Source organism: Mustelus asterias, chromosome 3 (assembly GCF_964213995.1).
Source record: "Mustelus asterias chromosome 3, sMusAst1.hap1.1, whole genome shotgun sequence".
Taxonomy (NCBI): domain Eukaryota; kingdom Metazoa; phylum Chordata; class Chondrichthyes; order Carcharhiniformes; family Triakidae; genus Mustelus; species Mustelus asterias.
Window position 1 is genome coordinate 8,219,199 of NC_135803.1, and position 132,541 is coordinate 8,351,739.

Here is a 132,541-nt window from a genome sequence, read left to right on the forward strand (position 1 = left end):
GATATCAGAGGGACGTTTTTTACACAGAGGGTGGTGGGGGCCTGGAATGCGCTGCCAAGTAGGGTGGTGGAGGCAGGCACGCTGACATCGTTTAAGACTTACCTGGAAAGTCACATGAGCAGCCTGGGAATGGAGGGATACAAACGAATGGTCTAGTTGGACCAAGGAGCGGCACAGGCTTGGAGGGCCGAAGGGCCTGTTTCCTGTGCTGTACTGTTCTTTTGTTCTTTTTTTTGTTCTATGTGACAATAATAAATCAAATCAAAATAGACATGGTCAGTCCACTCAGTCACCCTCCTGTTCATGAATGGAGGGGAGGGGCGTGGTTACTGCTCATTAACATCACCGGAGGCGGGTCCACGGCGAATTAACATAACATGGGGCGTGGTCACATGCGTCATGACGTAAGACGCCGTGCGTGCGCGGGAGTCACGTGAGCCGCTCGGCTGAGGCAGGGAGGCGGCGGCGGACATTTTGTGAGGAGCGGGCGGAAGCAGCGGCAAGGTGAGAGCGGCCAGCCCGGGGAGGAGCAGCGGGGAGGGCGGGTGATCAGCGCCGCCCGCCGGCATCCTCCTCTCCGGCTCGGGGTAGAGAGGAGCCGGTGGGGCGCTGACCGGTGCTGGAGTTGTGTGCCGGGGGATGAGGAGGGAGGCGGACATTTTGTGAAGGGCGGCCCCGGCTTTGGGAAGCTGACAGACGGAGGAGGAGGAGGAGGAGGAGGAGGAGGCCCCCCCACCCCCCTCAAACAGCGGGGAAAGGGGAGCTGCCGGGCCGCTGAACCCCTGCCCAGTGACTGGGGCACTGAGCCCTGTCCCCGGGGGAGGGAGACAGTCCCCAGGCCCTCTGTAGGACGGGACGTTACCTGCTGCCCCTCCGCATTGAAGGACCCCGGCGGCATTGCACCGCCTGCCTCTATTCCCAGCAATGCAGCTCCCCCTCACCCAGCTTAACACCCCTGGCCCAGAGCTCACAGAGCTCTGTGGCTGCACCCAGCACTGACGGAGTGCAGCACTGTTAGAGGTGCCCTCTGCGCTTCCTCTGTTGGTGGATGTCAAAGATGTTGGCTGTTGTTCAGTGAAGGACGATACCTTTTCTCAGAGGTAGGGGAGAGATACAAAAGTGTCCAGAGGGGCAATTTTTTCATTGAGGGTGGTGAGTGCTTGGAACAAGTTGCCAGAGGTAATAGTAGAGGCGGGTACAATTGTCTTTTTAAAAAGCATTGAGACAGTTACATAGGTATAAAGGGATATGGACCAAATGCAGGCAATTGGGATTAGTTTAGAGGCTTTGAAAAAAAAGCTGGCATGGACAATTTGGGCCAAAGGGCCTGTTTCCATGCTGTAAACCTCCATGACTCTATGGCTGTAGTGGTTGGCACTGCTGCCTCACAGTGCCAGGAACCTGGGTTCAATTCCAGTCTCGGGTCACTGTCTGTTTGGAGACTGCACGTTCTCCCTGTGTCTGCGTGGGTTTCCTCTGGGTGCTCCGGTTTCCTCCCAAACTCCAGATATGTGCGGTGAGGTGCATTGGCCATGCTAAATTGTCCCTTAATGTCCCAAGATGTGTAGGTTACGGGTGTTGCCACGGTAAATGTGGGATTACGGGGATAGGACCAAAACACTGAGTTGGTGTAGACTCAATGGGCTGAATGGTCACCTGCACTGTGGGGATTTTGATTCTACGGGCAGTGCTGTTCCCCTGGTCATTGTTTTCCCCCCCTCAATTAATGAAACTAATAAACCACATTATCTGGTCACACATCTCATTGCTGTTTGTGGGATAGAACAGTACAGCACAGGAACAGGCCCTTTGGCCCACCAGGCCTGTGCTAATCGCGTTGTCGTATCCAGACCAACCGCCTGTTTCCCTCTATACCCTGCCTATTCATGTCTATCCAGATAAGTCTTAAATGTCGCTAACATGTCTGCCTCAACCACCTTGGCAGTGCATTCCAGCCCCCCACCACCCTGTGTTTAAAAAAAAATACTTCCCCCACACATCTCCACTGAACCTTTCCCTCCTTGCCTTGAACTTGTGCCCCCTTGTAATTGTCATTTCTGCCCTGGGAAAAAGCTTCCAACTATTTACCTTATCAATGCCCTTCATAATTTTATAAACTTTTATCAGGTCGCCCCTCAGCCTCCATCTTTCCAGGGAGAAGAATCCCAGTTTCTCTCATCATAGCTACTACTCTCCGCACCAAGCCAGATCAGGTTGTTTATGGAAATTTGATCTTGTGCTCATTTCTTGGAACTGTCTTGCTCCAACAACCCCATGTTTTGGCTGTAATGTCTTAACATGAAAAGATTTCATAGAATTATACAGTGCTGAAGAGGCCCTTCAGCCCATTGAGTCTGCACCAATACATGAGAAACACCTGACCCACTTAATCCCATTTACCAGCACTTGACCCGTTGCCTTCAGTTTATGACGTGCCAAGTGCTTATCCAGGTACTTTTTAAAAATGGTGAGAGGGAACTCTCCTCTATCACCCTCCCCTGAGTAAAAAAGCTTTTCCACACATCCCCCTAAACCTCCTGTCTTTCACCTTGAACTTGTATGCCCTCATGACTGACCCTTCACTTAAGGGGAACAGCTGCTTATTATCTGCTCTGTCCCTGCCCCTCTTAATTTTGTTCACCTCAATCAGGTCGCCCCTCAAGTCTTCTCTGCTCCAACGAAAGCAACTCATTGTGTGTGTGCCTGCTGAAAATGAGTAATCTCCCCCAGTGGTTCCCAATCAGTGTGCCATGAAAAATGATTCAAAATTCATGTAATTAGATTAAAGCTAACCTTCATCTTCAGCTCTGTGGTTACCTTCTCCAAGACTCAATGAATTCTAGGCCTCCCACGCATGTGTGGTTTAGATTGTTTGTTTATGTTGGTCAGGCCCCTGCATCTGACCAATGGGACCTGGAGCTGAAGGCAAAGGTGCCATGTGCTTTCTCAGAAAGTGAAAACTGAAAAAAGGGGTGCAAAAATCCTGAGAAGCATTGGAGATGGGGAGTGGTTTTAAAAAAGGAGGCTGGAGGGCAGGAAGGAGCAAAAGATGAAGTTCCCAATAAGGGAAGAAGATGGGGGAAAATTGGTGTGCCATGACATACGGAAGGTTGGGAGCTACTGATTTACTCTAATCCCACCTTTCAGTACTCTGCTTTCCAGGTTATGGCACCTGAAAGTACATATGTGTTAAAAATGAGGGTTTCTGCCTCGATAGCATCTTTTCAGGCAGAGTTGCAAATCGTCACCACACTGATGATTCGGAGTTGTCATGCTAGCATTTCTCTATCCTTGCTGAGGAAGTCTTAATTGTAACTCGGCTCAGCTGGGTCATCCAATTTATAACTTCCCGGTCTCTGGTTTTGATCAATGCCGTAAGTACTTTTGCCCATATGTCTTATTATTTGCAAATGATTTGCACTTGTACTGTTTTTGGTTGGTTCAGAGATAGTAAAATTAGATGAACTGAATAATTCTGTTGACATAACTGCAGCATGTTAACTCCTGTTTTTGCAAATAATTGGTGGAAAAGTACAATGTGCTGCATCGTGTGTGGCTAAGTTCTGTAATTACATCGTGACATATCAATCATTATTTGAAATATGCCAAATTACAATAGAAGAATGATTACTGCACAGTAGGAGGCCATTAGGTCCTTCTGGTACATGCCTGCTCTAACAGCATCCCAGTTAGTTCCACTCCTACCTTTTTTTCTGCAGTCCTGCAAAATTTTCACACTTCAGGTCATTTTCCAATTTCCTTTTGAAAGCTATGAATGCATTCCGGATTCCACCTACTAGCTATAAGTGAGATCTTCCTTGTGCCTCATAAAATTGGTGCCCTCTGGTCCTTGACACTTCTACCAATGGGAACAGTTTCTCCCTACCTACTCTGATTATTAATCCTCATGATTGTTAGATTAGGTTTCAACCTGTTCAGTCAAAGTTACGGAAAGATGCAGCTAATAGATTGGGTAACAAACTTATCCTGATCCCCGTGTAATTTATACATGTGTGGTTGCATCACAGATTCCAATTACAATACCCAGTCCTATTCAAAGCAGGGAAGTGGTGTTCTGTAAACACACAAAAATATGATGTAGTTCACTGTTCAGTGGGTTTTTAATTTATTCTGCCACTTGGTTTGGAAGCCAAATTAATTTCAATATCCAGGCTGAATGCAACTTCAAATTTATCAGCATGTTGTACACTTAAGTTCCCAAACATAATCCACACTGTGTCACTACAGTGTAATGGTAGTTGTGTTAACTTTTCATACTCTATCCACTTGAATAGTGGAAGACGGTGAGCAACTGATGGATGCACTACATTTGAAGCTGTAACTACTCTGCATATCTAAAATTACCAAACCTGTACTCATCATTCAAGATGTTGTATTTGAGAAATATTTTTTACCCAAAAAGAAAGCCAATCATTGACTCAGAGCCTGAAATTTACAAGCAGTTAAAATTGAATGACCCCAGCAGCTGTGTTAACCCTGGGTTTGCTTACTTAGAGCATTACTTTTAAAGGAGCAGTATCTGTTAACAGCCAAGTGCCTTAACTAAGGTGTGGGCAATGCCACGACAGGTCCATTAGTTTCTTTTTCTTTGCAAAATGCAGATGGATCTGTTGTCTGCCCTGTTTCCAGCTTTTGCAGTATGTATTTTTACTATAATTATAGGTGCTGTCTGTACAAATTTGGATTTTTGAACTCTCTAATATCAGGGTGGAGTGACAAGTAGTGGGAGCAACAGCTAAATTCAAAGCATTTGGCCAGATGTGATATTGACACACACTTAAATTGTATTTGCACTTTTCTGATACTCTGGTCCCAACATTATAATTCAGCCTGTTCACAAGAGGCTGGTCTAGTTTGGGGTTGCTTTGTTAAATGTTCCTATGGTCACAGGTTTTATTCTGCTTCAACTATTGGGCTGGTTAGCTGTCTTGTATTATGGATAGGAAATAATGATGGTGTCATTTATTTAGCAGTGGAACTGACTAGTTATTAATTTAGCTGATTAGAGACTTGATTGCAATTCATTGGTCTTGGTAGCCAGTCTGACAACTATGTAATCATAGAATCCCTACAGTGCAGGAGGCCATTCAGCCCATTGAGTATGCACTGACTCTTCTAGGCACCCCCACCCTGTCCCCACAATTCTGCGCATTTACCATGGTCAATCCACTTAACCTGCACATTTTTGGACTGGGGGGGAGAAACCCACACAGACACAGGGAAAATGTGCAAACTCCACACAATCACCCAAGGCTGGAATGTGAACCCAGGTCCCTGGTGCTGTGAGGTGGCAGTGCTAACCACTGTGTCACTTTAAGGGGAAAATGGAGCAATCTGTGTTTCTGCCTCTGCTCAATGCAATTACAACATTTCCAACAGTCTGAACTTATTTAAGATGAGTAACAGGGTTAAATTGTTTGTTTGAATTCCTAGTTGCTCAATAGATTTCATCCTTGGTTTAACCTTGCGGGAGATTTGACCTCTTTTAATTTGTTAGCTTGCAGCATACAACTGGATGTCCGGAATACAACATTAACCAGTCCAAGCAAAGCTTAGTCAAATTTTGTCTCTCTGTGCCACAGTTTGGTGGGTATGTCCTACAATTTCCCTGTTTAAAAAGAAATAGAATGAGGCTGCATAAATATCTGGTTCAAACAGATTGATGATGCCTTTTCTGGATTCTACTTAATAAACTTTGGGAAGCAAGAAGCCATTTTAATGTTTTTATTTGCCTGGTCAGGTGGGTGGAGTGTTCTTGGCCTGTCTTGGGAAGTGTGCTCCACCTCTTCCTCAATTTATGACTTTTGTCATTAGGAATTCATTCAGCACAGTAACTTTGGTGCTGTGAAACTGCTCTTTGACCATTTATACAACTGGGAGTACAATTCGAGATGTTGGGCTTTACAAAGAAAAACTGAGTGAAGTCGGGACTGTTGACGAATTTTGCCCTTCACTATTGGAGGGAGCAGTTTGAGTTGTATAGCACTGGGGTAAAGTACAGGTCGGTAGAAAGTCTGTCCATCGTGCACAGTGCAGTTTGAGGTGGTAGATGAAGACAGTAGGCAAAATGATATCAGCTGAAGTGTTCACTAAGCAGAAAAGATTGGAAAAACCCAGCTGGTCTGGGTGCATCTGGGGTGAGAAACAGCATTAATGTTTTGAGTCCTCTTTGCAACCCTATGCTCTATAAGCATGTTGGTATCATTGGTGAATGACGCGCATGAGTCTTATTTGTATCAGATAACTATGTGGTGGCCTTGTTTCAGGGTTTGAATTCTGTATTTGTCTGAGATAACTAATCAGGCTTCCTCAGAACAAACAGTTAATAGTTGAAAAAATGCAACCAGTAAATAAATGAATTTGAGAATGAATATGGAAAACACATATTTTTAAAAAACACCCAAGATTTACTGTTTTATTTAGCGTAAACAGCACAATATAACTACAAGGTTTGCAGTTTGGATTTTGCAGCATTTTCTGGAGCTCTTGTTTCAGGTGTAGGCAGGTCTGTAGCTCGAACTATTACTAGTTTATGCCAAATTAATTTCAAATCAATGCCACCTTCTTTAAATTTTGTTTTGCTGTTACTCTTCCATTCGGGATTTCTTCTCCTTTCTCCACACTTAGTCTGATCACAAACTGGAAGTTTGCCTCAATCATGTGCCACCTTTTGAGTTGCAAAGTTATAGGTTAATGCTGGTCTGGTTACTACTTCTGAGAAAAGTGCTGCATTATCGAAGATGCTATCTTTTGGATGAGTTGAAGATCATCGGCACTATTTGAAGAGCTGTTGTTCTGGTGTCTTGTCCAAGATTCCTTGTCAATACATTAAAGATAGAATAAATTCATTTCATTGCTATTATGCTCCTACTGTGTGCAATGAAAGTCAAAGTGGTTCCACTTGATGCAATGTATTTGAAACACGTGTCAGGAGGGGATAATGCCAGTTTTCTTTTCAGTAATCATTCCACTGTTGCCTGTTTCTTTGAGCTGTAACCTAAATCTGGTATCATCCGTTGAGAATTGCTCCAGGTTTATCGAAAAACAGTTGGCTGTGCAGTTTGAGAATTCTTTATGGCAACACAGCCATGCAAAGTGCCTGGCTTGATGGTGGATCCACAGATTTGTACTTTAATGGGCTTCCATTCTGAGGGATTTGTTACTGGAGCCCTGTCTACAGTCCTTGTTCTTTGAAGGTTGCTCATTCTTCTCCCTTCCCACCATCCACAACTCTTCCAGTCCTGTTTAACAGTGCTGTTGCTGTTTATATTAGCGGTAGCATCCACGAAAGGATCACAAAATGATGCACTTTATTATATCATGCTTGAAGTTCATCACATCAAGTTGCTCTCAACACATTTTCACTTTTTCAGGCAGGACCAGAGTTGGCGTACGTTATCTGAAAAATTAAGTCTCTGCAGCCTCAGGGATTAAGTTCAGAAATGAAGTGCTGGAAAACCTCTGGTCTGTGGCAAGAGAAAGTTATAGTTTTGAGTTTAATGAGATTCTTATTTGGAACTCGAGTCATATTGGACTCTAGGCTAACTCTGTTTCTCCACAGTTGCTGTCTGACCTGCTGAGTTTTTCCAACGCTTTCTCTTTTATTTCAAATTTCCAGCATCTACTGTATTTTGCTTTTAGCCAAGTAAGTTTATTTGTCCATCTTTTTCCCACTGGTTTCAAAGAAATCCATAAGAGATATAAGCAGTTTTTTTGCTGGATTCAGTGAGTTTTTGGAAGTTTTGACTCATTGCTTTGTGCATAGTTTTCCTGCAGATATATTGCAACATACTGTTCTAGGCATAGCCAAGGCTCCTCCCTCAGTATAAAATATTTGTGATCTTGACTATTCCATACCTCTGGCATTACACATTCCCACAAGGACCATCTGGAGACTCAGGCATTGATTTTAACAAAGGTTGTCAGACGGTCAATCATGTGCATCACCGTTCAATTCAGTAGTGTGTCAAGTTCAATTCAAACTTGAAGTATATGCAGTATCTGAATAAAAAGCCCACTGGAGACTGGTTACTGAAGAATATCCCATCTAGCTCCATTTGTGGTTTTGCACACTAAAATGGAGTGAGGCGTAATGTTTTTGTCCTATGTCTTATGGCGATAGATGCTGTGGAGTGTTCTGAGGCTTTAGTATGTGACAGATGCAGGATTAGCCAGCAATAGTAAATGCCCATATAAAAGCGGATGTAAGAGAGGATTGTGTGGTGCAGTGGGTTTTCACTCCCAGCATCTTGAATTTGAATGCAACTCAAGCCAGTTGGATATGTTTCCCCTGTGTGCTGATTGTAAGGTTTGAATAGCCCATCCTTTTTGAGCTCTGACAAAGGGTCATCCTGACTCAACGTTGTCTCTATTCCCTCTCCACAGATGCTGTCAGACCTTCTGAGATTTTCCAGCATTTTCTGTTGTTTGATTCCAGCTTCTGCAATATTTTGCTTTAATCCTTATTGGGTCTGGTCTCTGTGACTCCAGCCCCACACCAATGTGGCTGAGAGCTACATGCAGTGGCCCAACAAAGCTGCTGTTATCCAAACTGCAACAGTTCAAGCAGGTATCATACCACTCCCTCCTGCAGGCAATTGGGGATGGGGAACTAATGCCACTGATACCCATGTCCCAAGACTGAATGTTGCTCGCCATGCTTTGTTACCAAGTAAGCGTGGGTTGAATGCACTTTACTGCTCCAGATTTGGTTTAACATTTACATTCCTTGGGACAAACACTGGAGTAGTGAGGGATCTCAAGGAGATGCTAAAGCAAAGGGAGCTTTGTTATCTTCACCCAGGATGATATTGGATATTTGGCTAGTTCTCTCTGGAAGTAGTTGAGGATTCTTATGTAATTTGTGCATAGCAATATTTAAACATCCGTGGCATCGCTGCAGAATGGATTTGCTTTTCACTGAAGTTTAGCTGCAATCTAAGTATCCAAGTTGGTTTAGGACTTCAGTCTCAGGTCGCTTTGGGATTCTATTCCAGATTTTCCTGCATTGCTGGCAACATTGGTATTTAGAACTTGGAATCATAGTGGCAGGATCAGTGGGGGTGGAGGTGCAGCTGTTTGAGTTGAGACGAGCAATGTCTTCATTCATGTTGAGTTCTCTACCCTTAAAAGCTTTGGATGCTCAGTCATTGTGAATGCTCAGGACCGAGATGATAGAACCTTGGATATCAAAGGAATCTGGAGATAGTGCAGGAAAGTGGAGTTGCGGTGATAACATAAGAAATAGGAGTTAGACCACGTGGCTTGTCAAGCCTGCTCCAACATTCAGTATGATCATGACTGGTCTGCAGCTTCAACTCCATTTTCCTGTCCACTCCCCATATCCCATGATTCCTTTGGAGAGGAAAAATCTCTCAAATGTTGGGTCATCCACAACCCTCAAAGAATTCCAAAAATTCACAACCCTTTCTGTGCAGAAATTACTTGTCTGTGTTCTAGATTCTCCAGCCATGAGAAACAAACTGTCTACCATGTCAAGCCATTCAGAATCTTGTATGTTTTACTGAGATCACCCCTCATTTTGCTAAACTCCAGAAGAGACCCAATTTACTCAGTCTCATCATCGGACACCTCTCATCCCAAGGGCCAATTTAGTGAACATTTGTTGTTCTGTTGCCAGTGCAATTATATCCAGCCCTAAATGTGGAGACCCAAACTGCATGCACTACTTCAGAGATGGTCTCACCACATATTTGTAACAAGGTGTTATTCCTGTACTCGATCCCTTGCAATAAAGGCCAAGATGATCAGCCATTATGTAGTTGAATAGCAGAGTAGGCATAATAGCCCGTAATAAGACATTGGGCCGAGTGGCCTAATTCTGCTCCGCCATTCAATCATGGCTAATATTTTTCTCATCCCCATTCTCCTGCCTTTTCCCCATAACCCCTGATCCCCTTATTAATCAAGAACCTATCTATCTCTGTCTTAAATGACACTCAATGACCTGACCTCCACAGTCTTCTGCAGCAAAGAGTTCCACAGATTCACCACTCTCTGGCTGAAGAAATTCCTCCTCATCTCTCTTTTAAAGGATTGTCCCTTTAGCCTGAGGTTGTGCCCTCTGGTTCTAGTTTTTCCTACTAGTGAAATCATCCTCTCCACGTCCACTCTATCCAGGCCTCGCATAACCATCCCCTTCTTACTATCTATCCCGAGTTGCCTAGAAGGTGGTGATAGGTTTCTGGCTTGTACTGCTGACGGTGATTTTAGTGATCTGGGTACAATTGAGTGGTTTGTTAGACCACTTTACATGCCAGTTAAGAGTTAGTCATGTTGGCATGGTAGCGCAATCACGTATCAGACCAAATGAGGATGGTCAGATTTCCTTGCCAGGCGAGCATGAGTGAACCTTTCCCGAATGGGCAGGACTAGTTTGTACTGTAACATAAAATCAGTGATGACTACAAATTAAACCTCAAAACATAACATACCTTATCTATGCTCTGGATAATCCCTGCTGTGGCTTTGAGGAGGAAGTAGGCAGGGCCGTTTGTTTTAGCGAATATATTTAATTGATGGACTTAAATCTTGCCCTTGCGAGGATTTGAGTCCGCTGCCACCCTAAGTGTGTGACTGGTATCGCTATGTTTGGACAATTTGCTTGTCCCCGTTGAAGGGGCAGGGCTGCTTTGTCGCATTGCAGGCTTCAGCTTTCCGGAGCTGCCATTGCAGATTTTTGTTTTTTTTCCCGGGAACAGACCACGCCCGGGCTTGCACATTTTTTAAAAAAAGAGGCAAATCGGAAACCGATAAAAGCAGCGAGGCGAAAACCAAGCCATTGCAAAGCAAGGGTCCTGCGACCAGAGACAGGACGTTGCTGTGATATATGACCGTTATCCCGTTGCTTTCGCATGAAACCACCGCCCCTCTAACAATGCAACCTTTCATTAACCTCTCGGCTGTGTTGAGATAAGCGATGACTTTGCCAGCAGGTGCTTGCGGGTGATACGTATGTCGAATTGAGTCGGATTTCCTTTGAAAAGGGTGCTTCAGTATTTTTCTGCAAAGATGCCGTCTGGGAAATTGGTACATTATAACGCTGTAAATGAATGTACATTACTGTATCGCATGTCCTGTATTCAGCTGATGTGGCAAAGCCGGCGTTAAATTATTTTGGATCCTAATATTGAACTGGCCTGTGTATTGATGTGGTATTTCTGCAGTTTCAGGAAGGATACAGTGTATCTCGATTTAAAAACCCGCTGCTGGGTTTACCTTTTACAAGTTTCGCATGTCTGTTTTATTTGTGATGGCCACTTTTACCGAGGATATTATGTCAGTGTTGATGTTTGGTGAAAATATGATGTCTATTTGATTTATTATTGTCACATGTATACAGTAAAAGTATTATTTCTTTGGGGGTGGCACGATAGCAGTGGTTAGCACAGCTGCTTCACAGTGCCAGGGACCCGGGTTCAATTACTGGCTTGGGTCACTGTCTATATGGAGTTTGCACCTTCTCCCCATGTCTGCATGGGTTTCCTCCTGGTGCTCCAGTTTTCTCCTATGTTCTGAAAGACGTGCTGGTTAGTTGCATTGACCCAAACAGGCATCGGACTGTGGTGACTAGGGGAATTTCACAATAACTTCATTGCAGTGTTAATGTAAGCCTTACTTGTAACAAATAAACTTTTCTTGCGTGCTGTACAGACAAAGTATACTGTTCATAGAGAAGGAGAGGAGAGAGTGCAGAATGTAGTGTTACCGTCATAGCTAGGGTGTAGAGAAAGATCAACTTAGTGCGAGGTTGGTCCATTCAAAAGTCTGATGGCAGCAGGGAAGAAGCTGTTCTTGAGTTCTTTGCCTTGGAGGAGGGGTAATATCTGATCTCCTGTATGTGCTGAATCATCCAGCCAGAAACACTGCAGATAGTTCAGAAAAGGGTTGAAAATGCTCCTAGTGGTTTCAAATTGGGGACATTATTTTGGATTTTTTTGTAAGGATTTCAATTGCTGGGGCAAATCACATAGTTCCACGTTTGAGAACAGAAGGTAGATGAGGTGGATGGTGGTTGGGTGAAACCCAGCTTGAATTTGAAAAACATATTGGGTTTAAAGGAAAAAATGAGGGTGATCCAATGTACTGGGGGAGGACAGATGAAAGGAGACTATATAGATCCTGATTTCAGCATGATGCAGAAAGGAGGGTGAGCTTGTGATTTTCCAAAGGAAAAGACTGGCTTGCATTTATTTACCTTTCATGGCTTGAGGACATCTCAAAGTACTTCATGGCCAGTGACTTACTCTTGTGTAGTCTTTGATTTGATTTATTACTGTCACATGTATTAACATAGTGAAAAGTATTGTTCCTTGCGCACTATACAGACAAAGCATACTGTTCATAGAGAAGGAAACGAGAGAGTGCAGAATGTAGTGTTACAGTCATAGCTACGGTGTAGAGAAAGATCAACTTATTGCAAAGTAGTCCATTCAAAGGGAAGAAGTTGTTCTTGAGTCGGTTGGTACGTGACCTCAGACTTTTGTATCTTTTTCCTGAGGGAAGAAGGTGGAAGAGAGAATGTCCAGGGTGCGTGGGGTCCTTAATTATGCTGGCTGCTTTGCCGAGGCAGTGGGAAGTGTAGACAGAGTCAATGGATGGGAGGCTCCTTTCCGTGATGGATTGGGTTACATTCACGCCTTTGGTTCTTTGCGGTCTTGGGCAGAGCAGGAGCCATATCAAGCTGTGATACAACCAGAAAGAATGCTTTCTATGATGCATCTGTAGAACTTGGTGAGCGTCGTAGCTGACATGCCAAATCTTAGAAAGTAGAGACATTGGTGGGCTTTCTTAACTATAGTGTCGGCATGGGGGGACCAGGACAGATTGTTGGTGATCTGGACACCTAAAAACCTGAAGCCCTCGACCCTTCCTACTTAGTCCCCGTTGGTGTAGACAGGGGCATGCTCTCCTTTACGCTTCCTGATGTCGATGACAATCTCCTTTGTTTTGTGACATTGAGGGAGAGATTATTGTTGCTGCACCAGTTCACTAGATTCGCTATCTCATTCTTGTACACTCTCATCATTGTGTTGAAGGAGTGAACTAGGAAATCCATAAACTCTGAGCGTTAGCTCTATTCTCTCTCCGCAGGTACTGTCAGACCTGCTGAGATTTTCCAGCATTTTCTGTTTTTGTTTTGAATTCCAGTATCCAGTTATTTTGCTTTTATCTTAAAGTCCATAAAGTCTGGAGACCATATACAAAGATAGAGCTTTTCATACCAGAAGACTGTTTCCCTTAAAAAATCTTCTGTAGTGTCTTGTGACTGGAAGTTATTATTTTAAAGCTCGTTTGAGAGTTAGTGCGACCGACAGGATCAAATAGTTCCTGTGACAGTAGGGAAATGAGGTTGATTTTGGCCTGGATATATATGGGTCAGAGTTGAATCATACATGTGCAAGAATAAGGGAATCACCTTGAGCTGTGATCATCTTGAGAGTAATTAGCAAGTACTTATGTGTAATTTTCTCCTGGGGCGTGAGGTGGGCAGAGTAAAGTCCGTTGTATTGTTGGAAATATGAATGGTCTGCGAAAGAGCAGGCTTGATGGATCGAGTGATCATTTTTCTTCCAAGTTTATTAGCTGCACGTCAGATCTCCACTTTCTATCTATCCACCATTATGGGGGCTTGTTCACATTGCTGACATCCCCTCACCCGAGCTTTCCGTTTAAATGTTAATTGGAAGTGGGCGTCGCTGACTAGGCCAGCATTCAGTTGTTCATCCCTAATGCCCTTGAAGGTGGTGAGCAGTTGCTTTTAACCACAGCAGTCCAAGTGGTGGAGGTGCACTCAGTGCTGTTAGGTTGAGAGTTCCACGGTTTTGATCCAGCGACAGTAAGGAAGGGTGCTATAATTCCAAGTCAGCATGGTATGTGGCTTGGAGGAGAATTTGTGTGTGGTGGTGTTCCACTATCTTCAGACTTCAGAGGTTACTCTGCATGACTCAGTATATCTGAAATATGCATTCAGTCGCTACATCTATTACCCATGTCCTTGTTGACCCACACTGCTATCCATCCCCAATACGAGGAGTTTAAAACATTTACTTATAACTTATTTACTTCTGCTCCACACTGCAACCCTGTTTGAAGTGTCTAGAGTGTAACTTCGCTTTTCCATCTCCTAACATTCCATTCAATTTGCCCTTCTGCTTCATTTCTGTCCGTGCTGTATTCTAGAATTCTCTTCCTGTGTTCCTCTTTCCTTGCTGCGTCCCTCTCTTCCCCTCCAAAAACCTCCTCAGAATGCATCATTTCAGCCATTCCTTTGGTCAGCTGCTCTACCTTTTAACTTTTTCTTGGATCGCCTCCATCCCATTCTCTCAGAAGAACCTGGGAATATTTTGCTATTTGGTGGCACTGAATTGCAAACTGTCATGTACTGCCGAATACTGGGTAGCCGTCGCTTACTGTTTTGGGTCTGAGGCCGCAGGTCCATACTGTACGTGAATGTTTGACAGGTCATTATTACAATCTTGTACCTTGCTCTTCTAATCGTATATTAATTGTGTTTGATTGCAAACGGTGGACAGTAACTAGGGGTACACTTGAGCCCATTTGAAAATAGGCTTTAACTGTGGTTCTTATGTTAGGTGTATACATGTACGGTGCGACTATATAAAAGTATGTAAACAATTGGCTCCAGTTCTATCCTTCAACTGGCTTTCTGGAATATAACATACTGGGCTCAAAAGACCGCTTTCCACTGGGGAGCAAGTTCTATCCAATTATTTATTACCGACAAAATACTTCACAAATTAAAGAGCAAAATTTGGTTTTAATCAAAATTTGTACCTGCACTTACATTTTCTTTACCTTGCTTCAGGTATTTTAATCAACATGGGAAGGGAGGATTAACCAAGGTTCTATCATGATTGGAGGCTTATTCATTTACAACCACAAAGGGGAAGTTCTCATCTCCCGAGTCTACAGGGATGACATTGGGTAAGTTCCTTTCGCCAGTTAATACTGAGAAGAGCTTTTTGTTGTGGTAACTAGTTTGCCTTCTAAGGTATCTTTGTGTTATTATGAAAGAGCTGCCTCAAGAAGAATGTGGGACCACCCCACAAACTGATTTTTCTTGAGCACTTGTGGAGGCAGCAGTCCTTTGAACAATCACCGTAGGCCACCATTATTTGGCTGGATGGCTTTGGGCTTTTTAATAAAGGTCTTATCAAATGGCTCCTTGCTCTCTGGCAGGGACTGATCTTTCCTAACCTTAAAATGATCAGCAACTTGAGCTGTATTATGATTTGCAATTTGAAAGCTAATGTGTTTTTTGCACTGCAAATGGAAAGGTTGGGCTGAACTCCCTCCAGTAAACATTAGACTTGCAGTATACATGGCTCGTGGGTGCTATATGTGAAATCATATATTTTTTAAATAAGATTCCTACCTAATGCAATCCAATCTTGTTAAACTGAGGAACTGGATACATGAAAGAGGAAGTAAACGGTCATTGGGCAATTGCCTCAACGTTATTGCCGGTCCCAGTGATTATTATGATATTTATGCCAGCCTTTCTTCCTGTGCTGTTCCCAAAATGCTATCTTGCAGCACTGTAAAAATTTGTACAGTGCTTGAAATTTATTCAGCTGCTCCCCATTGGCTTTCATGTTTTCACAACCAAAGTGAGATCAAAATCTCAGTCCGCTAGCCAAAATTAAAATAAGTGGTTTGTGGGGTAGGGTGGGCGAGGAGAATAGAATCCTGTCGACTGGAAGCAACGCCTCCTGCCTTCTAATTTGAATGTGAAAATGAACGAAACCCTTTAAACTCCAGCTCTGCTGCAGTCCTGCCTCAAACACCATTGTGTATGAGTTGTAACCTGTGTATAAAAGAATGGAAATGATTCAAACAGCCTTGTTTCAACTTGACCCTCTCTGCGTCCCCCACCTGCACTTGTGTTTTTCTTTCTACATGCTGTGGTTTTTTACTGTTTTCAAATGGGTTTTCAGGTTTCCTGCAGGCTAAAGCTAAGTGGGTTATGCAAACATTTAGGCTGAATGACCTTGCAACAGTCTGGCTAAAGCAAGCTTAAAAACTTAGACGGATATACAATAGGAAATTAACCCTGAAGGGAAAATAAATACTTAGACCATGAAGAGGGTGCAGGTGAGATTTACTAGTTTGGTACCAGGAATCGAGCATTTTAGTCATGTGGAGAGGCCAGCGCGGTGTTCAAAATTGAGGACTTTTCCTAGAGTAAATAGGGAACAACTTTACAGTGGCAGGAAAATCAGTAGCCAGATTTAAGGTGGTTGGCAAAAGAATCAGAGGATTGTTTTTTTTTAGTGCAGTGAATGATGATCTGGGCCATGCAGTTGAAAATGTGGTGGAAGCCGATTTAATATTGGCTTTCCGAAGGGAAATAGAAAAAAATTGTAGGCCTGCGGGGGAGTGTAGGAGAGCAGGATAATTAGGTAGCTCTTTAAAAGAGCCTGGCACATGCACAATGGGTCAATTGAAGTAAGATTGTATGCTTCTGCGATGGCCCAAATATCCCTCGATGTACTCTGAACTGCTTGTGTTGCAAGGTGAAATTAATGCTGAGGAATTCTGAATTAGACTTCCCTATAATTGTGAAATCCATTTTAATGTGACTTGAAATGGTTGTTCCTCAAATGGCCATTCTTGTCGTGAGTCATGACCACATTTGTTTGGGAGTTGAGCCACACCCTATCCTTCTCTGCATCTGTATGAGAGCTGTTCTGCATTCGCATACTGGAATAGTCTCAGATGCTACAGCTCTGGCGTTTTCACCTGTGATTCATGTCAGTGATTTAAAACGATAGCACTCTAGCTGAGATTGTAGAATTCTGCAGTGCAGAAGATGCCATTTGACCCATTGCAAAGAACTGTCCACTAATCTAATTTCTTTGCTTTTTCCCATCTTAAAATGTTTCCTCAAATAATTTTTCGCTTCCCTGTTGAAACTATATGTTGTTTCTCGCAGGGAATTCCATGTTCTGAAAACTGGAGAGTTTTTAAAATCTGTCATAAACAATGAGAAATTAAACTGCAAAGCATGTTGAGGGTTGCTATGAACTAAGAACAATACAGCACAGGAACAGGCCCTTCGGCCCTCCAAGCCCGTGCCGCTCCCTGGTCCAAACTAGACCATTCTTTTGTATCCCTCCATTCCAACTCCGTTCATGTGGCTATCCAGATAAGTCTTAAACGTTCCTAGTGTGTCCGCCTCCACCACCTTGCCCAGCAGAACATTCCAGGCCCCCACCAGCCTCTGTGTAAAATACATCCTTCTGATATCTGTGTTTAAACCACCCCCCACCTTGAACCTATGACCCCTCGTGAATGTCACCACCGACCTGGGAAAAAGCTTCCCACCGTTCACCCTATCTATGCCTTTCATAATTTTATACACCTCTATTAGGTCATCCCTCATCCTCCGTCTTTCCAGTGAGAACAACCCCAGTTTACCCAATCTCTCCTCATTACTAAGCCCTTCCATACCAGGCAACATCCTGGTAAACCTCCTCTGCACTCTCTCTAAAGCCTCCACGTCCTTCTGGTAGTGTGGCGACCAGAACTGGACGCAGTATTCCAAATGTGGCCAAACCAACGTTCTATACAACTGCAACATCAGACCCCAACTTTTATACTCTAAGCCCGACCTATAAAGGCAAGCATGCCATATGCCTTATTCACTACCTTCTCCACCTGTGACGTCGCCTTCAAGGATCTGTGGACTTGCACACCCAGGTCCCTCTGCGGATCTACACCCTTTATGGTTCTGCCATTTATCTCACAGCTCCCCCCTAAGTTAGTTCTACCAAAATGCATCACTTCGCATTTATCTGGATTGAACTCCATCTGCCATTTCTTTGCCCAAATTTCCAGCCTATCTATATCCTTCTGTAGCCTCTGACAATGTTCCTCACTATCTGCAAATCCAGCCATTTTCGTGTCGTCCGCAAACTTACTGATCACCCCAGTTACACCACCTTCCAGATTGTTTATATAAATCACAAACAGCAGAGGTCCCAATATAGAGCCCTGCGGTACACCACTAGTCACAGGCATCCAGCCGGAAAAAGACCCTTCCACTACCACCCTCTGTCTTCTGTGACCAAGCCAGTTCTCCACCCATCTAGCCACCTCCCCCTTTATCCCATGAGATCCAACCTTTTGCACCAACCTACCATGAGGGACTTTGTCAAACGCTTTACAAAAGTCCATATAGACGACATCCATGGCCCTTCCCTCGTCAACCATTCTAGTCACTTCTTCAAAAAACTCCACCAGGTTAGTGAGGCATGACCTCCCTCTCAAAACCATGCTGACTATGGTTAATGAGTTTATTCCTTTCTAAATGCGCATACATCCTATCTCTAAGAATCCTTTCCAACAACTTCCCTACCACGGACGTCAAGCTCACCGGCCTATAATTTCCCAACTCCCTCAAAACTATGCTATAAACTGGGCATGATTTGGCGATGCCGGTGTTGGACTGGGGTAAGCACGGTAACAAGTCTCTCAACACCCGGTTAAATTGGACTTTAACCTGATGTTGTGAGACTTCTCAATTGGGCGCACATTTTTTTAAAACTCTGCCTCAACGGATCAACTTCAGGCCTGAATGAAATCTGGGAGTACTGTGCCAAAAAGTTGTTTTATCTTATCTCACTTGATCTTGTATGCATCTGTGTAAAGCTTGAAAAAACTTGACAGTGTCAATGTGTAGCAATGCCTTACAGGTGTTGGAAAAGCTTTGTTTCCGTGCCTGTAGTCTGCTGAGATGAGAATGGGTGTGACCTGATTTCTTAGTCTGTGGTGTCCTTGCCAAAGGCCTTCTCTGTCTCTTGAAATTGAAGGCACTTTTTTGTTTGACATTTGTTCAGTTTGGATTGTGGGAAAGTAATGCTGATGTGCTTGCATCCTTGAGCTAATGCTTCAAAAACTGATCCCGTCATCTTTCTCGCACATTCTCAGACCCACAAAAATACAGATGTATGCTCATCGAGATGGAACATTGTTAATTTTCTGTAGCTCAGTGAAAACATGGACTTTGCACCCCTGCCATCAATGCTGAAGAAGCACCAAAGATAAAAACAGAGGTGACCACTTGCTAGCAATGCCCAATGTGCAGAGGTTCACAAAGCCAGTGTGAATGAGGCACAAGTGATATGTTAATCTGTTGATTGTTTTGTAATGCTTTTGTGTATGTTGGTGATTAGCACCTTGCACTTGTCCATTGTTCTCCTTTAGATGCCTGTGAGTAGTCCTTTGTGTTTCTCATCTGTGTTTTTTCTTTGTGCTTTGTGTATTCTAATCCTCTCTCTCGTTGGTCTGTCACTTCCCCTTCCTTGCTGACGTCTCATTTTTCCTCATCTCATCATGTGCTCATTGGCTGCACTAGGAATAGGTAAGCGTCATTTGTCATCTTGTACTAAATTAACTAGTGATCTGACCTGTGAGCTTTATCTTAGTCATACTGGAAGCTGTAAAATTGAAATGCAGCTGTAGCCATTTTAACCCAAAATGGAGAGGAAGAAGTCTCTTTGAGCAGCATTTAACTGACAGTAACTTCCGATCAGTTCTTTTGCAAGATTAATTGTGTTTAGCAGGAAGCGAGATAAGGACTTATGGGAGAAAGGAACAGGAAGGTATGCTGGTAGGGTTGGGTAAAGAGGGGTGGGAGGAGGCTCATGTGGTGCATGGCACGTAACTATTGGACCAAATGATCTGTTATGTTTAGACTAGATGTAACTTCACTTAATTTCTCCTCGTGCTCCTAACTGCCAGGCAGGGAATTTGCATTCAATTATGTTTATTTCCTGGTGCCCATTTATGGTGCAAGCTCGAGGAGCTAAATGTCCAGAGCTCATGTACTTGCAGTCAAGACCATTGGTCTCCAGCTCCCAGAGGAAATCCCAGTATGTCATACACCTGCAGACTAGCTGTGACCACTTGTCCATTTTAAATGTTGTGACGTCCCCACCGTGAATCAACATTTGCTGGCAATGTGCTTAACTGTAGCGCTTGCCAGGGCAGAGTGTTAATCAGGCCAATGAAATCCGGTGGGTTTTTAGAAACCTAACAGAGAAAATAATTGTTTTGGTAGTGGAGACTCCCAGGGAGGTGTGGGGTGAAAGTGAGGGGTTTTCAAACTGATTGTACTGGAAAAGAAATCTAGTGAGTTTAGTTTCTGATTGTTGTCAGCTGCACGAGACCAATATAAAATCGGCCGAGAAGTTTACACTAAATTTCCACTTCCTATTTAACGAACTTGAGCTCTGCAATTGGCCTTACCACCTCCCTAGGGGAGGATTCCTGCTTGAATGCTATCTCGCTTAGTGACCCATTCCTCTTAATCCCTCCTGCAGTAGAAATGTGTGTCTGTGTCTTGTAAGAATCAGCTGCAGGGCTGGTTTTTAAGGTCAATGTTGCGTAGAAGAACCTGTTTAAAATGAAATGTTAATTTCATGAAATCTGGAGCGGATTCAGTTTTAGTGCATGTGTGTCTGATGCTGTACTCTTCATGAGCGAATCGTGACTTCAAAAGGGCAACTCATTCATCAGAGGCATCTGCTGCTGTTGTGAACTTTGTTTCCTTGCCAAGTGTTATGTTATCTTGATCTTTCTAGTTGGATCTGCCTGCACAAGTCTACAGGTTGATACAGATCCATCGAACTGCATGGTTTGAGAATTGTATACTGCATGACTCTTTCTGTATTCTTTGTGCTTATTGTGAATTTGTTTGTAAATAAACTGGTGTTGCAAACTACAGATAGCAAAGGTCACCGAATCACTTTGGCAACCAGTCTAAAACTAATCTCACTATAACCCCTTGTCCTCTGCTTCCTACTTTTCCCTCAAATGCATTGGCTTCTCCAACCAATCCCCTGTGACAAAGATTCACATGCAGTGGGGTTGGGATGCTTTTCATTGCTGTTTTGTTCCAGAGTTAACAGCTCTTCCCCCTTTGACATCGATCTCAGTCAAGCACCTGCGTCAGTGCGAGAGCCATAGTCAAGCTGGCACCCTTTGGATGCAAAACTTTCCCTTTTTATCTTGCCATTCTGGTGATTGCAGGGTCAGTTGGAAGTCTACTGCAAAAGAAGGGGCCATCTTCTGTTTGAGATTGTCAAAGTCAGCTATTCCATTTGATGGTGTGGGGTTTGCCACCTTTTAAATTGGATTCTGGTGGAAAATAATAGCGCACCAGTAAAATTAGTTTCGGAGCTGGGTAGCTTGAAAGAGGTTTTCACCCACCATCCTCTTGTTTCTCGATGCTGTATAATAGAAATGAGTGAGACGGTATGGTGGTACAGTGGTTAGCACTGCTACCTCATCGCGCCAGGAACCCAGTTCAGTTCTGACCTCGGGTCACTGTCTGTGTGAAGTTTGCATGTTCTCTCCATGTCTGTGTGGGTTTCCTCCAGGTGCTCCGGTTTCCTGCCACAGTCCATAAGACATAGGCCGAATGGCCTAATTCTGCTCTGCCATTCAATCATGGCTGATACTTTTCTCATCCCCATTCTCCTGCCTTTTCCCCATAACCCCTGATCCCCTTATTAATCAAGAACCTATCTATCTCTGTCTTAAAGACACTCAATGACCTGGCCTTCACAGAGGATATAACGAGTGCGGTTGACAGAGGGGGACCGGTGGATGTGGTGTATTTAGATTTCCAGAAGGCATTCGATAAGGTGCCTCACAAAAGGTTGCTGCATAAGATAAAGGTACACGGAGTTGGGGGTAAAGTGTTAGCGTGGATTGAGGATTGGCTATCTAACAGAAAGCAGAGAGTTGGAATAAATGGGTGCTTTTCCGGTTGGCAATCAGTGACTAGTGGCGTGCCGCAGGGATCGGTGCTGGGGCCTCAACTATTTACCATATACATAGACGATCTGGAGGAGGGGACCGAGTGTAGGGTAACAAAGTTTGCGGATGACACAAAGATGAGTGGGAAAGCAAATTGCGTGGAGGACACAGAGAGACTGCAGAGAGATTTGGATAGGCTAAGTGAGTGGGCAAGGATCTGGCAGATGGAGTATAACGTTGGTAAGTGTGAGGTTATGCACTTTGGAAGGAATAATAGTAAAATGGACTATTTAAACGGTGAAAAATTACAACATGCTACTGTGCAGAGGGACCTGGGGGTCCTTGTGCATGAATCACAAAAACTCAGTTTGCAGGTGCAGCAGGTAATCAAGAAGGCAAATGGAATGTTGGCCTTTATCGCGAAGGGGATGGAGTATAAAAGCAGGGAGGTCTTGCTGCAAATGTACAGGGTACTGGTGAGGCCGCACCTAGAGTACTGTGTACAATTTTGGTCCCCTTATTTAAGAAAGGATATATTGGCTTTGGAGGGGGTACGGAGAAGGTTCACCAGGTTGATTCCAGAGATGAGGGGGTTAGCTTATGAGGAGAGATTGAGTAGACTGGGCCTGTACTCATTGGAGTTTAGAAGGTTATGGGGAGATCTTATCGAGACATATAAGATAATGAAGGGGCGAGACAGGGTAGAAGCAGCGAGGTTATTTCCACTTACAATGGAAACAAGAACTAGGGGGCATAGCCTCAAAATACGGGGGAGTCAATTTAGAACAGAGTTGAGGAGGAACTTCTTCTCCCAGAGGGTAGTGAGTCTTTGGAATTCTCTGCCCACTGAATCAGTAGAGGCTACCTCGTTAAATGTGTTTAAGTCACAGATAGATTTTTAACCATTAAGGGAATTGAGGGTTATGGGGAGCGGGCGGGTCAGTGGAACTGAACCCGCCATCAGATCAGCCATGATCTTATTGAATGGCGGAGCAGGCTTGAGGGGCTAGATGGCCTACTCCTGCTCCTATTTCTTATGTTATGTCTTCTGCGGCAAAGACGTGCTTGTTAGGTGCATTGGTCGTGCTAAATTCTCCCTCAGTGTACCCGAACAGGTGCCAGAGTGTGGCAGCTAGGGGATTTTCACAACTTCATTGCATTGTTAATATAAGCCTACTTGTGACACTAATAAATAAACTTGAAAACTTGAGTGGGGTCGGGGTGATACATTAATGAAAAAAATAATTTTCATTATTTTGACAACTTGGGCTTTTGCCGTTGCTAAATCAACCTTCAAATTACTGTAGGTTAGGGAGCAAGTGTGGTATAGTACCCAACTCTCCCACTGCGCTATGGCATTGTTCACTGGCAGCCTCAAATTGCAATGTTATTGGAAAGAAATTGCATCCTCTGAAATGCAAGTACCAGTCCAAATTGTCGTCAGAATTTCACTGAAGTATGATGTAAACATGACTATCTTAGAGCCATATCTAAGTGAAGGTTGTGCTTATACAGAGTATATAACTGGGGTGAGTGCGGTACTAGCTACAACTCTATATCGGAGCAGATAAGGTGATTGATTACGAGCATCACAAAATAAACTTCCTATCTTAAATGCAATATTTTCTATAGTGTATGGACCGACATAAGCTGAGAAACAGCACCTGGGGACCGCAAGGTTTCTTGTATCTCAATGGAATTGAATAACTTCATGCTTAAATGAAGATTTATCCAAACTGGCCTAACCAGTTGCATTTCTTCTGTTTATAGACGGAATGCAGTGGATGCATTCCGCGTCAATGTCATCCATGCAAGGCAGCAAGTTCGCTCACCGGTGACTAACATCGCCCGGACCAGTTTCTTCCATGTTAAACGTTCCAATATTTGGCTAGCTGCCGTCACCAAGCAGAATGTTAACGCGGCCATGGTCTTCGAGTTCCTGTACAAAATGTGTGATGTCATGACTTCGTATTTTGGAAAGATCAGCGAGGAAAACATCAAGAACAACTTTGTCCTTATTTATGAGCTTCTGGATGGTAAGTGCTTGGAAAACAGGAGTTTTTGAAAACACAATAAATAGACAATATAAAGCCAAAACACTGAAATCAGTTGAAGGATTTTCCTTCTGTCAATTATTTTAGGTGGATTGTGAATTTGTAATATTTGAAAGTTTCCCACGCACATCACTTGAAATACTCATCAGTCTGTGCTGAGGGCAATCTGCTGTTAGAATGCAGGATAAGCGGCCTGCAGTTGTAGACAACCCACTGCCACTTTAAGGGCCACTGGCAATAGGCAGTAAGTGTTGCCTTGCTAGTGATGCCCATTGACAAGAATTAATTTTAAAGAACACCTGGGTTAGTGGGAAAAAGAAGAAAAGTGCTGACATTCTGGATGAATTTATAGGAATTTTAAGATTAGCTGCAATATCGCACTGCTTACGTGATTTTTCCATAACTAATCCACATGTGGAAGATTGCATTTTGTGAATGCTTGTAACCCTATCCCCACAAAAATTAGATTATAGAAAGGTTTTATTATGTAGAGGTATGTAGGCAGGTGATTGCACTCGCCACTGGTGAAGCAATGGAAAAAGGGGGTGTGCAAGAGGTCAGAATTGTAGGAGCACAGATCTCAGGAAGAGGTTTCAGGTAGGAGGATTGTTGAAATCCTGGAGATTTGAAAATATAGCTGAGAATTGTTGACATAGCGCTTCCAGATTAGGGCTGTGACCTATGACCTTGACAGTGGAAGTTGTTAACTGGATACATATTCCTTGGTGACTGCATTAGTAAAGACAATTTATTGTTGAACCGGGAAATGAAATTGGTCTCATGGTCAGCTGCTGGTCTTTGAATCGGCACTTGGCATGCCCATGCTGGCTCATGGCAATTGCAGTTTACCCAAATATTGCATATCCCACTGCTGCTCACTGAGCTTCCACTTAAATGATCCTGTGGCCAAGTAACTGGGAGTATTAAATGGAAGTTAACTGTGAAGTGAATCTGGTTTCAGGGTAAACTAGCACCTCTAATTGTTTTAAATGGGAAGCTCGGGTCATTACTGAATTGGAATGAGTTTCTTTCACGTGTGTTCTGTTCCAAGGTCTATCCCTACTCATACTTTTGGTTATTTTCTCTGGCCTTCGTAGCTGAAAGGTTTTTTTTTTGTTTGCTCAGAAATCCTAGATTTTGGCTATCCACAGAATTCTGAGACTGGAGCACTGAAAACATTCATTACCCAACAAGGGATCAAAAGTCAGGTAAGCAGCACTGAGTCAGCCTGAAGAAAAGGTCTCCGGTATTTAAAGATATTGACATGAAGTTATTTGTGCTTTTTGACTAGAATTGCCATCTGCAATTTTCCGCTGATTAAAGGATGCCTATATTTAAACTAGAGTTAATTAAAAAGCAGTTTTCTCAGAACTGTCCAACTGTGACCAAATCCGCAAAGACATGGTTTTAATCCTACTAAACCTCCTGGGTCTCACTGGGATTGAGGAGCAATTTTAAGGAATAGTTTTAAACTCCAAGTTTTCATCCCTCCTTTACTGAAGGCAGTACTTGCTGTGGGCTGCTGCGGTGTGATGCGGATCACCCTCACCTAAGTGGCCGTTCTTGGTGTGTTACACTATCTGATCTTGGTTCTGTCTTCATCCAGCATCGTGCACATTTTAGTGGGAGTCACTGACTGCAGAGCAGTATCCCAGCACAATTCAAGACACATGCACGCTACAGTGCTGGAATGTTACAGCTTGTTGCGTTCCACTTTGCTTGGGATCAGCTAGCTTGGAAATAACTTTCCTAAACTGCTGCGTTTTTCTTTCACTGAGTGTTGAATGAGGAGTAAAAGTGGCCTCTGTTAGCAATAGATATTGTGCTGAAATGCACTCTTTACAGTGTTCATTTTCTGATGAGCCATGCCTTACTGGTGAAGTGCCATATGTTTGTATTCCCAGCAGTAGAGTGATGAAGTAGCAGTCCTCCAGGAAGCCTAAAGCAGGGCTGGGTGCCAGTTCTACTGATAACAGTTCCTATTTGGAAAGGCTGGCTGGCACAGATAGGATTATTTGTTGCTGGTGGACTCTAAGGTGGTCTGCGATTGTCCTGTGTTTGCTCACAAAGAAGTGCACAACCTGACTCAGCAGGAAATCATTTCATAAAATGTGTAGAGCTTTGAGATTTTTGTTGTTGCAAGCAGTTTTGTATTCATTCCAATTTATTTAATGTCTGAATTACACACTGTCTTCTCTTCACTTTTTGAGAGAATGGTGGGGGAGGTTAGAAAAGGGATAGGGCTAGAACTAAATGGATTGTGGTCTTTTTCCACATAGCAATTTGAGAATCTCAACTGTTACAGTGCAGAAGGAGGCCGTTCAACCCATTGTGTCTGCACCGGTCCTCTGAAAGAGCAATTTATTTAGTGCCACTCTCCTGCCTTTTCCCTGTGACACTGCACGTTTTCCCTTTTCAAATAAGTGTAGTTCCCTTTTGACTAGTTTGATTGAACCTGATTCCTGTCGATTTATGGAAGGTTTTAAGAAATGACCAAATCTAAAAGGAATTCCTGCTGTGGTTCCGGGGACAAACTTCTGATACTGAAGGACAAATTCTATGCCTGTGTAATGTAGAGATCGAGGGGATTTCATAACTGACAGGGATTTGTAACTTTGGAATGAACAAACTGAGGCAGAGATTGTTCTTCGCCTTGCAAGTAGAAAATAAAAATAATTCCCAAAAGGAGTAGTCTCCATAGTAACAGGTGAGTTGATAGAAAATCAAACCTGACATTTTTGGGCAAATGGGATCTTGTGGGATTCTGGATGCAGAGGAATTACACCCTCATTTCACAAGTATCTCAATCAGTGGAGTGAGTGGAAAATTCAGGGGTTTTTAAAGAAAAAGATCATAAGAAATAGGAACAGAAGTGAGCTATTTGGTCCATCGAGCCTGCTTTACCATTCGATGACATAATGGCTGATCTGAAAGTGGCCTGTTCCCTATAAGCCTTTTGACTCTCTGGTCGATCAGATATCTATCTAACTCAGTCTTGCAAATGACCCAGTCTCCACTGTCATCTGTGAAAGAGAATTCCAAAGATTCATGACCCTCTTGGAAGGAATTCCTCCTCATTTCCATCTTAAATGGAGGACCCGTTATCTTTAAACTGTGTCTGCTAGTGTCTCTAACCCAAGCTTTTTCCAGTCCGATAAGTCGGCAGATTTTTAAAAAATGTAATGTGCTAGTAAACGTAGATCTTGTTCTGCAGACATTTAATAAAATAATAGCTTAGTTGGTCTGTCACTATAAATCTTTTTCTGGAGGTACAATTGCATGGAGAACATGTAGACTTAGTCACAATGGAGATTGAGATTATTGTGTTAGAATACATATAGAAGTTTTACGATAAGACATCACCTGCCGATGTAATTACAGCCCTTGCTTTCAATGTTGCTGTAAGTGAAGCTGGTCATTTGTGTATATAAAAGTCACTCCAGTTCAATGTAATTGTAGATAAAAAGAGACGTGATGAAGAACTGTACCAATACAAGTCACTTACTTTCAGTGTTGCACCTGCTCTCATAGCTAACTTGTTTTCTCTTTTTTTTAAATCAACTCTTCTGTTCACTGCTTGCCTGTTAACCCTGTGTGTGGTGCTCCTGGTTCTAATCCTGCTGTAATACTTTCTTTTTCTCCACCTGTGATTGGCGACCTGATTTATAGCACCAGGTAGGAAAATCTGCCTGCTTCTGCTTTGCTTATTGGTGTGGGGGAGGGAACCCAAAACTGGCTGTGGAAAATGTCTTGAATTATTGAACTCTGAGTTAAGTTTTCTGGAGAAGGGGGAAGTCAGTACTGAAAGCTGTTGCAGTGTAAAGTGATGTGTGGGTTTATTGTTGTATTACGATCACTATTGACTGCACTGCTGATGTAACCTTCTGACATTTTGGAAGTTTTTTGGGAGTAGAGTTCTAAACCTTGAATTGAGATCGGACAAATGTTCTTTATTCTAGACCAAGGAAGAACAGTCACAGATCACTAGCCAGGTAACGGGACAGATCGGATGGCGACGCGAGGGAATCAAGTACCGCCGAAACGAGCTTTTCCTGGACGTTCTGGAGAGTGTCAATCTGCTAATGTCACCTCAGGGTACGCGATAAATAGGTGAAATTTAGTCATATACCCCCTCCCACCTCTGCATAATTCTCCTAAAGTCATTTGCTCTTTAAGCTGTCTAGCATGTCTTTAGTTTCAAGGCTATGGGTGTTGAAAGCACCTCTCAGCTGAACATTTTCATCCATGTAGTGCAGTGTCGCCTCTTAGGCACTGTTCCTTTTAACCAGGAACAACAGTGTCTTCCCCATCACATCACTGGTATAGAGTCAGCACTCACTTTGTGGTGGCCAGAGATACTATGGTGAAGGTAGTCAGGACATTGGGGCTGTGGGTGGAGAGGGATTATGGGCAGCATTTGAGAATTCTTCATTATGTATTGAAATTGATCCAAAGCTGATTCCAGACAGCTGTCAGGAATGCCTAAAAAGGAGCAAGGACTAATATCAATGCTGCACCTGGAAATTGGTATACATTGCACCTTTCAAAAATAGATGGAACATACCAATTTCTATCTCGGTTTGTGGAGAAAGCATTTGCTGAATGGGACACACATTGCCAGGATACCAAATGAGTATAATTTTTAAAATAAAGGCTGGACCTTGAGTAAATGACAGGAAAGGCAAATTTATGACATTTCAAGTGGTTTACCTGTCATTAGAACTGGTGAGCAAGAATCTGATTGGCATGGGGTGGGTGGAGATGTACATGAATCAAGACTTGAGTATTGATGAACTCGTGTTGCTGCCTAGAGCTAAAGGAGCTATGGTCAGAGATGACACAGGCAGCAGTGAAAGGTTTCAGTGATGGTATGAGGATAAGAGGACTGAGAAGCATAATGCTGTGATGGTGGCAATAAGCAATCTTTTTGATGGACTAAATATTGGGGATTTGAAGGTTGGCTCAAGATCTGGTTAAAGCTGCACAATCTGTACAGAAAGCAGAAAATGTGTGAACAAAGTGTCGACCAGTAGAGAGATGAAAAGTGGCATAAACTTAAAAAAAATAAATTTAAAGACAATTCGCATGGAATTAACAGATGACGGGTCTGATCCCAAGATGTCCACATCTCTCTCCTAAGTGATTGCTAACGGTGTTTTATTTTAATTAATTGCTCTTATCTAATCTATTTTGTACTTTTAAAAAAAAAAATGTCACAAGCTGTAACCACTTCTCTCTCGCCGAACTGCCCTGAGCTTTGTGGTTGTTAGGATGTGTTGCTTCCCACTTTGAAATCTCTGCTCATTTGTTTCAGGTCAGGTTCTAAGTGCTCACGTCTCGGGCAGGGTAGTAATGAAGAGTTACTTGAGTGGAATGCCAGAGTGCAAGTTTGGGATGAATGACAAGATTGTTATCGAGAAACAAGGCAAAGGAACTGCTGACGAGAGTGCAAAAAGGTGAGGGGTTTGAAATCTCTTCTCCCAGATTGCATTTGACTGGTAGCCCAAATTGCATGTAACTGTGGAAGCTTGGCAGGTCTATCCAGGCTGCTCTCTTCATACTGGCTGATTTATCCTGTGAGAAATTTGAGGGTTTCTTGAAAGATAAATCCTAAGTTGGAAATCTCTTACAATCAGCAACATGTATGATATTTGATAAGTAAACTTTACATGTGGCCCCGTAGGTTCCACATATAAATGCATGCAGTCTTTGAAGATGCAAAAGCTTGGATATCTCTTTGCTAATAGATGTTTCACAGCCGAAGCAGTTGTGCCTGTGCCAGAGAGTGCAATGTGGACTTCTGATATCCATGCATGTCTGCTCAGAAGAGAAATTAAATTAATCTCCCCATCACCCCCTTGGCATTTATTTTTGGTTTTGCTGCAGTCACTTTGTTCATGCTTCATGCATACATCCTATTGTAGGTCTTGGCATAATGACGGTTTATCATGTAAATTTGACACTCTAAGCTATAGAGGAGAGAAAACACAAGTGAGAATAGAGGCCTTCAGTTCTGTTCATGTTTGCCCACACTGGCTCAGTTGAAATGAGAGAACTTGAGCCTGATATTTTATTTATTTTTATTAGTGTCATAAGTAGGCTTACATTAACACTGCAATGAAGTTACTGTGAAAATCCCCTAGTTGCTGCACTCCTGCGCCTGTTCGGGTACACCGAGGGAGAATTTAGCATGGACAATGCACCTAACCAGCATGTCTTTCGGACTGTGGGAGGAAACTGGAGCACCCGGAGGAAACCCATGCAGACATGGGGAAAACGTGCAGATTCTGCACAGACAGTGACCCAACCCGGGAATTGGACCTGGTTCCCTGGCGCTGTGAGGCAGCAATGCTAACCACTCTGCCACTGATCTGCCAATGGTGGGATTAGGGCAGACGAGACTGATAGTTGGAGGCTGAAAGACAGGATGGTGGAGACTATCGATCCGTTTAGGGAGATAGGTTGGGGGAAGTAACAAAGTCATTTGAAAATGAGGTGTTTTAAATTCCATGCATGGGAGTGAGGGCTGTTGTGAGTGAGGACAAAGGAGGTGAGTGATTTAATATAGGAAAAAGTGTGGTGTACAGCTGAGTGGAAGAAGTTGTAGTTTATGGAGTTTGGAGGCCAAATTTAAGATATTGGTGAAATTGAGCCCACGTGAGGGGGGTGACAATTGAGGGGGACCTTATAGTTGCTTGCATCAAACACTGGCTGAAGAAAGCAGGGAGGTATAATGCACCACAGGCACAAAGGATGTCATTTGCGACTTGGCTAGGCAGCCTCGCTGCTGTGTGTAGAGCTGGAGACAGACTAAAGCAATTAGTTCTGAGAGGGGCAGCAATCTGTTGGAGAATCATTCGGAGGAGGGAGTTTAGGAATACGTGGTATGGGGAGAGGGGGTGGAATTGATGGGGTGAATTTGACTTGGAAAAGGGGGAAGGGGTTCATGTTTGTATTCAGTGGATTGCTAGTAAAAAGATGGATATTTTGAGCCATTGACAATGTCAGAAAGGATGGAAGGCAAATGTGAATTTGGTGGGGAGGGGATGAAAGGATCAGAATATTGAATGTGAATCCTGGTAATTTACCTACTGTCCATGTGGCTTACATGAATTGTAATGTGGAACTGAATATCATTGGCTGTTTGTATTACATGGATCCTCTCGCTCTGACCTTTGATAATTTCTTACTGAAAATGCATTGAACCGGTGTTGATCTAATGCCTCCATGTTGCTGGAAGAAACTGATTGCAGAAATGGTAATCTTAATATGTAATTGAGTAGATGTGTCCATTCTGAGGCAACCTGCACTCTTGTCCAGATTGCAGTGTAACTTCCATGCATGGAGCTCGTCATCTTTAGATCCAGAGTGCAATGCCTTCCCTTAGCGCAAAAGGAGAAACCTAGATACAATACCTGGTCTGTTTTTATTTTTTTTTTTAAATCAAATTGTTTTATAATTCGAGACCCCTCTCTTTATTCTGCAGTGGTAAACAGTCTATAGCAATTGATGACTGCACATTCCACCAGTGTGTGCGGCTCAGCAAGTTTGAATCTGAAAGGAGCATTAGTTTCATCCCACCAGATGGAGAATATGAACTTATGAGGTAAGTACCCAACAATGTGTAGAACAAAGAGGGCTGGTGAAAGCATGTAGAGGGAATGGCTTCAGATTTCCAAAACAATTTTGTTATTTGTACAGCTGATTCCTGGAATTGGACTGTCTTTTGTCCAGTAACTGAATACTAGATTGTGCATGTTATATAAAATATTGGAGTTCAAATTCCATATTTATATCAAGTTATGCTTTTTTCCCTCTTCCCAGCATGTACCAGAAGGTTGGATTAAAGTTTCTTTTTAAAAGTTGATTTATTATTGTCACAAGTAGGCTGACATTAACGCTGCGATGAAGTTACTGTGAAAATCCCCTAGTCGCCACACTCCGGCGCCTGTTCGGGTACACTGAGGGAGAAGTTAGCATGGCCAATGCACCTCACCAGCATGTCTTTCGGACTGTGGAAGGAAACCGGAGCGCCCGGAGGAAACCCACCCACGCAGACTTCACACAGACAGTGACCTAAACCAGGAATCAAACCCGGGTCCCTGGTGCAGTGAGGCAACAGTGCTAACCACTGTGCCACTTAATTTTTAAGATACATAAATTAGTTTGCTGTTGGCTTCCTCATGTACTGAAGTGTTATTGTTGATTAACCAGCCTACATTGATCAGTGTCATTGTGGAACTGAAGAAAGCCATTCAACCTGCTGGGTCGATGCTGATGATGTGTAGAGTATTCTAGCCTTGCCCTGCATCTTTCAGTGCACATCATCCTTTGTTCCTATTAGGCCCCACCTCACCTCTTAACTACTTGTTTATATTTAGAAGATATTTATGTTCTGTTTTATGTTAATGTTTACAACGGAATACAATACTGAAGTGTTGGTTAGTTACTTAATAGAGCAATCAATGCGGTGGTCAGGCCCAGGTGCCTTAAGTAGCATTACTTAATCTGTGATGCAGTTAACACCATCATAAAATGAAATGATGTAATGAGGTTTAAGTGACCATTTAGTGGTAATCCGAAGAACCTAAATCATGGGCACTGCGGCCATTTCCATGTATCGAAATATTGCAGATCAGATAGGCTTCAGGTAACCTCAGCAATCTAACATTACCATTTGACATAGTTGAGTTTACAGTTTGTATTCAGCATAAATTCCAATATTGGGCTGTCCCTCTGTGACATGTACATAAGATGTACAGCCTCCCCTGTGTAGCAGTGCCAACAGTGCATTATTAACCTAATGGAGGGGTCTTAATTCTACCACAGCCAGAGTAATGGAGCTAAGATGAGGGTTGCCTTTTGTGCATTTTGACTGATGGAGACCCAAAATATTTGAGCACCTGTTGATTGACTCAAGTGGCTATAATTTGTAGTGTTTAACTTGTTAGAGCCATAGTTGCTATTATTTATCTTTGCCAACAGTGCTTTGTTTACCTGACAAACCTATGAGGCCATTAAATGCGGATTGGCATCATAAGCCGTGTCTTGGAAATGAGGCAAGAAAATTTGTGTTTGTTTAGTGTTTTCGATAACTAATGCCCTCAACCTTTGAGGGCAGGGTCAAGTGGAGAAAATGCTGTTGTGTGCATTTATTTTGGTCCATTTGTAAAAGATTACATTGTTTTCTTAAGGTACCGAACCACTAAAGATATCATCTTGCCATTCCGTGTGATCCCATTGGTCAGAGAAGTAGGTCGCACTAAACTTGAAGTGAAAGTTGTGATTAAATCAAACTTCAAACCATCCCTGCTGGCTCAGAAGATTGAGGTAAAGGATTTCCACACCTTATTACTGTGCTCTCCATGCTTCCTTAGCGGAGCAGGCTTGAGGGGCTAGATGGCCTACTCCTGCTCCTTGTTCTTATGTTCTTTGTCCTTCTTTACAAGCTCTGGATAACCAGGAGTCACTCTGTCAAATGCACAATATAATCAATCTAGTGCTCACTGTTAGTCAGGGCAAGGTTTGAGCATTTTTAATTTTCCTGCAATTTGTCTTTGTCAGGGTCCACTACAAGGCCTGAGTGCACAATTTCAGCTGATATGTTGCATTGTTTGAAGGGCCATCCTCGGATGAAATATTTAAACTGAGGCTCCATCTCATCTACCTGTTTAGTTTGTTGTAAAAGATCTCCAGGCCAATGTTTACTTTTCAATCAATGCCACCAGAATAGATAACAAAAGAAGTTTCATTTGTACTGTGCCTTTCGGGACTGCAGGATTTTATGAGACACTTTACATCACTGAAATACTTTTGAATTTGGGGCACTGACTGGTAGGAAAATTGCCATCCAATTTCCACAGAGCATGTTCCAGTGAACTGCAATGAAAATAAAACTATTGTGTGATCTTCAGTGATGCTAGTTGAGGAATGAATATTGTCTGGGGGAATCACTGCTGCTGTTTAAATAGTGCCATGGCATATTTACACCCATCTGGGTAGATGGAGGTGCCTAGGTTTAACGTGTCATCTGAGAGGAGACATCTCTGAAAGTGTAGTGCTACTTTAGTACTGTGCTGGAAGGTCATCTTGTATTAAGTGCTCAGTCCATTGGAGTGGGCCTTGAACCAACACCTTCCTGACTCATGCAGGACTAATATCAGTGAGCTATACCCAGCACCACAACTATTGTAATCTCTGCTGTTTGATGTTGCAAATTGTTTAAAGTTTTTAAATTTTATTTATTTATTAGTCACAAGTTGGTTTACATTAACATTGCAATGAAGTTACTGTGAAAATCCCCTAGTCGCCACACTCTGGCGGCGCCTGTTAGGGCACATTGAGGGAGAACTTAGCATGGCCAATCCACCTAACGTGCACGTCTTTGGACTGTGGGGGGAAACTGGGGCACCCGGAGGAAACCCACACAGACACTGGGAGAACGTGCAGACAGTGACCCAAGCCGCGAATTGAACCTGGGTCCCTGGTGCTGTGTGAGGCAGCAGTGCTAATAACCACTGTACCTCCCTTGGCTGCTGTGTTTGTCTATAGATTGAGTTATTAGACTGAAAAATGTGACCTGCTTTGGGATATCCTGAAAGATGCTAAATAAATGCAAGTGTTTCTCCTTTTTAATATAAACCACAATGGAAAGTTCTGATGTTTTTGGGGTGGCATGGTGGCAAAGTGGTTAGCACTGTTGCCTTGCAGTGCCAAGGACCCGCATTCAATTCCGACCTCAGCTGACTGCAGAGTCTGCATGTTCGCCCTGTGTCTGCGTGGGTTTCCTCCCACAGTCCAAAGAGCTGTGTGAATTAGGTTAATTGGCCATGCTAAATTTCCCCTTAGTGTCAGAGCGATTAGCAGGGTGGATCTGTGAGGTTGTGGGTGGAATTGTTGTCAGTGCAGGCCCGATGGGCCAGGTGACCCCCTTCTGCACTCTAGGGATTCTATGGTGTGACATTACTTTAATTGGGACACTGCCACTTAGGAAGGATGTGGAAAATCTAACAGGAATGAGAGGCTTGGGTCATGTGAAGGGACTGAAGAAGTTGGGATTGTTCTCCTTTGAGCAGAGAAGGTTAAGGGGAGGTTTAATTGAGTTGTTTAGAATTGAGGGGTTTGATAGTGTAAGTCAGGCTGAACAGTTTCTGGCAGGAGAGTCAGTAACCAGATGACACAGATGTAATGTCAAAGGAGTATTTTTTTTACACACTACTTTAAATCCTCGAGGGGGAGGAATCTTGATTTGGTTGTAAGGTTATTCTGCCAGGATGTCATTTTGAGGGGGTCGTACCAAAGATTAATAGTGAGATGCATAGTTCACTGGAGAATAAAGTGTTTCAGGAATGCTACTTTGATTGTGTCAGAGTTGAACAGCTGATATCCTCTCGTTTATTCTTAATTGAGAAGTCGGGGCCGCACTGTGGTGATCTCTTTAATCCTAAATATCTAGCATTAAGCCAAGTGCACTTGGCAGTTCTCGACATTTTGGTTTTTGCTCTGTCTCCATGAATGTTATTGGTTCCACATGTTTACAGTCAATTGGGAATCGACATCTGCTGGAAAAGGGATGCAAACCGTTTTTATTTCTTGGCAGCTGACCGGGTTTGCAGATTGAACCCATATTCCCGAATGTACATAGTTTGCAGACTCAGCAAACTTCTGTATTGCTGTCCTATATGCTGTTCTTTGATTTAGTGCCGTCTGTTCAGCTTCCGCCTTGAGATTGCGATGAGAAAATGTTACTCAGCCATTGAAGCTTTTGCGTTTGTGCATTAACTGATTGTTTTGCCTCAGTTATTTTGCTTCCTGGATTACTGAGTTTATATGATGTTTGGCTCTTACATACACATCACGTGTGTATATTTTATTGGATCCGAGGAAAGTGTGTGTATGTTTGACATGAGTCTTGCTGTCATTGAATAGCTTGGCTCTTTGTAGGATCGCTACAGCTAGAACATAAGAACTCGGAGCAGGAGTAGGCCATCTGGCCCCTCGAGCCTGCTCCGCCATTCAATAAGATCATGGCTGATCTTTTTGTGGACTCAGCTCCACTTACCCACCTGTTCACCATAACCCTTAATTCCTTTACTGTTCAAAAATTTATCCTTGCCTTAAAAACATTCAATGAGGTAGCCACAACTGCATCACTGGGCAGGGAATTCCACAGATTCACGACCCTTTGTGTGAAGAAGTTCCTCCTCAACTCAGTCCTAAATCTGCTTCCCCTTATTTTGAGGCTATGTCCCCAGTTCTAGTTTCACCCGCCAGTGGAAACAACTTCCCTGCTTCTATCTTATCTATTCCCTTCATAATCTTATGTTTCTGTAAGATCTTCCCTCGTTCTTCTGAATTCTAATCAGTATAGCCCCAGTCCACTCAGTCCCTCATAAGCCAACCCCCTCAACTCCGGAATCAACCTAGTGAATCTCCTCTGTACCCCCTCCAGTGCCAGTATATCCTTGCTCAAGTAAGGAGACCAAAACTGTACACAGTACTCCAGGTGTGGCCTCACCAGCACCTTATACAGCTGCAACATAATCTCGCTGTTTTTAAACTCCATCCCTCTAGCAATGAAGGACAAAATTCCATTTGCCTTCTTAATTACCTGCTGCACCTGCAAACCAACTCCTTGAGATTCCTGCACAAGGACACCCAGGTCCCTTTGCACAGCAGCATGCTGCAATTTTTTACCATTTAAATAATCCATTTTGCTGTTATTCCTCCCAAAATAGATGACTTCACGTTTACCAACATTGTACTCCATCTGCCAGACCCTTGCCCACTCGCTTAGATTATCTATATCCCTTTGCAGACTTTCGGCGTCCTCTGCACACTTTGCTCTTCCACTCATCTTAGTGTCATCTGCCAATTTTGACACACTACACTTGGTCCCCAACTCCAAATCATCTATGTAAATCGTAAACCATTGCGGACCCAACACTGATCCCTGGGGCACACCACTAGTCACTGATCGCCAACCAGAAAAACACCCTATCTGTTAGTTAACCAACCCTCTATCCATGCTAATACATTACCCGTAACACCGTGCACCTTTATTTTATGCAGCAGTTGTTCTGAACATCTATGTTTAAAGGAGCAAATAATTAATTGTCGTCTCTCTGGCACTTGTCCAATGTCTGCTGAAAAGTGTTATTTAGAAATGGGTAAGGATCAAAATTGGCATTTTACTGATTTATTGGTTTCAGCCAAATAATAATGCATGCTGTCTGTTACCCATAAAGTAGCGAAGTACCATAAAATTTCTGTTTTCCTGACCAGCCAAAAGCACAGGAAGGTTTACAGATATCTGATTGTGACATTCCTTCTCAATCTCCACTGATTATTGAGGGCAATTGGATTTTAGAATCATAATGCAGACAAGGAGGCCATTCAGCCCATTGTGTCCTCTGTATAGAGCAGTCCTATTTCTTCCCACTCTCAGTAGCTCTGAAATTTTATTTTCTAAGTGTCTGTTCAATTTTCTTTGGAAATTATTGATCATCTACCTTCCCCCATTTCCATAGGCAGCGAGTTCAGGATCATTATTGCTCGCTTTGAAAAAGTTCTTCCTCATGCAAAATCTTAGATTCTGTATAACTTGGTCCTTGTATAATCATCGAATGGAAGCCGCTTTTTTATGTCCATCTCCTGTCATCATTTTGTATACATCTTGCTACTAAAATAATTTCAACTTCAGGTTGAGCTAGGGATGTCCAAAATTGGGGTTTATGGAGGACAAGTGCATTCCATGGAGTTTTTGGGGCAACCTGCAAACTTTAGTTACATGTTCCTTATAATTTTGCAATCTCGTGTTGTGTTCTGATTCAGGATTCATCCACCAGTGAGTCAGCAGTGCTTGAAACAGATCTTGCAGAACTTCTAAGCCCTTAAAGTTCAAATAGTACAAACCAATCAATAAAAAATGCAAATAGGGCTAGTTACTGGATTGGTATCTGGGATGAGGGGCTTTGGTTGTGTGGAAAAACTAGGGAAGCTGGGAATGTTCTCACAGCAAAGATGCTTGAAGGGTTTTGATTGAGTAAATAAGGAGAAACTGTTGTCACTGGCTGGAGGGCATGGAGGGTCAGTAACCAGAGGTAAAAGAATTTGAGTGGAGACAAGAATTTTGTTTATGAATTGAATTGTTGTGATCTGGAGTTATCCGAAAAGAGAGAAAAATTACAGGACTGTGAAGCAAAGACAGGGGAGCAAGTGGCATTAGGTGAATTGTTCTTTGAGGGCCAGCATAGACACTGGCTAAATGGCCGCCTCCTCCTGTAACAATTCTATGATTTTTATGGAATGAACTGTCTTGACAAGATTGTGGGAGCAGATTTAACAAATTTCTAAAGAAAATTGGATGAATACTCGAGGGGGAAAAATTACAGAGCTGTGGAAAATGTGTGTGAGAGGGGGCTAATTGTATAACTCTTTGAAAGAACTTACTCCGGTATGATGGGTTGAATGGCCATCTATCAATGATTCTATCAATTCCTTTGCCTTGGGATTACCAGAGGACCACAATTTGGCCTGGCCACCATTTTTTAAAAAACCTTCCGGTAAACACTGGTGAATATAGTGATTGGTGGTGACTGCTAACTGCAATGGTTATTAATAGCATGAAAAACCAAGAGGTGCAATTGGAGGAATTTAAACAATGGAGTAAGCACACACAAGCTGCATGGAGCAATGTAATAGCAGGCAGCTAGTGCATTTGATTGACGTTAATACCAACAGGAACTTTTTGTCCATTCTGTTTAAGCTAAAGTAACAAATAAAGCTGATATAAATGTTTAGCTTTTAAAGTAGAATCGAATAATGCAGCCAACTTTACTGTTTATAGAGCAACATTTGCTCACAGTTAAGTAATCTCTGTTAAGACTTCCTGATGATTTTGAGTAGTGAGTTCATTATTGGCACATGTGCCTTAATTTTACAGTGAGTGTCATGCCCACTGCAATAAATGAGATCATCTCCCACATATCATCCGTTTTGCTGCCAATTTAGTTTCCTGCCACTGCTCTGCTGAACCTGCTCAAATGAGGTTCAGTTTACTCACTGACTTAACCAGCTGAGCCACTGAAAGAACCAACTGAGCCCCTGAGGGAGTCCTAAAGAGTATGTATATTTGGAAAGGAAAATGCCATGGTATTTAGATTGGAGGATGTTGAAATAAATAAGTATTGCTGATTGAAGCTCACTTTTTACAAATCATTTGATAGTTACTTCCACTTGCTCAGACCTTAACATTTCTAACTTTCCAGTTCTGATGAAGGGCCAAAGTCCTGAAACATTAACTGTTTCTGTCTCCACAGTTGCTGCCAGACCTGCTGAACACTTCCAGCATTTCTGTTTGTTATTTTTGAGTGTTTGGGAGAAGCAGCAGGCTAACTGGACAGATCTGAAGGAAGTTACTTTGCAGTTAAAATGTTTTTTGTGTGAAATCCAGACCCTATGGTGCGCTGCTTATTCCATTTCATATTCCTGAAGAGCTCCCGTTACAGAGAAAGTTTAGACTTCTGTTTCACTGAGCCAGTCAGTTCGACCGTTGCCAGCTTTTATAATGCTGAGCTCTGTTTGAATTCATTCACTTGGCCATTCTGCCTGCGTGACTTTCAAACATACCCGGATGCTCAGTGGTGTGCTTTTGATTAAATATACAGCTGGCAGCAAATGGGATTCTCGAGCCAAGTCCGTTTTTCTGGCTTAAAAAATGATAATGCTTTAAATACACAGCAGGTCTGCTAGCAGATGTTAGTGTTAAGGTTAGTATTTTGAGTGCGAATCATGTCCCACGATTCCCACTTGAGACCTTATCTCCTCTCTCCAGTTACTGACCGACCCATTGGACTATTCTCAAGCCAGGCAGTTATGGAAAGGACTGGAGCCTAATCTTTACACACTATTATTTAGAGATAAACATTATCAATTTGCACCTCCTACCTCAACCTCCAGAATTATAGTCTACTTCTGTTAGGAGCACAAATGAATTCCCTATTAATACCCACTACCTGTGTACAGTTAAATGTACTGCAAATATACAGTAAACAGCTATTGTATGTTTGCATCTTTTAATCAGATTTCAGGATTTGTTCAGCATTCACACTGCAAATTTCCCCTCGTATTTGGACGGTTACCAGTCCAAGCTTTTGACTTGATTCAGTTGCGATGAGTAGGTTTTGCTCAGTGTCTATGATTTGGAAATTTCCCATTGCATTAGGCTCTCGGCTTAGTTTGCCTTCTTGGGGTGAGCATTGTTCCAGCCTATAGCTTCAACTTTACCCTCATTATTCACTCAATGGATGGTCTCTCACAGCAAAATCTTGTTTCTTAGATAATCATATCACTGATCAGATTATCCTTTAGTTGCTCAAACTCTCAACATTGGGGTGGCACAGTGGTTAGCATTGCTGCCTCACAGCGCCAGGGACCCGCATTCGATTCCCGGCTTGGGTCACAATCTGTGGAGTTTGCACGTTCTCCCCATGTCTGTGTGGGGTTTCCTCTGGGTGCTCTGGTTTTCTCCCACAGTCCAAAAATGTGTGGGTTAGGTGGATTGGCCATGCTAATTTGTCCCCGTGTCAGGGGGACTAGCTAGGGTAAATGCATGGGGTTTGGGGATGGGGCCTGGGTGGGATTGTGCTTGGCGCAGACTTGATGGGTCGAATAGCCTCCGCCTGCACTGTAGGATTCTATGATTCAGTTAGGCATCGCACTGCAATCATATACTGGTCAATGTCCTGCTCTTCCTGAGTTCTGGTGTTGAACACACAGCATTTAGAAATAACATTAGTCAAAGGCTCAAAATGAGTCCTTAAGCCTTCCAAAATTTCACAAGACTGGCTTTTCTGCTGAGTTCTGGAGTTCAATAAAGCTTGTAGCACTCTTTCCCAGCATTGAGAGTCGCTACTCTTATTTTTTCACCTTCCTCATTAACTCTGTAGTAGTATCATAGTTCCACCATTGAGACTGGAATAATTTCCAATTTGAGTTCAAATCTGCCTTCCATCTCCATTGGAGCAGGTACTGGATAAACTGGCATTGGAGCAGGTATATTCATAGCCATACTGACTTGCCCAGTGATAAATGTCCTGTACAAAGTTACAGACTGAAGTATTAATTATTCCCCTGTTTCTTACAGCTGTTGGCTCTCAAAATCCACTCACTTTCAGCTGCACCCTCCTGACGCCACATTCCAAGTGGTGGATGAAATGGCTTCTGCCCCCATACATTTATACACTTAGGGTGTCATCAGAAGCCATGTGGCCATCTTGCACAAAGGCAATTTTCCAAAACAGTTAGGGTCTGCACTACACTGCCCGAGAGTGAGATGGAGGCAGGTTCGGTTGAGCCATTCTGGAGAGAATTGGATTATCTGAAAAGGAAGGCTATGCAGGACTACTGGGAAAGGCACTGGGGTGAATTGCCCCTTCAGAGAGCCAGCATGGGCCTCCTTCTGTGCTATAATCATTCTAAAGGAAACTAAAAATATTGACTGTGGCACTTGAATTTGAAGATTAGCTAATGTGCATATACAGAGCATCTTTTACAACTCAACGTATCCCAGAGTGTTTCTGATCCAACTAATTACTTGTCTTGTAATTACTCTTGGTATTGTCACTGTTGCTTGGATGGAACATTTTTCCTGTTTTGTACCATTTTATGATTCCACCGGGAAATCAAATTGGTTGTCATGGTGAATTACTACTGCATTGCAAATGCAATCCTAATGTGATTAACCAAGTCTGCGCTAACTGGAAAGTGTGTGCTTCCCAATATCTTTGTTCTCATAACAAAAACAGAAAATGCTGGAAACTTCCAGCACGTCTGACAGAATCTGAGCATTTTGGGTTGCTAACTGAAGTCGAGCAGGTACGTGGCAAGAAAGATTGTGGGGAGAGTCGAAAGGAAAGTCTACAATAGAGTGAGAGGCAGGAGAAATTTTTAAAAAGGGTGATGGTGGAAGGTGTAAAGGCACAATCATTGATGGTCCATGACTAGAGATATGGAATCATTTTTCCTCACCCTGCCAATTCACTGGATTTACTCTGCTGACAAGTTCTGCTCTTATCCTGTAGGTGCGAATTCCAACCCCACTCAACACCAGTGGAGTGCAGGTCATCTGCATGAAAGGGAAAGCCAAGTACAAGGCTAGTGAGAATGCCATTGTTTGGAAGTAAGTGACCATAAACTGTTTAAATCTTCAAATATTGCATCTCAGCAGTTACAAAATAGCATAGCAGGAGTTCAAACAGTATATTCAATTTTGCAAATCGTAGAGATGGGTAACTTCCCAGTGACTGATGCAAAGAATTGTATAGCAAGGTTTCACGGTTTAAGACTTCTGTAACAAACTAAACTCTGCATCAAGTGAACATTGCTTAATGGCACTAAATACACGAAACCACAGGAAAGGTCTTCTGCCTGTTAACTAATGGGCACAAACAAAATTCCACGCCACATTTATACTTCACACACTGCCTTCTGATCAAAGTCCCAAATTCCTCCCAGTGATTCAACAGGGTCTCTCCTGCCCAGTGAGGAAGAACTTTCTACTGTCCTTTTAAAAAGCCCCTTCAATCAATCCACTTGAGTATAATTGAATTGATTTTTAGGGGCAGGCACTTTCTGGCGAATTCTAGGTGTTTATATCTATGCAGGTCCGTTTCTCCAAAGAGGTATCCCATTCTCTGTAGCATTCTGCTTAGGAGCTAACACACAAAGCGCACACTTCCTCTACTCGACACAACAGCAGTTTCTCTGCTGCTTTGTCCAGGAGCCCCCTCACTAGCCCCGGCCCCATCCCCCAGATCTCTGGGTCTGTGAATGAGAGTCTGTGTTCAACAGACCAGCTGTTCCACTTTGTGTCACGGTGTAGAAGCTAATACTGCTTAAGCAAAATGTGGTGCTGTTTGAAGCATGGGCTTACACTTTGGGCATTTCTGCAGATGAACGTGGACAGTGTTGAATGATATGCAGCAACATTCAGTTGGAAGTGCTGGTATTTGAGCATGTAGTGATAGCAGCTCTTTGACAATTCAAATATTCAAACTAACTTTTGTCCTTTTATAGAATGATGAGTTATATTATCAGCATAGCAAATAAAGCCAATTCTATTAGGGAACTTGGAGTCACAGAGCAGAATATTACATAGACCACAAGAAACAGGAGCAGGTCTTGGCCATTTGGCCCGTTGAGCCTGGTCCACCACTTAATAAAATTGTAGCTAATATTCTACCTCGAACTTGCATTTTCTCACGCTATCCCAGTATTCCTTGCTTTCCTTTATCTAAAAATCTGTCAGAGGTTTACAGCATGGAAACAGGCCCTTAGGCCCAACTTGTCCATGCTGCCGTTTTTCTTTTAAACCCGTAAGCTAATCCCAATTACCCGCATTTGGCCCATATACCCATCTATACCCATCTTGCCCATGTAACTATCTAAATGCTTTTTAAAAGACAAAACTGTCTGACTTGATGAACTTTTGATAACTAATCATCTACAGTCCTCTGGGTATGGACTTCTGAAGATTCACAAGAGTTTGAAGAAATTTCTCCTAATTTCAGCCCTGGATAGCTGACCCTTCTTAGCCTGTGCTGCTTAGTTTGAGACACTCAAGCTAGGAAATGCAACAACCCAGCATCTGTCAAGCCCTTAAAGAATTTTATATTCTTGAAGAGATCACCCCTCATTCTGCTAAACTGTATTCAGTATAAGAATAGTATACTCGATAACTCCCCATAGGGCCATCTCCTCATGCCAGGAATTATCCTAATGAATATTTCCTGAGATGATTATGTCCTTCCTTGGGTCAGAAGACTAAAACTACACGATACTTGGTGTTGCCTAATTATATTGTATAAAGAGACAACTTTACTTTTACACTCCAATCCCTTTGCATAGATGCTACCAATCCTATTGCTTGCTCTATCTGCTTGTTAACTTTGATTCATTTAAAAGTGCACCGAGGTCCCTCTGAATACCAAATGCCCAGTTTCTCGACATTTTAAAAATATTCTGCTTTACTCTTTTCCGACTTAAGTTTATAGTTCCACATTTCTCCACATCCATTCTGCCTGCCACATTTGTGTCAACTTGCTTAACCTATGTAAATCTCTGTACCCACTTTGTATCCTTTGAATAGTTTTGTGCCCACCTAACTTTGTATGGCCAGCGACGGATATAAACTAAATAGCTGAGGATCCAGCACTGATCCTTGTGATGTTCCAGCATGCCAACCCAAAATGACCCATATCTTCCTGTTGATTTTTTTTGTGTAAACCAATCCTCAGTACATGATACCACGTTACCCCAATCCCAGCAGTCGCTGACTGCTTTCTGAAAATTTAAATACACAACCTGCATTGCTTCCACTTTTATCGGCTATTAGTTACATCCACAAAAATTTAACAATTGTCAAACATTTCCTTTTATAAATCTGGATTTGTGCTGTGATTTTATTTTTATCGGTGCCTTTTTATCACACCTCGATATTATTTGCAGCTCATGCCTGGCTATTTAGCCTATAGTTGCCTGTTTTCCCTCCCCTCTTTCCACCATTCCTGAATAATGGCATTGTATTTCCAACCACTCAATCCACTGGGAGCACTCTGGAATCTGGAAAATTCTTATTTGTATTGTGGCAGAGTCAGGTGGCTGTAGCTGTGCGTGGTGGGAGGAATACTTTGTAATTTGCAGTGTCATAACTTGCATTTGGAAAGCAGAAGGTTACCAGTTATCAAGTCCTCCTCAACTCAACCCTACAGGATTAAACGTATGGCAGGAATGAAGGAATCGCAGATCAGTGCTGAGATCGAGCTTCTACCCACAAATGACAAAAAGAAATGGGCTCGTCCGCCCATCTCCATGAACTTTGAGGCAAGTACAATTATCATCTGCAAGGCACTGGGGCAAATTTTTATTGATTGTTGCTGAATTCTGTATAAATACTGCACTTGTTGTTTCCTGTAAAGGTGCATATCTTCAGAGTACTTTATTAATCTGCAATTTTCATCTTTTTCCTCAAGATTTCAATTACATGTGTGTGAGAGACAGCAAGACTTTGTTTCTGTGACAACACAGCTGGCCAGAGCGACATTTGCATTTTTCAAGGGCACGATTTCTAAATGTAGTGTGTATTCGATAGTAATGACTAATGCAGCTGTAATTTCATTACCTACTTCCTATAATAACCTGCAATGGAAATCACCACATCCTGGAGACTTGTGCATCTTCGGTCACATTTGTCCCTTATTTGTCTTTTAAACTTGCGATGAATCCATTATCCCTCTCAAAGTGTAGGTTCCCTTGTATGTGCAGGAATTTTGTCCTGCCTCTCCATTTTGAGGGATGCCTGTTAAAGCTTCATAGGTCCAGGCCAACAAGCCTATATTCTACCATTTATTTTGGCTATAGCTATCTTGACTCCATTTACCTGCCTTAGTTTTATTTTACCTTGGCCTAACAAAAATATACAAATGTCTTTGAAATTTCAAACTTGACAGCCTTTTGCACTGGTGTTCCAGGCTTCCACTACCCTCTGTCAAGAGAAGCTATGCTGCATTGCCTCTAAATAACCATTCTAGTTTGAAATTCTAATTATCCTGCCTTATTCTAGACTGCTGCCTGCATGTGTCTTTAATTGGTCCACACTTTTCTTTACTATTCTTTCTCAATACATTTATGAAAAAAATGTATTAGCTACAATATCCCTTTCTTTCTTATTTCCATAGTCCACCCAGACGATGTAGGTTTCCCCCATTGTCACAGCAGGGTAATGTCAATATTTTTGTCGGCCAAATGAGTTTTGTTCTTTTTGATCACCTACCAGTTGTACGTATTAAATCTGGCCTGTTATTCTGCACAGGTCCCGTTCGCTCCATCTGGCCTGAAGGTGCGGTACCTTAAAGTGTTTGAGCCGAAACTGAACTACAGCGATCATGATGTGATAAAATGGGTCCGCTACATTGGCCGAAGCGGAATCTATGAGACCAGATGCTGAGAACCGGGCTTATCCAGTAGCCCCCTGCGGCACCCACTGAAACACATCGGACTCTCTCTCTCCTTGTTGGTCACTACACCATGCACTTGACATTGCCTAGGAGATGGCAGCAGCTACGTTTATAAGGGTGTGGCTGCACCACCAACAACGGAGACCCAGTCGACAAACAATCCTGCTTTTGCCTCATTTCAGTTGATTTTTATGTACTCCCCTCATTGGCAACGCCCAGTGTTCAAAGCAGCACCCGTTCCATGCCCTATTTCACATTCACCTCATCAAATGTATTTTCCAACTATATATGCGTATTGTAGTTCCATAGAACATAGAATGTAACTGGACGTTCCTGGTAGAGATTGAAATGTGTACTGATGGCAATGTTGTAATGAATGTTCTGTGCAATCAAGAGACACTGCTGGTCCTTCCTTTGAGTTGTGGTTGAATTGCCGAAAGTGTCTTTTTTTTAATTATTATTTCTCGTGACCAAAAGATTCTTGTTGAAAGTGTTGCTACTTGTCTTTGGTTAATGTGATGCCGAGAGAGAGAGAGAAAGAAAGAAAGAGTGTCAGTTCACTGGCTGATGTTTTTTTTTTGGCAAAATCACAAGCAACCTTTTGCAGTGATGGCCGCTGGGCAAGGGGTGTACTTGGCAGATGGCCCCGTAAACGAGGACATCATGAATGATTAAAATCTGAAGTATTTGGGAATGGCCCAAGGGTATTTCTATATGAAGTTAGCTGATTTGAGGGGAGCAATATGTGCTTTATCCAGTTGAGAAATAATAAACTTGTATACATCTTAACTATCCCGAGTATAATGACCAGGACATTTATTCAGGAAGGACAAAACAAACCAGAGTGACCCAATTTTATTCAAAAATAAGTTGATTATTTGGCCATGACATTTTTCTCTTTATTGGTCACTCTGATTTTCACTTGTTTACCCTTCTCCATGGAACTAGTTGGTGCACATAACTTTACATTACAGCACGAGAGTTGCATATTCCTACCCAGATCTGCTGACGGTGGACCTGAGCTCAGTGTATGTATGTGTGTGTGATCATGGCGATTTCGGTCAGTCGGTGACCTAAACCTGCACCATTTTTAGAGAAGGGAACTCTTAAAAGGATGAATGTGGAAGACTCTCGCCTGTAAATCCTTTTGCTTGATGGTGTGATCGCTGTTTGGCAACTTTTGTGATCGTCCAGTTAAACTTAATAAACCATACAGAATCAGTAAAAATTGTGATATTGTTTATTCTGCTTTGCAATCTGTGTGCCATTGTTCAAAGTAAACCTCTTGCCTCTTTCCCCCTCCCCCCAAATCCTCCTCAATACATTCCTCTTGGCGTTTTGGTCATCTGAAGACTCCATGGAATATAGAACAAAAAGGGAAATGAGATGCGGATCTGTTATTGTCTAAATAGTGATATGTTCATAATTCCTGTAACATCTCTGCGGCAACTTCCCACACATCCTGTAACTTTGGAGATATGATAAAGCAAAAGAAGCCAGTAACTAATGCATGTTCCCCCTCTGCCCTTGCTCTCTTCTGAAGATTTAAATTTCTAACAGTATTCTCATCCTGCTCAATTGGATATTATCTGCTCAGAACATTTGCAGCCATGGGGCTGATCCTTTCTTTGCCTGTCTCATCAGGTTCTCTCGACTCATTAGGTTCTCTCCCCTGAGTTCACTGCCCTCATCGCCAAATCTCCACTTCCATAACAGATGTGAAAGGATGTGGCAGGACAGCTGATTTAGTCATTGGCTGCCAGATCTGGTTGGACCACGGAAAACATCAATTTTGCTTTCATCCAAAAATGCTCACTATTCCAGGATCGTGCTAGAATGCAAAGGAAACACCCCAATTCCTTTATTGCGCTCCTTTCCCCTGCCTCTCCAGAAGCTTATGGACTTCTGTGACACTCAGCTGGAGACTATCTGATAAGCTGCCTCTGCTGTATCCCCCTCATGATATCTGGTCAAACTTCCTTTATTGCTTCACCCCACCATCCCAGTCTGAAATTTAATCTTTCTCTAGTTTCAATCCTAAGTTTCCTTATGCCCTCTGAAATACCTGGATTGGGCTGGTTAGATGGCCTAGGCTTGTATCCGCTGGGGTTTAGAAGAGTAAAAGGTGATTTGTTTGAAACATGCAAGATCCTGAGGGATAAAAGCAAAATACTGTGGAATCTGAAAAACAGAAAATGCTGGAAAGTCTCAGCTGGTCTGACAGCATCTGTGGGGAGAGAATAGAGCCAACGTCAGAGCTCCCAAGGGATCTTGACAGGGTTGATGTGGAGAAGATGTTTCCTTTTGTGGGCACATCTAGTACTGGGGGTCACCCATCCAGGACAAAGGTGAAGAGAATTTTCTTTGGTTTGGGAATCTTAAGAGGCAGTGGAAGCCAAGTGTTTGAATATTTAAGGCAGTGAAATTCTAAATAAGCAAAGGTCGTTGGGGGAAGCAAGAATGTAGAGTTGGGGGTACAATCAGATCAGCCGTTGATTGGTAGAGCAGGCTGGAAGGGCTGAGTGGACTACTTGTTCGTATGTTACAAGGAGTCCACGAGGCAGACCCACCTCCTGACACCCACATTGGCCGATATTGTGGATGGTTTTCTCTGCCTCATCTCTCCTTTAAGCCTGCCACACACTTTTTCAAAAAAAACTTTACTCTGTTGTTTTTGCAAACTACCATCTGATATTGGAACCTTTTCTCTCAAGTCCTTGAATGTGCTGTCACCTCCTAAATCCATTGCTGGAACTCTGAATCCCTCCTTTCTTTCTGCCCCTGCCACAGCATCAAAGCAGCTCTTATCAAAGTCACAATTGGCATCCTATGTGACTGACAAAGGTAGACATTCCCTGCTCCACTTTCTTGATCTGCCTGCAGCCTTTGACACGGCTGGGTAGACCATCTTCCAACGCTACTGTCCAGCTGGGACTGCTCTTTCTGATTTAATTTCTAATCAAACCCGGAGACCAATCCGTCACGCAAACCAGCCTCCCATCCATTGACTCTGTCTACACTTCCCGATGCCTCGGCAAAGCAGCCAGCATAATTAAAGGCCACACGCATCCCGGATATTCTCTCCTCCACCTTCCGTCGACAAAAAGATACAAAAGTCTGAGGTCACGTACCAACCGACGCAAGAACAACTTCTTCCCTGCTGCTGTCAGACTTTTGAATAGACTTACCTTGCGTTAAGTTGATTTTTCTCTACACCCTAGCTATGGCTCTAACACTACATTCTGCACTCATTTCCTTCTCTATGAATGGTATGCTTTGACTGTATAGCGCGCAAGAAGCAATACTTTTCACTATGTTAATGCATGTGACAAATCAAAATCTTGCAATGACTTTTCCTGCTCCGACATGATTCCCTGTGTGCCCCTCCCTGTTAATACTCTGCGATTAAGCTAATTAAAGTGATTCTGGGATCTCCTGCCATGCTCTCTTCCTTCCTGGCAAGGGTGATGAGGTTGTGGATTCGTGTCAGTGCCTCTGCCGCATTTTAATATTTCAGTGGGGATTCCATCTGTGCTGGAGGTCTTGTTGCTTTACAGCCGTCCAATGGCTTTTTCGGGGCGGCACAGTGGTTAGCACCGTTGCCTCACAGCTCCAGGGACCTGGGTTCGATTTCTGGTTTGGGTCACTGTGGAGTTTGCACGTTCTCGTTTCTGCGTGGATTTCTTCCCACAGTCCAAAAGACGTGCTGGTTAGGTGCATTGACCATGCTAAATTCTCCCTCAGTGTACCCGGAGTATGGCGACTATGGGATTTTCACAGCAACTTCATTGCAGTATTCATGTGAGCCTACTTGTGACATAAATAAAATAAACTTTTTTGGCCTCCCGGTGAGCTGGGGTTGCACTGAAATGGTGCCAGGTAGCAGGATGGTATCAAGGGAACTTGTGTCAAAGGCTGTGTTTTGGTTAAGGAGGTCCTTAAAGTGCTCTCTCCAGCGGGCATTGACTGCCTCTGTCTTTGAATGGCCCTCCGTTTTTGGCTCCCAATGGGGTGACTCCCTGGGTACTCAGACCTTTGATGGTTTTAATTGCGCTGAAGAAGCCGCACACATTGTGGTTGACGTTGAGTTGCTGAGGCTCCTGCGCTCTTTCCACCCACTATCTGTCGTCTACATTGTGGGTTCTTTGCTGCACCTTGGCCTTCAGTTGCCTATAGGCTTGTTTCGTCACTGGAGTTTTGGTGGAACTGCCAGTTCAGGAACACCTTGCGTTTGCGATCAAGGAGATCCTGGATTTCCTGATCGTTCTGGTTGAGCCTTTCTTGATGTTTCCTGGTGGAGAGCCCGATTGTCTCCTTGCAGGTACTGACTATGGTGGCTTTTAAGGCAGACCAGGCGCTGTGGGGCACTCTGTGGCTCTGGCTTGTTGGTTGCCGCCAGGTTAGCTGTGAGGTGCTGACTGAGTAGCTTTCTCCTCAGGGTCTTTGAGTCCAGCGACATTGAGTTTTCTGCAGCAGAGTGTTTTTCTGCCTCTGTTGGCTTGGGGCCAGGGTGATGGAGATGGTAGAGTGGATCATTCCGGCGGGGAGTCCATCAGTCATCAGGCTCTGGTCGTGGTGCAGGTGATGCTGATGTCTTTGCGGTTCCTTGCTCGGATGATAATGTAGTCTAGCTGCAAGTGCCTGGAGCCGGAGTGTTGCCATGAGGTCTTCTGCTTGTCCCTCTGGCAGAGCAGGGTGTTTGTAATGACCAGGTAACATTCCAGACAACGTTCCAGTCAGGAGGGGGACTCTTGGTGTTTGTTTTCCCCACACCTTCCCTGTCTAACGCACCTTTGCAAAGGTTTCCATTTCTCCTGACTGCAGCATTGAAGTCCCTGAGGAGAATCAGCCTGCTTCCCTTTGGGATGCGAGGCAGTGATTGCTGGAGTCGAATGTCTGTTGTCTGGGGTTGGGGTGAAGGCACTAACGCCTGTGATGCGCTGCTTCTGGAGCAGGTATGGCGTAGGGTCATGAGGTGTTCGCTCACCCCATTGAGACATCCGACCAATTTCTTTTACAGCGAAGTTGACCTATGGGGACAACATTCTCTCTCTGGTTTGCCTTTCCAGGTGAAGGTGCATCCACCAGCTTGTTCTTTCAGCTGGCCTTCTGCCAGTCATGTCTTACTCAGAGCGGTGATGTCAGTGTTGTGGAGTACCCAGGGGATGATGGCAGTGCGATGTTCAGCTCTGTGGCTGTTGGGCTGGTCCATAAGGGTCCTGATGTTCCAGGTCCTGGTATTTATTTGGGTGGGTGGGAGATGCCGTTGTGTGGATTCTTTTAATATGGGATGGTCGTTGCACACCAATCACCACACAGTCCCAGCGGAGCGAGGTCTTGGCCCTGTGGCAGGGAAATCTGAGAAGACTGAAGACCAGGCTCTGCTGTAGGATGGGGACTAATGAGCACAACCATCCACCAGCATCTGCCTGCCTGTCAGCGAGGTCACAAGTGCAAGGTGATGGTGTCTTGTCTGCTGGTTGGAGAACGAGCGAGAGCCCATGGGACCTCTTTTTGGGTGGGCCCACTGCATTAAGTGCCAATCAGATACTTAACCGGGCACTGGTGGGCCTTCCTCAATTCTGCCTGCCAAGAGCTGTTAGCTAATGAGACCAGTAACTATTCATTGCTCAGAGACCCCCCTAGGAAGAGGTGCCAGTATTTACCCACCCAGCTCCTGAATCACAGTGCGATCCTGGTCACAGGTGAGTGATGGTGGGAGGGGCGTCACAGCGTGGGTGTTGCAGGGAGGTGATGTATTGGCAGTGAGCGCAGGGACTGGTTCTCAAAGGTCTCCCCTTCACAATGCCAAATCCCTCAATCTGGCTCTGAGTGCTTTTGAATGAGAGAGACTTACCTTCCTGCTCTCTTTCCCAGGAGCCTGCAAGCAACCCACAACCGGGGGTGATTCCCATCTGTGGTGAGATGAGGCCCTTAAGTGGTATTAATTGTCCACATAAGGGCTGTAATTGGTGCCAGGGTAAGAAGGCCATTCACAAATCTTTCACGCACTTAATCCGTCTAGAATCATAGAATCCCTACAGTGCCGAAGGAGGCCATTCGATCCATCGAGTCTGCACTAACTCTCCAACTGAGCATCTTACCCAGGCCCACCCCTGCCCTATCCCAGTAACTCCAAAAATATACCCTGCTAATCACCTAACCTGCATATCTTTGGACACTAAGCAGCAATTTAGCATAGCCAATCCACCTAACCTGCACATGTTTGGACTGTGGGAGGAAACTGGAGCATCCGGAGGAAACCCACGCAGACACGGGGAGAACATGCCGACTCCATTCAGTCACCTCAGAATCGAACCCGGATCATGGCGCTGTGAGGCAGCAGTGCTGCCCGAAGAAACAAGAAGGGTGGCAAGGGTCTCACCCACCACCCTTCTGCCTCATTAAATGCCACCCCATCTCCAAAGATGCCACACAGGAGGGTAATAAATTCCACCTGTAGTTAGCTTGCAATTCTATAGCGCCTTTAACTTTGTAAACATTTCTAATAGCAGCTGGCGGGGGTATTCACAGACATCTTCAGCCTCTACAACAATCTGAGGTCCCTATCTGCTTCAAGAAGACTACCATCATCCCGGTACCTAAGAAAAACCAAGCAGCGTGCCTTAATAACTATCGGCCGGTAGCTCTGACATCCATCATTATGAAGTGCTTCGAAAGGTTAGTCATGGCATGAATCATTTCCAACCTCCCGGATTACCTGGATCCACTTCAGCTTGCCTACTGCTGCAACAGGTCCACAGCAGACGCCATCTCCCTGGCCCTGCACTCAACCCTGGAACACCTAGATAACAAGGACACCTATGTCAGACCCCTAATTATTGACTACAGCTCAGCCTTCAACACTATTATTCCCACGAAACTCATCTCCAAACTCAGTGGCCGGGCCTTGATACCTTCCTCAGCGACTGGATCCTGAACTTCCTAACTCACAGACCACAATCAGTAAGGATAGGCAACAATACCTCCTTCACGATCATCCTCAACACTGGTGCCCCTCAAGGCTGTGTTCTCAGCCCCCTAATATACTCCTTATACACCTATGGCTGTGTGGCCAAAATCCCCTCCAATTCGATTTTCAAGTTTGCTGACGATACCACCGTAGTGGTTCGGATCTCAAACAATGATGAGACAGAGTACAGGAATGAGATAGAGAATCTGGTGAACCGGTGCAGCAACAATAATCTCTCCCTCACTGTCAACAAAACGAACAAGATTGTCATCGACTTCAGGAAGCGTAAAGGAGAACATGCCCCTGTCTACATCAACGGGGACGAAGTAGAAAGGGTCGAGAGCTTCATGTTTTTAGGTGTCCAGATCACCAACAACCTGTCCTGGTCCCCCCATGCCGACACTATAGTTAAGAAAGCCCCACCAACGCCTCTACTTTCTCAGAAGATGAAGGAAATTTGGCATGTCAGCTACGACTCTCACCAACTTTTACAGATGCACCATAGAAAGCATTCTTTCTGGTTGTGTCACAGCTTGGTATGGCTCCTGCTCTGCCCAAGACCGCAAGGAAGTACAAAAGGTCGAGAATGCAGCCCAATCCATCACGCAAACCAGCCTCTCATGCATTGACTCTGTCTACACTTTCCACTGCCTCGGCAAAGCAGTCAGCATAATTAAGGAACCCACGCACTCCGGGCATCCTCTCTTCCACCTTCTTTGGGAAAAAGATACAAAAGTCTGAGGTCACATACCAATCGACTCAAGAACAGCTTCTTCCCTGCTGCCATCAGACTTTTGAATGGACCTACCTTGCATTAAGTTGATCTTTCTCTGCACCCTAGCTATGACTGTAACACTACATTCTGCACTCTCTCGTTTCCTTCTCTATGAACGGTATGTTTAGTCTGTATAATGCGCAAGAAACAATACTTTTCACTATGTTAATATATATGATAATAAATCAAATCAAATCATCACCTGCCCAATCCAGCTTTTGAAGTTCACTTCTACAGGTCTATAGAACAGTGCTAACCACTGTGCTACCATAGGGCGGCACGGTAGCACAACGGTTAGCACTGCTGCTTCGCAGCTCCAGAGACCTGGGGTCGATTCCCGGCTTGGGGTCACTGTCTGTGTGGCGTCTGCACATTCTCCTTGTGTCTGCGTGGGTTTCCTCCGGGTGCTCTGGTTTCCTCCCACAGTCCAAAGATGTGCGGGTTAGGTTGATTGGCCATGCTAAAATTGCCCCTTAGTGTCCTGAGATGTGTAGGTTAGAGGGATTAGTGGGAAAATGTGTAGGGATATGGAGGTAGGGCCTTGTGGTCGGTGCAGACTCGATAGGCCAGATGGCTTCTTTCTGCATTGTAGGGTTTCTATGAATTGTAACTTTAACTGAATGTCTTGGCCATTTAACAGTGAGGACACACTCTTGCAATTAGAGTGATTGCTGCTTCCAATTTGCACATAATGAGATCCCACAATGAAAGTAATCACCACGTAATGTGTTCAGTGATGTTGAAGCATAAATATTGGCCAGGACACCAGGTGAATGTCTTCTTCAAACAGTGTCTTGGGAGGAGATTAGGGCCTTGGCTTAAATGTCTTGTTGAAAAAAAAACCCAGCACCCCCAACCGTACAGTCCTCCCTAAATGAAGCACTGGAATGTCAGGGTTACGTGATGAAGTCTCGAGAGTGGGGCTTGAACCCACATCCTGATTCAAATCCAATAGTTGCTGGAGTAATGTAATTTCAGAATTAACACCAATGGCAATCTCGGAGTCCGGTAAGAGTTTTAACAACACCAGGTTAAATCTCGGAGTCTGACAGGATAGAAGTAAAATGTATCCCGTTCAGTCATAGTAAAGCCTTTGTAATACGAATCACAGGCGTCCACTGCTGTTCACTTTCACAGGCAGGAATATACCGCAAGGAGCAATAATTACCGTACAAAACAAGAAGTCAGAAGTGCTGTGCTGGCAGGAATCTCCCCTTGGCGTCCTCTCCAATTTCTTACAGCTGGTTTCAATCTGGGGAGGTGAGACTGCCTGAGAGGGTGACCCATTACCCCTGACATATTTGCGAATGTTAGCCCTTTGCAACAAAGCTCAGAACAGAAAAGCACAAGAACTTGTTCCTAACTCACTGGTCATTGAGACCCGACAGTCGCAGACAGCCACAGCGCCTTGTGAAATATTTCCCTTCATATTTACTTAAGGGTCGCTTTCCAGCTGTGTACAAAAAAGGAGATGTGCAGGAAATCTTTAGGAACGAGTTATTGGTGCAAAGGGTCCAACTTTAGAATATTTTCTTGGAGTTTCCCTTTGTTCGTGTTGCTCTGGGTGACCTCGCTGATCCTCACTCCTGCTGAAGCTTTTCCAACGTGGAAGATTGAGCTGGTAAGAAGGAATTTTACAAGCATTTACAAAAGAGATTCTTTGTGCACCCAGAAAAATAAACTGTCGGGAAAGGGAAATGTTAATATTTTACTGAGAGAAAACTGCCACGTCGAGATTGAGGAATTGAACAGACTATTTTTCACAGAGTGTAAAACTAGCTTGATGTATTTCTGCTTTTGTATTAATAACTGTTTTCATGGAATAATAAAGACCTTGTCTGATCACTGAGGCTGTTCTTGAGTTACTCTGCCCCTATTTCCAACTTCAACTTCAACTCCTGTCCATTTAAGAAAACAAATAAGGAAATCTTTCACAGAATTGTTACGGTGCAGAAGGAGGCCATTTGGCCCATCATGTCTGTATTGGCTCTCCAAATGAGCTACATGACTAATGCCATTCCCCTGCCTTTTCTCCGTACCCCTACACATCGTTTCTATTCAAATAATCATCCAATGCCCTCTTGAATGCCTCGATTGAACCTGCCTCCACCACACTCCCAGGCAGTGCATTCCAGACCTGAACCACCCACTGCGTAAAAAAGCTTTTTCTCACATCGCATTTGCTTCTTTTGCAAATCACTTTAAATCTGTGCCCTCTGGTTCTTGATCCTTTTACGGCAGGAACACTTTCTCCCTATCTACTCTGTCCAGCCCCCTCATGATTCTGAACACCTCTATCAAATCCCCTCTTAGCCTTCTTCTCTCCAAGGAGAACTGAGATATTCTGATTCTAGCTCTGATAGTGACCAGAAACATCTCTCCCTGTCAATGTTGATGTTAGTTCACTCCATAGTTTCCAATCTTCCATCAATGGATTTACCAACCATTCAGGTATGTGCTGGAGCTCCCAAGAATTCAAAATTATTCTCCTGAACACTGCCACAAGCAAAGCCTTTCTCGCTGCCTTAAAAACTATCTTCATTTTTAATTACCTTTAAACATTTTAGTTTATTATTTTTAAAAAGATTGGAGATCGAAAGAAAGACTTGCATTTATGTCATGCTCTTCACAGGAATATTGTGTACAGTTCTGGTCACCACACCATCAGAAGGATGTGATTGCACTGGAGAGGGTGCAGAGGAGATTCACCAGGATGCTGCCTGGGATGGAAAGTTTCAGCTATGAAGAGAGACAGGATAGGCTGGGGTTGTTTTCCCTGGAGGTTGAGGGGGTATCTGCTAGAAGTATACACAATTAAAGAGGCATAGATAGGATAGATCGTAAGAACCTTTCCCCCATGACTGAGGTGTCTAAGACCAGAGGACATTGGTTTGAAGGTGAGTAAGTGGTTTCGAGGGGATGTGAGGAAAAATGTTTTCACCCAGAGGGTGGAGGAAGTATGGAATGCACTGCCTGAGAGTGTGGTGGAGGCAGGTGACACCTATGAAGCATCTGCACAAGCACTAAATTCGCCAAGGTATAGCAGCTATGGACCAAGTGCTGGCAAATGGGATTAGTATAGATTGATATTTGATGGTTGTATCGACATGGTGGGCCGAAGGGCCTGTTTCTGTGCTGTATGACTTTATGACTCGATGATTGTATAACAACCCTTGGCGGTCGCCGTAAAGTTCTTTACAGCCAATGAAATACTTCTGAAGTTGAGTCGCTGTGGGATTATGGGAAATGCAGCAGCCAATCTGTAAGCAGCAAACTCCCACAAACAGCAGATCTAATGAACAGATAATCTGTTTATCTGATGTTGATTGAGGGAAAAATATTGGCCCTGAACACTGGGGATAACGCCCCTTGTTATCCTTCAAAATAGTGCCATAGAATCTTCTATCTGAGCAGGCAGATTGCATGCTTAGCATGACATCACCGGCAGTGCAGCACTCCCTCAGTATGGCACTGGAGTGTCAATCTGGAGCTTTGTGCTTCCACCTTGAAACTTGAACTTTGTCATTCAGAGATTGGGGGAATTATTGGCTTTTTTTTTAGGTTCATGCGATGTGGCTGGGCCAGCATTTGTTTCCCATCCCTAATTGCCCTTGATCTGAGTGACCGCTCGGCCATTTCAGAGGGCAGTTAAGAATCAACCACATTGCTGTGGCTCTGGAGTCACATGTAGGCCAGACCGGGTAAGAATGGCAGATTTCCTTCCCTGAAGGACATTAGTGAACCAGGTGGGTTTTTATGACAATCGACAATGGTTTCACTGTCCACTTTTAATTCCAGAATTTAATTGAATTCAAATTCCACCATCTGCCCTGGTGGGACTTGAACCCGGGTCCCCAGAACATTACCCTGCGTCTCTGGATTACTAGTTCAGTGACAATACCACTGTGCCACAGCTGTCACGAATCATTCAACTGGGTAATGAATCTAATTAGCTGGGTAGGTGGGATGTTGTAAGCATTGGCATAATGCATGACCAATGATGGGAGGGAGTATGGGGCGAGGGAGGTTGGATGTAGGTGGTTATGTGATAAAGGAGCTAAGAATCCAGAGTTAGTAACATTGCCCCCCAGAATCGTGGCAAGACCATAGTTAAATCCCAGCAGCATTTCCAGCCAACATTTTAATGATGGCTCCATATGCCCATTCTGTTGGCTTGGAATTCAATATTCCAAAAGCCATTTTTGAAACGTTTGGATGCATAAACACGATGTTGACGATGGGTTGTTAGTGTCAGAGAGGTAAATCATGCTGTATAACAGCTGATCTGCCATTGCCTGTTTCTGTGTCCCTGCCATTCCAAGTGCTGGAAACCAATGAGAAATGCTGGAAAAACCTAGAGGGGGAGGGGGAATCCATCGCCCAAGAAACATTTCACATTGAGGTCCTTTGGTGGAGATTAGCTATCAGTGACATCAGCATTTGTGAGGTATTTCTTTGTAAAGAGTTTATTTGAAATGGGTTAAGATGCCGACAGAGGCAGTCATGAGGAGGCGTAATCATTTGGTTGCTAATGTTGCCCATACTACATTCTAGATGAATCCGTGCCGCTAGTTCCTGTGTCACCTTGTTACCCAACTAACCCACTTTCCTGTGCAGATTCCCATCTGGAAAACTCTGTGCTCATCCAAGACTCTGCTCCAAGTGCACCTAACTCACACCAATTCCCATTTATCCATCACCCCGGAGCCACATTAGGACCCTGACTCAAACTGCACGTGTCTGGAGGGAAGGGAGGAATCAATCTGGGAGTACACCCCTGGAAATGTCAGGGCCGGAGATCACAACCAGGAAGTGTTCAAATGGATAGAATCATAGAATCCCTACAGTGCAGAAGGAGGCCATTTGGCCCATCGAGTCTGCACTGACTCTTACCCAGGATTACCCCCTAACCCCACATATTTACCCCACTAATCTATGTATCTTGGGACACTAAGGGGCAATTTAGCATGGTCAAACCACCTGCACATCTTTGGAGTGTGGGAGGAAACCGGAGCACCCGGAGGAAACCCAAGCAGACACAGGGAGAACGTGCAAACTCCACACAGACAGTGACCCAAGCTGGTCATAGAAACCCTACAGTACAGAAAGAGGCCATTCGGCCCATCGAGTCTGCACCGACCACAATCCCACCCCGGCCCTACCCCCATATCCCTACATATTCTACCTGCTAATCCCTCTAATCTACACATCCCAGGACACTAAGGGGCAATTTTAACATGGCCAATCAACCTAACCTGCACATTTTTGGACTGTGGGAGGAAACCGGAGCACCCGGAGGAAACCCACGCAGACACGAGGAGAATGTGCAAACTCCACACAGACAGTGACCCAAGCCGGGAATGGAACCCGGGTCCCTGGTGCTGTGAGGCAGCAGCGCTAACCACTGTGCCACCATAAACACAATACCTGGGGCTTGTTCAGTTAATCCACAGCACCAGGGCATCTGTTATGCAACCACAGCTTGCAGAAGACAGTTATTTGTACAAAGAAGACTAAAAACAGTGAATGTTGCCTGTGTTTGAAGGGCAAGACCAAAGTCAATCTGGAGTGTGCTACCTGAGTGTATGGTAGGATCAAAACAGAAATACCGCAATGAAACTATTCAGGAGAACGACCAGTTTCTGTGTTGTTAATTCTATCGTTCTACAATTCAAAGATTTCCCATTTTTCTTTTCTCTCATGGTCTGTGAGATTGCCACATTCCTTCCTTCACCTCTTTAATGGTTATTTAACTGAATCATTCTGATTGTGTTTCTAGGAAGAGGGCAGAATTGCATTGAGGAAAGCATACCAGATTCCAACCACACCAGAGGAGCTGCCTAACACATTCCTATCACGTCAGAAACGCTACGCCATTAACCCCTTGCTGCACAAATGGGACCACTTCAACATCACCTACAAGTAAGTGAGACAGTAGCCAGACCTCACCAGAGATGCAGACACATGTATTCCTGGCTCAGTACAGCAAACACCTAAGGAAAAGTCAATTATTAAGCAGATAGTGGTTCGGTAGGACAGAACTTGAGTATCGCTGAAAAGAAGAGACACGTCGAAGCTTTTCGTCTTGTACTCATCAGGACACTTCGCAAGAACATCGATATAAGAGGAAAACAACAATTTATACTGTGTGGAAACATAGGAACAGGATAGGCCATTCAGCCCATCGAGCTTACTCCACCATTCAATATGACCATGGCTGATTGGATGTTTCAATGCCTTTCATACCCACTATCTTCATAACTCTTTACGGTATTGTTAATTGGAAATCTATCAATCTCTGCTTTAAAAACACCCAATGAGTGAGCTTCCCCATTCCTCTGGGGCAGAGAATTGCAACCCTCAGTATTAAGAAATTTCTCCTCATCTCAGTTCTAAGTGGCTTCCTCCATTTTGAAATTGTGCCCCCGGTTCTAGATTCCCCCACCAAGGGAAACATCTTACCTGCATCCACCCTGTCTATTCCTTTAAGCATTTTGTAGCTTTCAATTAAATCACCTCTCATTCTTCAAAACTCTACATAATACAGGCCCAATTTGACCTGACCCGTCCCCACCAGTACTGTACCCCAGTGTTATACAGTGACAGACCCGTCCCCACCAGTACTGTATCCCAGTGTTATACAGTGACAGACCCGTCCCCACCAGTACTATATCCCAGTGTTATACAGTGACAGACCCATCCCCACCAGTATTGTACCCCAGTGTTATACAGTGACAGACCCGTCCCCACCAGTACTGTACCCCAGTGTTATACAGTGACAGACCCGTCCCGACCAGTACTGTACCCCAGTGTTATACAGTGACAGACCCGTCCCCACCAGTGCTGTATCGCAGTGTTATACAGTGATAGACCCAACGCCACCAGTACTGTACCCCAGTGTTACACAGTGACAGACCCGTCCCCACCAGTACTGTATCCCAGTGTTATACAGTGACAGATGCATCTCCACCAGTACTGTACCCCAGTGTTATACAGTGACAGACCCATCCCCACCAGTATTGTACCCCAGTGTTATACAGTGACAAACCTGTCCCCACCAGTACTGTACCCCAGTGTTATACAGTGACAGACCTATCCCCACCAGTACTGTACCCAGTGTTATAGAGTGACGGACCCATCCCCACCAATATTATACCCCAGTATTATACAGTGACAGACCTGTCCCCATCAGTACTGTATCCCAGTGTTATACAGTGACAGTCTCATCCCCACCAGTACTGTACCCCAGTGTTATACAGTGACAGACTCATCCCCACCAGTACTATACCCCAGTGTTATACAGTGACAGTCTCATCCCCACCAGTACTGTACCCCAGTGTGATACAGTGACAGACCCGTCCCTACCAGTACTATACCCCAGTGTTATACAGTGACAGACCCGTCCCCAACAGTACTGTACCCCAGTGTTATACAGTGACAGACCCGTCCCCACATATATGAGGGGCCAGCTTGCCCACAATGGGCCAGTTGAGGCTTTGAAGTGATCAATCCATGCCCAGACAAAAGTCTTGATATGCAGCTGCCTGGATTTAACTAGCAATGAGTGAGGTCCACACCATGTGACCAGGCGTACAGCTCTCCCTGGGCGGGCGAGGGGGAGAGTGGTGGGGGGAGGTGGGGGGGGGGGGGGGGGGGGCATCCACCCCCAAGGTTTGACCATCTCTCCTCCCATCGATTTCCCTCCCACCATGGCCTCTGAAACTCTAGCCCCTCACCTCTCTCCCGGGGAATGGCCGCTTGGCAGCTGACGACAGCATCAAACACCGAGCCAGATTGATCCAGCCCCGGTGGGCTGTTGGCCTCTGATTGGGAGAAATCCAGGCTTCAGAAGGACAAATAGGGTGAGACTATTTTGAACCAAAGGGTTACAGAGAGAATGACTTCTACAACCTGAAACTCTTGTATTTCTCCACAGGATTGCAAAGTTTCCAAGCACTCTGAATAAAGATGACACCAGGAAGGCCATTGCAATCGCCTTTATTATGTGGAGCGATGTGTCACCCCTCACCTTCACAGAGGTTCCGCCACAGAAAGATGCAGATATCAAAATCGGTGGGCTAAAAAAATCCCTTCCATTTCTTTTAATCCGAGTCTGTTTTTCTCTATGTGTTAACTTTGCAATGTGACATAATCACTCAATCAGCATCACAGCAAACAGATTATCTGGTTTTGCCCACATTGCTGTTTATAGGAGTTTGCAGAGACCATATTTGCTGTTGTGTTTCCTACATTACAACAATGGCTAGTATTCCAAAGTACTTCATTGGCTGCAAAGTGCTTTAAGATGTCCGGTGATCGTGAATATCACCATATAAATGCGAGTCTTTGTCTCTTTTAGTTCCTCAGGATTCTAAACCCGCGTTTGTAAGTTGTTCACGTTTCCAGCATTAGTGGTACAGACATGTTGCTGAAATTAGCACTGCTGACGGTCTGCAGGAATGATGATTCAGAAGAACGTGGGTTCAAACCCCATCCATAGGTTTTCATTTGGAAATACTGGGTTGTTGGATTGTTGTACGACCCACAGCTGGTTCACAAATTCCTTTCGGGGTAAGGAGCCTTACTCAGTCTGACCTATATGTGACTCCAGCCCAGGCACTGGTTCAAGAAGAATGCCTATCACCCTTTCCAGCCAACTAGAGATGGGCATTAATTGCTGACCTTGCCAACAATGCCCAGGCGCTAAGAGCAAATAATGAAAGCATGCTGCCCAGATGGCCAATTTACCCTATTGAGGGTTTTTTTCCTTATTCTTTCATGGGTTGTGGGCATTGCTGGCTGGGCCAGCATTTGTTGCCCATCACTAATTGCCATTGAACTGAGTGGCTTGCCATGCCATTTCACGGGGCAGTTAAGATCCAACCACATTGCTGTGGGTCTGGAGTCCCATGTAGGTCAGACTGGGTAAGGACGGCAGATTTCCTCCCCATAAGGGGCATTAGTGAACCAGATGCGTTTTAACAACAATCGGCAATGGTTTCATGGTCACCATTACTGAGACTAGCCTTTCAATTCCAGACTTATGAATTGAATTTAAATTCTACCAGCTGCCGATGGTAGAATTTGAAGTTAAAGTTTATTTATTAGTGTCACTAGTAGGTTTACATTAACACTGTAACTTTAGATTACTGTGAAAATCCCCGAGTCGCCACACTCCAGCGCCTGTTCAAGTACACTGAGGGAGAATTTAGCAGGACCAATGCACCTAACCAGCACGTCTTTTGGATTGTAGGAGGAAACCGGAGCACCCGGAGGAAACCCACGCAGACATGGGGAGAACGTGCAGATATCACACAGACAGTGACCTAAGCCAGGAATCAAACCTGGAACCCTGGCACTGTGAGGCAGCAGTGCTAACCACCATGCCGCCCATAGGGAATCTGTGTCCCCAGAGCGTTAGCCTGGTGCCTCTAGGTTACTAGTCCAGTGACATTCCCATTATGCCACCATCTCCCCAAATCAAGGCTGAATCAGGTTATTAGGTTATCTTCAAAGGCACATTGAGTCATATCGAATGTACTGCACAAAAACAAGCCACCTGGCCCAACTGGTCCATGCCAGCACTTCAACTCCACACAAACCTCCGCCAACATTTTGGGATGTTGGGGTAAAATTGCTGCTTTTGTTCCATGGGGAGGGAGAATGCCTCGGAAAATGATACATTTTCAGGCCACCATATTTGGCCTTTTCCATTCTCCTGGAGTCTGTGCCTCAAGTGGCACGGTAGCACAGTGGTTAGCACTGCTGCTTCATAGCTCCAGGGTTCGATTCCCGGCTTGGGTCACTGTCTGTGTGGAGTTTGCACATTCTCCTCGTGTCTGCGTGGGTTTCCTCCGGGTGCTCCGGTTTCCAAAGATGTGCGGGTTAGGTTGATTGGCCATGCTAAAAATTGCCCTTAATGTCCTGAGATGCGTAGGTTAGAGGGATTAGTGGGTAAGTATGTAGGGATATGGGGGTAGGGCCTGGGTGGGATTGTGGTCGGTGCAGACTCGATGGGCCGAATGGCCTCTTTCTGTACTGTAGGATTTCTATGATTTCTTCTATGAAGTTGAAACAGAATACAATAATGTTAAAATTCCTGTGAGATTGGTTCCGATATTCCCAAGTTTTAGTGAGACTACAGATTGGGAAAAATGTTTGTTTACTCCGTTATAGTGAGAATGAAGGATTTGTCCATCTCCCTTTTAAAATTATTCATATTTTATTAATTCGAGAATGAAGCAGTTAAGATCAGCCAGAATCCAGCTGAATGCTGGTACAGATTTGAGGGGCTCAATGGCCCCCTCCAGTCCCTAAATTCCCAGAACCTGAGTTGAAAGTCCATTCCATCTTCTGATTATCCTTTAGTGAAGATTTTTAGAAAAATTAATTTATGGGATCTGGGCATTGTTGGCTTGGTCTAATTGCGCTCGAGAATCAGAGAATCCCTACAGTGCAGGAGAAGGCCATTCAGCCCATCGAGTCTGCACCGACCACAATCCCACCCATGCCCTATTCCCGTAACCCCATGCATTTACCCGAGCTAGTCCCCCTGACACTAAGGGGCAAGTTAGCCTGGTCAATCCACCTAACCCGTACATCTTTGGACTACGGGAGAAAACCGAAGCACCCGGAGGAAACCCATGCAGACACAGGGAGAACGTGCAGACTCCACACAGACAGTAACCCAAGCCGGGTCCCTGGGTCCCTGGCACTGTGAAGCAGCCGTGCTAGGCACTGTGAAGCAGCCGTGCTAGCCACTGTGCCACTGTGCCGCCCCAGGTGGTGGTGAGCGTTCTTGAACCGCTACAGTTCCTGAGGTGTAGGTACACCCATAGTGCTGTCAGGGAAGGAGCTCCAGGATTTTGACCCAGCGACAATGATATATTTCCAAGTCAGGATGGTGAGAGACTTGGAGGGGAACCACCAGGTGGTAGTATTCCAAGATATCTGTTGGCCTTGTCCTTCTAGATGGTCATGCGATTGGAAGGTGCTGTCAAAGGAGCCTTGAGTAGCAGTCAAGCGGGTGATGTTCATCCCAAAATGTACTGTTTTGTTGTCACGGTGGCATATCAGCGGCACGGTGGCACGGTGGTTAGCACTGCTGCTTCACAGTGCAAGGGACCTGGGTTCGATTCTCGACTTGGGTCACTGTCTGTGAGGAGTTTGCACATTTTCTCCATGTCTGCGTGGGCTTCCTTTGGGTGCTCCAGTTTCCTCCCACAGTCCAAAGATGTGCAGGTTAGGTGGATTGGCCATGCTAGACTGCCCCTTAGTACCCCAAGACGTGTAGGTTAGGGGGATTACTGGGGTAAATTCACGGGGTTAGGGTGTGGGCCTGGGTAGGATGCTCTGTCGGAGAGTCGGTGTAGATTCGATGGGCCGAATGGCCTCCTTCTGCACTGTAGGGATTCTATGATTCTATGAATTGCTTTTCCTCATCATTCAGCCTTTTGACACCAGAGATCAGCCTCATAATGCTTCTGTGCATCACCTCTGGGGTCTGAACATCTTCACAGTATCACCCCCAAACCTTCTCCCCACCCCCTTACCTTTAGGAAACCCTCCACAATAGTGCAATTATTTGAGGCAATCCAACATAACTGCAGAGTTTATTGGGAGATAGGGCGGTGCAGGAGGAAGTCCTTAGTCATGATCGTCCCGTGAGATGTGGGACAGGTTTGATGGATGCTTCCTCTTGTGGGGCATTCTAGGACGAGAGGTCATAGTCTTCGGATAAGGGGCAGTAAATTTAAAACAGAGTTGAGGAGAAACTACTTCTCCCAAAGGGTTGTGAATCTGTGGAATTTGCTACCCCAAAGTGTGGTGGATGCTGGGACAGTGAGTAAATTTAAGGAGGAGTTAGACAGATTTTTAATTGGTAATGGGTTGAAGGGTTATGGGGAGAAGACAGGAAAATGGGGATGAGGAGCATATCAGCCATGATCGAATAGCGGAGCAGACTCGATGGGCCAAATGGCCTAATTCTGCTCCTATATCTTATGAACTTATAAGCAGCTAGTTTCTAACCCGCCAAATCCTGTATGTTCCAATGTCAAACTCTTTTCCTCTGCAAAATACTCTGCATGCACCTCGGCAAATGTTGCAGGATGACAAGAAATATTCTCCAAACTGTTTGCAGAGAACGTGACCCTCAGGATGATTGTGTTTTCTTATTAAAGCTTGAATTGAAATGCATTTCAGGATTTTACACCTTCAATCACACCGACTGCTGGTTTGCCCCACTTCACCCCTGCTTTGATGGACTGAATGGTGAGCTGGGTCACGCTTTCCTGCCTCCGCTTGGTGAGATTCACTTTGACAATCATGAGTTCTGGATTCTGGGGAAGTCTCGGTTCAGCTGGAAGCAAGGTATGGATGCTAAACGGAAGACTGGTGTTTATCGTGGGTGATGCTTTTACCCCTGGGTCAGAGGATTATGGGTATTAATCCTGTTGGAGGAACTGAGCACACAATCCAGGTTGAAACTTTTAGTGCAGTACTGAGGGAGTGCTGTCAGAGGTGCCATCTTTCAGATGATATGCTGAGCTGGGCATCATGGTAACACAGTGGTTGGCACTGCTGATTCACAGCGCTAGAGACCCGACTTCGATTCCCAGCTTGGGTCATTGTCTGTGTGGAGTCTGCACGTTCTCCCCGTGTCTGCGTGGGTTTTTTCCGGGTGCTCTGGTTTCCTCCCACAGTCTGAAAGACGTGCTGGTTAGGGTGCATTGACCTGAACAGGTGCCGGAATGTGGCGACTTGGGGAATTTCAGTATAGAAGGGGCCATTCGGCCCATCTTGTCCATGCCTGTATCACAGAATTGTACTGCAGTGAAGAAGGCCATGTGGCCCTCCATGTCTGGCCTGGCTTTCTGAAAGTGATCCAATTCGCCCCTTCCCCCACACCATTTTAATTTTGTTCTCCTCTCGTATTTTTTTGAAAAGGGAAAAAAAATGATTGTGTGTTCTATTTCTATTGCTGTTTTGCTGCCATTGTTTTCTCCTGAAAGTGTGACTGCTTCCTCATAGAATCATAGAGCCTTACAGTGTAGCAGGAAGCCATTCGGCCCATCGTATCTGCACCGACCATAATCCCTGGGGTTGGGGGTGGGGGAGGGTGTGGAAATAAAGGACATATTGACATGGGGGGACGGTATGAGTTGGGGGGAGGATTGCTGCCGAGACTGTGGAAGTTTGAGGTGTTCTTGTTGCTGAGATTATGGGATCTTGCCATCGAGAGGATGTGTGTAATGTGTAAGCCTTACACCAAAAGAACAACAATAGGGGACAAAGGCTATCCCAGCAGCAAACAAAATGGGATCTAGGATGACCACCTCAAATATGGATGGTGCTGGAAAATCACCCCGACTCTAATCTCCATCTGCCCTCTCAGGTAACACATCTCATGGCACTAAGTCAAATTGAGCAGGAAGTTCTCCCCGGTATCCTGGTCAAAATTTATCCCTCAACCAACTTCATCCAAAAAACAGATCATTGTGAGATTCTTGGGTAGAAACGGAAAATTCAGCCACATTCAGTAAGAAACAGAACTGTTGCATTTCCTGTTAAAGCATGGACTCCCTCTGCTGGTACATGTGTAGCCTCAAGTGGACAAAATGCACAATTCCATTCTCAATACAGTACAATTATCTGGTCATTATCACACTGTAGTCTATGGCAGCTTGCCCAGATTTGCTGCAGTAGTTTCTAAATTGTAGCAGTGACTACACCGCAGAAATATTTCATTGATTGTAAAGCACTTTGAGACATTTTTGAGTTTGTGAAAGGGGGGAAATGCAAGTTCTTTCTTTTGTCAAGGCTCTAAGTAGCTGCAACTTTCTGCAGTAGAAGGAAATGATGAGAAGGATGGGTTTAACGGTTTAGTTTTGTCCAGCAGCGCCCCCTCATGTTTACTTTGTCCCAGTTTCAATTACTGCTTCCTGGCAGGATACTGCGTCACTTTGGTAGGAATAACAGATGTGTTGAGTATAGGGCTAACGGGAGGACTTTGAATAGTGTGGAGGAGCAGAGGGATCTAGGTGTATGTGTGCATAGATCCCTGAAAGTTGGGAATCAAGTAGATAAGGTTGTTAAGAAGGCATATGGTGTCTTGGCGTTTATTGGTAGGGGGATTGAATTTAGGAGTCGTAGCGTTATGTTGCAACTGTACACAACTCTGGTGCGGCCGCACTTGGAGTACTGTGTGCAGTTCTGGTCCCCACATTACAGGAAGGATGTGGAGGCTTTGGAGAGGGTGCAGAGGAGGTTTACCAGGATGTTGCCTGGTATGGAGGGGAGATCCTATGAGGAGAGGCTGAGGGATTTGGGATTGTTTTCGCTGGAAAGGCGGCGGCTAAGAGGGGATCTTATTGAAACATATAAGATGATTAGAGGTTTAGATAGGGTGGATAGTGATAGCCTTTTTCCTCTGATGGAGAAATCCAGCACGAGGGGGCATGGCTTTAAATTGAGGGGGGGTAGTTATAGAACCGATGTCAGGGGTAGGTTCTTTACCCAGAGGGTGGTGAGGGATTGGAATGCCCTGCCAGCATCAGTAGTAAATGCGCCTAGTTTGGGGGCGTTTAAGAGATCCGTAGATAGGTTCATGGACGAAAAGAAATTGGTTTAGGTTGGAGGGTCACAGTTTTTTTTTTAACTGGTCGGTGCAACATCGTGGGCCGAAGGGCCTGTTCTGCGCTGTAATGTTCTATGTTCTATGTTCTATGTTCTATGTTCAGGTGACCAAGCTTGGAGAGCATCCCTGAGGAGATACAGCTCCAGATGGGACAAGAAGCATAAAGAAGATTCGGAAAACAGGAGCATGAGCAAGAATAGGAAACCGGGAACGTGAGGAAGATCGGTGGGGGTGGAGGGTCTCGCTGCCACTCTGCAAAAGGATCGCTGGCAGAGGGAGGGAAGGGACTGATTGGGGCTGGCCATCCGGGCGGGGGGGGGTGGCGGTGTGTGGTGGGATCGGGGCTGCCGGGAGGGTCGTGGCTGGCGGGAAGGGGGGTTGGGACTGCTAGAGGTGGGATAGGGGTCGGGTCAGCCAGGAGGTGGGGAGGGAAGTTGAAGAGATTGGAGCTCATGGGTGGGAGAGGAGAGATCAGACCTTGCCCAGAGAGGGCAGGGAAGCCAGCAATCGGGGCATGCGGGGGGTGGGGGGGTGGGGAGCCCCATGGCCAGTAATGGGGGGTTACTGTGTGGGCCAGCGATTGAGTTGGCCAGCGATTGGGAGGCCGGCAGTGCGGGGCACTGCTCATGCTCTGATCTCCGCTCTGACAGATCGGCGCATACGCAATGGCCTGCTCCGCGCTATGCTGCCGTCCTCTCCAGTGGAAATAGGCCCCGCCCACTGAATCTCATCATGAATCCACCCGGGCTCTCTGCAGCGCACAGTGGGTGGGAGGTTCATTTTGAAAATCCCTCTGAAAAAAGTTTCAGTTACCCCAGTTTTCATGCAAATTTGGCACTTGGAATTTTTTTGGGGAGAATCGCCCCCATTGTCTTTATATTGGGGGAATGACATTAAAACTGGAGCTTTGCTGTTCAGGAAGCACTTCATCATACAGAGAGTAATGAAAAGATATAAACGCATTCGAAGCAGCTCAGAGAAGGTTTACGAGACTAATACAAGCAATGGGTAGCTTGTAATTCACTATCATTCACTCAGTAATTCACTGGGAGCCCCAGCCTCTAAGATTCTAACAGGACGAGATAGGCAGATGCAGGAAGGATGTTTCCCATGATGGGGGTGTCTAGAATCAGGGGTCACAGTCTAAGGACATGGGATAGACTGTTTAGGACAAAGATGAGGAGAACTTTCATTGCCCAGAGAGTGCTGAGCCTGTGGAACTTGCTACCACTGAAAGCAGTTGAGGCCAAAATATTTTTCAAGAAGGTGTTGGGGTGGCACGGTGGCAAAGGGGGTGGCACGGGGGCACAGTGGTTAGCACTGCTGCCTCACAACTCCAGGGACCCAGGTTCAATTCTGGCCTTGGGTGACTATCTGTTTGGAGTTTGCACATTCTCCCCATGTCTGCGTTGATTTCCTCCGAGTACTCCGGTTTCCTCCAATGCTCCAAAGATGTGCGGGCTAGGTTAGTTGGACATGCTAAATTCCCTGTTAATGTCAGGGGGATTCGCAGGGTAAATATGTGGGTTTACAGAAACTGGGCCTGGGTAGGATTGTTGTTGGTGCAGACTCGATGGGCTCCTTCTGCATTGTAGGGATTCTATGATTCTATAGCTCTTGGGGCTAAAGGGATCAAAGGATATTGAGGGGAAGGTGGGATCAGGCTACTGAGTTGGATGATCAGCCATGATTGTAATGAATGGCGGAGCAGGCTTGAAGGGCCGGATGGACTCATCTGCTCCTATTTCCTGTGTTTGTGTGATTATTTGCTGATGTCTCTGGAGTGGGACTCGAAGCTGTTTCAATAGTTTTGCTCTGTTCCTTTGACAGGTGTTTGGCTGAATGACTTGGTGCAGGTTGCAGCTCATGAGATTGGACATGCACTGGGGCTGATGCACTCGCGCAATGAGAGTGCATTGATGCATCCCAATGCAACGTTTACAGGGCAGCGAAGAATTACGCAGGATGACATCTGGGGAATCCAGAGACTATACGGTACGATTGCTATTTACTACCGACTGGAGCGTGCTTCCTGATTCAATCGGAACTTTCAAAGGGGAATTGGATAAATATTTGAAAAGGAGAAATTTGCAGGGTTCAAGGGGGAATGAGCAAAGGGGGAGTGGGAACTAACTGGACAGTTCTTTCAAAGAGGCAGCACGGCGATGAAGGGCCAAGTGACCTCCTCCTGATTCTGTCAGATTCTGTCTTCATGGGGCCAGATTATGAATCAAGAAATGATGCTGACCTTGGAAAGTGTGTGGCATTAATGAAATGTCACAACATCTGGAATCTCACACTGTTTTATTGCCACAGTTATTAGTCACGGTATGTTGAGAATTACAGATGTGCCTCTTCTCATTTGCTGAGTTAGCTTTGGTTATTGCTGTGTGTTCTGTATCTAATGTTGTTGATGATACAAATATGCCAGGGTAATGGGAGTTACTTAAATATTGGTATTTATTTCCAATCTTATCATAGAAATGATTTACTATAGAAGGGGCCATTCGGCCCATCTTGTCCATGCCTGGATCACAGAATTGTACTGCAGTGAAGAAGGCCATGTGGCCCTCCATGTCTGGCCTGGCTTTCTGAAAGCGATCCAATTCGCCCCTTACCCCACACCATTTTAATTTTGTTCTCTTCTCATTTTTTTTGAAAAGGAAAAAAAAATTGTGTGTTCTGTTTCTATTGCTGTTTTTCTGCCATTGTTTTCTCCTGAAGGTGTGACTGCTTCCTCATAGAATCATAGAACCCTACAGTGCCATTCGGTACATCAAGTCTGCACCGACTACAATCCCACCTAGGCCCTATCCTCATAACCCCATGCATTTACACTAGCTAATCCCCCTGACACTAAGGGGCAATTTAACACGGCCAATCCACCTAACCCGCACACCTTTGGACTGTGGGAGGAAACCGGAGCACCCGGAGGAAACACACACAGACACGGGGAGAATGTGCAGACTCCACACAGACAGTGACCCAAGCTGGGAATTGAACCCAGGTCCCTGGCACTGTGGGGCAGCAGTGCTGACCACTGTGCCACCGTGCCAGATTGAATTCAAATTTCACCATCTGCTGTGGTGGGATTTGAACCCCAAGCCCCAGAGCATCATGCTGGGTCTTTGGATTACTAGTCAAGCAACAATAACATTATGCCACTGCCTCTCCCCTGCGAGGGTTGCCAGGGTTGCACAGCTGAGGACCTTATCCAAGTCACTGTTCTCCATTTATATGTTGACCAAAAAGGGGGATCCATGTTCTGGCCAAAACTCATACACTCGCTGCCATCTTCTGTGGACATCCATATGAGCAGGCGATGATTGATGGTGTTAACTCGGGTGATTTTCTCTGACTCTCTGACCTGGTATGTTCATTGCAACATGCCATCCTCCAATAATGCCCCCTCCTTCCCCTACAGGCTGCATTAATAAGAAGAGGCTGTGCAATCCTTGGGCTCGAATTGGATTCTGTGAGAAGCGACGCTCATTCATGAAGAAACATTGTCCGCAAGTGTGTGACCTGTGCTTTGGTGAGTTTCAATCCTGCCTGAGGTCTGCAATAAGAGTGACACTTTCACCTTCGTTATTCATTCACAGGATGTGGGTATTGCTGGCAAGGCCAACATTTATTGCCCATCCCTAATTGCCCTTGAGAAGGTGTTGTTGAACTGACTTCTTGAACTGCTGCACTCTATGCATCGTATGTACACCACTGTGCTGTTAGGGAGTTCCAGGATTTTGGCCCAGCTACAGTGAAGGAACGGTGATACATTTCCAAGTAAGGATGGTGTGTGACCTGAAGGGGAACCTCCAGGTGGTGGTGTTCTCATGCATCTGCTGCCCTTGTCCTTTTAAATGGTAGTAGTCATGGGTTTGGAACCTTGGTGTGTTCCCGCAGTGCATCTTGTAGATGGTACACACATCTGCCACTGTTCATCCGTGGTAGAGGGAGTGAAGGTTTAAGGTGGTGTATTCAGCTTGGGGTCGATCTTCAATTCTCGGACACTCCGGAAATTTGACAATCCCACCAATGCCACAGGAGGAGAATTAAACTTGTCTGTCCCACCCCACCTACCCCTGAGTACAAGCTCTCTGATATAGAGACCAGCAGGAGTCAGAACTGTCAAAGTACCTTGAAAAGTAAGAGAAAATGGAAGGTTTCCATTTTAAATAAAAACAAATTCATTTCATTCGAATAACCACTGGAGGAGATTCATGGTCATCTGCCAATTTACAAAGTTCTTTTTAGTTTTTGGCTTGGGCATCCTGTATAATAACGACATTTCCAATTTCAAATAAGATGGGAAATAGAACTGTGAAGAGTGAGCTTGTTGCTGGTGAAGTCTGCTGTTTCTGACTTTCCTTCTTCACATTCAGAACCACCAGATGCAGCAATTGCAACCACTGCTCTACCTCAGAATGTCAAGATGAAATATGTATCCAAAGGTCGTATCGTGACCTTCCGATGTGGAAAGACTCTGTCACATGCAAATCCTCTTAATGTCAGGTGAGTTTCACTGAATCAATGGAACTTAATCACTCATTAACATAGAAACATAGAAGATAGGAGCAGGAGGAGGCCATTCGGCCCTTCGAGCCTGCTCCACCATTCATCACGATCATGGCTGATTGTGCAACTCAAAAGCCTAACTCTGTTTTCTCCCATAACCTTTGATCCCGTTCGCCCCAAGTGCTATATCTAGCCACCTTTTGAATACATTAATGGTGGCACTGTGGCGTAGTGGTTAGTTAGCACTGCTGTTTCACAGCGCCAGGGACCAGGGTTTGATTCCCGGCTTGGCTGACTGTGTGGAAATTGTACATTCTCCCCGTGTCTGCATGGGTTTCCTCTGGGTGTTCCAGTTTCCTCCCACAGCCCAAAGAAGTGCAGATTAGATGGATGGGCCATGCTAAATTGCCCCTCGGTTTCCAAAGATGTGTAGGTTAGATGGATTAGTCATGCTTGGGGTTACGGGGATAGGGCAGGGGTTGGGCATGGGTGAGATGCTCTTTCAGAGAGACAGTGCAGACGCAATGGGCTGAATGGCTCCTTCTGCACTGTAGGGATTCTATAATGCTATGATTCTGTGGAAATGCTACAGAAACTTGCTGTATTCATGTACAATTATTCAAACACCTGCTGGGAATTCTCCCAGTGTCCTGGTGAGCATTACTTTCTCAAACAATGCAACACGGTAATAATAAGGTGGGTTTAAATAGCAGCTTTAATGTAGTCCAGAGCAGTACAGCGGTGCCTACTTGGATGAGATATTACACAGTCTCTGACAGTCAAATTGTGGTCGATGTGTGGGACCCTGATCTCTGAGTCAGAAGGTTGTGAGTTTGAATCACACACCAGAAACCTGAGCAGGTATTACAGGCTGAAGGTAGGGTGCAGCACTGAGGGAATGCTGCACTGCTGGAGCTTGCGATCTTTGGGAAGAGACCAAGACCACCATCAGCACCCTTAGATTGAGAGATCCAACAACACGATTTTGAAGAAGAGCAGATTCCCTGGATAAAGTTTATCCCTCAAAAAACATTACTAAAATAGGTGATGTAGTCATCATCAGATCACCTTTTGTGGGATCTTGCTGCGTGCAAATTGGCCGCCATGTTCATACTTTCCAATAGTGATTACACTACAAAAAATACTTCATTGGCTGTAAGATGCTTTGGAACATCAGGAGGTCAAGAAAGGGGCTATTGCAAGCCTTCCGAAAAATTATTTCTAAAAGACAACTTCAGTGGAGTTGCGAAGCAGGCTGATTGGTTCTACATGTGTAATACAGATCACTCAGGGAGTCCCTCTGCTGTGACAACGTGCACCTTGCATGTTGTGACCTGGAGCTATGGATAGTGATGGTAGAGTCTCCAACTTTCTTTCTTTCACAAGACTGACCAGGCGACTCTGATCACCTGCTACTAACCTGTGTTGGAAGGATTTTCAGATTAATACAATTTGTTTGGCCACATTGTGAACAAACCTTCCTTGGCCATCAAGCCCTGAGCTAGGACTCAAACCTAGAGCTTCTGACTCAGAGGTAAGCTTGCTCCCACTGCACCACAAGACCTCCCCATTGGTTTTATACCTTGCAAGATTTTCCTTCCCATTGATTTCGATCATGTGAGTGTGATTTGTCTCGGGCATTTTGTGCCTCTGTCGAATTTGAATTTCAGTCCCTCTGTCATACAATTCATGGGGATTTTTAGGGATCAGATCAGAAACTCCAAGGTATATTGTGAAGTTAGCCTCGACCCCAACTTTTTGATTTTGGCATTACGGCGAGTATAAGGTGTTTTCCTCCCGGCATGATTTAATTGAGCCACTAGGAAGCTTTTATTAAAACAAATTTTATTTAACAACACAGTTAAAATGTAACAAAAAGAATTAGCATAACTTTCATCAATTGAAATATGACAAGGTATAATTCTTAACTGCTAGCTATTTCTATAGTTCCAATGTAAGCAATATCCCACAGACATAAATCCCTCTTCAGAATCAGTTAACACAAAAACAGATATGCTCATATGGATGCTATGTTTCCATCCTCTTAACCCCTCTGGACAGATACAGAAACATATCTGTCTTCTTACTCCTGTATAGCAGCCTGCAGAGGAAAAGGACTTATTTCCTGGCAGATACCAGTCTCCAACTCTGGAGAGTGTAAGAGACACAGAGAAAGCTACCTCTCTCAAAAGATCCCAAGCAGCAACTGACTTGATTTCTATGTGTAAGCCTAGTCCCACCCAATCATGTGATCTTTCCTGTCAATCAACCTAATCAAGCCCTACTCTGAAAACCCCAGGGAAAAACACTAAAATAACAATCCTGCATTAGGCCAGATCAAAACAAACATTTTAGCAATTAAGATCAGTTATGCTGCTGCAGTAACAACAGGGGCTGCCAGTTACAGACAAAATGGCACTGGTTATAGAACAGGGTGAGGTATCTAAATGGATACAAAATTGGCTTCTTGATAGAATAAGAAATCTCACAACACCAGGTTAAAGTCCAACAGGTTTATTTGTAGCAAACGCCACTAGCTTTCAGAACTGGCTGTTCGTCAGGTGCGTGGGAGTTCCCACCCACCTGACGAAGGAACAGCCAGTTCCGAAAGCTAGTGGCGTTTGCTACAAATAAACCTGTTGGACTTTAACCTGGTGTTGTGAGATTTCTTACTGCGTTTACCCCAGTCCAACGCCGGCATCTCCACTTCTTGACAGAAGCCAGAGGGTGGTTGCAGAGAATTGTTTTTCAAACTGGAGGCCTGTGACCAGCGGTCTGCCTCAGGGATCAGTGCTGGGCCCACTGTTATTTGTCATTTATATTAATGATTTGGATGAGAATATAGGGGGCATGGTTAGTAAGTTTGCAGATGACACCAAGATTGGTGGCATAGTGGACAGTGAAGAAAGTTATCTCCAATTGCAACGGGATCTTGATCAATTGGGCCAGTGGGCTGACGAATGGCAGATGGAGTTTAATTTAGACAAATGCGAGGTGATGCATTTTGGTAGATTGAACCAGGGCAGGACTTACTTGGTTAATGGTAGGGTGTTGGGGAGAGTTACAGAACAAAGAGATCTCGGGGTACATGTTCATAGCTCCTTGAAAGTGGAGTCACAGGTGGACAGAGTGGTGAAGAAGGCATTCGGCATGCTTCGTTTCATCGGTCAGAACATGGAATACAGAAGTTGGGACGTCTTGTTGAAGTTGTACAAGACATTGGTAAGGCCACACTTGGAATACTGTGTGCAATTCTGGTCACCCTATTATAGAAAGGATATTATTAAACTAGAAAGAGTGCAGAAAAGATTTACTAGGATGCTACCGGGACTTGATGGATTGAGTTATAAGGAGAGGCTGAATAGACTGGGACTTTTTTCTCTGGAGCGTAGGAGGCTGAGGGGTGACCTTGTAGAGGTCTATAAAATAATGAGGGGCATAGACAAGGTAGATAGTCAATATCTTTTCCCAAAGGTAGGGGAGTATAAAACTAGAGGCATAGGTTTAAGGTGAGAGGGGAGAGATACAAAAGTGTCCAGAGGGGCAATTTTTTCACACAGAGCGGGTGAGTATCTGGAACAAGCTGCCAGAAGTAATAGTAGAGGCGGGTACAATTTTATCTTTTAAAAAGCATTTAGATAGTTACATGGGTACGATGGGTAAAGAGAGAAATGGGCCAAATGCGAGCAATTGGGATTAGCTTACGGGTTTTTAAAAAAAAGGGCGGCATGGACAACTTGAACCGAAGGGCCTGTTTCCATGCTGTAAACCTCTATTACTCTATGACTCTATAACTGACTGTGAAAACAAATCCTGCACAAGAAACATGACACAAATACATTTCTTAAAGGTACGGTATCGGCACAGGATATTTAGAATCCTGTGGTATTATTTTACTAGCATTCTACCTGGCCATGATGTCTTACCAGAGCCTATGCTACCCATAGGTGAACTGATCATTAATTTCATTACTTTTTGTGAAATCTTGCTGTGTAAAATGGGCGGTCATTAGTAATTGACATCACCTTCACTTAATTTTTGTGTAATAAGGTGCTATATAAATGCAAACCCTTCCTCTTCCTGCTACAAACAATTAACGTTTGTTTCTTTCAGTTGGTACAAGGACGGGGAATTATTAGCCAATTCCGTGCCAGGATACTTCATCGTGAAAGACCAGGACCTCAGTATTGTAGCAAATGAGTATAACGAGGGTCTGTACACATGCCAAATCCAGCGGAAAGCCTTGACGATTCAGGCCAATTCTTGGTGGATCAGAGTCAAGGAAGACAATGACATTGCTGAGCCTCAAGGTGTCAACTCCCATTGAGGATGAGTGCACAGCGTGGAATCAACCCAAACCTTTGTAAAACATGTCACCATGACCCACAATGGACAGACAATGACCTAGTTATGACCAATTGCTGGACAGTGGCAATGGTCAGTCACTTACAACATCACTGATTTCCCAACTGGATGGTCATGAGTTTGAATCATGTTCCCGAACTGAACTTGTAAATTTAATCAGCTCCAGATGAAGACTTTGAGGTTTTTGGTGGGCACTTTACCTGAGGAAAATATTCCAGACTGGGAAGGGAAAAAGACCAATTCTGACTATCCAGCTGAGTGCCAGGTGGATGTTCGAAATGTCGAATCGGTGAAGGTTTATGTCTTGACCACTCTTTCCCTCCTTTTGAAAACTGAGAGAAGGTAGATAAAAGAGTTAGGTGGATTCTGTTAAATAGGAATGTAGAAGAAGGGAATTTGCCAGGTTAATACATTTACTCACATGATTCCATAAGAGTGAGAATTCATCACCCTTTAATAATTGAGCAAATGGGCAAAGTTGCCATAGTTCCAGATGACCATTGGTGCTGATTTAACCTGAGGATCACCACATCTCAGGCAAGGTGGGGCCTTCATGAATAACCTCAGTTGGTGCAGGAATTGAACCCACAGTGTTGGTGTCCCCCTGCATCACAAACCAGCCGTCCAGCTAACTGAGCTAAATCAATTTCCCATTGAGTAAGTAGTGAATGGCCAAACTCATGGACTCCAGAGAATGCAAAAATAAATCGATAGAATTGCAGAATGATTCCATTTAAATAAGTGATTGGAAAATTGGGGTTGGCTCCATTTCTCATGCCCACTTTTAGTTCCACATTTTATCCCAAGTACAATTCGGATTGCCAACCCTCCAGGATATGCCTGGAATCTCCTAGATTGAAGAACAATCTCCAGGACTCTGCTGTGTGCGCGACCCTGGAGAAAAATCATTGGGACGTGAAACAAGATTGCTTCTTTTGTCATTTCCTTTGAACATTTCTCTTTACCAGATATAAAAATATTGAAAACGGGGAAAAAGGCTGTTTGGCTGACAGTAAAGCATCATCCAATTAGGCAATGAGTCTTTTTGCTTTCCAATGGGTAGGAAGGCAGTGCATCACAAGATTGGATATGTTGGCCAACTAATGGCTGGAGCATGGAGGGAAAGCCATGTGATGAAATCTCCATTTAATCACAGTTGGTAACCCCTAAAACTGTGAGAATATACAGCGAGAAATCCGAGCCATGTGTTCAGTCATGAGTGTGAAGTGGAATGTAGCTGAGAACTGTTACAACACTTCTACACATTTCCCTTGTCTGATGTGTCAATATTTAAACTCTAAGGGCAAGATTTTCCAGCTGCAAGATCGGAAAATCCCACCCGATGTCAATGGACCTTTGGATAGTCCTGTCCCACCCACTACGATTCCCATGGCAGGCAGGACGGGAAAATCCGCCCATAGAGTTACCGCAAACAGCACGATGAGATGAGTGTAATCGTTGGTGTGACTGTGCCAATTCATCTGTCTATAAACATCCACTTACGCTGCAGCAATAAGATCATTGGTACAAACACAGAAACTACTGGAAATCACCAGCAGCTTTGGTGAGTCCTTCAGCACACTGATCACATTGTTCAAAATATCAACCGTGTCACCCATTCATTAAACATCCCATTTCGTAGTGAGCACTGTGTCAGAGAGGGGACTAGATTTCACATCTCATTCAAAATGCAGCACCTCAGCTTTGCAGTGCCAGCCTGAACCATGGGGTTAGCTTTCTGACTCAGAGGCTAAGGTGCTTTCACTGAGTCACAGCTCGACTTCACTTATCCTGCTCAGTTGGAGGAGTGATGGTCTCTCCTGAGCAGGATCGAGAGATTTATGTCTTTTTCTCTCCCTCACAAAGTACCTTTGCCAGTAATTGTCTATTCATTGATACTCCCTGAGGACGCCATCATCTAACAATGTTGTCCAATACTTGACAACCCAGCCACATGAAGCTAATTATATTTCTGATTCATCAATAAAATATGAGTAACAATTACAGCCTTCGGGCTGTGACTCAATATTTGCACGATGTATACATGTGAACTTTGGTGCATTTGTTGGTAAAATGATGAGAGGGAAATCAGGATAGAAGAAACTTTTTTTTATTGTTATGAATGTTTTACTTTGGTTACTAAAAAGCGGTAGATGTTAGTTAAGTAGATTTACACATGGACAGGTATATTTCCCTGTGTTGTGTCAGTGTGTGAAAGGCTACTATGGTGATGCATGCGTCAAAACAGCATCAGGGGGATTAGCACAGTAAATACATGGGGTTACCAGGTAGGGCATGGGTGGGATTGTTATCAGTGCAGACGCGATGGGCCAAAAGGCCTCTTTCTGTACCGTCGGCATTCTCTGATCCTAAGAGGACAATTGATAGTCCGGTGCAGCAGATCACTTACCCAGTCTACAGTGCAGTGCCACACACCTTAAGGATTAAAGACATTGCTTCAAGAGAGAAGGGAAGAGTTGGTTTTCCAAGTAAGTGGAATACTTATATTTCTTTGTTCTTAAGATATTGCTAAGTTGTTACTTTTGCAACTGAAGGTTATAAGTAAGCCTGAGTCTTGAGTGTGCTTGCACGGGTTAGAGGAATCACTACAAGGACACTCTCAAGGCTTCAGCTGGGAATTTCAGTATTGATGTTAAGTCCTGGGAGAAGCTTGTCCAGGATCACTGCACCTGGCGTTACCTAAAAACTGGTGCAACCTCCTTCAAAAGCAAATTCACATCAGAGGCAGAGAGAAGACACAAGGTGAGGAAATACCGACTCATCCAAAATTCTCTGCTATCCTATCCAATTTGCAGCAGAACCTTCCAGATGCAGATCAGCCTTTGCTGTCACCCACCAGATCCCACCAAACAACTCCGATGGTGAATATGGTCATCTTTAACTTGAAGTATGCAGAAGACGATATTGTCAGTTAGTAAGTTCCATTTTCAGTGTTGACATTCAGACATCACCATAAAAAATGATTCAGTTCACTCTCATTTTCTTGATTCATCTAAACATTTATCAGCTGCACATTTCAGTGTCAGCAATTACAATAAATATGCTTATTTCTAATGGAAAGCTCCGCAGAGTGGATGCACTAAACAAGAAAAATGAAAATATTTGGAACTCTGCCACCTCATCAATAAAGAGCGACACTTTTGATCTCCCTCAAGATGTTCCAGCTGCCTCATTTGTTTATTCATATTCTTTGTTGATGTTAATACAACATTCTACTCATTAAATATACTTCAACCTTCATTGCTTTTATTGTCAAGAGCTTCTCTGTCTTTGAATAAAAATGGACGCTAAAAAAGATACAAGCCCCAAGTGCCTTATCCAGAACGTCCCCATTTTACCTGACATTCTGATAGGGAAACCCAACTTTGATGCATTTGATTTTAAAAATAATGCAGGGCAAATAAATCTGTTCAGGCTTGTGTCGCCCTCAAGCTCAGGTCAACTAATGCCACAGACAAAGACACTCAAACTCTCGGACTATTGCACAACAAACCTCCTTTATTGTACTCTACCAAGTTAACACAAAGGTATCAAAATCTACTATTAAGCTTTAGTACACCAGGCATCAAACTTTAATATACACAAAATATTTAACCTCTGTCTTTACCTCTGGGGCTTAGTATAGCTCAGTTGGTTGGGCGGCTGGTTCATGATGAAACAACGCCAGCAGCACGGGTTCAATTCCTGTACCAGCTGAGGTGATTCATTCTGTCCTTTGATTTGTGGGGATCCTCAGGTTAAACTATCACCAGTCTCCCCCTTGAAGGGCTTTAGGAAGTCTTTTAGGACTATAGTGACTCTACCTTGGGGGTGGCACAGTGGTTAGCATTGCTGCCTCAGAATGGCAGGGACCCAGGTTCAATTCTGGCTTTGGTCACCATCTGTGTCTGCATGGGTTTCCTCCCACAGTCCAAAGATGAGTGGGTTAGGTTGATTGGCCATGCTAAATGTCCCTAGTGTCAGGGGATTAGCAGGGTAAATATGTGGGGTTACAGGAAAAGGGCCTGAGTGGGATTGTGGTTAGTACAGACTCGATGGGCCAAATGGCTTCCTTCTGTAGGGACTCTATGATTTATTGCTTTATACACAAAGTAACTAACCTCTGACCTACTTCGTTATACGCAAAATATTCAAAAGATTTCAAAACTTCACAAAATATCCAAATTCACGACTTGGACTCAAGTACTGCCCATGGCAAGTGATCAAATTCCCTCCCGACGGGCTTTGTTCCGATGTCTCCGAGTCCCAGACTCAGGGTCTTGCAGTTTCTTCTGCAATGGCTGATCCCACCTTGCTGCTGCTGATGCTCCAAAGCTCTACTCATCGAGATATATTGACATTGATCGTTCCTGAAGTCACATACTCACAGGACAGGCACGAATCAATCACTGACTCTTTGGTCATGAACACTGAAGAGTTGTGCCTCTGTCAGGGGTTCTCTCAGGAACACAATACAGGGGTCTGTTCAAGGTACAGCCACTGTCCAATCAACCCCCATGCTTGTTCCATAGCTGCACATCCTGTTCTTTGTTGCTCCCACAGTCCTTAGTCTGATACAGAGTTAGCCCTTTTAACCATTAGGTTTTGCTGATGTCTTCACTTTACTGGTGCCTTTATGAATACCCATCAGGCTACAGCTGTAAGCAACTTAAGTGGATCTGTGGAAAGGTTGTAGATTTCCATTGACTATTAATATGTTGATCTGCAGCAATTATTAATAATTAGTTGCTATCAATAATTAAATTCCAATCCAATTCTCTTCCCACACCTAGTCTGCACTAAGGCAGACTTTTATGTTTTCATATCTAGTAATTCCCAGAACAGCTGGCTAGTCTGTCAACAGAGGCTTATATCTTGAAGAGCGCCACTTCACATGGGCAGCATGGTGGCACAGTGGTTAGAACTGCTACTTCACAGCACCAGGGACCCGGGTTCGATTCCCAGCTTGGGTGACTGTCTGTGTGGAGTCTGCATGTTCTCCCCATGAGTGCTCCGGTTTTTTCCCACAGTCTGAAAGACGTGTTGGTTAGGTGCATTGACCCGAATAGGCACCGGAGTGTGGCGACTAAGGGATTTTCACAGTGTTAATGTAAGCCTACTTGTGACAATAACTTTAAACTTTAATACATCAAGCGTGGCTGACCAGAAGTCTCTCCCTCTCTTACCGCCAGCCATTGGCATGTTTGGAAGGATTTACAGCTTGACACTCAACCTGTTTGGTTACGTTATGAATGCACCTTCATTGGCCTGGGGTGAGACTCGAATCTGGAGTTCTGGCTCAGAGGTAGAGACATTACCCACTGCACCATAAGGCCTCAAACAATTAATGTAAGTTACATTAAATATGCGCTTAGAGAATCAATCCATCATTTGCAGCACGGTGGCACAGTGGTTAGCACTGCAGACTCACAGCGCCAGGGACACGGGTTTGATTCCCAGCTGGGGTCACTGCCTGTGTGGAGTTTACATGTTCTCCCCGTGTCTGCGTGAGTTTCCTCTAGGTGCTCTGGTTTCCTCCCACCGTCCAAAGATGTGTGGGTTGGGTGCATTGGCCATGCTAAATTGCCCTCTTAGTGTCTCAGGATGCGTAGGTTAGAGGGATTAGTGGAGTAAATATCTGGGGTTACGGGAATAGGGCCTAGGTGGGATTGTTGTCAGTGCAGGCTCGATGGGCTGAATGGCCTCCTTCTGCACTGTAGGGATTCTATGATTCTTGGATTCTACATGATACAATAAATAGGCTGATGTCTGATAAACACTGATTTGCATCTTTCATATCTGTTTCCACGTATCTTTAAATTACCATTAACTCAATATTACGGTTAACTTCCAGATGGTGAGGGATAATCCATTTTCCTTCACTCCCAATTTCGAGTCTGCACCTCAGTGCTTCTTAGAATTGAAAGCTGTTAAATTAAGATTTCTTAATAAAATTTAACATTCTGTAACGGTAATTTTCACTCACTAAACCTGATTATTTCAATTGCTCTGCTGCAGGTCATCAATGTGAAACATTAAGCAGGAATTCACTCCAGGGGGCAGGAAATAGAGTTCAGGACAGTTTCCGGATGTCCTACCCGCATTAGCGGATAAAGCTACTCATTGTCAAATTCGCAGGGCAACCCCATCACCTAAAACTAGCCTGCTAACAGTTTTGCCATCTAGTGAAGGATGGCAGGGAGCTGGTGGACAAATCAGGGGCCTTCCAGCTTGGAAGAAGCAAGATGTTACAGTCGTGTAAATGAGGATGTATCTTACTGATACTATCATGGACAGACGCATCTGCAGCCGGCAGATTGGTAAGGATGAGGTCAAGTATGTTCTTTCCTCTTGTTGGACGTGTATGAAACACTCCACAGGGGAGACTCAGTGGAGACAGAAGTGTCATAACTGTATTGGTTTGATTTTGGCCATATCTGGAGTGAACATGCACGGTAATATCCACAGGCATGTATCCCGGAAGCACACAGCTCTCCCCCCAGCCAGTTTGTATTACGAGGGGAGCCAATATGTGAGTCGCCGCCGCCACACACACACCAGATAATGACCAGAGAACCTGTTTTTATTGATTCTTGGCTGACCAATGAATATTAGCCAAGAGAGCTTGCCTCGTCTTCTTCACAATAGTGACACAGGATCTTTTATGTTCATCTGAAAGGCCAAATGAGATCTCAGTTTACGATCTCATCTGAAAGAGGGCACCTCCAGCAGTGCAGTGCACCCTCAGTACTGCACTGAAGAGTCAGCCTGCTTCTAGTGCTTGGGTAAACTTAGTTTGGACCCCAGAGGAAAAAAAATAATGACAGTGCGAGAGTGAATTGTTTTAAATGTTAGCACAGCTCCTGAGAATTGGTGTTTATTTGTTCTTAATTTTAGTTTGTTGGAAAAATGCAGTAGTTGCTGAAAGATACGTTTTCATCAAGTATTTCGATCCACAATTGCAGTCAGAATGGTTTAATTGATTCAATGCAATACAAAGCCAGCATACATACACTTGAATTCAAACAATGGCAGTGTCATTAGAGCAATAAATTAATACGTCAAAGGCTAATTTGTTAATTTCTCAATGGAATTGTTCCAGTAGTTATTTTACAAAACTAATTATTACCAAAAAAAAAGCTTCAGGCAGAAGATGGAGTGACTCACACAGTTAACATCCATTCCAAGCGGTTAAAAGGCATTTCTAATTCAATGCTGTATAAAGGCAGGATAACAGTGAAATGTTGTGATGTTAAAGGAGCACAGTGCCTCGGTCAGATTGTACCCAGGTATGGCGCCTGGTTTTGTTACCAAGACAGTTAAGCCCTTGAAGCAGTTTTGAGAAGATCCACAGGACTGATGCCAGCAGATTACTGCGCACTAAGGAGAGAATAGAGAAGCTGGTGTTTACCAGCCTTGGCAGAATGCAACTGTAGGAGAGGAGAAATTGATTCAAGTCCACTATCGATAAATAGAAGCAGAGCTTTACATCAAGCCAAATCAGTCCAGCTAGATCTGGATATGGTTCAGATTATTGCAAGACAAAGTAAAGATGGATGTGAGGAAGGTATTATTTTTCCTTAGAAAGAATGATCAGCATTTGGAAAAGATTTGCAAGGAAGAGTAAAAGAGGTGGAAAACTTAGTGCCTTTCAGGGGCCTATTGGATTACATGGTCGCTTCTTTTTCCTGTTTGATTGGCTGAGCTAAGATTAAGCTGATATGATTTTAAAATCCATTTGTGGCATCACTGGCGAGGCCAGTATTTACTGCCCATCCCTAATTGCCCTTGGGAAGGTATTGGTGAGCTACCTTCTCAAACCCGCTGTACACCCACAGTGCTGTTAGGGAGGGAGTTCCAGGATTTTGACCAGCCACAGTGAAGAAACGGTGATAATATTTCCAAGTTAGGATCGTGTGTGACTTGGAGGGGAACTTGCAGGTAGTGGTGTTTACACATTGCTTTACACATCGCATTACATTCCAGTTCTACAGGTATAGTAACATTAATTCACACACAGGGAGCTATTTCCATGCTGGACCCTAAGTAATCCATGATGGTACACAATATGACCATGAGGATATTATATTTGAGCAGGATGCTATCCCCTGACACTCTCAACAAACCTTTGGACTGGATCCACCTGGGTATCACTCAGCGGCAGGAGATTTAGTGTACAGTTACCTTATCTATCCTCACAGCGTTTATGTGACTAATCTGCTTGGTGAATTTATCTTGGGTGGAATATTGGCGTTGGAACATTTTGATTTGTGTTTCTCAGTAGTACATTACAAAGTATCTTCACCCAGTGATTCATAATGGGTGCATGGTTTGGTGGAGGTGCATACTTTACTTGGAGTTTGTAGAACTTTTATTCAGTAATAAAAATAATAAGAATTAATATATATAAGAATTATTTATTTATATTCATTCATGGGATGTGGGCATTGCAAGCTAGGCCACCATGTATTGCCCATCCCTAATTGCCTTTGGACTGAGTGGCTTCCTCAGGGGAATTAAAGAGTCAACCCCGTTGCTGTGGGTCTGGAATCACATATAAGCCAGACCAGGCAAATTTCCTTCTCTAAAGGACATTAGTGAACCAGATGGGTTTTTCCAATAATCGACAATGGTTTTATGGTCATCTTATGGTGGACTTCTTAATTCCAGATTTTTATTGAATACAAAAATTTCTGTACATCGTGGCAAAAGTCTGTCATGGTGGGATTTGAACCCAGGTTCACAGAGGATTACCCTAGGTCTCTAGATTAGTAACCTAGTGATAATACCACTATTCCATTGCTTATTCCATTAGAAGGGATTCATTAGGGGAAGATGGTTAAGCTTTGAAGGATTTTGCTTGGGATTTCAGATAAAATTCTGTTTCAATTTTGGAAGGGAAATAGAATACTGGTATCAGATCAGATGCTAATTAGCCACACTGCTTGATATTTCTAGCCCTTGCTATCGATTTTAGAGCATTGTTCCGGGGGAGTAATTTTGATTTTGTGTGATGCAAGACAGACGAAAACTGTCTGAATTGTTTCACATCTTCTCTAAGTTCCTCTCCTCAAATTTGATGGAAAGTGGTGAGGTTTAAAACGAGATGCCAATTTGTTACCACATTATCACACAAAGCCAAAAGGACCTCCCAAGTGGTTTTGTGTACTACCTGAGTCTTTCAAAATCACACTGGCATTCAGATGATTGGGATATAGTGCAGTGTTTAAACTTCTCTGGATTATTTTGGGCATGATATTACCAGCTGTTCACGCCACGCTCCCACTGCAGCGAGGTTGGACAATTTGGAATCCAGCCAAATCTCTGTCCACTGCGGTGGGATGGGAAAGTCCCGCCGGCGTGAACGGTGGTAAGATTCCGCGATGGTTTGATTACCTTCTACTTTGCCCCTCATATTTCACTTTGAAACCTTAGTTAACCATACCAGCAACCTGAAAGAAAACCACATTCTCTCAATATTGAATTGTAAAATCACAGAATCACAGAATGCTACAGTGCAGAAGAGGCCCTTCGACCCATTGAGTCTGCACCAATGCATGAAAGGCCCTGACCTGCCCACCTATTGTCACTGAAATTTCTGGAGATCCTCCTGTCCCAGTGGGAGACAGATAGAACACAAACCTTATACCCAACTCCCAGATATATGGTTCAAACAGTGATTTTCATCTATAATAAAAACAGAAACTGCTGGAAAAACTCAGTAGCTCTGGCAGCATCTGTGGAGAGAGAAATAGAGTTAATGTTTCAAGCTCATACAACTCTTCTTCAGAGCTGAAGAGAAGGGGAAATGTGATGGATTATATATGGTATAAGAGGGGGTGGAGCAGAGTAAAAGGTGTGGGATTGGTGGGAGCAATGAGAGATTGGGAAACAATACTTATGGCATAAGACAAAGGAATAATTAAAGGCAGTGTTGAGGACGAAAGAAAGTGCTAATAGCGGTATAAAGGTAAGAAAGCAGAATGTGTTTCTCTCTTTCTTTACTTCGGAGGAAGAGTCACAAAGGTGGAAACATTATCTTTGTCTCTGATGCTTCCAGATGCTGGGGTTTTCCAGCATTTTCTGTTTTTATTTCAGATTTCCAGCATCATAGAGTCATAGAGTCGTAGGAAACTGGCCCTTCGGTCCAACTTGTCCATGCCACCCTTTTTTTAAACTTCTAAACTAGTCCCAATTGCCTGCATTTGGCCCATATCCCTCTATACCCATCTTACCCATGTAACTGTCTAAATGCTTTTTAAAAGACAAAATTGTACCCGCCTCTACTACTACCTCTGGCAGCTTGTTCCAGACACTCACCACCCTCTGTGTGAAAAAATCTCCCTCTGGACCCTTTTGTATCTCTCCCCTCTCACCTTAAACCTAGTTTTAGACTCCCTTATCTTTGGGAAAATATATTGACTATCTAGCTGATCTATGGCCCTCCACAGTATTTTGCTTTTATCTGAGTGATTTTCAGCTATTTTCTGAAAACATCCGCTCGGAATTTCAGGGTCAAAGCAGGTTAAACTCTTATTTTTGGTCTTGAAGTTACAATATCCCTGTTGCCCATAAATTAAAGATATAAACATAGCTACAATTTTCAGTTCACTTCTAATATAATCACAAGATGTTGATTGAATGCATATTAATGCCATGCTACCTATTATAAGGGCAATGGCCTGGTGATCTGAAGACAGTAAGAAGTCTCACAACACCAGGTTAAAGTCCAACAGGTTTATTTGGCACTAGCTTTCAGAGTCTCAGGCTCCTTCATCAGTTGAGTGAGGACTTGTGTTCACAAACAGGTCATATACAGACACAAACTCAATTTACAAGATAATACACTCACCTGATGAAGGAGCCTGAAACTCCGAAAGCTAGTGCCAAATAAATCTGTTGGACTTTACCCTGGTGTTGTGAGACTTCTTACTGCGCTTACCCCAGTCCAACGCTGGCATCTCCACATCACAATCTGAAGACAGACATACACAAGATTCTAATAGAGTGGAATCAGTGTGCATTCTTTGAAAACAATTACCATTTTACCAAGATAATTATCAATGGAAATTGAGAAGGCTCTTATAAACATAGAGGATCTTTGGCCTTAGGAGAATAGGCACAGCATGCAGTAGTTAGGAAGTTATGCCAAATCTTTATAAACCACTGGTTAGACACAAGACAAATGAAGGGTTAATGGCAGTGTTGAGGAAGGTGCTAAAAGCGGAGCACAATAAACTTGTTCAAAATTATGAAGGTTTTTGATATAAAGAATTAGTTGGATTTTTTTTCTAAATAACAGTTAGTGGATTGGAAACCAGAGGATGCAGATTTAAGATAACTGGCAAGAAAGCCCTAGAGGCCATGAGGAGAAATCTGCTAAGGCACCAAGTGATAGTAGGGAGGTGATAGTATTGTGGTATTGTCGCTGGGCTAGTAATTCAGTTACCCAGTGTAATGTTCTGGGGTTTGAATCCTACCACAGCAGAAGGTGAAATTTGAATTTTAAAAAATCTAGAATTAAAACTTTTAAAAGTCTACTGATGACCATGAAACCATTGTCAATTGTCATAAAAACTAGTCTGGTTCACTAATGTCCTTTAGGGAAGTAAATCTGCTGCCCTTACCTGGTCTGGCCTACATGTGACTCCAGATCCACAGCATTGTGTTTGACTCTTAATGAATGCTGGCCCAGCCGAAGGAATAATATATATATATATTCCTGAATTTTCTGCCAAAAAGCCTGATGAAAGCAGATTCAATAGCAACTTCCAGAAATTAAATGGGATAAATGTTTAAACAGGAAACATAAACAGGGTTAAAATGGCCTTGAGTGCTGGATGAACCTAAAACTATTGAAATTATCCAATACCACAGTCCAAAGATGTGTGGATTAGGCGCATTGGCCAAGTTAAATTGCCCTTTAGTGTCCCAGGATGCAGGTTAGACGGATTAGCAGAGTAAATGTGTGGTGTTACGGGGATAGGGCCGATGGGATTGTGGTATTGTCGATGGGCCGAATGGCTTCCTTCTGCACTGTAGGGATTTTATGATTATTATAAATGCATGTATGTTGCTGCGCTTGTAAGGAAACTTGCGATCTATTTGGATGAGAAGTTAATGAGATTCTTCCGTGTGTTCTTCTCTGGCCTCAATAGGATGATGTAACACTTGGGGGCAAAAATACACAGCAAGAAGCCAAAGCTGGACGCTAAGATAGCGAAGGCGTGCACAGCGGCGGCGTATTTCTCCGGGGCGCTTACATAGACGGGGAAGAAGGTAATCCAAACAACAAGGAATAGCAGAAGGCTGAACGTGATGTGCGTCGCTTCGTTGAAGCTGTCCGGGAGTTTCCGAGCGAAATACGCGGCGGCCAGAGTGACCCCAGCCAGGAGGAAAATGTACAGGAAAATGACAGTGAAATAAATGGGTGACCCGACGTGACATTCCAAGCTGATAACGTGTTGATAATACTGCAGATTGTTGAAGGGGAAAGGCGGAGAGGCTGTGATCCACAGAATGCAAATTAAACACTGGATGGAGGTCAGGGTTAAAACACCCACCCGCTGGCATCTGGGATTCAGCCACTTCACCCGCTTGCTTTGGACAGTCACACTCTTAAAGGCCAACAGTACCACCAGCGTCTTACCCAGGACAGCCGAGAGGCACAGCACGACGGTAACGCTAAACACGGTGAACCGCAGTGTGCAGGACCAGTGCGTTGGCTGAGCGCTGAACAGGAGGGAGCTCAGGAAACAAAGCAGCAAAGACAGCAGCATTAAGAAGCTCAACTCTGAGTTATTAGCCCGGGCCAGAGGGGAGTGTCTGTACTTAAAAAACACCACAGCCGTCGCGATGGTCAAACAGGCTCCGCACACCGTGAAAGAAATCAAAGTGATGCCTATCCGATCTTGGAAGGATAAGAATTCAACCTCCTTCAGCAGACACTCATTTCTGTATTGGTTTGGCCAGTATTCCAGCGGGCACTTTGTACAGGAGCGTGCGTCTGGTTAAAACAAAAAACACACGTTGATATTCCAGAGAACATTGCACATTTGGGAGCAGAGAGATTTAGTTCAAGTACAGAATTAGTTTTAAAAATCTTGTGCATAGCGACAAGGAATGATTGTGAAAGTTAATGATGTGGAGATGCCGGCGTTGGACTGGGCTGGGCACAGTAAGAAGTCTCACAACACCAGATTAAAGTCCAACAGGCTTATTTGGTATTACGAGCTTTCGGAGTGCTGCTCCTTCATCAGGTGAGTGGTAAAGGAGCAGCGCTCCGAAAGCTCGTGATTCCAAATAAACCTGTTGGACTTTATAAAAACAAATTACTGCAGATGCTGGAATCTGAAACCAAAAGAGAAAACGCTGGAAAATCTCAGCAGGTCTGGCAGCATCTGTAAGGAGAGAAAAGAGCTGACGTTTTGAGTCCAGATGACCCTTTGTCAAACTCTTTGTTGAACTTTAACCTGGTGTTGTGAAACTTCTTACTGTAAAAGTTAATGAAAGCAAAATACCACGGCATGAGTGGCACGGTGGCACAATGCTTAGCACTCCTGCCTCACAGCACCAGGGACCCGGGTTCGATTCCTGGCCTCAGGGGTGACTGTGTGAAGTTTCTCCCCATTTCTGCGTGGGTTTCTTCTGGGTGCTCCAGTTTCCTCCCGCAGTTGAAAGGTGTGCGGGTTGAGTTGATTGGCCGTGCTAAATTGCCCCTTAGTGTCAAGGGAATTGTAGGGTAAATGCGTGTGGTAACAGGGATTGGGACTGGGTGGGATTGTTATTGGTGCAGACTCGATGGGCCAAATGGCCTCCTTCTGCACTGTATGGATTCAATGAGTCTATGACTTCCTTGGAGCTAAAGAGAGGGAGAAATGTTTGATTTGTTTAAGAGGGGATGCGGCAGGAGGAGAGCAGAAAGTCAGTGATTGGTGGGAAGTCAGAGAGTGATTTGGCAAAGATGTCAACCTTATAAAAGGTTAATGGGATATTGGTCTTTATCTCGGGGGACTGGAGTATGAGGCAGGGATTTTCACAGTAACTTCATTGCAGTGTTAATGTAATACTACTTGTGACTAATAATTTAACTTTAACTTTGTTGTTATGTGACCCTAAACTTACAGTCACTGATATTTTAATTCTCCACTTTGCTCCCACGCTGATCTTCCTGTCCTTGGTCCGCCAGTTTCTGAATGAAGCTCAGAGCAAGCCCGAGGAATAACACCTCGGATGGAATTCTCCGACCATTCTCACCAGTGGGATTCCCTGGTCCCGCTGCAGTGGCTGGAGATTTGGCTGAGCGCCGAATTCTCCATCCTCTCTGGCAGCAGCGGGCGTGAACGGCTGGAGAATTCTGGCCCTCATCTTTCGATTCTGTAAACTTCTGGACTCAGCTTTGAATCCAACAATTTAGATCATAACCTCAGCCTCCATCTTGTTTCACTCTATCTCTTCTTGCAGTGTGAATGGTTCCATTTTTCTTGCTTCCTTCTTTATTTGGCAGCTGCTAACCTGCCACTCACACCTCATCTGGCAGATCTTTTGTTTTACATTTACCGCAAGGATTTTGCTATTTAATCTCTCCTGCCCTCCACCCTATCACAGACCTCCTCTTTGTTCCTCCGTCACCCCCCCACCCCACCCCTCCGCCCTGACTGCCCCCTCCGATGCTCAAATCCAATTAGCTTTCTATCTTTCCTCAGTTCCAATCAAGTGTCATCATTGGCCTGAAACAGTGAAACTGTTTCTCTCTCCACAGATACTGCCTGACCTGCTGAGTATTTCCAGCATTTCCTGTTTTTATTTCAGATTTCCAGCATTTTGCTTTTGTTGCATTGACGTGGACTTTAGCTCAGGCCCTGTTTAGATTGTGCGATGACCTAATCGAGGCCCATGAGGTTGGCCTCTTGGAGTATGAGCTTCCTGATACAGCTCAAAATTGCCTGCCCAATCTGAGCCTCACCTGTGTATAGAATGGGAGTGTCAGGTCTACAGGCACTCCGGACTCAGACTTTGGACTTGAAGCACTCTTTTAGAGTGGAGTTAAGTTTGGAAGTAAAGACAATCTGGCCTCTGAGGAGTTATTTCAATGATGGCTTTCAGTCTGAGCACCACACCTCAGGAAGGGCAGAGTGGCCAGAAGGAAGTGTAATGCAGATCAGTAGAATAATGTCAGAGTGAAAAGAGTTACATTCTAAGGCCAGTTTGCATTGATTAGACTGGTATTGCCCTGAGTATAGAAGATTATGGGTGATTAATGTAAGGGGTATGAATGAAGACATCTTCAGAGAGAATCATAGAATCCCTGCAGTGCAGAAGGAGACCATTTGGCCCATCATGCCTGCACTGACCACAATCCCACCCAGACCCTATCCCTGTAACCCCATGTATTCACCCTGCTAGTCCCCCTGACACTAAGGGGAAATTTAGCATGGCCAATCCATCCTAACCTACATATCTTCAGACTGTGGGAGGAAACTGGAGCACCCGGAGGAAACCTACGCAGACACGGGGAGAACGTGCAGACTCAACACAGAAAGGCTGGAATCGAACCCGGGTCCCTGGCGCTGTGAGGCAGCAGTGGACCACTGTGCCACCGAGCCACCCGAAGATTAACAGTGTGGTTAACAGCTAGTGAGGGGAAAAGCTTTAGACTGCAGGAGGGTACAGATGGTCTGGTTAGTTGAATAAAAAGGTGGAAAATGCCTTTTTTCTCATTTTAAATTTATGCCCTCTTGTTTTTCGCTTGTTTGTTAAGAAAAGTATTTACGTTATCTTGACCCCAACTAAACAGCGAGCTGCCTGGAACTCAGTGCCAGGACCCAGGGGAAAAGTAAGATCAGGGGTCTGGTGGGGTTGGGTGGTGTGGGGAGGGGGAGGGCCATGGGGAAGGGTTGGGGAAGTTGTGGAGGGGCGGTGATTCTGCTCTCGGGGGATAGGTTGGGGTGTGGGAGGGAGGTCAGTAGGCCACTGGGCTCTAAGGGGAGGGTGCTCCCTGTCGGGAGAGTGCTTCTGACCAAGACCACCCCTGCACCTTCCACCTGAGATTGAATTTAGTTCAATTTTGTCTTTCCACCCGCCCCTAACCTGACATCCTCCTGGCAACTGAAACATTGTGGCAGGGCAGGAAAAGGCCCTTAGATGGCCATTAGATAAAAACTCTGGCCCATGTTTCCACATGGCAATCTGTGCCTGTAACTCACCAATCTTACCTGTTTGTACTCCATGCATTCACACACATGCACGATAGCCCTGATTTACACTCTATTAATTTCTCTTTTTCTGTGAACCCACCTATTAGCTTACTGTTCCCTACTCTAGTGTTATCCATCTTTCCCAGTATTCTGTGCATCTTGGTACTCCTCTCTGATAGTACCTCTAGGTTCCCAGACCCTTCCCATGTTAGTTAAAACCTCCCCAACAGCACTCGCACTGGCTCTGCTCAGTTGCAACCTGTCCAGCCCATACAGGCTCCTTCTCCGCGGAGCCAGTCCCATTGCCCCAAGAATCTAAAGAGCTCCCTCCCGCACCATGTTTCCAGCCATGCAATATCCTGCTGTTTCTGGACTCTCTTTTGAGTGACAGAGAACAATCTGGAAATGAATACTTTTGAGATCCTGCTCGCTAATTTCCTACCCAGCTCCCTAAATTCTGATTGCAGGACCACATCCCTCTTTCTGTCCATGTTATTGGGACTGAAGTTTATTTGGGGCCTGGATAACATAAATAGGGATGGCACAATTCTCTTATGGGGATAGGGCCTGGGTGGGATTGTTGTCTGTGCAGACTCAATGGGCCGAATGGCCTCCTATTGCATTGTAGGATTCTTAGCAAAGGAGAGAAAAGCGAGAGGGCATAGATTAAAAGTAACTGTCAGATGGATTAGAGATCATAGAATCATAGAAACCCTACAGTGCAGAAGGAGGCCATTCGGCCCATCGAGTCTGCACCGACCACAATCCCACCCAGGCCCTACCCCCACATATTTTACCTGCTAATCCCTCTAACCTACGCATCTCTGGACTCTAAGGGGCAATTTTTAACCTGGCTAATCAACCTAACCCGCACATCTTTGGACCGTGGGAGGAAACCGGAGCACCCGGAGGAAACCCACGCAGACACGAGGAGAATGTGCAAACTCCACACAGACAGTGACCCGAGCCGGGAATTGAACCTGGGACCCTGGAGCTGTGAAGCAGCAGTGCTAACCACTGTGCTACCGTGTCGCCCAACAGCACTCGCTGTTGGGCGGCACAGATGTGGAAACATTTCTTCAGCTGGAGGATGGTAGGGACCTGGAACTCACTGCCTGAAAGATTGAAACAGCAGAAACGCTCATTATATTTAAAAACATATATATTTGGCTGTTGACTTAAAGGGTCAGTAACCTGTTAGTCCACATATCTCATGCATGGATTAATCAGGGTAACTCTTTGTCAACTAGCACGAAGGGCGGCACGGTAGCACAGTGGTTAGCACTGCTGCTTCACAGCTCCAGGGACCTGGGTTCGATTCCTGGCTTGGGTCACTGTCTGTGTGGAGTTTGCACATTCTCCTCGTGTCTGCGTGGGTTTCCTCCGGGTGTTCCGGTTTCCTCCCACAGTCCAAAGATGTACGGGTTAGGTTGATTGGCCATGCTAAAAAATTTCCCCTTAGTGTCCTGAGATGCGTAGATTCGAGGGATTAGCTGGTACAATATGTAGGTATATGGGGGTAGGGCCTGGGTGGGATTGTGGCCGGTGCAGACTTGATGGGCCGAATGGCCTCCTTCTGTGCTGTTGGGTTTCTATAGTGGCTCGAATGGCCTCCTGAGTTGCATATTTTCTCAGGTTCCACGATTTTATGTTTTAATTCAAGCGTTTAAGAAGATTAAAGGAGTTAGTAGGGTAGATGGAGAGAGACTATATCCTCTGTCAAGGATAAGGAGACAGAAGCTTATGTTTAGTAGAAATCTGGAAGCCTGATGGAATCAATGTGAGTAAATGGAGTTAAGATGCTGATTGCGCTGGGCAGCACGGTGGCACAGTGGTTAGCACTGCTGCCTCACAGCCCCAAGGTTCCAGGTTCGATTCCCGGCTTGGGTCACTGTCTGTGTGGAGTTTGCACATTCTCCCCATGTCTGCGTGGGTTTCCCCCAGGTGAAAGACGTGCTGGTTAGGTGCATTGACCCGAACAGGTGTCAGAATGCGGTGACTAGGGGATTTTTCACAGTAACTTCATTGTGGTATTAACGTGAACCCACTTATGACACTCATAAATAAACTTTAAAACATTGATCCAAAATAATGATGGGACAGACGAGAGAGGCGAAAAGGCCGACTCTTGCCCCTTTGTACCTAGTGTCAGTTAAATGTTTATGTAATTATTGATACAAACCTGTCACATTGCTAATATGAGCAGCATGGCATTGTACGCAGTCAAAACAACAAACTGGCTCTCCAGGTCTCATTGATTTCCGTGTACCAGGAGGGCAGCTTTCAGAACATATTCCTCGTGGAACCTTCATTAAAAAAAAATACAGATCATTACAGTGCATTTGGCTGAATTACTTCAGAGGTCATCAACACAGAGAAGACATAGAAACGAGAAACAGGAGGAGGCCATTCAGCCCTTCGAGCCTGCTCCGCCATTCATTTTGATCATGGCTGATCATCAAATTCAATATCCTGATCCAGGCTTCCCCCCAAATCCCTTGATCCCTTGAGCCCCAAGAGCTATATTTAATTTCTTCTTGAAATCAGACAACGTTTTGACCTCAGCTACATTCTGTGGTGGCGAATTCCACACATTCACCACCCTCTGGGTGAAGAAATTTCTCCTCACCTCAGTTCTAAAAGGTTTACCCCCTTATCCTCAAACTGTGACCCCTAGTTCTGGACTCCCCCACCATTGGGAACATTCTTTCTGAATCTACCCTGTCTAACCCTGTCAGAATTTTATAAGTTTCTATAAGATCCCCTCTCACTCTTCTAAATGTCAATGAATATAATCCTAACTGATTTAATCTCTCCTCATACAACAGACCTGCCATCACAGGAATCAGCCTGGTAAACCTGTGCTGCACTCCCTCTATAGCAAGGACATCCTTCCTCAGATAGGGACACCAAAACTGCACACAATACTCCAGGTGTGGCCTCACCAATGCCCTGTACAATTGCAGCAAAACATCCCTATCCCTAAACTCTGATTCTCTCGCTATGAAGACCAACATACCATTTGCCTTCTTTACTGCCTGCTGTTCCTGCCTGAAGACAACTGATTGATCAAATGAAATTTTCTCAGTAAAGGTTATTTTGTAAATTTGTACCCATTTACACCTCTGCTGGTCTCAGCTTTTCTCTGCATACTTGTTTCATTCATTTGCCTTGGGTCATTCAACCACTGCTGACTCTCACTTTATCACACTTTAACACAAAAAAGGCTTCCTCTTTGTTATCCTCGCTTCATTTTTCCCTTGCTCCTTTTTTGTGAAAAAGACATTTATCTCTAACATCTTCTGGTTGTGATGAAAGATCATCTAACTGAAAGGTCAGTGAAGAAGGGTCATGTTGGAGTCTAAACATTGGGGGTGATCTTATCAAAGAAATTCTAAGTCCTGAACGACTGAAAATGGGAGAGTTTGAGATCATTTTTTCAGCAAGACCACAAGTCCAATCTTAAGCCACTCTGTGCAAAACATCTTGCTAAAATCTGTTTCCTGCCAGCAGGGGTGGAGGTGGGGCCTAAGCTCAGCAGAAAACTGGCAGCTGGCAGCAGAGGGCACAATCGCACAGAACAGAGAGATTGGTCACTGCATCTCCCCCCCCCGCCAACCTCGCTATTGCTGACTCATTGGCTGGGCAACTCCCCCCTCACGGGCCAGCCAATCAACTACACCCGCCCCCCTGCATGGGTAGACCGATTGTCCCCCCCTGCCCATCTTGGCCTGGTCAATTTCCGCAACCCCCCTCCCCTCCTCTCTGGTCGATCGCCGCCCCGTGGTCAATCGCCGGTTGCAGCATGCACAGTGTCCCTCCCCCTGTCCGATCCCAGTTACAGGGTGTGCAGTGTCACCCCCCCCCCCCCCCCCCCCAACCCCTGCCTGCCTCCCCTTAGGCCCTGGCCCCTTAAGGCCCTGCCCCCTCCCAGGAGCCCTGCCCCCTCATACCCCGCCCCCTTGGTACTGCCCAGTGGGCACTGCCAGTGCACCAGGTTGGCAGTGCAGGGTGTGCAGTGGGCAGTGCCAGAGTACCAGGCATGAGGGGGCAGGAAGTGCTGCAACATCTTAGCAGGTCTGACAGAATCTGTGGAGAGAGAAACAAAGTTAACATTTAACAAAGTATGTATGGCTCTGCTTTGGAACTGAATAGCAGTAGAAATGGACTGGATTTTACGCTGTTAAAAGAATGGGGAAGGTCAGGTGGGACTCATTAGATGGAAAGGGAGATTCGGTGACGAAGATGTCATGGATCACAAATCCTCTGTAACTGATCGCGAAGTAGGGAACATATTACATTCACATAGAAAGCAGATAGATGTTGGGTCTGCTGCAGAAAGTTGGGTTTGTCAGAGGCTGGGTTGGAGGATAGTAGAGGGGAGATGGAGAGAGATAATAATTGGTGGAAAGTTCATGCAGATGGCTGGAAGAGGATGAGACTGTGTGGACCTGAGAGGGAGAGAAGAGATAGATAGAAAGAGAGAAATCGAGAAGAGTGGGAAAGTGGAAGAGATGTATAGAGAGAGGAGGGAGAGGGAGGAGGAGGAGTGAATGATAGAGGTGGAGGAGAGGGAAGTTGAGCAGAGAGTCAGAGGGGAGAGTGAGATTAGCGACATGGACTCGTTATCATTTGAGGCAACATCTCAACTTTAAAATTCACATCCTGCTTTTCACATCCCTCCATGGCCTTGACCCCCCTAACTCTATAACCTCCTTCAGCCCCTAACCCTCCAATATCTCTGCCCATCTCCAACATGCTCTGCTGTGCAAGCTAATTCTCACCATTGCTCCAGACTGGGATTACCTCTTTAGATCGCACTGCCTCTCCAGTGCTCCTGATTCAATCTTCTTAAAACAAAGATTTTGATCACCTCTCCTGGCTGGCTGTCAAATTTAGCTTCAGGTGGAATGGCCTTGGGACCCTTTACTAAGACTCTATATAAATGCAAGTTGTTTCTCCCATTTAAAGAATGCCAGTCAGTTTCAGCATATAATGTTGATTTCAGAAGTGCCCTATGAAAATGGTGAGTACAGTCTGGGAAACTCTTTGTTTTCTATTATGGAGAGACTTTTGCTGTTCAAAATTACCTCCTTTTGGCCATTGCTCCAGACAATATCTTGTTCACTTATCTTCAGCTCCTGGCCTGAAGGCCTTGATGAGTCATATCTCCCAACAGTCACAACGTCAATGGCACCACTGGCACTAATCTGCCTGTTTACCAGCTCATATTTCTGGATCCAATTACCATCACTGTGAGAATGGATGGCACTGCCATCTGCGTCTGTGGACTGGAATGTCTTCAAGTAATTAAGTAGCTTTAAAAAGCAATTGGGTCGTTGGGTGCCGGGGATGGTGTATTGGGAAAGAGAGAGAGCATAAAGTGTAAACAGTCTGAATAACATAAAAAGTGCAAATCACGTATACCTGCCACATGCCTCGCATGATCTGAAGACAAATGAGGATAAATGAGTCATGAGGTCCCAGTAGCCCAGCGACAGGCAACCTAAGCTAGTGAGTGAGCTGCATCAGTGGCCCTCCTTCATCTCAGTGGACCACAAGATTGAAATCGGGCTTGTTCACTAACCGTGGCCCCATAAATAAGATTAAATACATTTAATAAATGCCAAATATTTCATAATGAATAAAGTTTATTTATTATTCACCAGTAGGCTTACATTAACACAGCAATGAAGTTACTGTGAAAATGGACAGCATGGTAGAACGGTGGTTAGCCTTGCTGCCTCATAGTGCCAGTGACCCGGGTTCGATTCCTGACTTGGGTCACTGTCTGTGTGGAGTTTGCACATTCTCCCCGTGTCTGCGTGGGTTTCCTCCGGGTGCTCTGGTTTCCTCCCACAGTCTGAAAGACCTGCTGGTTAGGTGCATTGACCCGAACAGGTGCCAGACTGTGGCGACTCGGGGAATTTCACAGTAACTTCATTGCAGTGTTAATGTAAGCCTTACTTGTGACTAATAAATAAACTTTAACTTTTAACTTTAAATCCCCTAGTCGCCACACTCCAGCGCCTGTTCGGGTACACTGAGGGAGAATTTAGCATGGCCAAAGCACCTAACGAGCACATCTTTTGGACTGCGGGAGGAAATCAGAGCACCCGGAGGAAACCCACACAGACACGGGGAGAACGTGCAAACTCCGCACAGACAGTGACCCAAGCCGGGAATCAAACCCGGGTCCCTGGCGCTGTGAGGCAGCAGTGTTAACCACGGTGCCACCATTATGGAAAATGATTAATTATTTACAATCATTTATATTTGAACAGAACTGTCACTAACTTCAAATTGTTCAAACAAAAGAAATATTTACACCTTGGACTAGAGCACAGCTCTTACAGTCAATGTTTTCCTATTGAATCCCTGTAGGGCAGAGGGAGACCATTCGGCCCATCGAGTCTGCACCGACAACAATTTCACCCAGGCACTATCCCCGTAATCCCACATATTTACCCCGCTAACCCCTCTAACCTACACATCCCGGGATACTAAGGGGCAATTTAGCATGGCCAATCCACCTAACCCACACACGTTTGGACTGTGGGAGGAAACCGGAGCACCCGGAGGAAACCCACACAGACACGGGGAGAACGTGCAAACTCCACACGGACAGTGACCCAAGCCGGGAATCGAACCCAGTTCTCTGGAGCTGTGAGGCAGTAGTGCTAACCACTGTGCCACCACGAGCAATCAGTACGCACTTCACTTCACTTGCCCTTGCTTTACGTGTGAATCACTTCAGTCAGACTGGTAGGAAAAAAACTACCCGGACAGAAATCAGCAGAATGTGGCAACCCTGCATGTGGGCAACAGTCAGCTGAATGTCTTGTGGGCTGCACTCAGAACCCACCCATAGGTTGCCCACCACTTCTCTAGCCCCATCCAACCAGAAGGAAGACAATATTAATCAAAAAACTATTCTGCAACAAATGTATCGTTGATGTGTCCAACATTTACAAATATAAAATGGAGATTGAACTAGGAGGAACTGAGGAACAGCTCAAAACAAAATGCAGCAGATGCTGGAAATCTGAAGTAAAAACAGAAAATACTGGAAATACCTAACAGGTCTGGCAGCATCTATGGAGAGAGAAAAACAGAGTTACATTTTCAGATCCTGACCTTTCATCAGGACTCAAGTGCCAACTGGTTGACCTGTGGCCATTGGGCAGTCACATGATGTTGTCGACTTCGGTTCATCTCCAACAGTCAGTCAACAACAAACCCAGACATGACAGCATGACAGACATGACAGGAAAACTTCAGTCCCCGTTGGTCCAAAGTTATCCTGTTCCTCGAAGGAATGTTACACTCACCAAGTGTCATGTTTTATATCCTGCTCATATCCTGGACCCTACAATGTTACTTTCTAAAAGAAACTATCTTATTTGTTATTTGCATTCATGGTTTGGATGAGAATATAAGAGGCACGGTTAATAAGTTTTCAGATGACACCAAGATTGGTGGCATAGCAGACAGTGAAGAAGGTTATCTCCAATTGCAACGGGATCTTGATCAATTGGGCCAGTGGGCTGACGAATGGCAGATAGAGTTTAATTTAGATAAATGCGAAGTGATGCATTTTGGTAGATTGAACCAGGGCAGGACTTATTCAGTTAATGGTAGGGCATTGGGGAGAGTTCCAGAACAAAGTGATCTCGGGGTACATGTTCATAGTTCCTTGAAAGTGGAGTCACAGGTGGTATGTGTGGTGAAAGAAGCATTCAGCATGCTTGGTTTCATTGGTCAGAACATTAAATACAGGAGTTGGGACGTCTTGTTGAAGTTGTGCAAGACATTGGTAAGGCCACACTTGGAATACTGTGTACAGTTCTGGTCACCCTATTATAGAAAGGATATTATTAAACTAGAAAGAGTGCAGAAGAGATTTACTAGGATGCTACCGGGACTTGATGGTTTGAGTTGTAAGAAGGGGCTGGATAGACTGGGACTTTTTTCTCTGGAGCGTAGAAGGCTGAGGGGTGCTCTTATCGAGGTCTATAAAATAATGAGGGGCATAGATCAGCTAGATAGTCAATATCTTTTCCCAAAGGTAGGAGAGTCTAAAACTAGAGGGCATAGGTTTAAGGTGAGAGGGGAGAAATACAAAAGGGTCCAGAGGGGCAATTTTTTGACACAGAGGGTGGTGAGTGTCTGGAACAAGCTGCCAGAGGTAGTAGTAGAGGCGGGTACAATTTTGTCTTTTAAAAAGCGTTTAGATAGTTAAATGGGTATCGAGGGATATGGGCCAAATGGGGGCAATTGGGACTAGCTTCGGTTTTAGAAAAAGGGTGGCATGGACAAGTTGGGCCGAAGGGCCTGTTTCCATGCTGTAAACCTCTATGATCTCTCTGACTCTATGACTCAATGGACAGAGCGAACATTCTGTCCAAGAAGAGTATTCCATAGTTTGAATACTCACTCGTGGAAATACTCTGTCTGTAGGGTATTGCATGAGTAATTCCATCATGTATGAACACTCAGTCACTGAAGGAATTCTCCAGCCAATTCAGGACATGTTGAGAGAGAAGTTAATAAAGTATTTAATATCTTAAGTTTTATTAATAAGGACATTGAGGACAAGAACAAGAAGGTTGTGTTGAACTTGTATAAGACACTAGTCAGACCTCATTTTCTTTTAAGTTTAAAGTTTATTTATTAGTGTCACAAATAAGCTTACATTAACACTGCAATGAAGTTACTGTGAAAATGTGAAGGCTTTGAAGACAGTATGGAGGTTATTCACAAGAATGATTCTGTAGCTATGAGGGTAGATTGGAGGGGTTGGGATTGATTTCCTTACAGGAAAGAAGGCTGAGAGGAAATTTGATAGAAGTATTCAAGATTGTGAGGGGTTTGGACAGGGTAAATACTGAGAAATTGTCCCCAATCAAGAGAGAACCAGAGGGCACAGATTCAAAATAATTGACAAAACCCGGAGAGGCGATGTCAGGAAAATGTTTTTCACTCAGAAGGTGGCTGGAGTCGGGAATGAACTTCCTGAGAGGGTGGTGGAGGCAAATTTGATCGATGTATTCGAAAGGGAATTGGATTGATTCTGTAAAGAAAGAATGTGCAAGGTTATGGGGATAAGGCAGGGGAATGGGAGTGGATAGAATGCTCTTCCAGAGGACTCGATGGGCTTAATGGCCTCCTTTTGCACTGTAAAGGTTCTGTGATTCTGTGGATCGCCCCTTTACCATTTCACTAGAAGGATCCGACAGAGGAAATTGTCATTCCGGTGGGATCTACACATTATTCCGCTTACCACCTCTTCAATGTCTCAGGAGCCAGATATGCAACACAAATCAAAACTGAAAATGCTGGAGAGACTCAGTAGGTCTGGCAGCATCTGTGGACAGAAACAGAGTTAATGTTTTGGGTCTAAACAACCCTGCTACAAAACTGAAGAGAAGTATGCACAGAATTGTATAATTGGAACTCTCCTTTGCCCCGACCTAACCTTTTATTCCATTCTGCCCCACTTTCTCCATCCCTCTTTCCAATGATTTAATTTCTACTTTTTTTTCAGTTCTGTGGGAGGATCAGTTAGAAGTGAAATGTTAACTTTGTTTCCCTCTCCACAGATGCTGCCAGGCCTGCTGAGTTTGTCCAGTATGTTCTGTTTTAAATTCATATTTCCAGCATCCACAGTTTTTTGCTTTTGTTGAGAATTAAGAAGACAAGGTCTGTTTAACGAGGTAACGCTAATCTTTCTTACCTGCCACGATGTCACGTCTGACAATTTGGGACAGCCATCATCTCCACATGAGAGTAGGTTGTGGAGGGCACGTGCAATAACATATACTGCTTTGTACACGTGGTAAGAGACTCGCAGCTGGGAGGTATCAGTATAGGAGTTATTTACATCTTGCAAGTTCTCATTCCCCGTGCATTGCTGAGCCTGAAATTCTGGGCAGCAGCCAGAGATGTTTCGCATGGAGCAGTGGAATGTCTTCTCCCAAAACTCATTGAGCAAAGGATTTCCGGGAGATTGTTTGGGATTGGCTTGAAGCAGGAACTCCTTTAACCCCGGAATATTTGCCTTGGGGATATCGAATCCCAGTGCTCCAAGCAGGTAGCGAGCGTTCGGTTCTGCAGACAAAATGGGAACTGAGATCCAAGACTGGCTCCCAATCCACTGGATACCAGTTACATTCTGCCGGACAATCTCCTGAAACAAGACTTCCATATCTGCCAGGGTAGCGAAAGCGATGATAATCTTTATATGGGACTGTTTCAGATTGTTTACCAACTGGTTTATTCTCTCTCTGGAGTCAGTCTCCGAGAACGCTTCCCGAAAGGCGATGCAAATCCCCACTTGTTTCAACTCTTGAAGAATCGTTTCTGACTCTTGTGCCATATACGTGGACGTGCTTTGTATTAATCCGACAAAGTTCCAGCCGAAATGCTTCAGCAGCGAGGTTAAGGCCATTATTTGGAGCGAATCACTTGGCATGGTTTCGAAAAGTGTCTCAAAATTGTGCTCACCAAAACACTGGCACATGGCAGAGAAACTGATCTGGGGAAAAAAAATCCAACAGGACCTTATAAACCCAGAAATTTACAACCCAAATTCATTAGGACCTTATTAAACAGGTGATTTATAACCCAAATCCAACAGCTCCCTATCAAACCAAAACTTGAAAATCCAAATCGAACAATAGCTTTTCAAACCAGTGCTTTCAAATCCAAATACAATAGCACCTATTAAAACAGAGCTTCAAAATGTAATTACAACAGCTGTTTGTGAAACCAAAGTTTCCAAGTCCAAATGCAACATCACCTTAAAGGGCGGCACGGTAGCACAGTGGTTAGCACTGCTGCTTCACAGCTCCAGGGTCCCGGGTTCGATTCCCGGCTCGGGTCACTGTCTGTGTGGAGTTTGCACATTCTCCTCGTGTCTGCGTGGGTTTCCTCCGGGTGCTCCGGTTTCCTCCCACAGTCCAAAGATGTGCGGGTTAGGTTGATTGGCCAGGTTAAAAAATTGCCCCTTAGAGTCCTGGGATGTGTAGGTTAGAGGGATTAGCGGGTACAATATCTGGGGGTAGGGCCTGGGTGGGATTGTGGTCGGTGCAGACTCAATGGGCCGAATGGCCTCCTTCTGCACTGTAGGGTTTCTATGATTCTATGAACTTTCTCAGAAGACAAAGGGAATTTGGCATGTGAGTGGGCGAGGATATGGCAAATGGAGTATAACGTTGATAAATGCGAGGTTATACACTTTGGAGGAAATAATAACAAATGGGATTACTATCTCAATGGAAACAAATTAAAACATGCTACCGTTCAAAGGGACCTGGGGGTCCTTGTGCATGAGACGCAAAAGCCCAGTCTGCAGGTACAACAGGTGATCAAGAAGGCAAATGGGATGTTGGCCTATATTGCGAGGGGGATAGAATATAAAAGCAGGGATGTCTTGATGCACCTGTACAGGGCATTGGTGAGGCCGCAGCTGGAATACTGTGTGCAGTATTGGTCCCCTTATATGAGGAAGGATATATTGGCATTGGAGGGAGTGCAGAGAAGGTTCACCAGGTTGATACCGGAGATGAGGGGTTTGGATTATGAGGAGAGGCTGAGGAGATTGGGTTTGTACTCGTTGGAGTTTAGAAGGATGAGGGGGGATCTTATGGAGACTTATAAGATAATGCGGGGGCTGGATAGGGTGGAGGCGGAGAGATTCTTTCCACTTAGTAAGGAAGTTAAAACTAGAGGACACAGCCTCAAAATAAAGGGGGGTCGGTTTAAGACAGAGTTGAGGAGGAACTTCTTCTCCCAGAGGGTGGTGAATCTCTGGAATTCTCTGCCCACTGAGGTGGTGGAGGCTACCTCGCTGAATATGTTTAAAGCGCGGATGGATGGATTCCTGATCGGTAAGGGAATTAAGGGTTATGGGGATCAGGCGGGTAAGTGGTACTGATCCACGTCAGATCAGCCATGATCTTATTGAATGGCGGGGCAGGCTCGAGGGGCTAGATGGCCTACTCCTGCTCCTATTTCTTATGTTCTTATGTCAGCTATGACTCTCACCAACTTTTACAGATGCACCATAGAAAGCATTCTTTCTGATTGTATCACAGCTTGGTATGGCTCCTGCTCTGTCCAAGACCCCAAGAAACTACAAAGGGTCGTGAACAAAGCCCAATCCATCACGCAAATCAGCCTCCCATCCATTGACTCTGTCTACACTTCCCGCTGCCTCGGAAAAGCAGCCAGCATAATTAAGGACCCCACTCACCCCGGACATTTTCTCTTCAGCCTTCTTCCATCGGGAAAAAGATACAAAAGTCTGCCATCAGACTTTTGAATGAGTCTACCTTGCATTAAGTTGATCTTTCTCGACACCCTAGCTATAACTGTAATATTACATTCTGCACCGTTTCCTCTACGAACGGTATGCTTTGTCTGTATTGCGCGCAAGGAACAATACTTTTCATTGTATAATACATGTGACAATAATAAATCAAATCAAATCAAAAACCAGACGTTCAAAACCCAAATCCTGCAGTGCCTTATCCAACTAGAGATTTAAACCTCAAATACAACATCACCTTATAGAACCAGAACTTTAAAACCCAAATTCAGCAGCAACTTATCAAACCAGAGATTCAAAATTAAAATCCTACAGTAATTTATCAGATCAGAGCTTCAAAACCCAAATGCACTTTATCACTTTACCATGGACTGCAGAACTTCAAGAAGGCAGCTCACCACCACCTTCTCAAGGGCAACAAGGGATGGGCAATAAATGCTGGCCCAGCCAGCGACGCCCATGTCCCACGAATGAATTTAAAAAACGGAGCTTCAACACCCAAAGCAAACCAGATCTACAAAAGCCAAAGTGAATAAATTATTCTCAATGTCTAGGTTATTTTAAATTAGCTGGAGCATTATATTCTCATCACCACCTTATCAAGAATTGGTTAAGGTTGCGGTGGGACCTGTGATTGCAGCTGTTCTCAATTGATTCATGGAGAAATTATAAAATTTAATAAATCTCACCTATTTATCAACTAAGCTGAGAAATGAAATTGCCAATCTCAATGCTTTGTGAAAAAACATTCTTTTGCTTTGTTCAAAATCCTTGCCTTTAATCTTGAATACACAAAACATTGGATATTTCAGTCGCTGGAAGCACTTCCTCATTCAATGAGGTGATGGTTGAACTATAACCTAACCCCAACCTCCTTGTCTAATTGTCCCTCTATATCCTTGGCGAGTAAAACATCTATGGATTTCAGATTTAGCTGAGCTAACATGAAATGAATGAATTATTTTTGCACAGAGTTGTAGGCACAGGTTTGAGAATTTTAAAGTAAGATATGCTTCAAGTTTCTAGATGTCCAGATCACCAACAAACTGTCCTGGTCCCTCCACACTGCCAACATCGTTAAGAAAATCCACCAACGCCACTAATTTCTCAGGAAGCTAAGGAAATTTGGCAAGTTCATGTTGACTCTCACCAATTTTTACAGATGCGCCATAAAAAGCATTCTTTCCAGATGTACCACAGCTTGGTATGGCTCCTGCTCCAACCAAAACCAGAAGAAACTACAAAGTGGTGTGAATGAAGCCCAGTCCATCAGTCAAACCAGCCTCCCACCTATTGACTCTGTCTATATTTCCTGCTGCCTCAGAAAGGCAGCCAGCAAAACCAAGCACCCTACACACACTGGACATACATTCCGTCACCTTCTTCTGTCAGGAAAAAGATACAAAAGTCTGAGGTCACGTACCAACCGACTCAAGAACAGCTTCTTCCCTGCTGCCATCAGACTTCTGAATTGTTCTACCTTATATTAAGTTGATCTTTCTCTACCCTAGCTATGACTGTAATGCTACATTCTGTACCTTCTTTCCTTCTTCCCTCTGTACTTTATGAATGGTATGCTTTGTCTGTACAATAATAAACGGTATGCTTTGTCTGTGACAATAATAAATCAAATCAAATCATTTGGACAGCATCTTTTATGATTGTGGGACACCCCAAAGCCCCTTGCAGCCAACAAAGCACTTTTGAAGCATGGTCACTGGCATAATGTAAGAAATATCACAGCCAATTTGTACACAGCAATATCCCAATCAGCGAAGCGGTAATGACCAGATAATCTGTCTTTGACATTGGCTGGGGGATGTTGAGCAGGACACCAAAGGAATTCCACTGCTCTTAGAAATAGTAAGAGTCTCACAACACCAGGTTAAAGTCCGACAGGTTTATTTGGAATCAAAAGCTTTCAGAGCGCTGCTCCTTCATCAGGTAAGTGGAGGTGGCCGTGTTTGCGAACTAATCTCCACTCACCTGATGAAGGAGCAGCGCTCCGAAAGCTTTTGATTCCAAATAAACCTGTCGGACTTTAACCTGGTGCTGTGAGACTTATTGCTGTGCCCACCCCAGTCCAACACTGGCACTTCACCTCTTCGAAATAGTGAGGTGGGATTTTTGGATGTCCATCTGGGAGGACAGGCGGGGACTTTGGTTTAGTCTCTTACCCAAAAGACAGCACCTCCTAGTGCAGCATTCACTGGGTGCTGCACTGAAATGTCAACCTAAACCATGGGCCAAGCTCAATGGACCCACAATCTCCTTCGTCAGCAGACAGAGTAAGAAGTCTCACAATACCAGGTTAAAGTCCAACAGGTTTATTTGATATCACAAGCTTTCGGAGCACTGCTCCTTCATCAGGTGAGTGGAAAGAGAGTGGAGCAGACAGGGAGCGCTTCCAATTAGTCACATTGAACCCTGAGATTTCATGCATTACATTTACACGTTAAAGTATGTTATCTTATGGTCTTATGCCAACCACGAATAATTTAACACAATTTAATTTCAGATATTAACAAATAAACAAATAAAAATGCTGATATCTTACCATTGGGATTCTGAAAGGACCAGTTAGCGTTGCCTCCACCAGTGACCTGATGAATCCAGCATCAGCGAATATAGCAGGGACTCTCGAAGTGAATGTACAGTTGTAGTCGGAAATACTTTCTTCCTGGGTGCCAATGAGTGCCATGACTGCTTTCACTGACAGGGTTTCACTACTGCAGCCGTCGTATATCTTATACCCCAGTGTGACATTAGGAAGCAGCTCCGGACTGCTGTTTATCTCGTTGATAGCAAAGATCATGGTCTGTGCGAGGCGAAATTCTATCAAATTAAAACTGTGGAATGTACAGAATGAAACTGTTATACCAGGATGTCTGGGTTACATTTGATGCGCTGTCTGCTTTTCACAATGCTAAGCTGCTTTCAGCAAAATAATCTGATGTAGGGAAGTACTTCTGGCTGTAATGTTTTTAACATATTCACTATCTTTACATACTTAATTTACTCCAACATTGAATAATGTGCATGGAAATTACGCCATGTTTTCCAAATGTCCCTAAACATGCTAGTGTTAAGCTGCAACTTGATTTAAATTTAGAGCAATGAGTTTTGCTCATCCTATGCAATGAATCTGTCTTTTTGTACAAGTTTAAACCCTGTTTTCAGCTTGGCAGTTGTTAGGTATTAGCCAGGGTGGCTGGCTACTGAGGGAGTTTGGTGACAGGGCTCCCCTCGCCCTCTCCTCGGTTTGGGCTGCCGGCGACTTAGGGAACCTGGAGACAAGAGTCCCTTACTCCCTCCCAGCTGAGTCACTGCTGCTGAGGGGGACTGGAGATGGGAGCTTCTTACTCCTTGTCCGTGAGGGCGACTGGTTACCAAAGACTGGGTTACATTCCAAAGGTACTGTTACTGGTGGATGAGGCAGTTACACCATTGAGTCTGATTGTGATTTCTACTACCAAGAGCCTAATGATTCAATTTCCATTTTGAAACCCTAACCCTAACCCTAACCTTAAAGCCTCCAATCTGGCCATGAAAAGATCAACAAAAACTCAACCTAAACGGGAAAGTTTGATAGTTTCTCCACTATCACCGAAAACCTGGGATATACAATATATGTACATGCATACACATGCACGTACGCAAATTATACACAAAGACACTCACACATTCAGAGAGATGCACAAATACACACATCTGTGGTGGGACGTAGATCCATAGAATCCCTCCGGTGCAGAAGGAGGCCATTTGGTCCATCAAGTTTGTATCAACTCTAAAAAAGAGCATCTAACCCAAGCCCACCCATCCTGCCCTATCCCCGTAACCCCATGCATTTGCTATGCCAATCCACCTAACCGACCCACCTTGGGACACTAAGGGTCAAATTAGCATGGCTGATCCACCTAACCTACACATCTTTGGATTGTGGCAGGAAACCTAGACTATTTTCTAAATGGGAAAATGCTTAAGAAATCAGAAACTCAAAGGGACTTGGGAGTTATTGCTCAAGATTCTCTTAAGATTAACGTGCAGGTTCAGTCGACAGTTAGGAAGGCAAATGCAATGTGAGCATTCATGTTGAGAGGGCTAGAATACAAGAGCCGGGATGTACTTCTGAGGCTGTATAAGGGTCTGGTCAGACCCCATTTGGAGTTTGTGAGCAGTTTTGGGCCTCATATCTAAGGAAGGATGTGCTGGCCTTGGAAAGGGTCCAGAGGAGGTTCACAAGAATGATCCCTGGAATGAAAAGCTTGTATGAGGAACGGTTGAGAATTTAGGGTCTGTACTCGTTGGAGTTTAGAAGGATGAGGGGGGGATCTTATTGAAACTTACAGGATACTGCAAGGCCTGGATAGAATGGACGTGGAGAGGATGTTTCCACTAGTAGGAAGAACTAGAACTAGAGGGCACGCACAACCTCAGGCTAAAGGGATGATCCTTTAAAACAGAGATGAGGAGGAATTTCTTCAACCAGAGAGTGGTGTATCTGTGGAACTCTTTGCCGCGGAAGGCTGTGGGGGCTAGGTCACTGAGTATCTTTAAGACAGAGATAGATAGGCTGTTGATTAATAAGGGGATCAGGGGTTATGGGGAAAAGACAGGAGAATGGGGATGAAAAAAATATCAGCCATGATTGAATGACGGAGCAGACTTGATGGGCCAAGTGGCCTAATTCTGCTCCTATGCCTTATGGTCTAAACCAGAGCACCCGGAAGAAACTCGTACAGACATGGGGAGAATGTGCAAGCTTCACACACACACAGTGGCCCAAGGCTGGAATTGAACCCAAGTCCCTGGCACTGCAAGGCAGCAGTGCTAACCACTGTGCCATCGTGCCGCCCCAGATGCTATCATTAAATATGCTACAATATCTCTGACTACCATTAGCAGAAATGAGACACTGTCCTCCCCATTCCAAAAATATAACGTCAGGACCTTTCAGTCCAGGATTCTTTCATCGCCCTGGTTTGCTCAGAGCACAGAGCCCATCGTGTGAGGGTCAACTCACTTTTCACACCTTGGCGATTGGGGTTCAGTTGTAAAGGAAGAAGGCTCCAGTTGTCGTATCGGGTGATAGTGGAAGTGGAAGATTCCACCCATGATTAAATGGGCATCCTTATGTAACATGGGTAAATTAAAGTTCTCCCACAGTTTACAGACTGACTGGCATGTTCCCCACCTTGGAACAAGGGAGAAATAAGCCCACAATAAACGGTAAAACATCTTTGCAGAGTCATCGGCAAGCCTGACTCTCCCGAAACAGGCAGCTGCCCACTTAAATACTTTACACCTCCCAACTAGTTGGGTAATTCTACGATGAGTGAGTCAGCAGTGGGAGAGAAACGCTGGAATAATTCCAAAAAAAAAGAAAAATACTTGTTCGAAATTACGGGCAGCCTCAGGGGGAAGAAGGAACACGGAAAATGAACCAAACCCATACAATTGCCCCCGTGAATACCAGCTGCACTTGGGCTCAGTTAATTATAAACTTGGCCCCAGACACAGAATCCAAGTATCTCACAGACTGTAGCTAACAGTTTCAGAGAAGCGTCACACAATTCATCAGAGCCTTCTGCACAGAATCATAGAATTTCAGGGCACTGCGAGAGGCTATTAAGTCCATCACATCTTTGTTCCATCTCCCTGAACCATTGACTTTGTATCTTTCACAATATTTTTTTGCCCTTCCTTTGCAGTAACATGGGTGCATTTTGGTCGGGATAATAAAGATGCCACTTACTGCCTGGATAATATGAAGTGAAATGGTGTAAAGGAGAACAGAAATAAGGGGTCCAGATACACAATTCATGAAAGTAATATCAGGGGTGAATAAGGCCACAAAAAACAAACCCAGCACTGGGGTACATTTCTGGAGGGATAGAATTGCAAAGCAGAGAGGTCAAATATAGAAGGGTGGTGGACCACACTGCCATCAATTCAAATTTCCACATCAGAATAAAAGTATTTTGATTTGATTTGATTTGATTTATTATTGTCACATGTATTAGTATACAGTGAAAAGTATTGTTTCTTGCACTTTACAGATAAAGCGCACCGTTCATAGAGAAGGAAAGGAGAGGGTGCAGAATGTACTGTTACAATCATAGCAAGACATTAGAGAAGGTGCTCACTGTCTGTGTGGAGTTTCAACGTTCTCCCCGTGTCTGTGTGGGTTTCCTCCGGGTGCTCCGGTTTCCTCCCAGTCTGAAGGACATGCTGGTTATGTGGATTGACCCGAAAAGGCACCTGAGTTGTGGTGACTAGGGGAATTTCACAATGACTTCATTGCAGTGTTAATGTAAGCCTTACTTGTGACTAATAAATAAATTTTAACTTTAAGTATTTGCAAAGCCAGTACTTTGACACTAAAGCCTATACAGACTGGGCACTTTGCTGTAGAAAAGAGAAGACTGAGGGGCAACTTAATAGAGGTCTTTAAGAGTATGAAAGTGCGTATATAGGATCGACATTGTGAGGGAGTCCAAAACCAAAGATCATATTATATAGTCACTAATAAATTCAATGTTAACTTTCTTCACCCAAGTAATGGCGACAATGTGCAACATGTTATCACAAGGAACATTTGGGGAGAATTGCATAGATACATTTACGAGGGATTGAGGTAAACACAGGAGGGATAGAAAGATACACGGATAGATTTAGATGGAAAGGCTGCATTATACACAGAGCCTGGAGGGTAAGCAGTGTGGATAAGGGGCAACCACTAGGTAATGTAGGTATTTGATTTCCACAAAGCATTTGATAGGGTGCGACATAGAATGTTACACTAGATAGAGTCCATGGTATTGGAGGTAACTTTTTAGAATGGATAGGAGATTGGTTAACTAACAGCAAACAGATTCGAGCGTCTTTGAGGGAAAAATATTCTTCTCATCTCCACCTCAAATGGGAGATGCCTTATTTTTAAACTGTCTCCTTTAGTTTTAATCTCTCCTATAAGGGTAAACATCCACCTTGTGAAGTCTCCCCAGGATCTTATACACTGTAAATTAACTGTATAAAAAAAGTAGACTGCATTGGGATACCTTTGAGCTTGTATAATGTTTGAAATGATACTTGAAACTTGTACATCTGATGTGCTAAGTGTAATTTTACAAGATGTAAATTTTAAATTTAATTTTACAAGATGTAAATTTTAAATTTAATTTTAAGGAGGCCATTCGGTTCAATAAGATCACCTCTCATCTTTCTACAGGTCCAACTTGTCCAACCTGTTCTCATTCAGCCCCTGCCATTCAATAACATCTGGTTGCGGTCTCAATTCCATTTTCCTATCCTCTTCACATTGGCCTTGGCTCCCTTGTCTATCAAAAATACATCTAACTCAACCTTGGATAAACTCAACCACCCAGTTTTAAAGATTAGTTGATGCTATAATGAAATTGTTTGCAGCTCGATAGCAATCTTCAACAAATGTATGAGCAAATGAAAGGCTGGCAAAATTTAGCGAGTAATATCTCCCTCAAAACTTAACAACCAAATGGTTAAACTGCAGGGGCGGAATCAAAGCTTTGTGCGAAGCACTTTGAGGGGGGATCTGACTGTGTCACATGCCAATAGATGTGTATCATCTACTGTGGTGGAATTCGAGCCTGAAAACCTTCGAGCATTGCCTTAGGTTTGTGGATTGTAAGTCCAGTGACTAGGCCAGAGGAGGAAGCCAAAGTCAATAGACATCACATCCTGTCAGCAGTGATTTAGCCCAGCCAGCGAAGGTCAACAGCTTAGGCTACTGCAGCCAATGACTGCACGTCTAACGATTGTCATTGGTTCAGTTATGTTCTTTAGGGAAGGAAGCCTGTGTCCAGACCCTAAATGTGGCCTCTTTGCGGCTTCACTTCCACATAAAGGTGGTACAATCTCAAATGCCCTAGCAAGCCATTGAGTTAATAAATGCCAACTCCTCCAGTGATGCCTCCTAGAATGGGAAAAAAATTCTCTTTTGAAGTAATTTTTTTTTAGAGTTTATTTATTAGTCACAAGTAAGGCTTGCATTAACATTGCAATGAAGTTACTTTGAATTTCTCCTAGTCGCCACACTCCAGCGCCTGTTCTGGTCAATGCACCTAACCAGCATGTCTTTCAGTCTGTGGGAGGAAACTGGAGCACCTGGAGGAAACCCATGCAGACATGGGGAGAATGCAGACTCCACACAGACAGTCACCCAAGCTGGGAATCGCACCCGGGTCCCTGGCACTGTGAGACAGTAGTGCTAACCACTGTGCCACTGTGCCACCCCGATATCAAGACAATATTTAAATTAGTAATCATTGCCTGGACACACGCCATTGGAAAAAGTAAGAGCTTTCCTGTGATGAAAAACCAGACATTTCCCTGAAAGGTGTCTCATTGCAATCCCATCGAGCAAGCATACAGGTGCAGCAAGCAGTTAGGAAGGCAAATGGTAATGTTGGCCTACATTGTAAGAGGACTTGAGTACAGGAGCAAGGATGCCTTACTGCAGCTGTGCAGGATCTTCGTGAGACCACACCTGGAATCTGAAACAAGAGAGGAAGCTGGAAATACTCAGCAAATTTGCCAGCATCTACCAGGAGAGAAACAGAGTAAACATTTCAAATCATGGAACCTTCGTTGGAACTGAAAGGAGGGAGCGTTTGGAGCAAAAGAAACTGCAACAAAAAGTAGCAACTTTCAGAACAAAGGACAGATGGCCTGGTGTGAGAGGGGGACCACCTTTATGTGGAAGTGAAGCCGCAAAGAGGCCACATTTAGGGTCTGGACACAGGCTTCCTTCCCTAAAGAACATAACTGAACCAATGACAATCGTTAGGCATGCAGTCATTGGCTGCCAGTAGTATCACTAGGCTATTAATCCAGAAACTCAGCTAATGTTCTGGGGATCCGGTTTCGAATCCCACCACGGCAGATGGTGCAATTTGAATTCAATAAAAAATGTCTGGAATTACGAATCTACTGATGACCATGAAACCATTGTCGATTCTCAGAAAAACCCATCTGGTTCACTAATGTCCTTTAGGGAAGGAAATCTGCTGTCCTTGCCTGGTTTGGTCAACATGTGACTCCAGAGATTCAGCAATGTGGTTGATTCCCAACTGCCCTCCAAGGGCAACTCGGGATGGGCAATAAATGTTGGCCAGTCAGTGATGCCCATGTCCCACGAACGAATAACAAAACCTTCTTTTCTGCAAGCTCTTATTCTCCTGATTCAATTCTTCACTGGACTTGTTCTTAATTCCTTTTTGTTTTTTCATGGGGTTTAGCTTATTCTTCATTGTCTTATTAAATGTTCCTTCTTAACTTCATTTTGTCAATACTTTTTGCAACTTTTTTGCTGTTAGTCATTTCATCTTGTTGCTATTATATCTCCTCCCCCAGAGTTTTAATTATTTTTGCTGATTCCTGGAGTTTAATTTAGATAAATGCGAGGTGATGCATTTTGGTTGATTGTACCAGGGCAGGACTTACTCAATTAATGGTAGGATGTTGGGGAGAGTTACAGGACAAAGAAATCTAGGGGTACAGGTTCAGAGCTCCTTGAAAGTGGAGTCACAGGTGGACAGAGTGGTGAAGAAGGCATTCAGCATGTTTGGTTTCATTGGTCGGAACATTAAATATAGGAGTTGGGAAGTCTTGTTGAAGTTGTACAAGACATTGATAAGGCCACACTTGGAATACTGTGTATAGTTCTGGTCACCCTATTATAGAAAGGATATTATTAAACTAGAAAGAGTGCAGAAAAGATTTACTAGGGTGCTACCGGCACTTAATGGTCTGAGTTAGAAGGAGAGGCTGGATAGACTGGGACTTTTTTCTCTTGAGTATAGGAAGCTTAGGGGTGACCTTACAGAGGTCTATAAAATAATGAGGGGCATAGATCAGCTAGATAGTCAATATCTTTTCCCAAAGGTAGGGGAGTCTAAAACTAGAGGGCATAGGTTTAAGGTGAGAGGGAAGAGATACAGAAGGGTCCAGAGGGGCAATTTATTCACACAGAGGGTGGTGAATGTCTGGAACAAGCTGCCAGAAGTAGTAGTAGAGGAGGGTACAATTTTGTCTTTTGAAAAGCGTTTAGACAGTTACATAGAAACATAGAAAAACTGCAGCACAAAACAGGTCCTTCGGCCCCACAAGTTGTGCCGAACATGTCCCTACCTTTTAGGCCTACCTATAACCCTCCATCCTATTAAGTCCCATGTACTCATCCAGGAGTCTCTTAAAAGACCCTATTGAGTTTGCCTCCACCATCACTGACGGCAACCGATTCCACTCGCCCACCACCCTCTGTGTGAAAAACCTCCGCCTAACATTTCCCCTGTACCTACCCCCAGCACCTTAAACCTGTGTCCTCTCCATTTCCACCCTGGGAAAAAGCCTCTGAGAGTCCACCCGAGCTATGCCTCTCAACATCTTATACACCTCTATTAGGTCCCCTCTCATCCTACGTCTCTCCAAGGAGAAAAGACCGAACTCCCTCAGCCTATCCTCATAAGGCATGCCACTCAATCCAGGCAACATCCTTGTAAATCTCCTCTGCATCCTTTCAATGTTTTCCACATCCTTCCTGTAATGAGGCGACCAGAACTGAGCACAGTACTCCAAGTGGAGTCTGACGAGGGTCTTATCCTAAACTCAATCCCTCGATTGATAAAGGCCAGCACACCATATGCCTTCTTAACCACCTCCTCCACCTGCGGGGCCAATTTTAGAGTCCTATAGACCCGGACCCCAAGGTCCTTCTGATCCTCCACAGTACTAAGAGTCTTTCCCTTTATATTGTACTCCTTCATCACATTTGACGTGCCAAAATCGACCACTACGCATTTATCTGGGTTGAAGTCCATCTGCCACTTGTCCGCCCAGTCTTGCTTCCTATCTATGTCCCTCTATAACTTCTGACATCCCTCCAGACTATCCACAACCCCACCAACCTTCGTGTCGTCGTCAAACTTACCAACCCATCCCTCCACTTCCTCATCCAGGTCATTTATGAAAATGACAAACAGCAAGGGTCCCAGAACAGATCCCTGGGGCACACCACTGGTGACCGACCACCATTTAGAAAAAGACCCATCTATACCCACTCTCTGCCTCCTTTGGGCAAGGTGAGTGTCCTTACTGTGTCCTTTGGGCAAGCCAGTTCTGGATCCACAGGGCAGCAGCCCCTTGGATCCCATGCCCTATCATAGGTAAGATGTGTATAGAGGGATATGGGCCAAATGCGGGCAATTGGGACTGGCTTAGTAGTTTTAAAAAAAGGGTGGCATGAACAAGTTGGACTGAAGGCCCTGCTCCCTGCTGTAAATCTCTGTGACTCTGTGACTCTATCACTCTTTATGGTCAATAGTTGCTGGTTGGTGTTAAAGTTTTTAATTTCTGCGTTTCTTCTGAGAGAAATCCATCATGTTTTTACTGGACATTCACATTTCACAAATGGAATCTTCATTTCTACTTGTCCTAACTTCAGCTAAACCCTTTCAGCTTCACTGTGGGCTGGGTCTGTCTCCGACAAAGTGTGGACTTGCTTCCAATTAGCAATTCACTCATTGGCCTTCACTTGGTCATTTATTGTCTTTCAATGTCCTCCTTCTGGGGTCATTTGTCTCTGACCTCTTTCTGGTGTCTTTCATTTCCTCCCCTGAGGTCTTTATTTCTTCCTGGCTTTTTTTGAGAGTTACCCTTTCTCTGGGATCTTCTGCAATTTTCCTGCACATCGTCCACTGATTTTGCTTGTGGTTGCTGCTTTAAATGCATTGCCACATTAAATGTATTACCAATTTAAATATATTACCTCTTTAAATACATTACCTCTTTAAAACTGTTAGCAGCTTCTGGCTGTGTGGTCTTCCACACAGGGCGGCACGGTGGCACAGCGGTTAGCACTGCTGCTTCACAGTGCCAGGGGCCCAGGTTCGATTCCCAGCTTGGGTCACTGTCTGTCTGGAGTTTGCACGTTCTCCCCGTGTCTGCGTGGGTTTCCTCCAGGTGCTGTGGTTTCCTCTCAGAGTCTGAAAGACGTGCTGGTAAGGTGAATTGTTGTATGGGCCATGATCTGCCCATGAGGGGGGGGCGCTGGAGTGGCAGCACAATGGTGGGTGCTGGGCTGGCCAGCGATCGAGCTGGCCAGTAAACGGGGAGACTGACAGATCTTGATCACTGCGCATGTGCAGAGTTCCAGAAGTGTCAGACTCTGGCACGAATAGGCCCCTCCCCCCTGGGTTTTTAATGAGATTCACGACTGTGACCTCTGCAGTGCGCAAAGTGCGGAGATTCAAGTGAGAAACTGAACTGAGAAAACAGTCATGATCTAAAACAGTTTTCCCACCAATTCAGCACTTTTGGAAGAATCGCCCCCGCTGTTTCCTCTGGCTGGGAGGAGGGGTCTAGAATGGGTCACAGTCTCAGTATATGGAGTTGACCTTTTAGGATTAAGATGAGGAGAAATTTCTTCACTCAGAGGATGGTGAACCTGTGGAATTCTCAACCACAGAAAGCTCTGGCGGCCAAATCACTGAATATATTTAAGAAGGAAATAGATTTCTAGACTCTAAAGGTGTCAAAGGGTACAGGGAGAGTGTGGGAGATTGGTGTTGAGATAGAGGATCAGCCATGACCATATTGAATGGCAGTGCAGGCTCAAAGGGCTGAATGGCCTCCTTTTGTTGTGTTTTTCTATGCTTCTGCGTCCAGACTTCAGTTGTAGATTCAGATGACATTGGCAAACTGCGATTGCAGAAGGTGCTGACAGAATTTTAGAAATCCCAGTACATTGGCAGGTCAAATCTAACGTAGTGTTTGTAGAATCACAGATTCATACAGTGCAGTCATTACACTCATTGTAACTGTCTTTGAAAGAACCAATTAATTATTTCCATTCTGCCACTGTTTCCTCACAGTCCTGTAAATGTTTCGTTTTTGGGAATATATCCTGCTGAAATTTATGATTGAATCTGTTACCACTGCCTTTTAAAAAGTTTCAGCTTGGCTGATGTGCTAATAAAATGATTGATTGCAGAGATGTTGAAATTTAAATGGAGGAAACACTATGAGGTAAATTTTTAACTTACTGTCCAAAATTAACTCAGTGTTTGCTGAGCAAGTGCTGGTGATAAAGAAATATATTATTTAAATATAGAGAGAGGCTGCTTTACGGAACGGAGGGATCTCAGTGACCTGATACGTCAATCAGAAAAGTTAGAATGCAAGTCATTCTATTTGAGGGCAAATGTTCGTATTTACTGTGATGGAAATGGAGTAGAAAAGTAGTGTGGAAAAAGTGTTGATCTGGTTGTATAGGGCTTGAGTGAAACTCTATCTGGAGTCCTGTGTACAGTTTTGACCTCCTTACTCCAGACTCCTGGATGAGTACATGGAGCTTAATAGGATGGAGGGTTATAGGTAGGTCTAGAAGGTAGGGATGTGTTCGGCACAACTTGTGGGCCGAAGGGCCTGTTTGTGCTGTAGTTTTTCTATGTTTCTATGTTTCTACTTAAGAAAGGATAAAGTTGCAATGAAGCAGCTCAAAGAAAATTTACTTCACTGATTCCTGGGATGAAAGATTATTGTACGAGGAACGGTTGAGCAGATTGGGGGCCTATACCCACTGGAGTTTAGAATAATGAGAAGTGATCTTATTGAAATATACATGGTCCTGAGGGGATTTGACAAAGAGTGTGCTGATCCTGTCCCTTGTGGGGGAGACTAGAACCACGCGGACAAAGTGTAGAAATAAAATTTGATTTTGATTTGATTTGATTTGATTTATTATTGTCACGTGTATTAGTGTACAGTGAAAAGTCTTGTTTCTTGCTCGCTAGGCAAAGCATACCATACATAGGGAAGGAAAGGAGAGAGTGCAGAATGTAGTGTTACACTCATAGCTACATGTCATCTACATGCTTAGAAGTTACAGTCATTCGTCCCCATTGATGTAGACAGGGGTATGTCCTCCCCTATGCTTCCTGAAGTCGATGACAATCTCCTTCATTTTGTTGACATTGAGGAAGAGATTATTGTTGCTGCACCAGTTCACCAGATTCTCTATCTCATTCCTGTACCCTGTCTCGTCATTGTTTGAGATCCGACTCACAACGGTGGTGTTGTCAGCAAACTTGAAAATCGAGTTGGAGGTGAATTTGGCCACACAGTCATAGGTGTATAAGGAGTATAGTAGGGGGCTGAGAACAGAGCCTTGTGGAGCACCGGGTGTTGAGGATGATCGTGGAGGAGGTGTTGTTGCCTATCCTTACTGATTGTGCTCTATGGGTTAGGGAGTTCAGGGTCCAGTCGCAAAGAACAAAGAACAAAGAACAATACAGCACAGGAACAGGCCCTTCGGCCCCCCAAGCCCGCGCCGCTCCCCGGTCCAGGATTGAATCCTGAATCCAGGATCCCCGCCCAATTTTCCAGCCTATCTACATACCAATATCCTATCCACCGAGCTGTCCCTCACAGCTACGATGCTTTGTTCATTACAACCTATTAACTTACCCCCACCCCCCCATTCCAGACCATGTGATCTCCAGGGAGAGGCGAAAACCCAGAGTGAAAAACCCCAGGGCCAATATGGGGAAAAAAAATCTGGGAAATTCCTCTCCGACCCCCTGAGGCGATCGAAACGAGTCCAGGAGATCACAATGGCCCCGATCGGAAAATGCTTCCCAAGCCTAGTCATTTCCACTTCCACGAACACCATATGAATTCCCTGCCCCCGAGACAGGTTCCCAACTATCCGCAGTCTCACTCTGTACTGGCACCAGCAAGATGATCATAGAATGAAGCCTTGAAACAAGAAACCAGGAACAATTAGCCCGCGCCGCTCCCTGGTCCAAACTAGACCACTCTTTTGTATCCCTCCATTCCCACTCCGTTCATATAGCTGTCTAGATAAGTCTTAAACGTTCCCAGTGTGTCCGCCTCCACCACCTTGCCCGGCAACACATTCCAGGCCCCCACGACCCTCTTTGTGTGAAATATGTCCTTCTGATATCTGTGTTAAACCTCCCCCCCTTCACCTTGAACCTATGACCCCTCGTGAACGTCACCACCGACCCGGGGAAAAGCTTCCCACCATTCACCCTATCTATGCCTTTCATAATTTTATACACCTCTATTAAGTCTCCCCTCATCCTCCGTCTTTCCAAGGAGAACAACCCCAGTTTCCCCAATCTCTCCTCATAACCAAGCCCCTCCATACCAGGCAACATCCTGGTAAACCTCCTCTGTACTCTCTCCAAAGCCTCCACGTCCTTCTGGTAGTGTGGTGACCAGAACTGGACGCAGTATTCCAAATGCGGCCGAACCAACGTTCTATACATCTGCAACATCAGACCCCAACTTTTATACTCTATGCCCCGTCCTATAAAGGCAAGCATGCCATATGCCTTCTTCACCACCTTCTCCACCTGTGACGTCACCTTCAAAGATCTGTGGACTTGCACACCCAGGTCCCTCTGCGTCTCTACACCCTTTATGGTTCTTCCATTTATCGTGTAGCTCCTCCCTACATTATTCCCACCAAAATGCATCACTTCACATTTATCAGGATTGAACTCCATCTGCCATTTCCTTGCCCAAATTTCCAGCCTATCTATATCCTTCTGTAGCCTCTGACAATGTTCCTCACTATCTGCAAGTCGCAGAGGGAGGAGTCAAGGCCCAGCCCACAAAGTTTGGTGATGAGTCTCACAGGAATAATGGTGTTAAAGGCTGAGCTGCAGTCTCTGAATAAGAGGTGTCCCATTTAGGATTTAGAGGAGGAATTTTTTTTTCTCTCAGAGGGTCATTAGTCTGTGGAATTCTCTCTCCCAGCGAGCGGTGGGGGCTGGGTCATTGAATTGATTCAAGGCTGAGTTAGACGAGGGAGTCAAGCAGAAAATGCTGGAAAATCTCAGCAGGCCTGGCAGCATCTGTGGAGAGAGAATAGAGCCAACATTTCGAGTCTGGATGATCCTTCTTCTGAACTAGAGAGAAAAATGTGATTATATATATAAGAGGGGGTGGACCACCTGGAACACTGATTAGTGGGATCTGGGCGAGATTACAAAAAAGATGCAGCAAAACTTAAGAACAAGTGGCAGGTGGCGGGGTGGGGGAGGGGGAGGCCAGTCGTGTTGGGATTTTCCAGCTTTCTCCGTTTTTGTTTGAGTTTTATATGCATTGGAACAGCTGGAACAGGCGGGAGGTAAAGGGATTTTTGTAATTCTTTAGGGGGGCGGGCGGCGGGACTGAGTCAGCAGCACAATCTGAGTTTGTAGCGAAACAGCAGTCAGTAGTCAGAGATTTCCAGTGACGTTCCCAGAACTAAATTCAAACTCTTTCCAGACTCTCAGTTCCTGGTCTCAGTATTTCTTTCATTTGGTTTGCTATTAAAAATCTTTGTGATATTTTCCAAGTCAGTGGATGATAGAAAATGGTGATGAAAAAGGGGCTGTGGATTTATTATGAGGTTTCCCGTTGCTGGGCAGGTGAGTTCACCCCCACTGAAACTTTGGGAAGTGATGCATTTGAGTACAAAATACTGTGGATGCAATTGTTTTGTCGAGATAGGCCAGACAGCTCAGTTGTTAATTGCACCGCAGTCGAGAGCTAGGAAGATCCAGGTATGGGCTGGAATTCTCCAGCTGTTCACGCGGGCTGGGTTCCCCAGTCCCGCCGGCAGCCCGCGGGTTTCCCATTGGCGTGGGGTGATGTCAGTGGGAATTCCCATTGACAGTGGCGGGACCAGAGAATCCCGCCGCTAGCAAACAACCCGCAACCTCCTGCCGGCAGGAAACACGCAGCTGGGAAGCTGGAGAATCGGGCCAATGATCTCCAGTTTGTGCTGATTTAGATCATCTCAGTTACCGCATTCACAGCAGCGATAAACTAATTTCAGCAGCTTGACACTAGGCGGTGGTGAGCTGCTTTCTGGAGGCACTGCAGCCCATGGAGTGAACGTGCTCTCAGCGGTGTTGGGAAGGCAGTTCCTGGGCTTTGATGCAGCTCCGATGAAGAAAGAAAGACTTCAATTTATACAACCTTTCATGACCACCAGATGTCCCCAAACACCTTGCAGACAGTGAAGCGCTTTTTGAAGTGTTGTCACTGGATATCCATGTCGCTCGGGATGTGAGTTGGAGGGAAACTTGGAGGTGATAATCTTCCCAGGAACCTGTTGCCTTCCAGCATGTGGATGTCACAATTTGGGAGATAGACTTGGCAAAGTTGCTGGAGTCTATCCTGTAGATTTTTGATTTGATTTATTATTGTCACATGTATTAGTGTACAGTGAAAAGTATTGTTTCTTGCACGCTATACAAATCATCCTGTTCATAGAGTCCACAGGGGAGAAGGAAAAGGAGCGAGTGCAGAATGTAGTGTTACAGTCGCAGCTAGGGTGTAGAAAAAGACCAACTTAATATCAGGGCGGTGCAGTGCTGCCTCACAGCGCCAGGGACCCGGGTTCGATTCCTGGATTGGGTCACTGTCTGCGTGGAGTTTGTGTGTTCTCCCTGTGTCTGCGTGGATTTCCTCCGGGTGCTCCAGTTTCCTTCCACACTCCGAAGATGTGTGGGTTAGGTGAGTTGCCCTTAGTGTTAGGGGGACTAGCTAGGGTAAGTCCATAGGGTTATGGGGATCGGGCCCGGGTGGGATTGTGAAAGGCGTAGACTTGATGGGCCAAATGGCCTCCTTCTGCACTGCAGGATTCTATGATTCTATCAGAGTGTATAGAGTACAACTGCGGGGTGCTGGAGGTGGAAGGAATGAATGTTTGAGGTGGTAGATGGGCTGGCGTGGAAGTGCATATGGATTAGTGTCAGAGGCTACAGACAGTGGTTTAGAAATCTAAAGAAGGAACCCGGTCAAATGTACATAAGATTTGCAAGGATCAAGCAAAGTAACTTTGACAGGTGGATAGGGGCATTGAAAATAGACCGGATATATGATGCTCTTAGGGAAATGGTTATTTTGGAGAAGTTTAAAAATTCATTTCTCGAAGTAATGAGAACTCATGTGGAAGAGCAGAGGGTTAAAATTGCAAGGTTAGCTGCAGAAATGGCAGATGATTATGAGTTAGTTCAGATGTGGACACCCAGTGAAACAGTACTGTTCACATTATGGTAAACTTTGGTGGTCTTCACAGCAGCGTACCTGCCACAGTGATCTCTGGAACCATGACTCTGACACCAAGGGAGACAATCTATTGTGTGTCTTTGCCAAAGAATGTGCAGAAAGAGATTGTGAAGATCCAGAGCAAACAAAGGAGTTGGACTGCCTGACAAAGGAACTAAGGCCAATTGACAAGAAAGGGAACAGAGACAAAGTGACCTTCCTGAATGACCCTGACCGTACACATGTCTAAAGTTTTATCTTCCTGATCCTGTCTAATCCTCTGAGGACATTACCAGAGTTAATTTATAATCATAATGATGGAATGGAGCTCAAATGGAGCTCATAATAGAAAAAGTGAGAGGGCATGGGATCCAAGGGGCTGCTGCCCTGTGGATCCAGAACTGGCTTGCCCAAAGGAGGCAGAGAGTGGGTATAGATGGGTCTTTTTCTAAATGGAGGTCGGTCACCAGTGGTGTGCCCCAGGGATCTGTTCTGGGACCCTTGTTGTTTGTCATTTTCATAAATGACCTGGATGAGGAAGTGGAGGGATGGGTTGGTACGTTTGCCGACGACACGAAGGTTGGTGGGATTGTGGATAGTCTGGAGGGATGTCAGAGGTTACAGAGGGACATAGATAGGATGCAAGACTGGGCGGAGAAGTGGCAGATGGACTTCAACCCAGATAAATGCGTAGTGGTCCATTTTGGCAGGTCAAATGGGATGAAGGAGTACAATATAAAGGGAAAGAGTCTTAGTACTCAGAAGGACCTTGGGGTCTGGGTCCATAGGACCCTAAATTGGGCCCCTTAGGTGAAGGAGGTGGTTAAGAAGGCGTATGGTGTGCTGGCCTTTGTCAATCGAGGGATTGAGTTTAGGAGTCCGGGGATAATGATGCAGCTATATAAGACCCTCGTCAGACCCCACTTGGAGTACTGTGCTCAGTTCTGGTTGCCTCATTACAGGAAGGATGTGGAAAAGATTGAAAGGGTGCAGAGGAGATTTACAAGGATGTTGCCTGGATGTTGCCTATTATGAGGATAGGCTGAGGGAGCTCGGTATTTTCTCCTTGGGAGAGACATAGAATGAGAGGAGACCTAATAGAGGTATATAAGATGTTGAGAGGCATAGATCGGGTGGACTCTCAGAGGCTTTTTCCCAGGGTGGAAATGGCTGCTATGAGAGGACACAGGTTTAAGCTGCTGGGGGGTAGGTACAGGGGAAATGTCGGGGGGAAGTTTTTCACACAGAGGGTGGTGGGCGAGTGGAATTGGCTGCCATCAGTGGTGGTGGAGGCAAACTCAATAGGGTCTTTTAAGAGACTCCTGGATGAGTACATGGGACTTAATAGGATGGAGGGTTATAGGTAGGCGTAAAAGGTAGGGATATGTTCGGCACAACTTGTGGGGCCAAAGGGCCTGTTTTGTGCTGTAGTTTGTCTATGTTCTATGTTCCTAAACTTGGAATTAAAGCAAGATTAAGGAGTGAAGGAGAATTTTGGAGAGGAACGAAGAAGCAGCTGAACAACAGCAGCGTGCCAAGAAGAGAAAGAAGGAGTGTTCGCTGGTAGAAGACAAGGACTGAAATGGACTATACTACTGTTATGTTTGCATGTTTTGATTTTATAAAATGCATGTATATCCATTGTAGAGTACTAGTAGTGTGAAACTAAAAGGTTTTGAAAAATGAAGCTATCTTTGGATATTGATGGTTCATTTTTTCTGAAAGGGGAGGTGTGATGATACTGGGCCTTTAAGAACTGTATTTTAATCATGTTTCGCTATGGGATGCTTCAGCAGTCCCTGGGATTTTATCAGAACCATGTTGGCTGTAGCTGGTATCCTTTATTGTCAGTGAAGCAGTATAATTCACATCATGTTCGTTTTAATCCGAACTAATGCAGTGTTCTGTTGTTTTAGTGTTCCCCTGGAATTACAGAGTAGAGATTGATTGGGGATGATTGACAAGTCAGGTCATATGACTAGGGACAGCTACGTTTATACAGAGATGTCCAGTTTTAGTTTTGTTTTTCAGAAGCTGCTTGGATCTGAGAGAGACAGCAGAGTTTTTCCCCCTCTCTGGAGTTGTTGCTTTGGGATGCTGCTGGGAGCCGAGAGAGAAAGAAACCAGTGTCTCTCTTCTTTTCTGCTGTCTGAAGTCTGGACACTGGAAGCTGCCAGAGACTGGGTTTACCTCTCTGAGTATTGGCTGTTTTGGGAATACATTCTTCTCCGAAAACTGTCAGGATCTCTGTCGTAAGTGTAACTGAAAATCCAGCATCATGTGAGCATACTTTTCTTTATGCTAACTAATTCTGAAAAAGAGTGTATGCTTGTGGGATATTGCTTTACGTTGGAACAACAGGGATTGCTAGTTGTTAAGAGTTATACTGTTTCATGTTGAAGTCTTGTAATTGGTAAAAGTTATGCTTTTTGTTATATTCTAACTGTGTTCTTAAATAAACTTTGTTCGATAAAAGCTTCCTAGTGGGTCACTTGAAACATACCTGGAGTGAAACACCTTATGCTCGCCCTAATGCCAAAATCAAATATAAACTTAGGGTCTATGCTAATTTCACTAAACGCTTTGGAGTCTCTGGCCTGGGTTTTAACAGAATGAAGCCAATTGTTTTTTGATTATAACTAGAGGGGATCCCTTATTTTTTTTAAATTAAAATAATGGGAGTTGAGTTAGGTATACAGCATCATGTGATTTAGTTAAGGGGAGGAGCAAGCTTTCTGTGTTCAGTTGCTGGAGAGAGCTGTTTAAAGATAGAAGTCTATAATCTGCTCTCCTCTCTCTCTCTCTCTCTCTGAAAAGAGTCTCTGGAACCTTCATGCTGTTACCCAAGTCAGAGCAAGTATATCTGTGATTGTTAACTATATTTAAACTGCGTTTTAAGTTTGTAAGAGAAATATTGCTTAATTGGAACCAAGATAGTGATAAATTTGGAATTAGAATTGTTTCCTTTTGTTTTAAGCTTTGTTCACCTGTTAAAAGTTAAGCTACTTAATTTTGTTTGAGCTATATGTAAACTGTGTTATGAATAAATAATGTTTTGATAAAAGAGCCTAAATTTGTCTATAGAATCACATCTGGAGCAATGCATCCGACCCTCACATTTATGCCAAAAATAAAATAACTTGTTGGGGTCTTATCAGACTTCATAATATACCTTGGGTTTTGAGTCCCACACCCAACAGTGTTTCAGGCTGCTTCAAGAGCTGATCACATTTCACATGATTTGATGATGATGTCCTTAGGATGTTACCACAGGCTGCTGTTTTCATAGAATCATAGAATCCTACGGTGCAAAAGGAGGCCATTCAGCCCATCGAATCTGCACCAAACTCAATCCCACCCAGGCCCTAGCCCCATAACCCCATGCATTTACCCTAGCAATTCCCCTGACACTAAGGGGCAATTGAGCATAGCTAATCCGCCTAACCTGCATATTTAGTTTCAGTTTGTACTCCGTACAGAAAAGATCAGCTGGAATAAATCTGCTGTGTGTTACTCTGAATCTACATGTGCAAACCACATTCCCTTCTTTCTGTTAAAGCCCACAACCCCTAAGATAGTTAAAACATGACAACGAAAATGGTTTCATCATTGTCATTAGACTTCCAGATTTATATTGAATTCAAATTTTACCATCTGCCATCATGAGATTTGAACCTGAGCCTCTGGATCACTAGTCCAGCAGCAATCACACTAAGACACTGCCTCACCCTGCTCTTGCTAATGATACTGAGTTGAGGAAAGTTCAAGAAGGCACCTGTGACATTTAATTAATGAAAATGATAGGTCTTCTGATTTGACAAGGCTTTCGGAGCCTTCATCACCTGGTTTTAGTGTTTCACCAAGAAAGCACATCACTCACTTCTCAAGGATTGTTAGGGATAGACAGTAAATGCTGGCCTTGTCAGTAATATCCACACCCCAAGAATAAATTCAGAAAAAGAAGAGGAATTTTTATTCCCCTGCTGATGATGAGTAAAGGAAGCTTTGTGCGACAGTCTAGCCACATGAACGGAGTGGGAATGGAGGGATACAAAAGAATGGTCTAGTTTGGACCAGGGAGCGGCGCGGGCTTGGAGGGCCGAAGGGCCTGTTCCTGTGCTGTTTTGTTCTTTGTCTTTGTCTGCATGGCAGGAAATAAATACAGAAAATGCTGGATAAACTCAGCAGGTCTGGCAGCATCTGTGGAGAGAGAAATAAGTTTCATTAGAAACTTCAAATACTGCCAGATCCGCTGAGTTTATCCAGCCTTTTCTGTTTTTATATGTTAAAAATTAAATAAGTATAAATGCATTGACTTTCATCCTCTGTGCATGAAGAATACATCATTAAAAACGCAGTGTTTCAGCACTGTGACCTCCTCCTAATGCACTGTGACAAAGACAGCAACATTTTAGTTGCTAATGTTTTATTACAAAGGCAATTTTGAATGAACCAAGATAAGAAGTTGCTGATTTTGAAATGCATGTAATGGTGGTCGTGCATCATGAAACATTTTTACATGTAAGTTTTTGGAATTATTGTTGGTGATATCAGGTGATATCACTTATTGTATTTGTGAAATCTTCCTTTCAGAAAGGGTGGTAAAAATCCGGAATCTCAATTGGAGCTTTCAAGATCAATAGAGGGCAGAGTTCAACAGGTCAGAGAAGGGACATGGAGCAAAGTTAGTAAAATAGGATTGAGCCACAGATCAGCCAATGCTCCAATGAAACAGTGGAACCAGACTGAGTGGCTGAATGAACAAAGAACAAAGAAAATTGCAACATAGGAACAGGCCCTTCGGCCCTCCAAGCCTGCACTGACCATGCTGCCCGACTGAACTAAAGCCCCTACCCTTCCGGGGACCATATCCCTCTATTCCCATCCTATTCATGTATTTGTTCAGACGCCCTTTAAAAGTCGCTACCGTATCCGCTTCCACTACCTCCCCCGGCAACAAGTTCCAGGCACTCACCACCTTCTGTGTAAAACACTTGCCTCGCACATCTCCTTTAAACCTTGCCCCTTGCACCTTAAACCTGTGCCCTCTAGTAACTGACTCTTCCACCCTGGGAAACAGCTTCTGACGATCCACTCTGTCTATGCCCCTCATAATCTTGTAGACTTCTATCAGGTCGCCCCTCAACCTCCGTCGTTCCAGTGAGAACAAACCAAGTTTCTCCAACCTCTCCTCATAGCTAATGCCCCTCCATACCAGGCAACATCCTGGTCAATCTTTTCTGTATCCTCTCCAAAGCCTCCACATGTTTCTGGTAGTGTGGCGACCAGAATTGAACACTATGGGCCCGATTTTACCATTTTCATTCTAAGTGCTGAATCTGGGCGTAATACAGATCCGACTTAGAAATCTGCTTTCAGGTGCCCCCCATACGCATTCAGCCTGAAAAAAATATTTCCAGTCCCATTTGCGCTGTGGGCAGGGCTTATCGTGCCCGAAACGATCGGAGCTCTGAACTGCGCGTGCGCAGTTGGAAAATAATTTGAAAAAGCGCGCCCGTGTCAGATCGCTCTCGGGCCGCAGAAAGTGGAGAAAGCGGCCCGGGAGTGAAAAGCTGGAGCGATGGACACCACACACATCACTGTCCCCCTTATCCACCCCCCTCCCCACTACCCACACACACCACTGTCTCCCTTATCCACCCCTCCCACTACCCACACACATCACTGTCCCCCTTATCCACCCCCCCACTACCTACACATATCACTGTCCCCCTTATCCACCCCTCCCACTACCCAGACACATCACTTTCCCCCTTATCCACCCCCCCACTACCCACACACACTGCTGTCCTCCTTATCCACCCCCCACTACCCACTCACATCATTGTCCTCCTTATCCACCCCCCCACTACCCACACACATCGCTGTCCCTCTTATCCACCCTCTCCCCACTACTCAGACCGATTGCTACCCCTGCTCCCCTCCTCCCCTACCGATTGCCCACAGAGTGGCAGTGGACCCCCTGAACCCTCCCCTCCCATGCCCCCACCTGAGATATATCTGCCCCCCCCACCAGAGACCCTACTGCCCCCCTCCGCCAGAGATCCATCTGCACCCCCTCACCCCTAGACACATCTTACCCGTCTCCCTCCTCCCCCCCCGCCCCCAACAACGATCTGGCCTCACTCATTCCCCCCCCCCCCGCACTCCCAGACAACGATCTGGCCTCACTCATCCCCCCCCCCCCCCAAAAATGGTCTGACCTCAGTCACCCCCTCCCAGAGAATGGTCTGGCCTCACTCACCCCCTCCCAGAGAATGGTCTGGCCTCACTCACCCCACGCCCCCAAGCGGAACATCTGTCCCGCCTCCTCCACCTTCCCCCACATGACAACGGTCAGCCCTCCCCCTCCCTCCCCCCACCAGAGATACATCTGACCCGCCTTCTCCCCGCCCCCCCCCCCCCACCAGACAACGATCACTCCCCTCCCCCCCCGAACCAGAGAATGATCAGGCCCGCCTCCCTCCTCCCCCCCCACCCCCCGCCACCACTGATCTGAGTCAGGGAGCCGTTGGAAGCTCGGAACGCGCTCTTCAGCAGCTGGAGCACTCAATTCAGACTTTTATTTAGCAGGTCCATTACGGCACGGTTCCGGATTGGCAAACGTGATGGTAAAGGAGGAAACATTGATAATGTTGGGTGGGCAGTTCATTAATTCAATTTAAATACATGCAAATGTATTTAAATCGCCATTGCGCCCGTTTTGGGCGCGAATCGAATCGCCGCCATTCCCGGGTTTCGGTATAGTGGCACACTGCATGGACGCGGGCGCGGATCGCGTTAATGGCCTCTCACCTGACTTTACCACGTCAGCGACTTGAACACCACGTTTCCCGCCCACTATCGGCCTTTGCCAATTTCCAGGAAAATTCAGCCCAGTGTTTTCCTACTTCCCCTAGTGGGAAGTAATTGCTTGTCTCTGGAAATTGAGTGGTCTGTTTACAAGTATGCGAAATCAAGGATATGTAAAGAAAGCCTTGGGATTTTCCTTAATCCTGCTGGCCAATGCTTTTTTGTGACCCCTTTTAGCCCTCCTTACTCCTTGCTTAAGTTTTTTTCTACTTTCCTTGTATTCCACACTTGCTTCGTGTGCTCCCAGCCTCCTAGCTTGACAAATGCTTCCTTTTTCTCTTTGACTAGGCTCACAATATCTCTCGTTGGTTCCTGAAACTTGCCATACTTATCCTTCATCCTTACGGCCCTGAATCCCTAACAACTTACACTTGAAAGCCTCCCACATGCCAGATGTTGATTTGCCCTCAAACATCTGCCCCCAATCTACACTCTTCAGTTCCTGCCTAATATTGTTGTAATTAGCCTTCCCCGATTTAGCATCTTCACCTGAGGACTACACTTTTCTTTATCCATCAGTACCTTAAAGCTTACTGAGTTGTGGTCACTCTTCCCGGTTTGCATCTGTTCCTCATATTTTTTACCTTGACTTGGTGTTTCCTCCATTTTTTCACACAAGTTTAAGTTTATTTATTCATGTGATAAGTAAGTTTACATTAACACTGCAATGAAGTTGCTGTGAAAACCCAGAAGAAGGTCATATCGGTTAATATAGTGGGATCAATGAATGCTATATGAAGATGAGAAGGTGAATTGCGTATCTAGATCTTGAAATCAAACTGAAAAGATTAGTCCACAATACGGAGCATATTCAAATGCAATGAATTTACCAGTTTTTCAACAGAGGTGTTTGAATTGATTGATCATCTATCAGAATAGATTTAAGGAGCTTTGTTAATGTGTTCTTGTTTCATAGTGACATATTAAACAGCAAATGTATTTGCTTTAGTCTATAATGAATTGGTAAACTTCTCTGAGTCACTGATTATTAATGCCATGGTAAACATATTAAAACCATTTCCTCTGGTCCCGCTCAGCTGGATCAGAGCCAAACTGTGAGATTTCCTTTTATTGTTGTTGATAGCAATCATTGTAGAATCATTCCCTGAAACTGTTCTTAGACAATTGGAGATCTGCTCATTTTACTTACAGTGTTCCTACTGCATAAACTCCAATCAAGTTAAAGTTTATTTATTAGTCACAAGTAAGGCTTACCTTAGCATTGCAATGAAGTTACTGTGAAAATCCCCTAGTCGCCACACTCCTGCCCCTGTTCGGGTCAATGCACCCTAACCTGCACGTCTTTCAGACTGTGGGAGGAACCCAGAGCACTCGGAGGAAACCCACGTAGACACGGGGAGAACGTGCAAACTCCACATTGGCAGTGACCCAAGCTGGGAATCGAACCCAGGTCCTTGGCACTGTGAGGCAGCACTGCTAACCACTGTGCCACCATGCTGCCCACACCAAATATTCAAATATTCTGGAATAAAACCTCTTGTGCATATCAGAAGTTTATTGCGAATGTTGTAAATGTCAGGAGGAGAATATGAATTTTATTCGGGATGAAAACAAGATCACACTGTACATTTTGTAATCAATGCAAATGCTGCATGAGTTGTTACAAGGAAAGGATACTTTGAATAACATTTTAAATCAGCGCATGCAATCTTGTGCTTCGTACTAATGAGCATTTTGTTTGAAGTTCAAGCTTAAAGGTTGGACAGGCTAGGTTTGTATCCACTGAAATTTCGAAAAAAAAGAGGTGAGTTGATTGAAACATCAAAGACCCTGAGGGGTCTTGACCGGACAGACGTGGAGAGGATGTTTCCTCTTGTGGGAGAATCTAGAATTAGGGGTCACAGT

At 44.5% G+C, this 132,541-nt stretch overlaps 3 protein-coding genes across 7 annotated transcripts; 2 read left to right on the top strand and 1 right to left on the bottom strand.

Moving 5' to 3' along the window:
* Positions 1-394: 394 nt before the first annotated feature.
* Positions 395-46,432, top strand: LOC144486515 (AP-2 complex subunit mu). 5 transcript variants are annotated; one of them, XM_078204560.1, is made up of 11 exons: positions 395-504; positions 14,870-14,988; positions 23,602-23,867; positions 25,011-25,093; positions 27,845-27,980; positions 29,200-29,341; positions 31,372-31,491; positions 33,080-33,215; positions 41,969-42,066; positions 44,657-44,768; positions 45,757-46,432. In XM_078204560.1, exons 2-11 carry the CDS (start codon positions 14,915-14,917, stop codon positions 45,889-45,891), a joined length of 1,302 nt encoding a protein of 433 aa, XP_078060686.1. In that variant the 5' UTR covers positions 395-504; positions 14,870-14,914; the 3' UTR covers positions 45,892-46,432. The 5 variants fall into 5 exon arrangements, with proteins under 5 accessions (XP_078060686.1, XP_078060702.1, XP_078060695.1 ...); XM_078204576.1 differs by lacking the exon at positions 395-504 and adding an exon at positions 692-1,100; XM_078204569.1 differs by lacking the exon at positions 395-504 and adding an exon at positions 10,575-11,070.
* Positions 46,433-50,285: 3,853 nt separating this feature from the next.
* mmp23bb (matrix metallopeptidase 23bb) lies at positions 50,286-80,430 on the top strand. Its single transcript, XM_078204530.1, has 8 exons — positions 50,286-55,270; positions 59,429-59,571; positions 61,586-61,722; positions 65,854-66,021; positions 70,118-70,282; positions 71,712-71,822; positions 72,670-72,799; positions 76,916-80,430. The coding sequence occupies exons 1-8, from the start codon at positions 55,121-55,123 to the stop codon at positions 77,127-77,129; spliced, it is 1,218 nt and encodes a 405-aa protein (XP_078060656.1). The 5' UTR covers positions 50,286-55,120; the 3' UTR covers positions 77,130-80,430.
* An 8,664-nt stretch (positions 80,431-89,094) lies between these two features.
* LOC144485777 (extracellular calcium-sensing receptor-like) lies at positions 89,095-110,809 on the bottom strand. Its single transcript, XM_078203865.1, has 6 exons — positions 110,718-110,809; positions 108,252-108,543; positions 103,100-103,900; positions 98,454-98,663; positions 95,546-95,669; positions 89,095-90,173 (listed from the first exon to the last, which is right to left on the bottom strand). The coding sequence occupies exons 1-6, from the start codon at positions 110,807-110,809 to the stop codon at positions 89,269-89,271; spliced, it is 2,424 nt and encodes an 807-aa protein (XP_078059991.1). The 3' UTR covers positions 89,095-89,268.
* Positions 110,810-132,541: the final 21,732 nt, after the last annotated feature.

Coding starts and splice junctions, on each gene's coding strand:
- LOC144486515 (XM_078204560.1), top strand. CDS start 14,915: ATGATTGGAGGCTTATTCATTTACAACCACAAAGGGGAAGTTCTCATC. Junction 23,868..25,010: donor TATTTATGAGCTTCTGGATG/GTAAGTGCTTGG, acceptor TTGTTTGCTCAG/AAATCCTAGATTTTGGCTAT. Junction 25,094..27,844: donor AACAAGGGATCAAAAGTCAG/GTAAGCAGCACT, acceptor TCTTTATTCTAG/ACCAAGGAAGAACAGTCACA.
- mmp23bb (XM_078204530.1), top strand. CDS start 55,121: ATGTGCAGGAAATCTTTAGGAACGAGTTATTGGTGCAAAGGGTCCAAC. Junction 66,022..70,117: donor TCGGTTCAGCTGGAAGCAAG/GTATGGATGCTA, acceptor TTCCTTTGACAG/GTGTTTGGCTGAATGACTTG. Junction 72,800..76,915: donor GCAAATCCTCTTAATGTCAG/GTGAGTTTCACT, acceptor TGTTTCTTTCAG/TTGGTACAAGGACGGGGAAT.
- LOC144485777 (XM_078203865.1), bottom strand. CDS start 110,809: ATGGGTGGAATCTTCCACTTCCACTATCACCCGATACGACAACTGGAG. Junction 108,544..110,717: donor CAATCGCCAAGGTGTGAAAA/GTGAGTTGACCC, acceptor TACATTCCACAG/TTTTAATTTGATAGAATTTC. Junction 98,664..103,099: donor CAGACGTGACATCGTGGCAG/GTAAGAAAGATT, acceptor AATTACTTGAAG/ACATTCCAGTCCACAGACGC.